This window comes from Cajanus cajan, chromosome 6 (assembly GCF_000230855.2).
Source record: "Cajanus cajan strain Asha chromosome 6, NIPB_CcT2T_4, whole genome shotgun sequence".
Classification (NCBI taxonomy): Eukaryota; Viridiplantae; Streptophyta; class Magnoliopsida; order Fabales; family Fabaceae; genus Cajanus; species Cajanus cajan.
The window spans coordinates 310,775-446,777 of record NC_138522.1 but is presented as its reverse complement, the minus strand read 5'-3'; the positions used below and the strand labels follow the sequence as shown (position 1 = coordinate 446,777).

Genomic DNA, 136,003 nt, shown 5'->3' with positions numbered 1-136,003 from the left:
CATTGTTCAACTCTTTGACAACATGAAAAAACCAAAAACTCTGCCCCTCCTCTCTATCTATCCAAGGGATGGAAGGGCAGAGGCCTTTGGTGTCCCCTCCAGTCGAGAATTAGGACTCACAATACAATGAATAACCAATATGCTTGCTTTTATCTCATGCCTTTCTTCGTTCATGGTTCGATATTCTGGTGTCCTTATAATCAAGGTTTGTTTGGTAAACAATTTTTGAGTGCATGCCAAATGAAATTTTTAACTTTAGGTGAGATATTGAGTTTTGAGATAGTGCTCTAGAAGGGTTAGGCTCATGAAGCTCATCATTCTTAGTCATGTGTTTAGTGATGTGGAAGTAAATAGATTTCGTGAGTATATCTCATCCTTACTTAGATTCCATATACATACATCCTCAAAAATTGTATTTATGATTTGAATGTTTTGGATGATTTTTGTATCTCAATTGTCGAAGAAACTTAATATTAACTCCCTATTCAAGCTTGATTGGTTATGATCCATTAGTTGGATGATTTTCTTGTTGTGATAGTTTTGATTAAGGTTGGTTTGTATATGAAGGTTGCCTTCTTCACAAAGCTTGGGTCCTTCCAAACAATAATGTTTTCACCATTTCCAACATACCATGTATAACCATCTTGAATAAGAGCTTGGGTTGACCAAATGCTATGCCAAGTATAGCATAGATTGTTGTCAATCCTAGCTTCAAAAAAGTCCCCTCTAGGATAATATCTAGTTGTCAAGATTTTGGAGATGGTAGTATCGAGGTCGGAAATGAGCCCCCAAGCTTGTTTACCAAGCATAACGAGATTGAAGTCAAAGATGTATTGAAAGTCTATTCCTCCATGATCTTTTCTTTTTTGACAGAGAGCTTTTCCCATCACATTCACTTAATACCTTTTCTAAAGTCTTGATGTGATCCCCACCAGAAGGAATTCATCATCTTTTCATGTTCATTGACAATAAAGCTGGGGATAAGAAAGACATGCATGTAATAAATGGGGATGACTTAGACCATTGTTTTGATTAAGACTTCTCTTCTTGTGATGGAGAGGTCCTTCCCTTTCGAGGAGTTAATTTTCTTCTAGAGCTTGTCTTTAAGGTGGTTTTATAAAACCCTTTTGTTTCTTCCAATGAGTGATAGGATGTCAAAATATTTGCAAGTGCCCATGCTTTCGATGACACCCATAATAGAGGTGATATGGCGTGGAGACAATGGCTAACATTTCTTTAGAATTATACTTTTGATTGGGTGAGATGGATATATTGATTTGATGTTGTTTCATAAATTTTTAGTATGCCTTTAATGGCACTGCATTCTTGGTTAGTTGCTTTGAAGAAAAGAAAAATATCATCTGCGAATAAAAAATGTGGCTAATGGATAAAGTACTTTTACAGATCTTTGCTCCGTGCAAACTCCTTTATCTTTGACATTTTTTAAGGGATGTTAATCCCTCAACATTAATAATAAAAAGATACCAAGAAAAAAAGTCGCCTTATCTAAGGCCCCTTTTAAGCATGGTCGGTCTAATAGTATCATCATTAAATAGAATGTTGCATTCCATTTATTCAAGGCACATTGATATCTAAGCAATTTGTTTAGTAAAGAAGCCCAATTTGGCAAGAATGGCTTGAATGTAACCCTAATCCATGCGATCAAAAGCTTAACTACTATCCAGTTTAAGCGCAGATTTACCTTTGTTACCTTCCATTTTACACTTCATATAATGTATGACTTTGTTGGCCACTAAAATGTTATCAAGTATGGACCTATTTTTGGTGAAGGTTGATCGTTCTTCTGAGATGCACTTAGGTAGAATGGGTTTAAGCTTGTTGGAGATAACCTTTGATAGTTTTTTGTATGAGTATATTGTAGATAAAGATGGGTCTAAGGTCTTTCATAGTGTTTGGCTTGTCACATTTTGGGATGAGTACAATGTTTGTTTCATTGAGAGCTTTTGGAATAACACCATTTTTAAGCCACGAGGTGCAGGCCTTGACTACATAGTTGTTGCAAATGTCCTAAAAAAATTTGTATAGAAAGTGGGGTTGAATCCATATGGTCCTAGGGATTTTTCATTGTGCATGTTGTGGAGGGCATTAGTGCACTTGTCTATTTTGAATGATGTAGTGAATTGAGCGTTATTGAAATAAAATAACAAGATTGGTGATAGGGGAGTAGTCATTGTTGGTGTTGATGGTAAAAAGGTTGTTAAAGTAATATTTATTGTGTTTTTCTTTCCTTTGGGGTCATCAATAGCCTTATCATCCATGTCCAAGAGTTTCCTTATGTGGTTCATGTGTTTTCTTACCAAGGTTGTTGCATGAAAAAATTTAGTGTTGAGGTTTTTATCTCAAAGCCAATATAACTTTGCTCGTTGTTGCCAAAAGTTATTTTCCTACACAAGATTACACATGAGGATTTTAATTTCATTAAATTTGGCGATGGAGGTGTTGTCTTGGAGTGGTTGATATATTTCCAATTGCCTCCTAGAATTTTTGATATGGTCTTTATATATTAATCTGATATGAATGTCACACTATTTGAGTTTATTTAAGCATTTGGTTATTTTGGTGAGAAGTTTGAAACTTTGATATGCCTTCCAATTGTTGATGACAATATTAGGAAGATCAAACTCGAAGAGCCATGCATTTCCAAAGCAAAAAGTTCTACGAAATGACCTATCAAATTAACCAGTTAGTTTGAGATGGATAGGTGAATGATTAGATATAGTAGCAATAAGGTTTAGAAGAAAGTAATTAGATACAGATTAAGCCAAGACTAGGTTGCCATGGCTTTATCTAGTTTTTCTTCAACTACATGATCATTTCCTCTAGATTTGGCCCTCATAAAGGGGTAGTCATTGAGTATTATGTCTATTAGAATGTAGTTAGTGATAGCTTCTTTAGACATGTTAATTAGTCAGGGGTGTTCCACTCAGTCGCATTTATCATCAATGGATAAGATATCATTAAAGTCATTGATGATGCACCATGTTTTAAAAGTGGCACTCGTGACATCTTTTAAAATCGGTTAAAAGTTAAATAATTTTGAAAGTAGTTTTAAAATCAGTTAGATTTTAATCGATTTTAAAAATAGTAATATTATTTACAAGAATGTCACTATGTTATTTTTAAAATTGATTCTCTTTTAACCAATTTTAAAAGTATTTTTTTACACTAATGTTTTAGTTGCAAAACTCAATTGACATCACATTAATTTTTTTTCCTTTGAAATGTTGTTGAATTGTTTTTTATTTTTTATTTCATAAAAGTATATAATTATAGTAATTAAGTGATTGCGACTAGAATATATAATTGTAGAAATTAGGCGATTATGACAAAAATATATTTTGATATGAAATAATTAAGGTAATTATCATCGACTATTATGATCATAATATATAATTTAATAATTTAATTAAGGTAATTAAAAAAAGGATTAAATTACTTTAAGAGTAACTTTTGATAAAATTATTATACTCAATAATTTATTATGTATGTTAAATTTCAATGATACAATCATTAAATTAAAAAAAATTAAAGCAGATATCAAGTCTACAATTTTTTTTAAAATTTAAAAACTATAATACTTTGTTATATAGATTAAAATCAATATATAAAATATTTTTATGATTATATATCGATTTGAATTAGTAAAATGAAGTATCAATAATTTTTAAGTTTTTTTATAAATTTTTTTAAAATTTATATATGTAATATATGCTTTAAGAATTTTTAATATAACAACCGAATCATTAGAAATCAACATATATTATAATTATTGAATAAAATAATTTTATCAAGAGTTATTCTTAGAGTAATTTGATTATTCCTTAGGTAGTTAATATTAATATTATGTTAAATTAATTTGAATAGTTTTTTTTAGGACAAATTAATTAGATTAGTTACGACAAGTATATATATATATATATATATATATATATATATATATATATATATATATATATATATATATATATATATTTATTTATCTTTCGTTTCTTTTTCCTTTAGACCGTAACTCTTGCACACGTTACATTATGCATCTTTGTTATCTTCGTAACCACTCTTCTACAAAAGGTTTCCTTTCAATGATGAATATTCGTGAGATGTATCAAATAAATGCATAAAATAGTCTTTTATATATGTTTTGTTCTTTTCCCTTCGATCATAATCCTTCCATGTTTCATTGTGCATTTTTTTTTATTCTTCATTTTTCTTCAAAAATTTCACCTCCAATGCTGATTAATGAAGAAAACGACCTACCTTTAATTAAATTTGTCTTTATACGATGTTTTAGTTTATGTTTTTTTGTCATTTTTTTTATATAAATAATTTATTGACATCAATTTCTTATATTATTATTTAAATTTTAATCAGTATAAATTAACTCCAATCAACAACGATTAATTTTAATATAACCATGCCAAAAAAAATTAAATTAAAATTAAAATATTTAAATTATAATTAATTTAATCATGATTAATTGAATTTATAAAGTTAATATATATATAAAGTTAACATATAATTTAATCTCTAGTTTCAATGTCACACTATTTAGTTGTGTGTAAGTGAGTTATGTTAGGTTGGATTTGGTTTGAATGAATTCGTTATCTAATCCAATCAAAATTCAACCGGTTATGTTTGATTGAGTTTATGTATGTGTCTATCTTGGCCAAGCCGACTCACTCGCCCTAGCTTGCTCACATTATCTCGAACAAGTCAAGTTGGCCTCTTCCAACTCACTCACATCGGGCCCTTCGACCATCATAATGCAATAAAGCCTTAAACGATTAAATCCTTAACGACTAATAATATGAATATCTTTCATAAATGTCATATTTAGCACATTATGATCACCTAATAGAATATCTTTACTTATACGGAACAATATCTCCGCTAATCAATAACATTCCTATGTAATCACAAAGAAATATCTTTGAGTATCATACAACAATATCTTTAATCCTAGAGACAACATCAAACATATATATGGGACATCAGGTATCATTTTACCCTAATCTAATTTTTTTACCAAAACTCTCCTCTAACTTGATTATCAGATTGTCTTTACAGATGTCCCATTTTACTTCAAACCTTGGAGTAACGAGGATGTCATAGCACCTTGGGAGTAATTGTAAGATTCTAATAAAAATTGTGTATTTTCTTTTAAAATCCAACCTAATTTAACTCAATCATGAACAAGTTAGATTGAGTTGGATCAATTGGGTCGACTGATTTTTTTTATATTCTTATTCTTAAAATAAATATCGAACAAATACATAAGTGTTAAATAAAAATACATAAGTGGTAAATAAAAATAAGGGTGTTACTCCTTTTCTAAAATTCAAATCAAACAAAAATTGTTTTTAAAAATTTCTCTCTCTTCTCCCCTGACCAAACAAAAAGAAACATTTGACGAGAAAGGAAAAAAGACAAACCCGAAATGGATCCTTAAAACTAGTACTGTCGATTGTATAACTGCCGTAAAACTTCAAACTCTCAAGTGATTTACAAAATTGATGGAAGTGTCATAAATTAGGGGCAACTAAATGAGGAAAGTTAGGGCAATATCGTAATTAAAAATGAGAAATATATGTCTCAAGAAAGTGTTACTATAATTTGTCTTGATTTTTATCGATTAAAGTTGTTTACTCGATAGAAGATAAAAGTAATTTCTATTTAAAGAAAAGAAATACTAATGACACACTACAATAGCTGAAGATTGTTCCTTAATTAGGTAATCGTTATTCAGGCAAAGGCTTTTTCTTGCTCTGGTAGCAAATTCATGGATCTTTTGTGGACAAGGCTGGGCAAGAACTCCGTTAATTTAGTTATCCAAATAACAAGAGGCTATTAAAGCTATAAGCTATTTTTGACGTGCTGAATGCATGCATGCATGAAACCTAACATAGAAAAGAAAATCATTATTTAAACGGAAGCATGCACCTCCGAAAAGCAAATAAAAGTGTTTGGTTGATTAATAATAAGCTTCCCAAAAATCTTTTTCACATAAGAATGGCAATCTCAAAGAGATCAGTGTTGGCTGTGTTGGTTATTGCTCTTGTGGTGTGCTCAGCTTTCCCTGAACAAGCAGAAGGTGGGGGCAAACGCGGCTTTAATAAAGCAGGAGCAAGCAGAGGCAGCACCATCACTCCATGCAAGAAAAAGCCTGCATTGTGCAAAGTTCCATTGGGCAAAAAATTGTTAAGAGGTTGCGAAGGCCCAAATGTATGTCCCTGATTCGCATCAACTCGATCGATGCTAGCTGCATAAGCACCTCCTAATACTTATGCATAATGAATAAATAACTCATTTACCTCTATTACAATAAATATATGTAATACGGGGTTTGTTTTTCTTTTTCTATGTTTTAAATGGAGATTCCATAGTTATGGTCCCAATGTAATGTTGAATAATTATCTCTCTATATATGTATTAATTAGTTAATGTAACGAAATTTGAATATATTTCTTCCTTTCATTTTATTTAAAGTTTTGATAATTTTAGTTTTTTTAATTCTATTTCATTAAAAAAAATATTTACACATGTATTTAAATAAAAAATAATTCATATTATCACTAAAAAAATGCAATGAAAAATGAATGGTAAATTTAATAAAAATTAAATCAAAAGTAATGAATTAATGATAAATTTTTTTACATGTCTAGCATTTAAATTAACATGGCAAAGTTAAGAAATAATTATTTTGTAAACTTATACTCTCATTTTTCTAATCTTTAAAATTTTTCAAACAAACTTTCACAAGATTGACTAATTATAGGTTAAATTAGTATTTTTTTATACCTTTTATTTATTTAATTTAATTTAGTTTCTCAACTTTCAAAACTAATGCAATATTATCCTTTTCTTCCAATTAAATTAACACGGGTTAACTTTGTGGTTTTTAACTATTATTACTTATACATATTGGCGACTTATAATTGCCACAAATATTTTTATTATGATTTAAATATATTTTTAATTCATCAAATTTTAAATTAGTTTTTTTTAATCTCTATAATTTCAAAAAATAAATTATTTTAGTTTTTATATTTAAATTTTGTTAGAAAATATGTTAAATATTATCACATAAAACCTATTTACTACTATTCTGTTAGTAAAAACATCACATTAAACTCAATTGATATTATATATAACTATCTCAATTTGTTATTTTTCAGACATGTTATTAGTGACATGAAAGGATTAAAATAAGTTTTATAAAAATTATAAAAATTAAAAATAACAATTTTAAATTTGAAGGAGAAGGAGAAGGAGAAGGAGAAGAAGAAGGAGAAGGAGAAGGAGAAGAAGGAGGAGAAGAAGGGGGAGGAGAAGGAGGAGGAGGAGGAGGAGGAGCAGTAGCAGGAGGAAGAGGAGGAGGAGAAGAAGAAATATCACATTAAACCCAATTGATACTAATTATCTCAATTTGTTATTTTCGGATACGTTAGTAATGACCTGAATAATTAAAATAATATTTTTAAAAATTACATGATTAAAAATAACAATTTTTTGTTATTTTCGGATACGTTATTAGTGACTTGAATAATTAAAATAATATTTTTAAAAATTACATGATTAAAAATAACAATTTTAAGTTTCAAGGACAAAAATAAATTTATTTTAAATTTGAGGAACTAAAAATAAATTTAAGATAAATTTTATTTACAAAAACATAATAAAAAAACATACTTTAACAAAATGAAATATATTATATTAACATCATGGACCTTTAAAATCATTATTATAATAATTTAATTTAATTTTATTAATAAAGTAAAATTAAAATTTTTAACTAATCACGAAACTTTTTAAACTAACTGAAACTCAAAAATTGGAAGAGAAACATCTTGAAATGTATTCATTCCTTCGGGAACACAGACTCAACATTGATCCAATTTGCAAGTTATATTTCCATTTCTATTGTTTTTTATATTATAAAATTATTTTTCATTTGTATTATTTCTTTATATTATAAAATCATTTCCTTTGTTAGGAGAATCATTCTTGGCTTATCTTCTCTTGACGTGGCACTACCATTTCCCATTTCTTCTATATTTTTGAAGTTTCTTAAAAAATCTCATAGATGAAAGATCAAACGAAGTTTGGAGGGGAAATTATTCCTCCTTGAAACTATTCCATCATAGTTTTACAAAGGTATGCACATATAATTATATAAAATTATTTTATAAATTAATTTCCTCTTAATTTTTCTTAGTTAATATAGTTTTATATTTTACTAGTAATATATGTATGTATTTATAAGGAAAAATCTACTAATTTTATGAGTAAATCTTAATACTTACTCCACTCAATAATTTATGTTGCATATCAAATTTTAATTATTCAATCATTAAATTAAAAGTTAATAATGTATAAATCAAGTTTACAATTTTAAAAAAATTTGAAAATCATTTATATAAATTTTGATATTGAAATAAAAAGACTAATCCAAAATGATTTTTGTTTCGTATGTAATCTATCCAAAAATGACTTGGTTAGCTTGGTTCGGAATCAGATTGACCTGAAAAAAATAAAATAAAACTAGCCTAACCCGATATTATAATTGATTCGGACCTAATTTTTTTCATAAATCCCCTAAAATGGCTTTTTTTTTTTTTTTTTATACATAAAATGCCTTTATGATGAAAACAAAAATATAACAGTACACATGGTAGTAAATAACTGTACAATTATAAATTCAGAGTTTAGATATGTAATTTGTACAAGTATGGTAATTGTAAATATTATACATAAACTATGGTTTGCCCCTAAAGGAAGGGGACAAATGACTGAGTTACAAAGTATAAAACGACAATAAGTTAAAAAAAAAAAAATGTCCACTATCAGTCAGTTGTTCTCATGATTCCATAATCTGCCATCAGTCTAGAAGAGCCAATACTTTTTTCTGGGCACTTTAGAAGGAACATCTGTAAATTCATTGAACAAATAAAATATGAGCATATTGTTTGATAGCACTTATGAAGCTATAAAGAGAAGACAGGGATAGAAAGAAGAAAAATTAATCAGTACATCACCTCCGCTAGTGTACAAAGAGTTATAGTGCACTTCACTCCAAAAGCTTAGCCATAGCTCTACAAATCAAAGAAGAAATAAATCACATAACAACTCAAAGAAATATAAAGCCTGGAGTTACCAGTTAGAAGTAAAAACTATGGATGAAAATAATTTCTTGTGCTAACTTGTCATCTTATAATCATTAAAATACAAATTCATCCAATAGCTAAGCTATTTGAAAGATCAAGAAATGAATTTAATTTAAAGGGAACATATTGTCACTCCTACTTGAATTTTTTTAATATTTAAAATACATTTTTTTTAATTTTAAATAAACTCTTTTTTTTTTAATAATCAAACTAATAATTTAGAAAATTTTACTCAAATAGGAATGACGAATGAGAATAAATATATTTGAGTGACAGTAGGCATTCCCTAATATAAGATCTCTAAAAGCCGTTTGAGATAAACAACGCTACTAAGTAATTAGATTCTATGATATTAATTCTAACTTCTAAGTCATGACACCATTATGAAGGGCACCCCTCACATTAATTTCTTCTGGGTTAAATAACTTTTTGGTCCAGTATCATCATTTGAATTTTGGTTCCTATAACAACCATAAGACTTAAGGGGCACTGGTCTGCACTATTATTACGGTAATCAAAGAGACTCTCGGTATTCATTGGTCACTGAGATTAAATTACACTTTTAGACAACAGAAGAGTAAATGAAAATTTCAAATAAGGGCAAACGAGACAAAATGTTAGACAAAGTAACATTAACAATACTTACCTCTTGTAGGGCTTTTGTCAGTTGGAAGGATCTCAACATAGCAAGTGTCTCTGAAAGAGGTGACTAAACAAACTTTGGCATCAAACTGAAGAAAAAACCATGAGTAATCAGAAATCAATTTTTAACAAAAATAGCAAACAAATCTAAGTATCGAAATGATAAATAAATAAATGCAGAAATAAAAAATAATAATAATAATAATAAAAGTCGTAATGAGCACCCTAAAATCGGGAAATTACAAGAAGCGAAGAAAATAACATATTGTTACAGCACTAGTCCTTGGGAAGAGGCCAACCCCAAAACAAGCCTTGTTGGGTGGGAGAGCCTCATGTCTTAGATACAACATTGAGCTGATTGAAACTGGATCAGAAACTAGAATGAAATGAGATTTTATTGATCAAACCATATCCCTAATTCCCAATCCTGTATCACTGTGATACTAGAATTGGCAAAGGAAAAATCAATAAGAATAATGAAACGAACTCCTAGGAATTCAAGAGTCTGGTCCCTACCACCCAAAACTAATTCTCACCTTCTAATTATCTTCCTCGATCATCTTCTGCCTCAATTTATAACAGTATAACTAACAATTTTAACAGGTTATTACGCCTACTCTAAACTGACAAGGCGTAATTAACATGGCCAATCGAAACATAAGCTTCCACATTTACTCGGTGTTTCACAGTCCATCCCGAACAAAAAATTATAAGAAAACAGAGAGTCTAATAGGCTAAAAATTACAACCAAGCTATTAAAATCTCTTGGTACTAAAAACTACCGAGTGATACTCACTAAAGTCAATCATATACAGAACAAAAATGAGCCCCTTTTTGTTTGCCAATTGATGTTACTATATAATTTTGTGGGATTGATGTATCGAAAAAAGAATTAAAAGGGGTTATACGTTTAGAAGCAAGCACATCCCAAAAGTACTATTTAGATTCAAGAATTTAGCCCACACAATACCTGAAGTTTTTTTTTTCTTTTTCTTTTAAACTGAATAGACTAGTTAAAGCAGAAATGGGCCTACATTCCTTCTCGGCAATAAGTGCACCCTAAAATTACTCAGATTCACATGGAAACTTGACAAGGCATGTATCAGCTCATGGATAGGAAACTCTTTCTACCCACTATTATCTATCTATGAGGAAGGAAGGTGGCACTTTAAATCCCTACTTGTGAAGAAGAATTATGAGCAATGATAGGGTTGTCATTATGAGTATGGGCCAGGAGAAGTGGAGCAGCCAAAGAACAAGTGCGACACCTATTTTAAAGGATTACAGAATTATTCAGGAATTCAGTTTTATAACATTTTCTTAAGTTTTTCTACTTAAGTTACCTCCTCATTGAGCTACAAAACTCACTCCTTAGTTGTCATTCATATTTCAAGTAATGACTAGGCTATTCCTTAAGGACCTACTTGCTGTGGGAAGACCATCTAAAGCTGCTGTTGTGAATTTTCAAAGTTTTCTTTGTAAATCTTATGTTCAATAATCTATAAGAGTTTGTAAAGTTTTAGACTGTTGGAAATGATTTGTAGAGTGAAACCAGATTTGTTTTGGCGTACTTTGTATTTTGATAAACAAAACTCATTTTTTAGAATTGAACTTGGTTGAAAGGGAATATTTTAGGCTTCAGAGCTAGGGAGACATTTCTAATTCTAGCCATTCATGAGCCTTAAGTTTGGGTTTTGATAGGTGAGAAAAACATCGTTTGGTGATAATTGGTATGGAAGATCAAAAGGGATATGATTTCAATAGCCTGTTTGGTAATTGTAGTACATTATAAAACTCAATACTAGTGTGGCTCTTTTCCAAGTGAGATCCAAAAACCAATTCAAACCAATAATAATAAAAAATAGTTTTTCAATTTTGAGTCCTCGATTAGATTTTGATAATTCTTTTTTTGGACCAATTTAGCAGTTTGTAATTGGATTTAACACCCCTACTTAGAAGCCTAAAGGAAAAGAGAAACTATTTGAAATAAGATGAAACTCACTCAATTAATTGACGGGAAACTCTTACAAAGGGTTAGCATTTATGAATTTGGCGAGTGTAATAATCACAATTAATTAAAAAAATTAATAGTTGATATTATAATTAATTTTAAATTTTATTATATATGTATTTAATTTTATCATAATTCTCAATCGTTGATTTTATAATCATTGATTATGAGTGCACTCTAATCCACCAGAAAATGGTAGCCCTAATGTGCAATAGATAAAATTAATCTCCAATAAATATATTATTTGTGTAGCAAGCTTAGTGTGTGGGTATGATTTATATGCTCTAACTTAAGGTGGGGCATGTTAAATATATATTGGCATGAACCAACTATCTCAAAAGATTAAGCTGTAAGGTGGAGACACAAATGGTTTTATATTATATATCTAGCAATAGTAATATAGCTTAATATAGTTCATAGGTTCACTATGCATATGATTTTAGGTCCAGATCTTCGTATATATTTCAATTAAGGAAACTAGGACATGCATATTCATTATTAGACCAATATACAATTTAGCTGTCTGTATGTCCGCAGTGTGCATTTTACACATTTTCAGCATATGCTTCTCTTTTCTATCTCTTTATTAACAACAGTGAGCCCAAGGACCATAGTTTTGTTATAAGCATCAATCAAGAACATACAACCATTTATATTAGATGACATTCAACACGTGGTCAATTCTAATTGATGCAGTACGTTATTTTATTTCTTCCAATTAATTGGATATACAGAAAATTGAAAGATAAAAAGAAGTGCACAGTCCTTACTTCTTTCAAATTTATCTGTTAATACAAAGAATTTTACATTTGGAGTATTTTTATTTTTATAATAAGAAAATAGGGAAAATCCTTTTACAACAAATGTCCTAATTTTTTCTATTGAAAACAATGCAAAGTAGGTTGATGGCATAAAAGTAGTACAAGACACAAGCTATTGAAGAAATGTTTTCTCACAGAGACCAACTTTTTGATTAAGTATCACATAATGATGCTTTATATTTTTCTAGGTATATCACTGTCTTCTTGATTGTACAACATAGTCCTTAGAATGAAAGATTGTCAACAAACATGTAGTTCAGAGGAAAAAAATAAGAAACTTTTAATGCTCAAGTATAGATCTATAGAATTTAGATAACTTACACGGTCTGCAGCCGCTTGTAGAGTAACATGATCTCCCCACTCCCCTGATCTATTGACAGACAACATACAAATATTAAATTAGTGTTTACCATCAATATTACATGCTCTCCAAAATCAAAGCAAAAATGACACCAACTGTTATCTGACTTTTTCATCTTCTTCAAGTAGCTTTTGTACTCCATTGGTACATAACCTTCATACAATTTTTTGTGATGCTTTAGCTGGGGAAAATAAGAGAAGCCAAACAAGAAAATATAAATGAGAATGTGAAATTAGTAGAGAAACAGACTTGAATGTCTCCCACTCAGAAAACAGAATACTACAGTATTAAACATCGCCCAACTGTCTATAGACAATTACGCATAAATAGCATGAGGGGTAAAAAAGGGTGAAGAGTGAAAACGATGCAGAGTGTCATTGAAAATTTTCAAAATAGCCAAAGAAATTAGTGTAACCTGCTTTATAACCTGCCTCCTTACATACTTGTGGTGCTCAGGATTCCGGAACAACTGATCTGCTAAAGCTCGAAACTGTCCAGCAAGACTTCATAGATATTACACAAAATATATCGAAGGGAAAGGAACATAAAACAAAAGTACCAATTGACGAGAAAACTGTAAGCTGGCATAAAAAACAAATTCCAACGAAGTAGAAAAACCTGGCAATTCCCGTCACCCTCCATCTGTAGTTCTGCCAAACCATATGTAACTAACCTGTAGACAATGATGCAGCATAATTATTAGGTAAAACAAAATACCTTACGCTTAAAAACATAATTTTGGTTCACACAAACTGCTCTGGCCCATGCTTCTAAACCATTATCATTGACTTAGGTACAACTCACTATAGCACGAACTTTCCAATCAAGTTACAACTTGAGAATTCAACTTAGGCTTCCTTTTCAAAAATAGTGAAAAGAAATTCAAAACCCCATGGAAATTGAAAATTAGAAGTATGATAGACTTCTCAAATAGCATGTTATCTATCCTCCTCATCATTATGACAATAATAAGGTTGAGGAGATTGAACACGTTTGCTTCTTATTAATTTCAATTAGCAAAGGCTGCATGGAAGGCGATATTGAAATTCATTCCGAAGGGAAAAGGCAAATATGTAAAAACTAAAAGTAATAACTGTACATTAAGCTAGTCTATACCTTTCAGACAGCCTCACGTGGTCTACTGTTGCGTCGTTTACATCAGGAATTTCTCCATTAACACGGGGAGTGTGCTGCCAAGTGCCAACATACTGAATTAGTATTCTCATCCAAAAACAGATAACAGTATACAAATAGGAGAAAAGGCATAAATAATGCAGGTGACAATTGATATATAAAGCTTTGACAATTTCGGAAGTTATGTTTCATCACGTTAATTGTTAACACAAGTTCCACTCTATTAGAGATCTCACATTAACTAGTAACCTTACTTATATTATAAGCTTTATTTTTAGTCGATGTGGAATCTCCAATACACTCAACTCCTAAATTGGTGCCACAAACTACATTTTGTACAGTATTCCTTCTGTTCAGTTTGCATTGTCAAAGCATCCATCATCTCCTATATTTGACAAGACTTTATTTATTAGCTTTCTAATGATTAACGGAGCGAGTTGGTTCGGATGGAAAGGAATATGGTCCCTTAAGCGTGTGGTTGGCCCCAGGTACAATCTTTCTTTTTTTTGGTACCAACCCCACGTTCAATCTAAATTCGCTTAAGCATACTTTAGCAAATTAAAAAAATACAAAACATAAATTGGGAGTGATTATAATTTTATAAATAATAGGTTTAAAAATGTATTTTTTTTATTTTAGGCTCTTAAAAAAATTTATTTACTTTTTCCTCCTATATTTAATAAAGTAATATGATTTTAATCTTTCATTATCCATTGTTTATTCCTGGATTTTAGCTGCCGATTACAAAGAAAAAATACGTTATTTTATTGTAGATAAATAAAAATTTATAAGATCTAAAAAGAAATAAAAAAGGTGAATCCATTGTAATAAAGCATGATTCTCCTATCTTACCGGTATAGAATCTAAATGTGAAAGTCTCTTTCCAAGCTTGTTCTCTGCCTTGAGATTTTCTTCCTCAGCTAATATGGTTGCAATAGTTTGGTCATCCTCTGTATCCAGAAATATGCTATTCAAACTTGAGCTCGAGCTCCCACTCCCATTCCTCATCTTCTCGCTCATCATATTTTCCTCAACAATAACCTTCAAACCAACTACATATCCAAAAATAAATAAATAAATAAGCAATAAATCAATCGCCTATTTATAACATCACATGTAGAACAATCCAGCAAAAAAATAATATGAATAAAGAAAATCTAGAAAACAAAAGGAGATCTTCAATGTAATTTTTTATGCAACAATTTTAAGGGGGAAAGGACCTAAAACATTGATTATTTAAAATAAGAGGAAAATGGAAGCTAACAGAAAAGAAATTATATCCGAACCAAATCCTTCCTTGAGTTCCTTTGGATGGGGTAGAGAGAAACGACAGAAAGACGAAACGAAACGGGGAAGAGTGATTAATGAGAGATGAATAGAAGTTGAATGAGAAGTGAAGAAAAGTAGGTGTAGTGTTGGAGGAAACAGTTGGTTTTCGTTTTGGGGGAAAGAAAGAAAAGGCCTACACGGTAGCTTTGCGTCGGCGTGAGCCGTCTATTTTTTATTTTTTCAAAATCTTCTAATTTGACCACTCTTATTTACTTCTTATTTAGTCAAATGTAAATTAATAAAAGTAATGACTAATTAATTTTTATTTAATCATAGATTATACTATATATATGAAACAAACATGAACTAATTAATGGAATACAAACCCCAAGCGTGTGGTTCAGCGGTAGGGGTTGATCCACGCTTAAGCAAGGTCAAGAGTTCGAATCCTACCTTGTGTATGCAGCAGCGTTAAATCTTGGGGCCAGCTATCCCATTCCCACCCTTTGAGGTGCCTCCAACTCCGGAACGAACCTAATTAATGGAGTACCAAACTTTTGTCCGTACAATACAACAAATTATACAAGAACCGACTAATTCGTCAGAACAGTGTTATTGGATTTGGATGCACTAAATACGTAATTAGAGTTTCAAATATTAATTGGTACTACTATATGTATGAAAATAACACATAGGAGTGTCAGCTGATATCCTACCAGAGAAGTTTATTTTAAGTTATCTTTATTTATTCTTGATAATATACAGAATGAGAAAAATTATTATTTTCATGTTTGTTAAAAAAATTATGTAATAATATTTTTTAATATTTTTTTATTTTCGAAAAAGTGATATTCTTATGAATAGGAGAGTTTTACTTTCATGATAGAAGAGTGAGTAAACGATACTTACATAAGAATATTAGAGGTTACTTTTTATAACTCTTATAACTTTTATTTTTATTTAAATTATTTTAAATTATAAAAAATATTCCAAAGGAACTATACATCTTTTTTTTTTATATTCCTTAGAATAACATTACATATGATATTATTCATAAGAATATGATTCTTAAGAATATAATATTGTTGTTTGAAAAACATTTATCAAGATATTATAAATACCAAGAAATTAACTAAAATATTGTTTGCAATTAGTGATTGATGATTTTTTTAAAAAAATTAACTTAAATATGATTTTTATATGTAATTAACATATTTTTCTATGATTTTTTTAAATTATCTATATAAAATTCAAAAAATTATTTTTCTTTTTCTATTAGTCCAACATTATTACAAAAATGTTAATTTTTCATTATATATTATGTTTAAAAAAATAATACAATGATGTCATTATATATTACATAAACAAAATGTTATACCATTTATATCATATTGATATATTATCATATTATCGTATATCACATGTTAGTATAACGTGTCACATCTAAAATAGTATCATGTCAACATTATAATAGAATAAAAAAAATGAAATATATATATATATATATATATGAAAAAATAAAATTACATGAACTTAAAAAGAGAAAAAGAGAGTGATACATATTTGTAGACACAAATAAATATCTAAGCCTCCAATATACTAAACAAGATATGTTTAAAATTAATACAATTTAATATTTAATAACAAATTTTTTAATAATTATTTTTTTACTCACTTTTCTTTGATTTTTCCTTGTTCAACGATGACTTACACATGACATAAATACATCAAAATTTTCACTGACACATCATTTCTCTCCTTTTTCACATGCACATGGCTTACAAGAAGAAAAAAGAATTACACACCTTCACCCTTAATTATAGTCATCACTTTTGTCTAAGTTACAATCTCGTTGGACAAGGTGACTCACACATTGTATGAACAATTTAAATTTTTTCACTTGCCACGCTTCTTTTTTTTTTTTTTTTTTTCACATACACATACCTCACAATGAAAATAATATACACACCCCAAGCCTTAATTATAATAACTATTAGTTCATCTTCGGTGTAGTCACTTTAAGACTACCTTAACCATAATTTCAATGGTGATGGTTTACTCTTATATTATAAAGAGATAGTATGGATTTACTCTTATATTAACAAACCACCCACTTATTTTTAAATATTATGATTTGTAAATAGATTGGTTCTCGTTGGCTTGTAATGATCATGAGTAAATTATATTCATTTTTTTATCTATAAATCACTAAGTTAGTCATAATTGATTTTAAAATCCACAAATTCTAAAAAAAGTCTTTAGAAGGTATATTATATTAGGATTTCAATAAATTTGAAAAGACTTCTTTTATTATAAAAAAAATCTTGTAGTATTCAATCAAAATTATTTTTAATATAAAAAAGTCATGTGTTATTCAATCAAGATAATCAATATTTTTTTAAAGTTTGTCAAAATTTAGTGGTATTCAATTAAAATAATCAAAATCTTTTTAAAATTTTATTAAAATATGATGGTATTTAATTAATGTTTAATTTAACTTAAAAAAAGTTTATTGGTATTTAAAAATATAAATATTTTAATGAATTATTTTGAATAATCGATTTTGTGAAACTTTTTAAGTATAATTTACATGTAATTAATTCATAAAACAATTTCATAAAAACTTTGAAAATTTTGCATGATTTTTTTCCTTTTTATTTCTTTTTTCACTATTTTAATTTTTTTCTCTCATCTTTCTTGCTTCTCTCATTTATATTATTTTCTCTCTCACCATTATTGTTTCTCTCTCTCTCTCTCTCTTTTCTACCTTATTATTTCCCTTTCTTTTTATCCATCCTCTTATTTATCATTTTTTCTTTTTTGTTTCATATTTTTTATATCTGTCTCACCTTTTTTGCCTTTTTTGCCTTTTTTGCCTTTCATTCTATCTCTTTCTTCTCTACTCTTTTATCTTTTTATTCAACTCTCTCATTTATCTCTTATTTTTCTTCTCCTATTTTTTTTATCTAGCAATTGATATATAATTTATCAGTATTTATTTATTTTAATCATTAAATATTTAAAATTATTTTTGTATTATTAAATATTATTTATTGTTAAAATTTTCAAATTATTAAAATTTAACTATTCATTTTTAATAAATTTAATATTGAAATATAAAAATTTGAAAACATATATTAGAAAGACTTTGTAAGTCATGGTAATAACCCTCAAAATGAAAATGAAGTTTTCAATTTATGTCATGCATTCTTAAAAAATGTGACTGAAAGGAATCTAGTATTTTCTAAATCACGTTTCACAATTTTTAAATCAGAGCCTCTATTTTTATTTAAGATACAAGCTAAACTCTTATTAACATGTAACACTACATAATTTTTTTTACAAAAAAAATATAATTCCAATAAATTTTCAATTAAATTAGTGGATAAATTTTCATATTTAATATTAGTAGTTAATGAAGACTATAATTTTGAATGCATTATTCAAACTTAAGTGCATGAAAGAAATTATATTAATACATGAATGACTAATATAACTTTAAATATGTAAAGAAATATTAGTTAGAAAAATTATTTGTTAAAAGATTGAAAATTTGTGTTGATTTTTTTTCTCTTTATTATCTATGTTATATATTTTTTTATTAAAATTTATAGTATTACAAATCTATGTTTTCATATGAAATGTATAAACTCTTTTAAAATTTCATAATATAAATTCATTAAATATAAATTACAAAGTCTTAACTAAAATCAAAATTTAATTTAATTTTTTTTTTAAGTCATGACATTCTTACAAAATCATTTAAAATCTATGATTTTTTCATATTAAAATTATTTTTAAAAATTTCAATCCAATACACACCCTCAAAGTTTAGGTTAGTATATAAGTTGTGTTTGTGATAACAAAATCTAAAATTAAGTAATAATATTTTTAATGAGAGAATACATTATTATTTTTTATTTATGTTTATTAATACATATTAATTTTATTAAATTTATATATTATATTTAAGACCAATATATTTGTTCTTGCCTACAAATGTGTTGCATATCTTTTCTTTTATTTAATATAACTTTTTCCTATTTTTTTCTTACTTAAATTCAATTTATTTTCTTTTTTAAGTCTCTCTACTATACTTATTTTTAGGAATAAAGATATATATATATTTTTTACTTTTTTAAGAAACCACCCTATTTGTTTCGATTCACAAAAATGAAACTTTTATCTGATTCTAAAATTTTTAAAAATTACCTTTTTAGTATCTTTTTGTTTATTTAAAAAAAAAAAAAAAACTAGACAACATCAATTTTAAAACACAAGACTTGAATGGATATTAGTAAATCATTCAACAAGCTGATGAAGCCATTTAATACAAATTATAAATATGAAATTATTGGTAGTTGTAAAGGTCTCCAAATATTGTGCATTTACAAATTGTAAATAATAAAAAAGGAAATCCACAATTATTAAAATAAAAAAAAATATTTTTAAGATCTACTTAGCATAAGAAAATCATTTTTTTTATTTTTTAAATAATCAAAAAATTAGCTTATTTATTTAACTTTTTAAACTGTATTGTAAATATTTATAAAATTTGCAAGCTTCTGTATTTCAAAAAAATTCAATCAAACTCATTGAGAATCCAGCTTATATCCAGCTTATGCGCGTTGAACATGTTGAACATGTGATAAGTTAGAGTGACTCGCACATTACCATTTAAACCTATTAATTTATATGATCATGATATATACACCTTCTTTTTTTAATTATTATTATTTATTTATAAGTACACCCTCTTTATATAAAAAATAATTTAAATTTTAAAATTATTCTTAATTTTTATTATTTTTAATTTTTTAATTTTATACTCTTAGCATTTAATTTAATATATTTTTTACATACTTCATTCTCTTATTTTCATATGCACCCCCTTAATTTTTTTTCATCTCCACTTATTTTGGTAGGTAATTTTAATTATTTTATTTTTATATTATTCTTTTTTACTTTCCCTTTCAATTTTCTCTTTTGATTTCACTATCCACGTACTATAGAATAATGAAAATGTCTTTTTTCATAATATTAAACTTAATTTTAAAGTTTTTGGAGGGGTGAAAGGAAATGAAGTGTTAGAAGAAAAAATGTGTGTCTAGTTTGATAGAAACTGTCGAGGAAGCTACACATATCTATAATGTTATTGCCTACCATTTCTATGATTTGGGTGCATGTGAAAAAGTGAAAGATGTGAGCAAATAAGAGAGTAATATACGAATAGAGAGACCTAAAATTATCTACTTAAATAAGTGAAAAATTAGAGAAATATAAGATAGTGCATGTGAAAATTGAAAAATAGAAGGAAAGAAGTGTGTAAAAATAAAAAATAATAAATTATAGATTAGAGATGTAAAATTAAAAATTTAAAGAATAAAAAAATTATAAATATTTTAAGATTTTTTTAAAAAAATTTTAGGAGATGTACTTATAAAAAAAAAAGGAAGTGTATATATCATTAGCCTAATTTATAAACCCACCCAACACCACTAGAAACAACCCACTAAAAAAAAATCAGTGGCCCAATTATTGGGTCCAATAGTCCATCACATTGGGGGTTAGGGGATGACTCGTGGGAGAAAAGAAAATTGAACGAGTGTTAGGGCTTGCTGGCTTTCGATTTCGTCTGTGTCTCCGCCCTCGGCGCTCTTCTATTCGTGACTCACCATTCCGGCACCGCCACCGTGCTCCGTCGTGCCACGCCACGCTTACCGCCACCGCGCATTGCCACGGTACGGCTGGTTTTGCATTTGGATACTGATTTTGCACTGCCACTCCCAGTGGCTTGGCTTGCTCATCTCTGATTATTTACTGATTTTGCATTTGGATACACGCACCTATAGTTCTGATTCTGTATAGCTGTTTCATATTTCAATTCTGATTGTGTGTATTGTGTATACTGTATAGTTCTGATTTCAAGCGCACATACTGATTGTGTATATTTAATTTTAGTATTTTACTGATTGTGTATTGATATTTACTGATTATAAATAGCTATTTAATATTTACTGATTGTGTATTGATTTTAATTTTAACACCCATACAAAAACAAATTAGTAGAAGAATTATTTTTAAACAGATTATGGCTGGACATTAGAATTTTTATTTATTTTTTAGTTTTTAGAATTAAGTGAGACCCACCAACCCATGGTGGATCAGGTCGGGCTTGACTATTTTTTATAAGCTCAGTAGAAGGTTAGCCGGTTGGGTTGACCCACCTATTAGCCAACCCGTGGTGGGCTGGATAGGGCGACTTGTTTTGACAGCTCTAGATTTCAGTGACCCAATTGGCGAATTCTTAAGGCCAAAAGAATGGGGAATAAAAAAAATCCCAAGGCTCTGCAGTTTCCTTTATTTCTCTTTCTCCCCAACCTTGTGTTCACGTCTGTGATGTAATGTTATACTTTAAAGGCAGGGAAGGAAACGTGAATGTTTCAAATAAGACTATATTTCAAGGAAATTATAACATTTCAGAAACTTTAGGGATCTACAAATTTTCTTTACTTTATCCTAACTATTTAATCCTAGATTCACACTGGTGCTTTGTGGAATTTGTGTCATGTGTGCATTATTTGTTTTGTAATTGTACCTGAAACAAGAAAAAGTGTGTCACCATTATTGTTATATATATGATGGAAGAATATTAATAATTTCCTAGTTTACCATGTGATCTCTGAGATTTGGTTGGAAGCTTCTGGAATTCCTAATGGAAGATACTGCATAGGGGGTGTTATGGGGATTTATAGGCTAGCAACAAAAAAGTTTAAATAAAAAATAAGTATTAAGCTTAAAATAAAAATAAACAGCTATATTTTGTAGCCACTAAAGCATTCTATACACCCTCCAATTCTGTAATACCTAATGATAACATAATTTTGTGTGTAACAGTATGAGGAAAAGCTTTTCAGTCTTGAGGTTTTTTTTCTGCTAATTGTATCTCACAAGATTACTGCAACTATACCATTTCCAATTCCATCTAATTGAGAAGAACATACATTTCCAATTTCTGTTATATGAGTGATGAGTTATATTTGTTATATAGTAGCGGCCATTGTCTTTTTGGCCTTGTCGCTGTAGTGATTTTATGTCTTTGTTTGTTTTATATGTTATGTTTTATTATTCATCATGAATCTTATGATTCATGATATGATTCAATTCTCGGTGTGAAAAATATATCTTATTCACAATTTGAATCCCAATTCGATTACCATGGTTTATCTGTTTTAGGAATTTTCAAGTTATGGTATTTTAGTATTTAACATGCTTGTTGTGGCATTCATGAATTCTACACATTCCTTCATGATTATTTTGTAAACATGTGTTTAGTAGTTGAATCAGGATTCAAATCGTGAATTGGAAGACTCATTTTTTGAATGGCGAATTGAGTCATATCGTGAATCATAAGATTCATAATCGATAATAAAATAAGCATATATACAATTAATAAAAACATATTAAAACACATTCATAATCAATAACTAAAAAAACATAACTATAGTAATATAAGATACACAAGTTCTATTAAAAATTGTCATGATAGAATTATATTAAAATTTATAATTAATATTCTGTCATTATAATTATTATATATTAAAATTTATAATAAATATTCTTCTATTATATTTATTATATATTAATATTAATAAAAAATATGCATTTAAAAAACTATAATAGATTTTATTTATTATGTTATATAATATATTTTATGATAAAGATATTAAAATAAATAATTATCACTTCGATCAAATATTTATATTTTTAATTTGATAATATAATAAAATTAAAATTACAATAATTATTCTGTCGTTTAAAATTATTATAAATACAAATTTATAATAAAAATACGAATATTATAATTATTATATATTTGTATTTAAAAAATGAAAACAAATTTGATTTATTATATGTTATAATATATTTTATGATAAAGATATTAAAATAAACAAATGGTTCTTAAAAGTTAAAAAAAAGGAGAAAACCCAATACGGTGTTGCTGGGATTAGGGTTGTGCTAACCCGCAACTTGCCTCCTCCGACAGTCACTTTTCTGTGAGAAGTGTTGCTCGGTTGCAACAGCCAAGCTCAACGGCCCTTGGAGCCAATAGGTCTCGCATAAGCTATATTTTTCGTACCACATTCGTGCAATTCAAGAACAAAAATGATACAGAGCACTATTTGCATTGTTTTCCATCTGTATGGTATCGAATTGCATGAATCACTCCAAACATTTAATTGTTTTCCATTTCTTTATTTTTTGCATATTAATTAAATAAATAAAACAATGTATAGCTTCAATTCATGACTAGATTGAACAAAAGCTCCTTTTTTTTTATTGGTACATTGAAGTGCTAGAACTTGATATGGGGAGAGGGATAGGTTGCTTAGTGGAGGATGAATGATGTTTAGAAGGATTTAGTTTACATATATAGAGTTGTGCGTAAGTTTTCATGACGTGCCTCGTTAAAACTTAAAAATCATTTGTAATTTATTTGACCAGTGATGGGCATATATCATGTTTTCTTAAATTTGTTGTATGGGCATGTTAACTTGCCTTAGGTTTTGCTGTGAACTGGAGTTTTATCTATCTAGAGGGAGAAAGGATGTACCTTGTGAGCGATCTGTTTTTATGTAAGAGTTAGAGGTCCAATATTGACCATATAACTAATTAACCATATATGGAGATTGAAGGGTGAAGATTGAAGTGACTTAAAGTTCATATGACCACTTCAAAATATCACATGATTTTTATTTAATTTTGACTATATATGTATGATTTGATTGTCAATATGTGTTCCTTTTCATTTATAAATAAAATTAGTCTTCTCATTTGACATGTCCCTTCTCTGTCTTTTTCTCTGTCTCTGTGTATAGTGTTCAACTGGAGACTCATTGGTAGTCTGGTAGAACCAGTGTTAGTACCTTGACTAAGTCAATGATTGAATTGAATTACATTGGTGTATTCCTGAATTATACTTGTATTGGTTCCTGAGTTCTCACACTAAAACTATAACTTCTCTTTTTATTCAACCCTTATTCTCTATCTCCCTCTGTCTTGCTACTTTCTATCCATTTTCAATCTCATTATTTACTGTTGGTGAATCCAGAGGTGAAATCTTTGTTTTCTGAGTTGAGGAAGATCAACCAAAGAAACAGAAGCAAAAATGAAGATGGTGACTGCTTTCAACGGCAACATGAAGGTGATTAAATTTTTGAGAGACTGTGTAGTTAGGTACTTAAGTTATACAAATATGCAGTGTTTGCGAAAAGGGAACCCTCTCCCCCAATGGTTAGATAAGTCAGTGTAATATAGGCTTTAGGCTAAAACTGCATCATTTTTGTGAATTCAATTTTCATACTTAGTTCACTATCTTATCAGAAAGCTGCTGCTGGACTTAGACGCATTAATCTTGAAGGCCTCCGATGGAGGGTTTTTGATGCAAAGAGCCAGGTGAGTCTGCAGTTTTTTTTCCTGTTCCTTACCTTGAAAGCTAACAAAGTGACTACATGTGACATGATGTTTTTGATGTCAAGTTAAAGCAATTTTCCTAGTGTCTATGATTAAAAAGTAAGCTCCTGTTAAACTCAAAACACATGTCATGGTTTCATTTTGGGTATGTTTGGACTGATGGATTTGAAATGGATGGAATGGAATAGAATCACATCAATTGCCATTATTTGGAATTTGGATTGTTTAAAATAGGAGATGCTTCTATTTTGTACTCCCTGGTGTGGGACAGAATTGGCTGGAACTAATTTATTATCCTTTCTCCTTATCATTCTGTTCACTTCTCTAACAATGGGTGAACTTTTTTTTGTTTTCCTATTTCATCATAAGTTATTCAATTGTAAGGTAATTTTATTGTTTCTGTTAGTCAAATAGCCTCGTATAACTTAAGAGGGGGGTGAATTAAGTTTTTCAAATTTTCCTTTTATAAAACTTTTCTGAATTATTTTCTTACAAATTCAATTCCTTAGATAAATTTATATATAAAGAATGAATGATGATGCAAACTACTCAATCACAATTAATAACAAGTAATTAAAAGTGTAGGGAAAGAAGAATTACAAACTCAATTTTATACTGGTTCGGCCAATCCTGCCTACGTCCAGTCCTCAAGTCTCCCACTTGAGATTTCCACTATTCTTGTAAACCTTACAAGACTTCAATCCTTCAACACCGGAACTTCCTTTCCTTGTATTGAGATTCAAAACCAACAAGGAGAAAAACCCTTTCTCCTTCACAGATCCAATGATCAATTTGGAATTACAGAATAACTCTCTTTTAAGAGTAAATATACACTTTTATGATCTTAATGAACTCTTTTAGAATAATACAAATGAATTTGGCCAAGATGTTTTTGTATGACTTTTTCATAATAGAGTTCGTAACCTTTCTCTGAAAAATTATAGGTATTTATAGACAATTGTTTCTTAGGCTATGTCTTTTCATGAAGAGTTGTAACTCTATAATTTTTCAGAAAAGAAGCTCTGGTAATCGATTACAATACAAGACTTGGTAATCAATTACAAGACTTGGTAATGGATTACAACGGTTTAAGTTCAAAATGTTTGAAACGTTGTATCATTTAAATTCAAATTTTGAAGTTTCATCTTCTGGTAATCGATTACAAGGTCTGATAATCGATTACCAGAACACATTTTGTATTCAGAATTTAAACTTTGAAGTTTCCTGTTCTGGTAATGGATTACAAGGTCTGGTAATGGATTACTAGAACATATTTTTGCATTGTTTCAAAAAATTTTATGTAGAAAACTTCATATCAATAATTTCTTTCACAAATCTCTTTTAAGAAATGATTTGAACTATTCTTTAAAGCTTTTGTTAAGTCTTTTGAAAACATTTTTACTTACTTTCAAAAGATTTAAAACTTGCTTAAATTTAAAGAGATTAATTTGAGATTTTTGAAAACTTATTCTCAAGGCCAAGCATACTTGCAATTCTAAAAGATTTTTTTACATTCTTAGCTAAGTTGACAAGACTTATCTATGTAACACTTGAGATCTTGTTCTTGCATCAACTTGCTTTAGCTCAACCTTGATTCTTCTTCAATGCTTTATAATCACTTTGGCATCATCAAAACTTTGTGCATATTTTCTTCCACAGTTTCATTCCATTCCACTCTATCCCATTCTACCTATCATTATTCATTAGAATATTAGACATCAAACATAGCCTTTGTGATTTGTTATGCATATTTTTTAGCATCTATTTCAGAAAAGAATGAAATGTGCGAGTAGATTAATGAAATGCTTTGCAAACATTCAGCTTATTGGCTTGCGTATCATGTATGACTAGGATTGAAAGTCAAATTCTGTGAGAAGTTATTGACGGAGTAAGACAAGTCATTTTCATGGAGGTTTCATTTGATAATTACCCAGAATGAATATATATCTTTTGCAATATCTAGTTCATAGTAGTCAATAGCGGTTGTCGCGGCCGCAATCGCGGCGCGTCGGAGCGGAGCGGCTCCGTGCCGCTTCAAAAAGTTTGTTGCGGAGCGTTTTGAAGGAGCGGTCGGAGCGGCCGCGAAAGCGGCGGAGTGTGGCGGCGTGATCGCGGGTGGGCGACGGAACTTCTCTTCTTTTTCCGGCGGATCTTCGTCGATCTGTCTTCTCCGACAGCGGCGCTGTCTTCTCCGATGGTGGCTCTGTCTTCTCCAGCATCTACAGTCTTGTCTTCTTCTAAGAGGAGTGGTGACTGGTGACGGCTGCTTGAGTCTCACAATTAGAAGGAAGGTGGAAAAATAATTAGGGTTAGGCCAAATGGGCCAAATGGGCCAAGTTTTATTTTATCTTTTGATTTGATTAAGGGCCTTTTACTTCACTATTTTTTTTTAGAAAGTAACTTCTCTTTATTATTAATTCAGATAATATTTTAAGTAATAAAAAATTTAATATAAGACTCTAAATATTTTGTTTTCTTAATTTTTTTTATTTTGTTTACTTCACTATGAACTTTTAATTATTAAAAATGTTTAATGCATGAATTTAAAATTATTTTTTGTTTTTTTAGCTTTTATATATATATATTATTAATGGGAAATGCTAATGTACTCCCACCTATTTTTTAGTGGGAGTATGTTAGCAACCTACACCAATTTTTTAGGACAAAAAAACCATTCATTTATTTTGATTTGGTTAATTCGTACAAAGGATATTATAGTAATTTAATTTAATTTTAAGAGGAGGGAGACATCATGAGAGATGAAAGAGAAATGAGTTAAAGAAAGAATTTAATAGGAGAGAGATAAATAAGTTAGAGATAAATAAGTTAGAGAAAGAATTTAATAAGAAAGAGAAATGAGTTGGAGAAGAAATTTAATAAGAGAGAGAAATGATTTAGAGAATGAAATTAATAAGAGAGAGAATATATTTTTATTTTCATTTAAAATTAAATTAAATTACTATAATATCCTTTGTACGAATTAACCAAATCAAAATTAATGAGTGGTTTTTTTGTCCTAAAAAATTGGTGTAGGTTGCTAACATACTCCCACTAAAAAATAGGTGGGAGTACATTAGCATTTCCCATTATTAATTATTTAATATATAAATTAATATTAAAATAGCGGTTATCCCGCTCCGCGTCATCCCGCTATTCCAGTTTTAGGGTCGACCGCTCCGCTCCGCTATCCGGGATTGACTACTATGATCTAGTTATAAAGCCAGCTCAGAAGGGGTTATATTTTGTCTAAATTATCATGAGTAGTTACTGCTCTCAGAAGATATAGCCATGACGTGGAATTAATGAAGTCTTTTGAAACAAATTATTTAGTGAATTAGTTACAAGTTACAACTTATAAGCAAATGTTAATTGAGATATACTGAAGGTTAGCTAAGCTTCTAACATCTTATGCACTTTTGATTGGCATTTGGGGTATTGAGCAATTTGCTTATTTGAAATCTTGGGACCATGTTGCTGATACAAATGTCTCTTTTATATAGGTCCTTGGGAGGTTAGCGTCTCAAATATCTACTGTGATTCAAGGAAAGGATAAGCCAACTTACGCACCTAATCGTGATGATGGAGATATGTGCATTGTTCTTAATGCAAAGGATATTTGTGTGACTGGGAGAAAACTTACAGACAAGGTTTACTACTGGCATACAGGGCAAGTGCTTTCCATTTGTACTATTAGTTAGAAGTGATAATATATTATTTGATAATTTTGGGTGTCTTGTAAATCAAATATATATATATATATATATATATATATATTTTTTTTTTTTTTTTTTCTGGTTCAAATGCCTATCCTATATGAAATTCTTTCAGCAGTATAGGCGTTGTTGTTTGTTTATTTGGTTTCTATGCCTTTAATCTTCAGTATTATCTAGTCTATTTTGACATAAAGTCATGGTATGTAGGTATATTGGCCACCTCAAGGAAAGGACTCTAAAGGATCAAATGGTCAAAGACCCTACTGAAGTCATTCGCAAAGCTGTTCTGCGTATGCTGCCTAGAAACAAATTACGTGATGTAAGTGCTACCTAAACCTATGTTTTTGGGAATTTTGAGAGATGGAGTTTCATTACTACTGTGCACTTGTCCAGAATGAAAGAGGCCTATTCGTGTTTGGTTTGGATATTGCAAGGGTAAATCCAATTTGAGACAAAAAGGAAAGACCCTTGAACAATATATAATTACATTTTAAGGATGGTAAGTTATATTCCAGAATTGATTCCTGCTGTGGGAATCAAATCACACGGAAGTGACTAATGGATAGCTGTTGTGGCGCACAAACTTTTGAGGTTCAACTCCAACCGTTTTCCAAAAGATCCCTACACAACATTATAAATTTATTTTACAAAGGGGGCATTCCATGATTTAAAAAACTTCTCTCTACAATTATACTTCCAGAATAATTGTTATTATAAAAACCCAAACAAATTCAAAACTTAAAAAATATATTCTTTCAGCACCAGTTTTTTCAATCTTAATTTTTACCCAAATAGTCTCGTTATCATTTGAAGCTGAAGTGCAATTCAAAAGATTGGAAAAAAATGACAATTGAATATTATGGCATTGTATCATTATAAAATCACAATCATGTTTAGCATTGAACCTTATCTACTGAAAGAATCACTATGTTTCACAACTGTAGACAGCAATCCAGATTTTGGAGTACGAGATAAGAACTATTCATCGTATGTTACTGAAATGAGTGATCTTATCATCTTGGAAAATGTTTCCAAAACCTTAAAAGAAGTGTGATGAAAAAGAGCATATCAATGTTGTAATTAAAATTCCTTTTGATTTTGAATGAACTTAATTTTTTGTATGGGGGATAATAGAAAGGTTAGTAAATACAGGATGGAGGCATTTCAAGGTTAGGGCATGTCACAAACCTTAATAATGGCTTACAATGGTATGTACACATGACCTACCAATGAAAGTGCATCAGAAGGAATTGAACCCATGACCTTTCCTGCTGTCTTTGATGATGTTTTATCTGCTACTAGTAGGGCCAGGTGCCAACCCCTGTTGACTTGATGAACTGTTCCTTCTATTAATTTATCACTTAATCCATCAGTATTTCCTTAGTAATTAGAACTTTACTAGCACTTGGATTCTGAAAGAGAGGAGAAGATTGGGGAACGGTGTTGTTAGTGTATATAAAAATGTACTAGGTCATTGTCATAAATGTCCAGATATGAAGTATGAACGACTTTTTGCTAAAGGACTAATGGCTTGTGGTTTTCAATTATTTTTATTTTCATTTTGTTAGAGCTTGATTTTTATATTTTGTTCCTAATAGTATTAAACTGATCTTCTAAATTGCATTTTCTTGCATTATTGCTAATGGATATAGGACAGAGATCGAAAATTAAGGATCTTTCCTGGCAGTGAGCACCCTTTTGGTGATCGGCCACTTGAACCTTATGTGATGCCTCCTAGAAGTGTCCGGGAAATGAGGCCACGAGCTAGGCGCGCCATGATTCGAGCACAGAAGAAGGCTGAGCAGCAACAACAGAAGGCTGACATGAAGAACGGCAAAAATGGAAAGGTACAGGAAGAAAGTGCATGAAGACATAATTTTGTTCAGAGAAGATGGCACTGACCATTGGTTATCATTGAAATGGAAAGCCATCTGTGTTTTTGTTAGCAAATCCTGCAATGCCATATTGAGCTGTGTTTGAAAGTTCTTTATTTTACAAGTCTTTCAGTAAGAGCATAGCTCAAGAGCATGACTTATTCAGATTATAGCCATTTCTTGCATCCTTTTCAGTGAGAGTTCTTTTAAGTTCAATTTCAGAAGTTTAGACTAACTGACAGACTACCATTTTGGTAATTTATTTCAATAAGTTCTCCAAGATAGTTTACGAAAACAACTTATAGTTTATATATATAAAAAATACAGATTAATACCATTTTCCTATTGATTATAAAAAGAGTTAATTATCCACACATTGTCAGTGTAAAGTTTTTTATATTGACAACTAAGCATATCTTTAAAATTATTTTATTTTATTTTTATTTAATTAAATAAGTAAATGACATGACATAATTAAAAGATATGATTGATTGTCAATGTAAATAAATGTAAATAAATTTTATATTGATAGTATACGAGTGATTAACTCTTATAAAAAAAATAACTTATACTTGAACATTTTTATAATAAGTACTTAAGATGGTTGTCAATAAGATATTAAGATGGTTATCAATAAGATATTAATTAATATGTATATTTAAATGAGTCTTTATATTATTTACTTGGCTTTTATCACTTAGAAACTTAGAGAGATTTCAACAAAAACTTAATATTTTCTGCCGCATTAATTCAGCTATCTTAACATGCTTAATGATCTTTGTAGCGGAACTTCTCGATTAGATTATGCTGAAATTACTTTAACACGTGCAGTTTATGAATAAAAGTATTATGGATAGGACATTTTCATGCTTACCTTAACAGATTCAAGTTTGTGGATGGAATTGAAATTGAGGTCCGGCTGTCTGTCACAACCAAGCTAATTATTTTACCAATACAGTTGCATCTTTTAGAATTATATAATTGATGAATGGTTGATATCGATGGCAGAGATTGAGTTGTTACTTATTATATCATAGATGGATTACCAACAAGATTAAACTCGTTCACCATTTCAACTCTTAGGATGTAGCTAAATTGAAATACAAATATGAATAATGGCTGGAGGAAGTCGCATAGTAACATGAAACTATATCATGTGATAAGAAAAAAAAAGTATAGTTTGACAGAAATAGATTGAGTTGTGATATTGAAAAATTAATGTTAAAAGTATCTTTGTAATTGATTTTAATCTATTTTGTAATATTGAATTTTGATTTATTGTTTTTATAACATTATAAGCATGAATATTTAATGTAATATACTTTTTATATATAAAAGAGACATACTTTAAGTTTTACCCATCGTTAGGAGTTTAAATATGAAGTCAGAGATAAATTTGGGGAGCGAATAATTTTCTCTTGACTTTTTGAAAAAAATATACTATTATAAAATAATTTATCATAATAAATATGAAAAAATGTTTTTCACTCACCTTTTCTTCAATTTTTCCTTGTTCAACAATACAAAGTGACTTATACATTGCATAAATACATCAAGTTTTTCACTGACGTCATTCCTTTCCCTTTTCACATGCACATAGTTCACAAGAAAAAAAAAATTACACACCTTCACCCTTAATTATAGTCATGAGTAGCCCGTCTAAGTTACAATCCCCTTGGACAAGGTGACTTATAAACACTTCAATTTTTTTCACTCACTACACATCATTCATTTCCTTTTTCAAACTAAAAAAAAAAACTAGTGGCCCAATTATCGGGTCCAATAGTCCATCACATTGGGGGGTAGGGGCTCTTCACTCGTGACTCGTGAGAGAAAAGAAAATTGAACAAGTGTTAGGGCTTGCCGGCTTTCGATTTCTTCTGTCTCCGTCCTCCGCGCTCTTTTATTCGTTACCCACCATTCCAGATTAATAAAAAGGCAATATTTTTAAGTTGCTCGTCTGATTTAACATTTTGTTAAATATGCATTCTTTCTGATTTTGTTGCAGCCTTTTGTAATTTGGTTTAATATTATTATATATACTGCCAAAAGTTATTTCATGCCCTGTTCTTATTTTTCTCTAAACTGTTGCCACATTCAATTTGGTGATTTAACGTCATTTGTTTTTTTTGGTTGCTTCTGAGATCTTAATGGGAGGATTTTTGGAAGCTTTGAGCATTTATTTAGACATTAAATCTTTCAGGTTTTGAAGGGCTAGTTCTGCTGCTGTATTCGTCAACAGCTGGGTGCAATTCTCATCCAGCTTTAGTGCTGAAAGAGGTATGCTCTTCCTTTTGTTTTCTTCTCACAAGGACTTCGCCTCTGTTTCTGGCCACATGATTTGCCTTTTTTTCTTTCGGAATGCTGAAAGCTTGCTTGCTGTTCTAATATCTGTTTTAGAGTTTTCTAGTTCTTGTGCTTCTCATGCTTGTTGTGGTATTCATTAATTATACAGATTGCTTTTGCAGATTCATTCATGATTATTTTATAAACATGTGTTTAGAACATGTTGTGTATTGTGTTATGGTAATTAATGTCTACCGATATTTGATTCTATTATTATGGTAAATTCGTAATTACTATGGCCTTCCAACTGTGCTTGGTAGAATTTTAGTTTAGTTTGCAAGGTAATCTATACTTGATTTCAAATGTCTATATTGTGTTGTATGCTGTCTTGAAGATTGAAATCTTCAAATATAAAATATCTTTTGTTTTGACAAAGGTGGCAAGATAAAGGTGATTTTTTTCTTCTTCTTCAAATTTAGTGGACTGGTCCTAATAACCCACACGGTATATTTGGGCGTTTATCTTTATGGGAATATATGTAATTATTCACTAATAAATGTTTTTACTTTGAACTGCGTTAATATGATTGCAGTGCTTGGTCTCTACAAGTAAGAAGCATGCCTCATAGAACCCGACCCATGACAGCATTCTTGCTGTTCACTTCGGTAAATGCAGTTTTATGTGCAACCATTACTCCAGTCTATGATTTTGTTTGCTTTCTTCCGTATTGGGAAAGAAGGGTGAGATATTTGCTCATTTATTTTTCTCTTTAATTATTTGGTGTTTTCTTCCTTCGATTCCCATCATGTGGTTCCTTATGTCCATGAAAATCATGAGATTTCCCTTGTTCAGCTGGAATACTGTTGTTATTTCCCTAATCTTCCATAGAGCATATCTCAATTTCATAAATTCTTGAACTTGGTTATTGAATATGACGACTTCTTTTATTTATTTTTTTTAATGTTAAACTTTCAACAAAAGAAAACACAAACACCAATAATCACCTAAAATCCTCTTATGGTGCACGTGAACTATGAGGAAATTATCAGTTGTGGACTTTCAAATTGTCTGTCTTTGGTAATCATATAGTAAAATTCCTTGTTAATGTCTTTTGATCTTGAAGGCAAGCCTTAATGCAAACTCTAAGGTTGTTGCCTTGTAACCTGAACATCACAGGTTCAAATACCACCCCAGGTCCCATTAGGTGGGAGAGTTTCCTGTGTTGCCCCCTTTTTAATGGCTTTTGACCCTGAATTGACCTTAATTATATATTGGATGTTTGTTTGTGATCTGTTTAACTAGTAGCTGAACAGAAGTAGATCACTCAGATTTCTCCTTTTAATTGCCTGCTGTTTTGAAAATATGCATTAGGATCAACAAATGTTTCTTTTTTGGAATCATATCATGGTTCAAACGAAGTGTGAACAAATGCCATCTAATCGTATGTAGTGAATAGTGATAGGTATGGGCCTAGTACATGCAGAAGTCAATGTGATTAAACTGGCAGAGAAGAATATAACTGTCACCATAACGACTTACGAGTATAGTGGTATTGTTTTGGTTAACCTACCTGCCGTTGGCTCTTTTCTAGAAAAAAGTTCTCTTTCTTGAAAATCTTGCTCATAATTTGAAAGTATATTAAATTTATAGTTGTAATGTCCTTATTCCATGTAGCCTATGGCCTATGTATGATAAGCATTCAAGTATTGGCCTTTTGGAAATGGGAAAATTCCTAAGTAATATAGTGTGTGGAATTTTATATAGATTTGCTTGGTGTTGACTAGTTTTGCAATTTTATTTGTTAATTTAGGCTATTTGGCTAATTCTTCATCCAATCTAATGTTACAGAGGGAAAGGCGTCGCCAGCAACGTGAAGGTACTACAGCTAACAGTTCCGCATAGCCATTGCAAGATCTACATGGAAAACCTTTTTGTGCTAGGATTTTTATTGCCCCTTTTTTCCCACATGATGTAAAATAATCATAGAATATTTTGGGATGAAAATATGAAAACTTGAACCTGCATGGCCTCTTTCGCTAGACATTGTTATGGGTAACCAAATATTCAATCATGTCAAATTTAGGTAGATTTCTTTTTTATTTATTTACTTGTTTGGCAATTGATTTGCATGAGTTAGTGTTGTCAGTTGATTTAAAATTCCAAGTTGGTAAACTTGAGTTATCACCTATAAGTGTTTTTTCTTGCAAGTTTTATGTATATAAGTGCAATTGCTACATGGTGGGCAAGGAATCCACACGAAATTATGATAACTTAAATTCACTTGCATGCCTTCTTTCTGTTTATCAGACAGTTTGTCACGATTTTTAAACGCAACATACCAAAAAAAGAGTTAAAATGTTTTTCTTAGGAATGGAGTTTCTTAATTGCTTTTCAAAAAAGGTTGATTCTCAGCCATTTATGTGTTTTAGTGCCACATGCCCAATAAAAATGCAAAGAAATAGAGATGTTCATTTCTATGTGAAATGGAGAGGATCTGGGCCTTTCTACATGTAAATGGTTAATATATCTTACTCTCTAAAATCCTAAATTATCCACTACTAAGTATACATTTTACGGTTAGTGTAATGAATGACATGACATATATAGTACCTGATTGCACGTAACGTTATATATAAAAAATAATATTATATATAGAGAGAGAAGAGAGGAATTTACTTAATAAGTTTTGAAACACTTATTTTATTTAATAATTAATTTCAAGCGTGTAGCAGTAGGGGTTAATTCACGCTTAAGTAAGGTCAGGGGTTTGAATCCTGCCTTGTGTATGCAGCCGTGTTAAATCTTGGGATCAGCTATCCCATCTTTTGAGGTGCCTCCAACGTAGCGAGGAGATTAGTCACTGCTGTCGGCGGTGGATACTCCAGGAACGAACAAATTTTTTTATTTATTTAATAATTATATTTTACATCAATTTTTCATGATTTAAAGTTCTTAATCAAATTTTTTAAAGAATTAAAAACTATTCATGATCCCTACCTAATAACGGGCATTTGAGGATTTGAGCTTAAACAAAATGATTCTTTCCATAACGTAGTCGAGAGGAGGATGTAAGAGTGGATCATAAAGGGAAAGCTTTAAGAGGGAGGGGGGCTTCATACTCTCAACCAAAAGGTAAATATTAGAAATCAAGTTAAAAGTGTTTGATAAATTTTAATGAATATAAGATTTGAGATTAGAATTTGAAGAGGTAAAGTTTTGAGAAATTTTTTTGAACGAAATTTGATGTTTTAATTGGTGAATTGAGTAGAAAAAGTTTGAAATAATTTAATCAATTAACTTTATAAAAATTGAGTAAATAAAATTATTAATTCGAGGAAATTAATTTTAAAAAAAGTTTGCTTAATTTTAAAAATAAAAGAAATTAATTGGTGACTACATATCCTCTAAAGTAAAATGGTAAAGTAACAACATAATCAATTCATATAATAGTTATACTATAGAACTTACCACACATAATCTTTTCTTTATATAAATTTATATTCTTTCTATTTTATTTAGGTAAAACATAACTCTAATTAATATTTTACTTTAAAAAATCAACATTCATTGTTTGAAATTTTAAATTTCAGTATTTTTTTAATCAAAACATAAAAAAATATTTGTGATACAAAATTGTCTTTATTATAAATGTAAATATTCTCTTTTTATTTTTTAAAATTTGTTATATATATATATAGAGAGACGCATCATATTCAGATTTTTTTTTGGTACAGGATCATATTCAGATTTTAAATTCAAATATTTTTTTTTCTTATTTTTTTAATTGAGTGTTAATACCTAAATATATTTACTTTACAATGACTTTAATATTTTTTTTTGTTTTAATTAAAAAACAGAATATTAAAATTTATAATTTTAAATAAAGAGTGTTAATCTTCTGAAATAAAATATTACAAAGTTCCTTAATCAAAGATTGAAATACATTTCTCACCTTAAGCATGGAGTCGCAAAAATAAAGTATACTTTAATTTTACAGACATGAAGAAAATAATTATATCTCCTTATAAAAAATATTATAAAGATATATTTTATACAAATAAATGAAAATAATATAAATTTATATAAACGAGGATTAGGTGTGATAAGTTTTATAGTGTAGCTATGATATGGACCAATTATGTTGTTATTTTACCATTTTATTTTAAAGGATATCACTCTTAATTGGTTAGAAACAAATTTTGGTATTATTTTAACACTAAGAAAATAAGGCTCTAAAACATAAACTAAATAGGCCTATACTCTAGGCCTGCTTTCAAGACATGGGGGCTAAGGGCCTTCGCTTTACGTGGTATCGAAATCAACGAGAGGTTATGCTGGCAAAACAGTTAGACCGTGCGGTGTGTAATGTCGAGTGGCAAGCAATGTTTCCGGAAGCATATGTTGAGAATCTGTGCCGGGTCTATTCTGATCATTGTCCACTTCTACTACGACGGGACGGCTCAAGAGATAAGTCTCCAGATCGACCCTTTCGGTTCCAAGCTGCATGGGCCACCCACAAAGATTTTGAGCGAGTTGTTAGGGAGGCGTGGTGTCGTAGCACACCGACCCTTGCTAATGGGCTACACGCTGTTCGAGTAGATGCCATCAAGTTTAACAAAGAGGTGTTTGGGAATATCCTTACGAGGAAGAAGGCTCTCCAACGTCATCTTAAAGGGGTACAACTACAACTAGAGAGAGGGGATTCAGAGAGCCTGTCGCGCTTGGAGAAGGCTATACAAATAGAGTTGGATGAAACTTGTCTTCAAGAGGAATATCTATGGCTTCAGAAATCTAGAGAGAAGTGGGTGAAGTTTGGGGACCGTAACACGTCATTCTTCCATGCCCAAACACTCGCGAGAAGACGAAGGAACAAAATACAGGGGTTGTTTTTACCAGATGGAACATGGCATACAGACCCTGTGGTCATGAAAACTGAGGCAGTCAGGTTCTACAAGGAGCTTTTCTCGGCGGATGAAGATCAAGGGCCGCTAGACATGCATGCTGGGATTTCACCTGCCTTGGGAGTTGAGGCCCGATCTGCTTTAACTGCACCAGTCACGAAGGAGGAAGTTCGTCGGGCGGTGATGAGCATGAAATCTTTCAAGGCACCAGGGCCGGATGGGTTTCAACCGTTCTTTTTTAAGCAGTACTGGCCAATTGTGGGTGATGAATTATGGCGGACAGTGAGGGATGCCTTTCGGTTGGGGTACTCAGATTTATCACTCTTGGAGACACAAGTAGTGTTGATTCTGAAGGTGAACCACCCGGTTAGCCTTAAAGATTTTCGTCCTATTAGCTTATGCAACGTCGCCTGGAAAGTGATTTCTAAAGTGCTTGTAGCTCGTCTGCGACCGTTCTTGCAGGGCGTCATTGGTCCTTTCCAGGGTAGCTTTATCCCTGGGAGGGGAACTCGTGACCACAGTATTATTGCTCAGGAAGCCTTTCACTTCGTTCGGAAAGAAGGCTCAGGGGTGGGTTCCTTGGCCTTAAAAATCGACCTTGAAAAGGCATACGACAGGGTCAGGTGGGAGTTCTTGGAGTCTACGCTGGTGCAGTTTGGGTTTCCTACAATCATAATTCAACTTATCATGTGGGGGTTGAAGAATTCGTCAATCTCACTCCTTTGGAATGGAAGCACACTACCGTCCTTTGTCCCGTCTCGAGGACTTCGGCAGGGAGACCCACTATCTCCGTATTTGTTCATGTTTTGCATGGAGCACCTAGCCCTTAGGATATCTGAGTTGCTCCATGAGGGTCTTTGGAAACCGATTCAACTATCTCCTAGGGGGTTACCACTTTCACACCTCTTCTTTGCTGATGATATCTTACTGTTTTATCAAGCTTCAGAAGACCAAGCTCGTTTGGTGGCATCAATCTTGGAGGAGTTTTCGCATTTATCAGGCTTAAGAGTCAACTTGACTAAGTCCAAGTTTATGAGCTATAGGAAAGTTTCACAGAGGAGGATTGATACGTTGGAAGAACTGCTAGGGATTGGCTACACAGCTCAGATCGGGAAGTATTTGGGTGTTCCCATGACTCATGGTCAGCCGAGGTGTGCAGATTTCTATGATGTGATGGATAAGATTCAGAGTAGACTTGCGGCTTGGAAGGCCAAGCTTCTCAATAAGGCAGGTAAGCTGTGTCTGGTAAAGTCCACCATCTCCTCTATTCCTGTATATAGCATGCAATCATTGTGGCTTCCCCAAGCAGTGTATAATAGAATTGATCAGGCTTGCCGTCGTATGCTCTGGGCTAAGTCTGACAATACTCGGTTTTGGTCTCCAGTGAGTTGGGATGTTGTTACTCAACCTAAAGAGTTAGGTGGCCTTGGGGTTAGGGAGGCGCGCAGGGTGAATGTATCATTCCTTGGAAAGATAATTTGGGATCTGCTTTCGGCTCCACAGAAGCCTTGGGTTCAACTCCTCAGCAACCTCTACCTACATGGAGACTCTATCCTGTGTGCTCATAACAAGCGAGGTGTTTCTTCAATCTGGTCGAGTATTATTAAGGCCCTTCCCTCACTCCGTGAGGGATTCAAGCCTCATCTAGGATCGGGCGCCTCATCACTTTGGTACAAGGACTGGTCAAGTAATGGGCTTTGGTGCGGGAAAGTCCCTTTTGTTCATATTGCGGACACCAATAAAAAGGTTGCCGACTGCTGGGTTAGTGGAGAATGGAGCTTCAATGCCTTGTATACGGTTCTTCCGACCGAACTAATAAACTCGGTCCAACAGCTGAGTGTTGGCAATTCCCCTTTGGGGTTGGACCACTTTGCTTGGAGGGGTGATATCTCGGGTTGCTACACAGCGGCATCTGGGTATCGTTTTCTAACTCCGGGGTTGGCAGCAGAGGGGGATGCAATTTGGAAGAAGCTTTGGAGGATCATGATTCCTGAGAAGGTTAAGTTCTTTCTATGGCAATGCCTTCATTCAGCCCTCCCAACTAATCAGGTTCGGGCTGATAGGAGGTTGGCAGAGTCAGGTGCATGCTCGCGATGCTCTTGCCCTCATGAGACTATTTTACATGCTCTTCGGGATTGCCCATATTCGCAAGAGGTGCTGATGTCTAGCGGGTGCAGTGTGAGGTGGTCCTTTTCTGTAATGGATTGTTTTCAGTGGCTGAAGGGGATTATCTTGCACAAGGATGCTATTACGCTATCCATCACCTTGTGGTGGGTCTGGCGTCTTAGGAATAACATGGTTTTTAACAACGAACTCTGGCAAATCTCGGTGGTCCGTCGGAAGATGATACTATCGACGGTGGAGAATAATGTGTATAACGCTAAGAGGCGCTTATGGGAGGAGCAAGCCCTTTGGAGGCCTCCGGAGCACCCGTGGATCAAGCTAAACACGGACGGAAGTTGGTTGAGGGAGACTTCGGCTATGGGGATGGGTGGAGTAATTCGTGATTGGGCAGGTATGTGGCGGGGTGGCTTTTCGCGTGGAGCCTTACATGGTGATGCGTTACGTGCTGAGTTGTTGGCCTTGGAGGAGGGTCTATTGTTTTGTTGGGAGGGTGGGTTTAGGAAGGTGACTTGTGAATGTGATTGCCTGGGAGCTGTTACGGTGTTTCACGATCGGCCAACGGACAGAGATTACCTGCACAAGCACTATGATGTTATTCATCGTGTTCAACAAATGCTTGCTCGGGATTGGATAGTTTACGTAAGTCATATTCCTCGGGATATAAATTCAGTAGCTCATACGCTTGCTAATTGGGGTGTAAGGAACCTAGGTTACAATGTATTTTGGAGGAGTCCTCCAGATTTTATTTTGCTTCAGTTAGGGAAAGACTCTATGTCTTAGTTTGTCTACTTTGTTTTAGCTTTCATATTTTACCAAAAAAAAAAAATAAAGAGAGAGAGACGCATCATATTCAGATTTTTTTTTGGTACAGGATCATATTCAGATTTTAAATTCAAATAGTTTTTTTTTCTTATTTTTTTAATTGAGTGTTAATACCTAAATATATTTACTTTACAATGACTTTAATATTTTTTTTTGTTTTAATTAAAAAACAGAATACTAAAATTTATAATTTTAAATAAAGAGTGTTAATCTTCTGAAATAAAATATTATAAAGTTCCTTAATCAAAGATTGAAATACATTTCTCACCTTAAGCTTGGAGTCGCAAAAATAAAGTATACTTTAATTTTACAGACATGAAGAAAATAATTATATCTCCTTATAAAAAAATATTATAAAGATATATTTTATACAAATAAATGAAAATAATATAAATTTATATAAACGAGGATTAGGTGTGATAAGTTTTATAGTGTAGCTATGATATGGACCAATTATGTTGTTATTTTACCATTTTATTTTAAAGGATATCACTCTTAATTGGTTAGAAACAAATTTTGGTATTATTTTAACACTAAGAAAATAAGGCTCTAAAACATAAACTAAATAGGCCTATACTCTAGGCCTGCTTTCAAGACTTGTTTGTTTCCATGTAACACAAATACCCTTTTTTATATAGTAAGAGGCACAACGGCTTGTCCCTTTGGTCTAAACTTTGGTAGAATTAGTTTTAAATTATTAAATGCGATTATAATGTTTGTCTAAATTGTTTTGAGCCACATACTTGAATGTGTATATTCTATGAAATTTGTGAGAATTGATACAAGGGCGAAATAACTTATGCTACTAAATGTCAGTTATTACATGGACCTCCTTGATACTAGCGGTAGTTACACCTAAACTCTTTAAAAATCACAAATACCTTTTTATATATAATTTTTTATTTTAATTTGTATGTATAAAAATAAGGAAATTATAAGTTCTTTTTAAAAAAAAAAAAAATAGAGTATTAATAAAAAAATAAAAAATAAGTATATATATATATATTTAAATGAAATAACATGTAAAATATTTTTTATTCACCAGAATAACAATAACAACATTAAAATTTATATGTAAAGATTATGTAGATTTTATCCCAAGTCTCTATCATAGCGAGCTTAATAAGGTGTGGATATAGTAATAGATAGATACCATTAATTTCCCAAATATAAAGTGAAGCAAAGAGTAAGAGAGGAAGACAAATGTGAAAAGGATTTTCTTACAGAAAAAGGGGCTGCCCGCCTCGTAAAGGACACGCGTAAGGCGTTCAAAGTTCAAACACATTTTGATTTTGTCATTATCACTTTCTTCTTTCAAACCTAAAAAACTTCTTCATAATCACTTTTAAAACAACAAAATGGAAAGTATAAATTGATTTTTTTCTTTCTTTCAATAAGTTAATAATTATTAACCAACGTGTTAGACATTTGTACTCTTAAGAAAAATTAAAGTCAATATAAAATTGTGATAAAAAATATTACTTTATTCTACAAGAAATGAAACGACTCATATGTATGTATAAATTAAATTTTTTTTTTATAAAATGAAAATATGAAGGTTTTACAAATTTAATTATATTAAATATTAATTTTAATTTATATATATGTATTTCTTATTTATCATCTAATTTGAAAAGTTTATCTGAATAAGTTCATAAAAAGGAGGAAAGAAATATAAAAAATTGTTTGTAATTATGTGATGGAGGTTTGTGTAGGTTTGCTTGCCGACCTAGTGAAGTTTGATGATTCATTTATATTACGCGTTGTGCCGTCCCTTGTTATTTTCGTTGCCTTCCAAGTTCTCTTAATTCTTAAACCTTGATATCTTCGCTTCACATGTTACATATATTTATGTAAAGTAAACTATAATCTTCATCGTCCTACTTATTTGGCTTAAGAATTATTTCTTTCACTTGAAGATGAGCTCCGCTCAGCCTGCAGGTAACGTCCCTGCATGCTGCATGTGTCCATGCTTTATACTCTAACTCATGTCATCTTTTATAACACCTACCTCTTCTCACCTTATTCGTAATTTCCTCCATGCTTTTAAACTCTAATCGAAATTCCACGATTGTGATTTTTGAAATTTACCATGTACAAATTTCAAAAATCATACTACTACAACAGTTATGTATATGGTTGTGATTGATCTGGTAATTAATTTGTGCAAAGTTGATCTGGGTCTTTAGTTAGCAAAGCCAAATGGTTATTTTGCTAGCGATCGATTTGAGTTTCTTAAAAAGTAAGCAACCTCATGGCTTGGAGATATTTTTCTTATTGTTTCCTTCATGTGCTTATATTGCATGAGGCTTTGATTCCTTTATGAATTTGAAATATTTTATTTCTATTTATATGTTGTACAAATAGGATGCTTCAATTTTATTTTTGTTTCAATATGTAGTGTATCCTCCACCTTCTTCTGCACCTTCTCCCCCACCTATTGGTTATCCCACCAAAGAGACTCCACAATACCCTCAAAATCCAGTGATGGAAACCAAATCCAAGGGTGATGGCTTCTGGAAAGGATGGTAATTATTCACTCCTCTTTCTCTATCACATGCAATATACTTACTACCTTCATTTTTATGTATAATTAATATTTAAATATTTAATTTATCAAGATTAAAAAATAATTAATCTAATTGATAATATATATATATATATATATATATATATATTAAAATAACTCTTATATTATTTTTCTCTCTTAATTAATAATCACTTCTTTAAACAAATTAAAGTGTATGTTATATAATACTTATATGTTATAATTAATATCGTTTAATCTCTTAATCAATTAGAAGACATACTTTTTAAAAATTTAATAATTTATGTATTTCTTTAAATTAAGAAACGTATTTTAATTAAGAGTAATTTAATTTAAAAATAATTAATATGTCATACACTATTCAATCTTATATAAAAGAACAAATAATTGTTCTAAGTTAATTGAGTCTTATAATTAAGAATAAAGACAGAATTAAAAATTATTCATATATATATATATATATATATATATACTATTATTATTTTTTATATATTAAATTAACCAATTCAAAATTCTCATACTAAGTTAGTTAATCGACTTAAATTAACTATCTGAAAAGTCATACTTAACATTTGAAGGTATAAAGTTTTTTAAACACCAATTAAACTCATATTAATCTGTCTCTAACTACAATATAATAATTTATGATCTGCCATTCTTTTGATGCAGTTGTGCTGCATTGTGTTGCTGTTGTGTCTTGGATGCATGTTTCTAGAGGCTCAGAGACTTGAGTATACAGACTGTTTTCCACTCCATTTTGTTTTATTGTTTTAACCTTGAATAAATTATGGATCCTTTGAATGTAATACTTTATTATTACGAATTTTTCAGTTGGGACATTTCCAAATGTTTTCACTCTTATACATTGTATTTATTTAGGTGAATGTAATTATATTTCTTCCGTGTACTATGGTATAAGTTTTTACATTATTGTTTTTGCAGAAGAATATTGTCTGGACAAAATTGATTATTGTGCTGTGAATTATATGTAGGAATGAAGATTAGTACTTAATCCTCCATAATAAAAAAAAGTAATAATAACAAAATAAATTTCGAGGTAGCACGATATATGACCTTTGGAGCTTTGATTAAGTGGCATGAAACTGTGAAAGTCATCATTCATGGGATAGGTAAGACGTGCATAGAAAATGGATGAAAACAGAGTCGTGATTGTGAATTTGGGATAAAATTTAGATACAATTATTTAAATATGATTAATACTCTTTTTCAATCGATCAGAATTGAAGTTTTATTTTAATAATATATATAAATATATATTTATAAGATATACATTAAATATAAATACATAATATCGAGATAAAACTCTAAATTTAATTAAAATAGTACTAATTATATTTAAAGAATTGTGACTAAATTTTCTCCTTTATACTAAACTTTTTGTACCAAATAGCTTTACTCTAACTAATTTCCTCAATCTATGATTGTTAACTTGATGACAATAAAAATATTATTAGCTACAAATTTGGTAAATTAGGTATTTTTCAGAATACAAAATTTTTAACTTCTCTTGTAAAAAAATTTATTTTTTCAAACTGGAAAAATAAAAGAAATTATTCAAAAGATAAAGAGATAACATGTGTTGAATTTGATGAAAGAAAAGATGACAAAGAAGTCGAAAGAATGATATAAATATAGCATAATTAAAAATAAGACTTTTTCAAGAGGCCATTCAACTAATAATTGTGTACGTATAAAGAATTTGATTCAAGAGGCCATTGAAGAAGGATGTTTAATGTTTGATGATAAGACCGAGATTTCGATGAAGTTTGATTCGAACCGAATGAGATAATGTTGTGTCCTAGTGTTGCTTTGATAAATTATTTGTGAAAACAATTTGAAAAGACATCCATGAAAATGCCTTATGTTATGTTACGAACCTAATACGCTCACTAAATAATTGATGGCAATATGAGGCCCAATATAAACAACTTATAATTATAAAAGATAAAAAATGAAAAGAAATATAAATGAAAAGAAATGAAACGAAAAACAAAATAATTGGCATAGCCACCTCCTCCATTGCAAAGAGGGAAAGGAATAACATTTAATCTAACCAAACAACAATTGCATCGTTCGTTGAATTGAAAAAGTCAGCACCGTGTTTTCTAATCCCACGTGAAAATTTTCAAATATATCGCTCCACAACTTATTTTCTATCTATAGTCAAAGACACACACAACTATACTATTTTGGTTTTCCTACATCTCACATGCCACTAATATTTTTTTTCCGACAATTTTATTTAACTTGGATAAATTATTACTGGTAATATTTATGAATTTATACATAAAGTTTCAACTCAAGACTACAGTTTAAACTGAAATAATTTATCCAAATTGATTCACACGTTTAATGATAAATCTGATAGATAATACAATCTCACGAAAATCAAAGGTTAGAAAAAATGATAAATGTTAATAAGGTCTTTAGAGAGAGAAGTATGCGTCAATCCTTACTCGAAATTATGTTTTTTTTTTTTTTCAACTTTCTTCGTTTAGGATCAGCATAAAATAAATATTTATTTTTTATAATTAAATTTGTAATAAATAAATATTTTATTATATAAATTATACAGTAATTGAAATTCATAATAAGTAAGATCTTTAAACATATAAATTATATTTTAAATTTACAATAATAATTTAAATTTTAATATAATGTTATTTTCAACTATTGAAATTCAATTTAAAGATAAAACTAAAAGGAGATATATCGAAATGAATTAAAAAATAAAATCAAAATACTGAAAAAGATGGAAAAAAATAGTTTGTGACAACTGGGAAATAATATCTTTGACCAGGGTGTGTGACTAGTGTGATATGAGCAGTTAAAAGAGAGAGAAAAAAGAGAATATTTGAAATAAGTATTTTAGCTTTTAAAAAATATATATTATTAAAACTAATATTTTAGTGTGTTCAATGCACAGATAAAATATTTATTATACATAATTAAAATTTATAATAAATTATATATAAATAAATATTTATTTTAATATATAAATTATATGTAAATTGAAATAAATAAATATTTTTAAAAATATAAATTATATTTTAGATTATGATAAATAATTTATATTTTAGTATAATATTATTTTTACTTATCAATAATTTATTCTAAAATATTAAAAATTAATTTATAAATATTTATGATAAATAAAAATTAAATTAGATAAGAAGTTAAAAAAAAAATCTGAATCTCCTCGTTGAAAAGATCTCATAAAAATTCATGTTTAATATATAGAGGTTAATAATTTATTTATATTTTAGTATAATTTTTATTTTTATTCATTAATAATTTGTTTTAAATATTAAATTTTAATTTATAAATAATTATGATAAATAAAAATTAAATTAGATAAGAAATTAAAAAAATTTCTGAAAATCTTTTTAATGAAGAAAAATTCCTAAAAATATTAAAATAATTGAAAAGTTATTGATATAATGAAAGCAAATTTATTTCAAATTTTTTTGATCATTGCAAATATGTTTCGTAGGACCTAGATAAAATTTAATAATGGTTTCATATTTTTAATGTCATAGTGTTATGTACTTTATATTTTAATTTTTAAATTATAAATATTTTATTTTAATTTCTATACAAGTATACATATTATTTTTTACTTATTTTTAGTTCTTATAACAATAGATAAGAGTCGAAATAAAATCACAACATTTTAATCTAAATTTGACAACTTGACATTTGTTTATTAATTTAATTATAATTTGAATTTTAAATCTCTTTTTTTGAATAATTATATATATAAAAAACAAATAATCTAATATCAAAAATTTCATAATATAATAATAAAACTCTTTTTGTTAACACTTTATATAAGGGTTCATATATAATACTTTTTCTATAATTTTATTAAATGAAGGGAAGCATAAAAAATAATGTTTGAACCAAAGCAAGACACAACCACCTAATTTAATAAAATCTTGACAAGAAAATATAATGAAATAGAATTTTAACAAATGCAAATAATTACTAATACTAAAACTCTACTTTAATATGACATTATTAGAGCAAAACCCCTCTTTAGACTTCTTCTTCATCAAACACATCCTCTTGTACCTGTTTTGATCCTAAAAATGGCGTCCAATCCAAACATAAACACACAAGCATAGGGAGCGAGTGAGAATACATCTTATCTCATTCATAATCATCAAGTGACATAGTATAAGTCAATCACAATTTAAGACTCGTATAATGCATGCTCCCAACTCTATATGCATGTGGTATCAATCTTTTTATCATCATTGAGAATACAAAATAGTTTAGGATTCATGGAATATGATCGCCTTGTAAGGATCCCATCAATAGTGATTCTTCTAAACACCTCAATTGGGGGATGTTTATTAGCGTCTTGTCACATATAAAGCATATAATAGAGACATGATTGGGTCAATCCCACTAACCAACATACAACTTATGTCCAGAGCGAGATTATTCACTCTCCTTGACCTTTATGAACACTAGAAGGCAGACATGGATTTCCAAGATGATTTCCCTTGACTCTGATTCTTCCAAGTCTAAAGTGTGCAAGCATAGAAGAGAATTAAGCAAGAACTAATCTAAAAACCTTCTTTTAAAAATAAAAAAAAAAACTCCTCTTTAACCTATCAGTTAAAATAATTAACTACAATTACCAAAAACCTTTCCCTCAATTAATAAAAATAATAATAACATAAACATTTAATTATAAATCTTATTATATATATATACATATTTATATAAAATAATTACAATATTGTCATTAAAACCAACTCATTTAATTATAACAAAAATACAATAATTAATAATTATGTAAATATTTGTAATAAGAAAAATAGGGTGTTACATGTTTGAGTTGGCATGAATGATGTTGTGTGTTGTGCTTAAATATTATACATATGTCTCACTCCTCTTGTATTTTTATTGTTATTTTTTTTGTTTGGGCTAAACATCATATATAAGCTGATTAAGCAAATGAGGTTGAACTTAAGGAAGACAAAACTTGAGGTTTTGACTTTACTTTTATGGCTCTCGCTTTGATATTGTGACAAGTCTAGAGAATAATTATTACTTTATTTATGTTTTTATGTCTCGTTTTCTATGAGAATTTGTAAAGGCTTACTTTGTGTCTCTAATTGCAAATTTATTTTTATTTTATTCTTTCATTAATAATTAAAAGAATTCTTATGAAGTTGATTAGATATGTAAACCCTTTTATCGTGAGACTAAAGAAATTAATTCTATTTTAATGTTTTTTAATGAGACTTATTTTTATAATAAATTCATAATAAACATTTTGGAGTAGAAGAGTGTCACAGTAAATATATAATATAAATTTGTTTATGCTACTTGGAGTAATATATAAGCTTATAATTTATAATTTTATAATTTTTATTTTCATCCTATTCATTTTAATAAAATTTATTGTTTTATCCTTAATATTATACCATTAAAAATATTTTTTATATAAAACATTTAATCTTAAATGTAAGAATTTCAAATTGACTCAAAAACTAAAACTATAATCACATAAAAAATTGATTTGTCCAAAAATAAATTTTAGGTAAAAAAATTTATAAAATTTCCTTTTATATCATTTATATCAATCATTTACTAAAATGTTTTTTTTTATCATTGTAGAATTGAATTTATTAAATATATAATTTAACACAGTAGCTTAAAAATTTTAATTTATCAACAACTTTAGCTCCCTTATGAACTATTTTTCCAAATTTAATCAATAACCAATTACATACACAGATTAAATATGATTTTAGTCTTAAAAATTTTGTCAATTTTTATTTAAGTCTATGAACCTTACTAATTTTAATTTTTGAACTTTTGTTGATTTCCACAACTTTTTTTGTCAGTTAATATTTTGGTCCTCGACCTCAAATATTTTTGTTCATAAAAGAAACTTTCAAAGGTCTAAACCAAATAAAATTTATTTAAAAACTGAAACCAAAACCGACAAAAGTTCATGAAATAATTAAGAATGTATTTAATTCGATACCGGTGCTACAGTCATTGACATTTATACCATGCACCAACATTTCTAACTGTTGGATTTAAATTAGTCCTATGATAAGATGATACGTGAATCGACTTGGTACCACTCGATCTAAAGCTGTTTCGTTTTTCAACTTCTTCCTCGGTTCCATCTTAATCCAAATACCATTACGAGTCTTATGACAATGTTTTATTATCTATTTGGCTAATATGGCACACTAAGTTAGAAGAATTAAATAGTACGTAGGTGCACACATCTTTGCTTAGATTTATTTTTTATGCTAAAAGTTTCATATATTAGTCGATGGAGAGATTGTGGTCCAACTCTTTGGTCAATTTAGTGCTAGACGCTTCCCTTTTAGTTTATGCAATTCTTAGTTTTAAGGCAACGCCAGCGCATCAAATTGCAGTGCCTGATGTAGCACTTTAGCCTAACTCATTTTCTCACCTTTATAATATTTATTACATATTCTGCTTGCTCCCCTCTGCCTAATCTACGAAAATACACATCACTACTTACCAACCCTATGATTTGAGTTCAGATAGATCTCCAAGAAGTTGAAAGCACATCAAAATGTATGCTTATAAAAAAATAAATAAATCAAAATATACTACTCATAAAATGAACCGTAAAATCAAATGTCCCTTTCATTTGGTTGAGATCTTCAAGATGATTAAATACTTTTTATTTTTTTTTTAATTTTGTCCATTTTAATTTTCTCTCTTATAAAAAATAATACAATTAAGAAATAACATTAACTTCTCGTATACTTAACTGTACCGCCGTGGTAGGTTGGTAAAATGCCAATCCAACATGCTCTTCGTACCTTAGTGCTCGAGCATGGAGGGTTATGTACCGTGGTGGTCTCCCATGAACCGACCTAAAACATGTCGACTAAATGTCAATTCGATATACTTGTTCAAGTGTTCAAGTCCAAAGGGTTTGGTACCAAGGTAGTCTCCCGTTAACCGACCCAAGGCTCATCGACAAAATGTCGAGCCCACCGGCAAGATATCTCTTGGGTAAGATACAAGTGTTGTATATCGAAAAGACTTGAATTATACGTATGGGAACTCAAATATGGGAGGATTCACTCGCTCGCTCAGACAATCAATAACATCCTGCGATCTGCGGGATGAACAATATAATAGTCATAAACACCGAGATTTACGAGACTATAATGAGACGTGATTTAGGAGACCACAGAGAGGAGCGTGAGATTGGAGTCTAGGGCGTCACGCCACTATAGATAGGGCGATTAGGTCCAGGAAGAGGCGGTTATTCTCGTTGAATGTTAGGTCAGGGCTCCTGCTAGGTTCTTTTAGCACTATATCATTAAGGATTATTTGACGGCAGTCTCCATTATTGAAACCAGTGTTTTAAAACCTGGACCGACCCGGCCGGTCGGACCGGTTGAACCGGGAACCGGTGGTCCAGCCGGTTCGAATCTGAAGTTGGATCGGTTATGCAGTCGACCCGTTTCAAACCGGATTGAACCGGTCAATTTTCCGGTTCAACCGGTGAACCGGTGGGTCAAACCGGTTCAACCACTTTTTTTTCTTATTTTTTTTTAAATTTTTTTAAGGGACCATAAATCACAAAAATAATAATGAAAATTGAAACTCTTAATGAAAAAGCAAGGAGTCTTATTAAATATAACAATGACTACTTATTCTAATATATTTGTTTGCAATATATACAACTTAAATAACTTTTATAGTATATTATTAATTTTAAATTATATATTTAATAATGTAATATCTATATAAATATTACATATATTATTTTGTGATATTAATTGCAAGCATATTATATATGTACATATTATTTATATTTTTAATTTGTATTAATATACCGTTTAATATGTAATTTTTTTATGTATTTTTTTACAAAATAAAAATAAAAATAATTTTAAATAAGATAGAAAAATTGAAATTTAAAATAAGATATGAATTTATTAAAATTTATAAGTATAAAATATATTTAATATAAATATTTTTTAATAAAAATCAAGTCATGCGGTTCAACTAGTGACCCACCGGTTCAACTTTTGACCCACTGACCCAGTACCTTAACCGGTTCGATGACCGGTCCGGTTTTTAAAACTATGATTGAAACATTAACAAATATGTGTAATTTTTATTTATTGATTGTGTCACATGTGTAAGGAGTTAAAACTATTTTTTTCAATTGAATAAAAAGACCACATTACATTATTTTTTAAAATTAAAAGACTTGACTAAACTTTTTAATAATAAACAAATCAAATAAAAAAAGTGAAAAATAATTTATTCATTTTTCTTATTTACATTTAAAAAAAAAATCATATTTGAGATATTAACACATTAAATCCGGACATCTTAAGAATTTGAATTTCTTTATCATATTAAATTATCTAAGATTAAATCAGAGATGTTTAAACTCCAACCATAAACAATTCTTTTGTCCATAATTTACCGTGTTTTAAGAACTGATCTAATCTCCTATGCCATACACGGGCACTATTTCACTAGTGTTTGTTCCCATCAATAACTACATAAAGCTACAACATGCAGGATTGCAGGCCCGTTGAATTTGTAATTTTGCACAGAAAACCATGAGCAAAGTTAGTTCAATCTTACTGTATTTTTTTTTTGTGTGATGTTCATATACAACCGTACCAAGAAAAAAAAAAGGCAATCAGGCATAGCAGCCTCTATACAAATAACATAAATAAATATATAACGGCTGAATATTCAATCGTTCCCCACTACATTCATTGTCTCAATTATCTTCAGATACTCTATATCACAAGTCCCAATTATTCATTATCTATTCCTTTTCCTTGTAACTTCTCTTCTTGTATTCTCAGTAATTTCTATCCTTTCATGCAGGTATGGCTTTGAAAATATCATCGAAACTGTTCTGGTTTGCAAAAATATCCAGGAGAGACAGTGCCTGAAATTAAAAAAAAAAAAACAGGAAAAAATTTAGTTGACCACATCTACAATTAAACAAAGATGAGTAATATATTAATTCCACAACTTGATGCTTACCTCAGACACACTCAACTCAAGACGGAACTTAGGACCATCGTAGTGGTGAAGAATTGGTCTGAAGGAATCCTCCTCCAGTGGTTCACAAACTTTCCTAGTAATAACTTGAACCTGTAAACATCATGTATGCAAAATTCTTCAGTTTTACCAAAACCAAGTAATTTAATTCGAGTTTAATTGTTATTTACGGTCAATACCAGTGATCCATCAGAAATATTTCTTAAAAAAACCATTTTAAGATAATTATTTTAAAAATTATCAAACATACGTACCAATAATATGTGATAAATTGAATGATAACATAAAACTTCTTATAGTATCAGTTTATTTTAATTAAATTTATATAATTAATATTACCATAAGTTGTGTATAGAAATAATACAATTAGTTAGATTGGAAATGGGATGATACATACCTGAGCAGGGAAACGAGATTCACCAGGGCACTTCTTGTCCTCCCAAGCCGTTGGATCAATATTGGATCCTCCAAAACTTGCAGCCTGAACAAACCCCACCAAACATTATTATTAGTACTCTTAATTTCAACATAGCTGCTACTAGTAAAAGTGATGGCCTAATCCATACTTGATTCCTAAAGAAGCGTTTTCATCAAATTAAAGTAAACTAAAATAACAAAATAAAAATACACATGACATACCTCAAAGATACCATGGAGTTGGTGAGTGGAGTAGTTGTACAGAAAAAGGGGCAACCCTGGAGTTATCGTTCTAACTGAATCTCGGTATCGCGGAGGCAGACCTACAAACCACAATAAATATTGACCAATTTAGAATTAGAAAGGAAGTTACAAAGCCAATTTGACAACACAATTCCTCAAAACAATCAATTTATTGTTATTGAAAAGTATAGAGAATCAAGATTAGATTTTAGTAATAACTAATCATAAATATGATCGTTCTGATTTTACATGAGATGCTCTGATCTTATATGAGATTGTGTCTTGTTTTGATATAAATTTTTATATTAAAAAAACTAATGATAAAATTTGATAGAGAAAAAAAGAAGAGAGAGATGTGGTACTTACCAAAGAGCTGTCTTTTGAGATTCTCTGCCATGGTATCATTGTTGCAAACAAAGATGTAGCCTCCAATGGTTTCATTCTTAGGTAGAGATTCAGCTGGTGGGAGTGTTTTAAATTTCTTGTCAGTCTTGGTTACATCATTATTTGTGTTATTGTCTCCATGCTTCTTGTTATTGTTGGTGTTGTTCTTCTTGGCAGTTTTGGGTGTCTGAAAGAGATCTTCACCCTTGAAAAAAGTCTTGTAGCCCTTGAGGTTGGTGTTGAGGTTGTTGTTGAGGTGGTGGTTGTTGTTGTTAAGGTTAAGATAGGGGGAGTGTGTGGTGTTGGAATAGATTCCCTTGTTGAAGCCTCCAAGAGTGTTGTTGTTAAGGTTAGGATGATAGGAGGAGGTGTTGGAATAGATTCCCTTGTTGAAGCCTCCAACTCCAAGAGTGGTGTTGGTGTTGGTGTTGGTGTTGATGTTGTGAGGCATAGAGAAAAGGGGTGCATTGGAATTGGTCATCTTCCAAGCATCATTGAAAAAATCATCACAAGGCTTTGATGAGTTGAAATCATGATGATTCACATCAAAGTTCCTCCTCTGATCAGGCCTCTTGGAGCTGTAGCTGTTGTTCCAAATGGAATAATCATCATTCAGAGACAGATTCGCCAAACCAGATTCAACCCTCAGTTGGTCACTGAATTTCCAAAAGTCGTTGTTATTGTTGTCCATGGCACCCCACAAAACAGATTCTCTCCACAAAACAATTATGTGCACCTAGCTAAGCTACCTCTAATTGAATAAGAAGAAGAAGAATAAAGCAACAAGTGAGAGTGGATCTGATGGTTGGCAAGGAGAGAAGACAAGTGTTAAATAAAGATTGATGAGGGGTGTGCAATTTCGTGGAAACTTAATCAAAGGCGCTGGGCCATTATTTCTTGCGCGTGTATTTGTCAAAGGGTGAAATGGAATTCCTCTTCCCCGTAACATCATGATTTTGATATCAGGAAAGTGGGTGGAAGCAAATTATTTTTAATTCTTAGAATAATTTTTTAAGTTCTTCAATAAGTAATTTTATTTTTTTAATAAAAATATTAACTATTTATTAGAGCAAAATATTAAACGTGTTTTTTTTAATCTTAAATTTATTTTGCTAGAATTATTCTAAATTAGATATTTTGACACTTTATGTTTCTTATATACTTTCACATGTGACACCCATTATTAAAACATCATTTTTACTCACAAAATTAAAAACTTCTACAATATTTATTCAAAACAGATCATATTAAACAAATAACAATATGGATTAGAAGGTTATAAAATTGCAAGTATAATAACTAAAAAATTTATCTCAAATAATAAAGACTGAAAAAAATTAAAAGAGATAAATATAAAAACTAAAAATATCTATTTTAAATTATATGGACTAAAAAATAAAGTAAATAAAATGATAAAATTTTTTAAAAAAATTAACTTATATATATTTTATAAATTAAAGAAATTATAGTATAGATCTAACTAATCTCTTGAGTTACTCATATTCAGCTTTAGAGGTAGGTTGACTTAATATAAATGTTTTTCAAATAATAAATATGAAGTATGAAAATCGTGATTTTTTTTAATTTTTTAAATGCTAAATTAAAAGGTTATTTACTTTTTATGTAATTTTCTTAATAATAGCATACAATGTTAATATTCAAAGATAATGTCTTTAGTTTATTTTCATCCCTCTTTTTTGTTTCCTTAGGTGGAGTAGTAGTTGGTGTGTATATATAAAATAAAAGTAGGGCTTGACGTGGCAAACCGCGTTTACAAAAGAAGATAAAGAGAGGCCGAAAGTGGACCTAGTAGCGGGGACACAGGTGTAATTTCCGCTGTTTGATTCTGTACCCTTTTCTAGAAGCTGCAGTTTGAGTTTCGACTTTCGAGCTGAGATGAGGTCCCATTTACTTTACCAGTTAGATTAGAACTTCTACGCATCCCAAAAAAATATAACAATTATATTATTTAATAAAATATTTAAAAATTATTATTGTTTATCAGATTAATTGTTTAATTTTTAAATATTAAGATTTTATAAAATTAATTAAATTTTAATATTATTTTTATTATTTAAAAATTTAAAAATAAAAAATTATTTAAAAAATATATACATCAAATCAAGTTATTATAAATATGAAAAATACGTTAAATTTATTGAATAATGATTTCAATAATTATTTTTATTTAATTTAAATTTAAATTTTATTCTATAATGGCAATATTTTTATCATTAAAATAATAATATAAAATAAAAAATGATAATTGTAATACAAATTGTTGTATAATTTGTATAATATTATATTTTTTCATATCAATTTTTCTTTATCTCGTTATTTATTATAAGTATTTTATTTTACGTATTTCACATATTAAATATTTATTATATATAACTAAATTTTATAATAATTATATATTTAAAATATAAATTATATTTAAAATATCTATTAATATTTTTTTAATATATAAATTATATTTTAAATTTACAATAAATTATATATATTGTGATACAAAATTATCTTTATTTCTTGATAATTTATTTAAATATTAAAACTTGATTCATGATATATATAAGTTAAATTAGATAAATAATTAAAATAATATTTTAAAATACTCTAGTCGAATAGAAATCCTTGTAGATGTGAATATTTATTAATAATATTGGGATAGACAAAAATAATTATATCATGTAAATTTTATAGTATTATTTTATTGTAGATCTATTGTTATCTTGTAAAATATTTTATCATGTAAAATTTTGAAAAATAAGTGATTACAAAATTGTGAATTGTAAATTTACAATGTCAAAATGTTATTAGAGATCATGTAATCACATGTTATAGAAATGATCTATTAAGCATAAAATCTCTTATTTGATTTCTATTATATGCAAATGTTTTTGGATAATTTAGGGATGTTAAAAAAATTTGTACTCACGAATATTTGTGAATAAAATTCACTATTAGTAATAAATGGATATTGTAAATGGTATCCACAGGTAATGGGTATGGATATTTTCTATACGTGTATATTAACAAAGCAGGTTCAGGTATCATAGTATCTATACTTGTAAGTATCTACTAATATTCAGTTATATAATTACATATTAAAATTTTAAAAATGTATAGGAATAAAGTATTTTAACAATTAAATTTAATTTTTAAATTGAAGAATATTGATTAATAAAATTATGTAAAATATTTGAATAATTTAAGTTTTGATTTTAAATTATTATTTTAAAAAATTATTACAATAAATATAAGTTATTATTAAAAAAAATTTAAAAATTATTTATTTTTTAAAATTAATATTCATGAATATCTATGAGTATTCACAAATATTAAAAAATATACAGGTACATCCACGATATAAAGACGGATAAAGAGAAGGATATTTATTCAATGGGACAGATAACAGAAGGCTACTACTTGTACTCGTCCCATCCCATTAACATCCATAGTCCAACAATAGTCACAATTATAACACCTTAATTTTCTTATTTAAAATATTTGTTTTATTATTAGTTATTATATATTGTTAAAATTAATTATGTTAGTATTAATAGTTATTTTATATGAATATATTTATATATTATAAGGTTTATGATTCGAATGTTTTTGTTATTATTATTATTATTATTTAATTAAGTGAAAATAAATTTGTAACTGTGTAAGGTGCTTTAACTAAAGAATTAAAGAGAGTTTAAGTTTCAAAAGAGTAGTTTTCTCTTAATCAGTTTTAAGCTTCTTTCATTTCATGTACGCGCATTCCTTTTTGTTTTAGAGCTCGGAGAACCAGAAGGAGAAGGAACTGCCCTAGAGTCACCGGTCCATCGTTTAATGCTTATCAAGGTAAGGGGGAGTGAGAAATCACACTCTGGGTGCGAAAATGTATGTTGGGTAGAAATATTGGCTCCCAATCTCATCTTTGTTGTATGTTTATGTATGAGGAATTTTCTCCAAATGCGTCTTTATCTTTGTTTCTCCTTGTATGTTCTGATTGATGTAATTAATAAATATGTGTTGGTAATTTTTGCGTTGGCTTGTAATTGTATATTTTGGTGTTCTTAAGAGTTCTTGTGGAAACCATAAGAGAATGCATTAGTGGTCATATGAGGAGAAGACTCGAGTATGTAATTATACATAAATTGTACTATTTAGAATGTTTATTACATGATTTGAAACACTTGTGCTTATCAAGGTATAACTGTCTTAATCTGTCACTTTCACATATGTTATTGTTGGCCCGAAAGACTAAAATAAGATTTTTTAAAATTGTAGGAACTAAAGAAAACAATTTTAAATTTGAGGGACTAAAAATAAATGGCTTAAATATTTTTTTAGTTCCTATAAAATTAGCAAGTTTTGATTTTAGTCCCTGTAAAATTTTCCTTTTATTTTTCATCCTTATAAAATTAAAACTATTATTTTTAGTCCCTATTTTTATGTGATCATTTTTTAACTACTTTCTATTTATTAAAAAATTAAGTAATTATCTTAAATGTTACTTACTACTATACTGGTATTATATCGATATTTAACACTTCTAAAAAAATTTATAGGTTTTTAAAATAAATATTATTTATCCACCTGAAAATGATCATTAGGGACTAAAAATAGTTAGTTTAAATTTTAGAAGGATGAATACCAAAGAAAAATATTTTACAGGGATCAAAATTAAAATTTACTCATTTTTTAAGAACCAAAAACAATGTTTATAAATTTTAGAAGGATGAAAAATAAATATTTTTTTAGAGGAAATAAAATCAAAATCATCAGCTTTATAGGGATTAAAAATATATTTAAACTAAAATAAATTTACTATAAATTTAAGGAATTAAAAATATATTTAACCCCATAAATTATATGAATTTTCATGTATATTAACTTTTTTTTTTTTACAATTTTTATTCCTTAAAAATATTGTTCCTAAATTTAAAATATATTTTTGTTATTTATTTTTAATTTCTAATTCTCACATTAACTCGATAATTATGGGTGTAAATATTATTTAATGAAACATATACTTGCAATTATCTCCAAGGATATTCTTGACCGACGAAATCAAGTAATACACCTCAACGTCAATTTACGTACTTTATTTGTCATATTAGTATTGATTCCTTGAGTATTAGTTAATTTTTTTTCAATTTGAATTTGTAGATATTCGACAATCTCAGTCCTTTCAATAATGAAGACTTCGATGACACATGCACACAATGTGAATCATATTTTTTAAGTTGTTGTGATAATTAATGATTTTTTTGTGGTTTGTTTTAGCTTTGTATGAAAATTCTTTTTTTAGTTATGTATAAACTTGCTTAGTTTAATTTTTATCCCTAATTAATTTATCTTGTATTTATTTAGCTTAAAAGGGTTATGACATTGATTCTACTTTATATAATGTGTAGTTTATCTCAATGTTTATATAATATTTAGTTAGTTCATCATATAATTTAGATTATTCAAGATTTTGGTCATAAATTTGTTGATGATATATTATACAAGATTGGTATTAGTCAATCCTATAATATATTAAAATGCTTGATATTTGTTTTCTATTTACATGGAAGAAAAAATAGAAAAAATGAATAGAATATAAAAAAAGACTTACTTTCTAGGTCAGGTATAACTAGCCTAGAAAGTGATATATTCTCTATCAGTTGATTGTTGTCACACTCTATATAGAATGTGCCTTATAAATATTGGTTATTGTCACATTTGACATAGAAAGTGATTGCTAGAGATGTAAAAATATTACATTTAGCACCCATATTATGACAAGTATTAAGTCTTGACACTTGATTTAAAAAGTTACTTTCTATGTGAAGTATTTGACCTATGTTGCCTAGATCTATGTTGTTTTAATTGACATAAAAAGTTGCATCCATAATAGTGATATTATATTTATAATAAAAATTATAAAAAATAATTTTATAAAAAAATACAAGATAAAGATAAATAACACTCAAATATCATTACATCTTCAACCAATATAAAAATCATTATCTATATATGTTATAAATTTTAAAATTAAAAATAATTGGTTGTGAGGCCCCTCCAATTGCCATTCTACATTTGTCATGTGATGCATTTTGATATGTCTTAATTATAAGAAAATATACACATTTGTACATGTGTTAAGTGCTAACTTTTTAATTTTTTTTATTTATACTTTTAGTCTATTATAAAATCTATCAATAAAACATTCACTCATTAGAATTTAGATCCTTTCCTGCCACTAATCCATGTAGCTCTCTCTACTCCCTTATTTTTGACCTTGGATCTATTTGAGGACTAAGATTAAAATTAGAAAAATCAAACCCTAAAAATATTTATTTATTCAAAAAATTAATTTTGGTAAGCATAGCACTTGTAATATCCCATCTTTTTTTAATAAATAAATAAATAGAAATAAATAAATTTTAGATGAATTAAGTTGTAATATAAAGAAATGTTTAAATAAAATAAGAGGGACTGTAAATAGAGAGTATTATGTTGGATTGTTAGCCCAAGCTGAAAGCATATTAAAAATAAAAATAAAGGGATTAAGTTTTCTTACGCATCTTTTGAAACCCTAAGAGCACATGTAGAAGAAAATCTGGAAGACACCACTAGAGAAAGTGTGAAATAGCAGTCAGAGCTACAAGGTGTGTGTAGAATTGTGAGATCATCACTCCAGGTATTGGGGGAGTGAGATGGTCACATTGTAACACCCCATTTTTTACAAATTATATGAAGGCCCAAATCCCAATAAGGGTGATTTAGTAGTCCAGAACGGGCCGTTCCAAACTACTAAAAAGGCCTATAAACCCTAGTTAGGAATGGACCGTTTCCAACTAGAACGGGACGTTCCAAATCACCAAAAAGACTTGTAACCCTAGTTGGGAACAGACCATTCTGGTTTAAGAACGGGCCGTTCCAAACATGGCCGTTATGGGTTAAAATACAACCCCAAAACGAACCATTTTGGTTCAAGAACGAACCGTCTTGGAAGTGAATTTTATACATGACGAATAAGTCCAGAATGGGCCATTCTAGATTCGAAATGGGTCATTTCGACCACTCCTGATGTCTACAAATAGCACACTCTGGTACTCCTAACAGGACATTTTTTCACTTTCGACTTCTTTTTCTTCTACACTCTTTGAAGACCAAGGGGAACCTAGAAGAGGAGACCAACCAGATCCTGCTTTAGTTTCAGCTACTACTTATCGAGGTACGGGGGAAAAAGGATTATTTGTATGCAAAGTTACATGAGAGAATTGGCTAGAGGAGGAACCCCATAGGATTATGGGTAATTTTATAATTATTTCTATTTGAGAAATTGATGATCCTATTAAATTTTATATACATTAAGGATTAGGAATATGCAAACAATTTGTAAAAATGATGATCTGGGAGAGAGAACGAAATTGTAGAAAAGTGTGTGAGTTAGGTTTTGGAAAAATTGGGAGTTTTACTATTTGAGTTAAGATTCTATTAAATTGGTGATTCAATCGAGTTTTATATTAATTTATAAATGTTATTGTTATATTATTTAGTAAAAATTGATGATCGAGATGTGAATTCATGGTGAATTGCTTGAGGGGTATGTGAACCACTATTTTGTGTGGACTTATCTATTTTATGTATGTGATGTGGAATTGAGTTATGGAATGTGGTGTGATGTCTTGGCATAAATGTATACATTATATCTACCGTTTTAGTATGGAATTGATAACATGATGTGGCGAATGGTATGTTATGACTTAATTGTTCAATTAATTATGATGTGAGTATGTTGACATAAAATGAGATGTTGTGTGGAATGTGAATGTGATATGATTGTGGTCCCTCACACTTATGTCAGGGGTGGCACGACCTTGGGCAAGAGATGCTATAGGGGTGGTGTGACCTTGACATAGTGTGGGATGTGTGAGGCAATTCACACTTATATCAAGGGTGGCACGACCTTAGGCAAAAGATGCTACAAGGGTGGCGTGACCTTGACATAGTGTTAATTGCAAGATTTGTGATGATTATGAATGAAATGTGATTGTGGTTCCTCACACTTATGTCAGGAGTGGCACGACCTTGGGCAAGAGATTCTACAAGGGTGGCGTGACCTTAGCATAGTGTGGGATGTGTGAGGCAATTCACACTTATGTCAAGGGTGGTACGACCTTGGGAAAGAGATGCTACAGGGGTGACGTGACCTTGACATAGTGTGGGATGTGTGAGGCAATTCACACTTACGTCAGGGGTGGCACGACCTTGGGCAAAAGATGCTTCAGGGGTGGTGTGACCTTGGCATAGTGTTAATTGCAAGATTTGTGATGATTATGAATGAAATGTGATTGTGGTTCCTCACACTTATGTCAGGGGTGGCACGACCTTGGGCAAGAGATGCTACAGGGGTGGCGTGACCTTGACATAGTATTAATTGCAAGATTTGTGATGGATTGGTGTGATTGTGAATTGTGATGTGAAAATGATGAATGATTGATAGAATTAGGATATATATAAATGCTTGTAAATATTTCATTAAGTAATGAGTTATGATGAGATTATGTTGTGACTTTTCCTTGTGTGCTTTACATATAGATGTTTTCTTTTCTCACCATACAATTTGTGGATGTTTTAGGTGAGGAAGATCTGACTATCAGTGGCATCCAGAATGCTAACAGTTGAGTTGTGTGTGTGCTCTGATATTGTGAAATTAGGGTAGAGTATTTCTAGGACACAGATTTTTATATGTATTTGGAGTTGTACTTATTATTTTGAAAATAATTTGTAAACTTTTAGGTTTTATTTTCAATTATTTTGGATATTGAACAAAAAAATATGAAGATTTTATTTGAACCCTTTTTACCAACGTTGAAAAATTTATTCGTTAGTTTTATTTACATTATTACAATATATGTGTTGGAGGTAGTAAGGGTGTCACACACACTCATGGGTATATATGAGGGACAAGGGTAGATAGACAATCCACAAGTCTCTTGGGTTATTGTGTTAAATTTTGTAAATGCATCTAAGGACAATTGTGTTTTCAATTCAAGTTAACATGATATAGTAATGGATTGATGTATTTTATGGGATGGGGTAACCATATGTAGGCATTTGGGGTTTTTGATTTGGTGAGGAAAACATAGACTGCACAAATTTTGATTTTGTGAAGTGTAGAACATGAGATAGCACCAGACATTGCTTTTTAACGAATGGCGCAATGAACCCAAATTCCTACACTAGACATGGAGGGAGCCATGTTGGGCACATGGATGTTGGAAAGACCTTTGACCTCTTAGTGTTGTGTGAAAGGTGTCTTGCCCAATAGTGTTTGACGTTAATTTTTGGAGATAGTGGACTTTGGGCATGGCCCTAATCACTTTGGGAGAGTTGGTTCTAGATGGGTCCTTGACTCCTCAACACTGAGTAAGAGAGTATCCATGCCCAATGCAAATTAGGTATAGAAGTCAAAAACCTTTTCACACTGGGCGTGGGTGATACCACTTTGGATGTGAATCTAGTAAAGAGATCCTTGATCTTTCTACATCAAACACGAGTTTGACCTTGTCAGGCGCCATGCCTATTTCTTAATTTATTGGGTTACATAATTAATTAATAAACAAAGGAGTCGTAAGGGGTATAAGGACTAGAATTAAGAGAATAAAGGTAACAAGTTAGTAATGTGTAAGAGGTTAAGTAAATAATATGTGATGATGTGGTGTGGTTGGTAGAGTCCATGCATACATGTTTTGTTGTTAGGATAGTGTGAGTATATGTAAGTAGGTCTTGAAGGTCATTTACTAAGGCCTTGGGGGATTTTACGATGGGGAAACTCTTGTAGGTAGGAAAAGGTAGTCATGATCAACTGTAACATTTTGACAACATCCTGATAGACGTCCCCTGGTTGAGAGTGGTTCGGGGGGATCATCAGAGGGAGTTGGTCACATTCCATGGCTCATAGGCTATTATGAGTTGAGAATAACAAGGAGATTTGATAACACATGCATGTAGAATCATGCATTTGTACTAGTCCATGTATTTTAAACTATAATTGTTTAGGTTGTTTGAATGATGTTCCAAGTGATTTGATATAATTGATGTATGATGATGGATAATTGTGAATACTTGTGTGTAGTCTAAATATGATGTATGTATGTTGGTGATGCTTAGAATTTATATATATTGTACATAGATGAAACGTAAACTCACTCCCTGTGTTTTATTGTATTTGTAGGAATAAATCAGCTATAAGAAAATGAGTTAGATGGAGGCAAAGCTTGGAGCATCATTAGTATTGGGATTTTCTTTGACTAGTGTGACATCAAGGCTAAATGTTTGTCTTTATTTTAGTATGGTTAAAGTTATTTAGATATGATGCTTTATGTGTTTTGTTGAAAGTTTGTGTAAATAGGCAATTTGTGCCTTGTTTTGACTTAAAACAATGTTTGGTTATGTTTCTTTGTTTTATTTAAAGAGTTTTATTTAAAGGATTATATACCTTTTCTACTATAAAGTGATGTTTAAACATATTATACACACACACACACAAACATATACCATTTAATTTTAATTGCATTTTATTTAAAATTTGTATTTATTGTATTTGAGGTAGAAAGATGTCACATTTAGTGGTATTAGAGTAGGTCAATTCATTCAACTAGTGTGTTGTACTTGTTATATTTGTTGTGTACTCTAAATTATTTGATGTTGATTAATTGAATTGTATACCTTTTTGTGGATCAGAAACATTATGGTCAGGGGAATGATTGCACTAATTAGGACTAATTGACTATCTAGATTCCAACATAATGATCAACCTACCTTTAGGGGTGGATATGATCTAGATGGAGCCATCGAGTGGCTATTTTAGGTAGGGAAGATATTCTAGGTAATGGAGTGTCCTACACATGTACTCATTCTTTACCTTTGTAACTACAACGTCAACTCTTGTGATGATCTTCCAAAGATGATATTGGTTGGACTTGATGAATATCTCAATCCTGTCCTTTCAATATAGGTAGTCTTCTCCATTAAAGATTGTGACCTTATAAAAAAAACTCTTTCAGGCATATACTGACCTTCATTGCTTCCATCTTAACATGATTAGTTGCTCAACCAACCAAAGACTAAGCTTTGATATCAAATTCTAGTGTAAAGAAAGACACTAGATGGGGGGTTGAATAATGTCAATAAAAAACTCAACACTTTTTGAAACAACGAAGTAGCATCAAAACCTTACAAGAGTAGATGAGGAGTTAAGAAAGAAGATCACATAGTGTTTTTATACTGGTTCATATTAACTACGTAGACAACGCCTAGTTCTTAATCAATCTGATCAAGTTCAACTATCTTTTGCAAATATACAAGTATTATTTCACAAGTCACTTTTGGCTCAACCTAAGTGTTCTTTTGACTTGCTTTAATCAACTACCTAAGTATTATTTGAAAACAAAGCCTTTCTAGACTTCAACAACCAAGTATTCTCTTACAGTCAAACCTCTTTAGGCTAAAAGAAATAACACAAAGTTAAAGTTGGAAAATTATTATGTTGTTTCATCTTACTATCAAAACAAGATACAATCAGTTAATTACAAAACCTTTTACAAAATGAATGAATATATTTTTACAATGATTATCCTCTCTTTGTGAGTATCTCTGTTCTTTTTAAGTCTTTAAACTTCTTTATATAGGTGTTTCATGAAGATGATTGTTGTAAATCCTTAAGTGTCTCTCACAAGCTTACTTTGTCTATCTTCATCTTCATTCCCTATGGAAAGAAGTGTTTGTTGGTGTGTTAAATGTGTTTCACCAAATTGTCACTTCTTATATGATTAAAAAAGTTATTTATCACATTTTAGGTACCGAAAAAGAGGAACTATGCAAGTGTTAGTAAAAAAAAAACTCTATGAGATTTCATGTGCTTCGAGGGATATGCTACTCCTTTTTCTGATGCAAAACATATTTATGTTCCTTTGTGAAGTATGAGTATAGAAGAAACTTTTTATTTCTTTCGATCTGTTAAGGAATAACGTAAACAAAGATTATTTAGCTATTAGACTTTGTAAATAATATAAATGAAAGTCTTTTGTCTTACAAATGAAGTAATCCATTTGAGAGACATAAAGTCATAATAACTAATCTTCTTATCCCTATTCATCTTATAGTATGATCTAAAAAAATTTCTCTCAAAATATTACAGTTTGTTATCATTAAAATTTATAGCCTGAAGGATCTAACATTGTCTTTTGACCTAACAGGTTGCATATTAGATTTGATGCTTGTTGCTATGTTATGAGTATCCTGACTAGTGTGTTTGTGTATTTTCTCAATTTGATTTAAAAATGGAGTGATGTGATTGATTTTTTTGTGTGTATCCTTGTTTTACCATTTTTATAAATATATTTAGAGAGTTAACCACACAAATTTCTTCATTGCATTGCATATTTAGAGAGGTGGGTTTAGGGTGGGGAGAAATGGTTGCTGTGGAGAATAGATAGATACTAGAAGAGGGATTGAATAATGTGTATAAAAAACTCACATTTTTTCATAGTGAAGTAGTAACACTAGTTAGATGGAGTGCGAAGAGATGTCATACGAAATACTAGATATTTTTATTCTAGTTCATCTCAATCATCGAGACTACGTCCAATTCTTAATCTATCCGGATTGAGTTATCTCAATCTTTAAACAAAGATACAATATTCTTTCAACAAGTCACTTTTGGCTTAACCCTACAATAATGGTTATAAAGGTTACAACGATATTGCTTCATTTCACTAAGACATTATACAACCAATATAGTGCAATAAACTTTGTACAAGAAAAAATGAAGTTTATACACACGTATATTATATAAAATGTGTCTCTTATTCTTTTTGAACTTCAAATTTTCTTATATAGTAGCTTTGGATAAGATGATTGTTGCAACAGTTTCAGTCCAACTCATAAGTTTGTTTCGTCTATCTTTAACGTCTTTCCTTGTAATTAGAGGTAATCGTTGACTTATTTAATGCAAACATCAAATGCATTTCACCAAATGGTACCTTTTATCTAATCAAGGAGTCTACTTATCATCTTTCTATACCAAACGCAGCTTGCAAAAGCAATTTCTATGCAAAGCATAAAAAACAACGTTTTCATATATTTTTCCTCGTTATTTAAGGGATCTTCGTCCTTGGTTTTAACAAAAAACATGACTTTGTTCTCTTTAATATATTTGTGATTTCTAAGATAACTTTTTTATTCGTTCTGTTAAGGAATAAAACATTCAAATGAAATTTGTCATTAGTATTAATAAATCATGAACATTTAATGTATAAGATAAACTATATGTTTCGTCACATCGTCTTACAGATTATCTGCGTCTTATACTTCATCTGATAATTATTTTCAAAGATATTTTCTTTTGTAAAAACATTTTATTTTTTAATATTAAAATTTCAAATCTTGAGAGATTTAAGATCGTCTTTTGATTTAACAATCTTCTTTGTTTTATAATTTGTCAATGGTGAGGAACCTCCATCTCCCCACCTCTAGCACATCTTCGAGACAACTTTAGGAAGGTAGAAGAAGATAAATAATTATATTAGATTATATGAATTAATTTTAGAAAAATGGATAAATGTATTGGTTAATATTATTTTGTTAGAATCTGTTGGAATTTGAATGTTAGAATCAAAATTTGTTAGAATCAGAATCAAATTTTTGTGGGTTATTTCTAATCAAATAGAATGTGTAACACTTTCTACATCATCTTCATCTACATTGATTTCAAAATTGATGTAAATCGTCAAAATTAACTAATGTAAAATGTGTCTCATGTAGTAATGAAATGTCGTAGAATAAGGATCAAATGGAGTATATAGTACATATAAAAGAGACATATTTGTGTATTTTTTTTTTGTCACTTTTTTTAAACCATTGTATCATTATAACTACCCTAAATTACTCAATTTCCAAATATATGAATGTTTACTCTAACTTCTTAAACTCTCCAATTGTCATTTATCAATGTTATTGTATAGGTGCATAAACTTTTATATGAAGTAATATTTTCATTTCTCTCGTTACAATTTAATGATAAGTAAAAAGGGTAAAAATGGTACATCATTATTTTGTTTAATATAACCGTTAAAATCAACTAATATAACTACATATGTTGGTCTGTGTGATTCAGTTATAAGTGTCGTATAATAAGGATTAAAGGGATATTAATCATCTATACTTAGATATAAAAGAAATACAAATTTTTGTAACTTCATTTTTGTCGTCAATTTTTTTTAATCTTATTGTATCACTATAATTACTCTAAATTACTCAATTTCAATTTCCATATATAAAGAACCCATTATCATCTCATTTATATTCTTTTTTTGAAATATTTATTTATTTTATTTCTAAACCTAAACCCTAAACCTAGGACCTTATATGTTGAACCAAGGACTTCTATGAATGTCTAGTATCTTGGTTATGATGATAACAAAGTAATAAACTTGAGTGACTAACAATTGGCTAAGTCATTTAAGGAAACATGCATCCAAGATATAAAAGAAATGAAAACATAAAAATATTTTATTTAATAACATCTTCTATAAGTACATAAAAATGAGACAAGCATAACTCCTATTAATTAAGATGGTTAGCATCTGCATTCAATGTCCAACTTGTTGTGACAAGCGTCCTCTAGGTGTTCACAAGTCCAAAGATTGTTCGAACATTTTGCACCTTTAATAGTCATATTCAAATGTTCAAAAAGTTTAACTTATAAGCGTTCTAATAATATATGGATGTTATAAATGCTATTATGCATTATTTTTTCCTCTTTTGTGATAGTGCACATAATGCTACAGTGGAGTTGAACCAAATGTTGCATCCATAAAAAGAAAGTCAGTCACAAAGAGGATTATCACATATACAGTAGTGTGTTAAGACATTCTTGCTTTCTGGTTCATTCCCTTATCAGGAAAAAGCATTTATGAAGTCCTAAAGCATTGGAACACAAGAATAGAATGACCCTATTGTGAAGATCGAAGATCATCTTTTGCAACAGTAAAAAAACAAAGGCTCTCACCAATATATACTTTTTTGAAGCCTATAAATACAAGAAGACTTTAAAAGAAGATGTAGTCATGTGAATATTGTAAAACACTTTTAAGTTGTGCCAAAACTCTATTGAAATCTCTTAATGTTTATAACTCTTGCATTTCATTGTCCAATGGACGATCAGAGAATAGTTTAGTTTTGGGTGTACCCAAACTTAGATATCTTCTCCATAAGAGTTTATCATAAACACTCTATACCTTTGTTGTTATAAACCTAAAGAGGCTAGCTAAAGAATATTGTAACGTCATGCTATGAGAAGGCTAGTCGTGGCATAAAGAATACTAGTAGTTGTGGCTAGAAGTGTCAGTAAAGAATACTTGTGCATAAAAGTTTCTAAGTTAGTGGAACCCTTCATGTTCGTAGATAACTGGACGTAATTCAAGTTAAGTGAATCAATATAAAAATATCTTGTATTTTGTCATATCGATCTTCTCTCACATTCTTTGGAAGAACTACTTTTATAAACTTATATAAGTTCATTTGCAAAAGGTTCCAAAATTACACTCACATACACATTCAACCCCTCCTTTCTTTAATGTGTTTCTTTTAACCTTCACTATACATACTATCTCAACTTAGACCAACCTAGTGATTCAAAATATTTTATGAATAACATTAAACTAGTATTTTAGCATGTAGATGTTTTATAATAAATTATATATACAATTAAATTCTATATGTTTAAATATATAAATTATATTTAAATTTATATAAATAAATATTTTTAAATATACAATTTGTATTTTAAATTTATGGTAAGTAATTTATATTACAACACAAGATTATTTTTATGTATTGATATTTATCTTAAAAATATTAAAATTATAAATAATTATGATAAATAACAATTGATTTAAAAAAGAAGTTAAAAAAAATTCCTAAAAACTCTTTCGTTGAAGAAAAGTTAATAAAAACGTTCTTGTACAAGATACTCGTTTGTGTTTTCTATGTAAGGGTTGATATTATATTATTTTTTTTCCTTTATATATTTGAATTTAATATTATATTTTGAATGTATACATGATGATAATTTAATATTATATTTTGAATGTATTGATATTTATCTTAAAAATATTAAAATTATAAATAATTATGATAAATAAAAATTGATTTAAAATTTTTTAAAAAAAATTCCTAAAAACTCTTTCATTGAAGAAAAGCCAATAAAAACGTTCTCATAGAAGATACTCGTTTGTGTTTTCTATATAAGGGTTGATATTATATTATTTTTTTCCTTTATATATTTGAATTTAATATTATATTTTGAATGTATTGATATTTATCTTAAAAATATTAAAATTATAAATAATCATGATAAATAAAAATTAATTTAAAAAAGAAGTTAAAAAAATTCCTAAAAATTCTTTTGTTGAAGAAAAGTCAATAAAAACGTTCTCGTATAAGATACTCGTCTGTGTTTTCTATATAAGGATTGATATTATATTATTTTTTTCCTTTATAGATTTAAATTTAATATTATATTTTGAATGTATACATGATGATAATTTAATATTATATTTTGAATGTATTGATATTTATCTTTAAAATATTAAAATTATAAATAATTATGATAAATAAAAATTGATTTAAAAAAGAAGGTAAAAAAATTCCTAAAAACTCTTTTGTTGAAGAAAAGTCAATAAAAACATTTTCGTACAAGATACTTGTTTGTTTTTTCTATATAAGAGTTGATATATATTATTTTTTTCCTTTATATATATTTGAATTTAATATTATATTTTGAATGTATACATGATGATATGCAAAGTAATATTTTAACAAAATGTTATATTTAATAAATACAAGATTTTATAGAATCTCCAAAAATATGATATGATATATAAAAAAAAAATTAGAACACCCTTGTAAAAAAAAAATGTTATGCTCTTGCTAGGATCCTCATCTTTGTCACAAAATGCTATAAAAAGGTCATTTGTTCATGCAATTATTTGCAAGCAAAGTAAACACCTTGCCAATGGCCAACACTGAAGTTAAGCTTTTTTCAATAGTCCTGCTTTGTATAACAGTAGTTCGAGGGAGCAAAACATTTCACCAAAACAATGAGTGGCCAACATTGGATGCAGTTATTAATGATGTTGGTGGTATCTGCAAAACAACGGTAGAGACACAAGGTTACACATGTGAAGAACACAAGGTGCATATATTACTATATCTTGTAGCATACCCTACCATTGATTATGAAGGCATTTTAGGGATTTGTTGTTTTGCTGGAGCCAGGTTACAACAAACGATGGCTACATCTTAAGCATGCAGAGGATCCCAGTAGGGCGATCTGGTAAAAAGGTTGACAAGCCACCGGTGCTATTACAACATGGTATCTTTAGTGTAAGTTATGTTAATGCATATATAAGAGAAAAACATGTTTTTTGTCTACTAAATTTTTGAAAATGTAGAGGCAACAATGTGAGTTTTTAACCAAGATAATTAATTCCTACCTAGCTTGAAATAATTGACTTCAATGGAGGATACTTGTGATCTGGACCAAAAAAATCTAAGATAATTAACTTTTGTCTGTGTCGCTTTAGGATGCTAAAACATGGCTGGGTAATTCTCCTGATGAATCATTAGGATTTATCTTAGCAGATAACGGGTATGATGTGTGGCTTGCCAATGCTCGTGGGACACAATACAGCAATGGGCACAAGACACTTAATCCAAATGACAAGGTTATTTTACTTATGAGTTTTTAGACTTTGAGTAAACTAGTTGATGGTTGCTCTAGTGGATAATTGTTTTATTCATTATGTATAGGCTTATTGGGATTGGTCATGGGATGAATTAGCTAGTTATGATCTTCCTGCTTTTGTCCAATATGTGTACAACTATACTGGTCAGCAGAGAATGCACTATGCAGGTCATTCCTTGGTGAGTTCTTTATTTCATTATGTTCGTCATTTTAGACTTTCTTATGTCATATTAAAAATATTTTTAGTTCCTATACATTATTTTCAAGTTTTTAGTTCTAGTCCTTACTCTTTAAAACTTTTCTTTGGATCGTTTATAGTTTCAAAATCACTCGGAAATGGTTCTTGGTATAGGAACCAAAACTAGAATGTGCACAAGATGACGAAGCCAAAATCCTAATGATTTTGAAAATATAGGACTTAATTAAACTTTTAAAGTATGAGGATTAAAATCAAGACTGCAAAAAACTGTAGAAACTATATTTATTGTATGTATATTTAACAATTACTTTATGTTTCAGGGAACTTTAATGGCTTTAGCTGCTTTGTCTCAAGGGCAAGTGCTGAACATGTTGAGATCATCTGCATTACTTTGCCCAATTGCTTACATGAATCAGATTACATCATTGCCAGTAAAACTTGCTGCTGACACATTTATAGCTAATGTGAGAGATAGAATCATTTAGCTTAGCACTGGTATAAGAATATATATTGAATACAATTTTCCTTTTCTTGATATAACAGGACTTGTATTGGTTAGGAATCAGTGAATTCAATCAAAACGGGTAACAAGAAAATCTTAACCTTGAATATATATATATATATTGTAACTTTCTGCAATGTATTTGAGTAGCAATGTTTCCTAATGAGCAGGGGTGCTGGATCAAATTTTGTAGAAGACATCTGCAATAAACTAAACTTGAACTACTCAAACCTAATGTCACTTGTCACAGGTGTTATAAATGTTACTAAAGTATATATTATATTGATTCCTACTTCTACGGATATTGACATTATTTTGGTATTGTTTACCTGAAACTTTAGGTCCAAATTGTTGCTTAAGTTCGTCCAAAACAGATCGCTCTTCTGAGCCAACAGCAACTAAGAATTTGATCCATTTATCTCAAAGTAAGTCTACTAGTAAGAAGCAATTTTTCAGTGTGAACTAGTGTGATTTGATTTTAAAGCATTTCTAATTTCTTGTTGATATTTCTTTCTATGGATTTGTAGTGATCAGAACAGGAAAAATAGCAAAGTATGATTATGGTGATCTAGTACAAAATACGATGCACTATGGGCAAATATTTCCTCCTCTTTATGACATGACGACAATTCCAAAAGAGTTCCCTCTTTTTGTAAGTTATGGAGGCCAAGATATGCTAGCTGATGTAAACGATGTGCAACTTTTGCTTAATGACCTCAAGGATCATGATAAGAACAAGCTCGTAGTTTTGTTGAAGGAAAATTATGCTCACATTGATTTTGTTAGGGCTTTCAATGCTAAACAAATGGTTTATGATCCTATGATGGCTTTCTTCCAGATTAATTAATTTTACAACTATTATTAATCCTACTTCAAATATTGAATATGTTATGTTGTTCAAGACACTAATACATTACTCTCGATGAAGTGAAACAATCATGAATTTTCTAATGCATGGACAATATTTTATCTTATGGTAGTATTGGAATTTTTTTTATCCAAATATTACAAAACAAATAATAATTTTACCAAAACTCCATATCTTTAAACATATTTACCGCAATACTTTATACATTGGAACAATTTTTTCATCTAAAAAAAGTCAATCTAAATTGGGAAACAATTCGGTCAACTATGTTTTACTTATAAAAACATTATAAATATATTAATAATAAAATTTTACTTATAAATTAAATACAATTAATTATAGAATGAAATTGAAGTTAAGCTTTACATAATATTAAATTTTTTATCAAAATAGTAAATCTCATGTTATTATATAAAGTTGTTAATGTTGGAGCAACTTTTCTCAAAAAAAAAAAAAAGGTCTAAATTAGGAGACAATCCAGTTAACTATTTTTTTTACTCTATAAAAGGATTATAAACACATTAATAATATTTTATTTATAAATTAATTACAATTAGTTATTAAATAAAATAATAGGCAAGAATAATTGTATATTTTAAAAATTCCAACACATTAGAATAAGAGAAATTTAAAGATTTTAAAAGTCTATCTATACCTATTATATTAAAAATTAACTAAACCTAAGACTCAAATATAATAAAAATAATATTAATGGATTCAACAAATATTAATAATTCATAAATACTTTTAAATAAATATAAATACATGAAATATTAATAATAATTATTATATTATATTTTATTATGATATATCATGGGCAATAAAACAATTGGTAAGATGTTCCAAGACCCGCGACGGTATTTAACTGAATTATATTGTGGTAATTCATCTATTTGTCATAATATGCACTATATTTGTGGGGTTTTACTATTAACCTCCACAATAAATCGCCAGAAAAATCTGATTTTTTTTAGTGAACTTAATCTACTTATGTTTTCAAATTAATCTACATAATAAATTAGTTGCTTAAAATTATTTTTGCATAGTTTTTTTGGTTTTAAAAAACTTTTTTAAAACTTTATTCTAAAGAAGTAAATTGATCTATAGTTGTATATAGGATATCAAGTTGAGATTCCTTGCAAATTCAAATTTATTAAATTTTATATGCAAAGTTTATGCTTCATACCACACAACATTCAAACATAAAATCATAATTACAAGAATGTAAAGTCAAGTGTAAGGATCGAGAAAAATACACAACAATTTTATATTGGTTCAGGTACATCCACGTGTGACCTACATTCAATTCCCAATCAATTATTCGATTGAGATTTTTCACTTATATTTAATATTAGAAGTTTTACAATCACAATTTTACATGCAATACAGTTATACACTATTAAAGAAATCACTTCTTGCACCCTAAGATGCATTTACTTGTAGCATCCCATTACAATAGATTATCCTTTTTGAAGAACCCTATTTAAGAAAAACAAAACACAAAAGTTAAGGAACGGATTCACTTGATGTACATAACAGATTAGAATAGTTGAATCAACTAAAGTAGTTTATCTTATCACTCCATGAAGATGATGATCAATTCAATTATTGAAATCTTTCTTGAGGTTACCACAAAAGTTACTTAACCTCTTCTTGCAAAGAAAAACATTTTTTTAGAGAGTATTTTTGAAAAAGATATCACAAAGATTCAAGTCTTTCTGTTTTAGGTGTGAAAAATGATATATATATATATATATATATATATATATATATATATATAGTTAATCACCTATACATTAATGTAAAAAAATTTTACACTAGCAACCAATTATATCTTTTAATTGTGTCATGTCATAAAGTAGATTGATTTAATTTTTATTTTCAAAATGAATTAAGTTTTAAAATCTGGTTGGATTTGGAATTTTTACATACCCTTATTTTATATACATTTTTTAAAGGCTGAAATTTGAGGAATTTAGAACTTTAGATACATCAATTTTAAAACTTATAGACAACTACCAATTAAACACCAACGTTCACTAATTATTCTCAAAATGCGTTTGGCATTAAAATTTACTAAGTGTTTTACTATTATTTTTTTAATTGACACAAAAACAAAACCAGATACATAATAAAAATCTGTTTTACATTGTGTATCTAAGTATCTCAATCACATGTGCAACAAAAAAACTTAACATGGAAACAAATTTTTGTTGCATATTAAAACCCAAATGTACAATAAAATATGTTTTTGTTGTGTATATGAAAATTGTTTTCATTATATTGTAGGAGGTGTCATATTTTTGTTAAAAAACAAATTTTTTAAAAGTGAAGAATTTAAATAGTAATTTGGAATCTCAAGTTATTATTTCATATATCATCATATATATCTAGCATATTTTAATCTATTTATAAAATTTTTCATAATTTTTTTAATCATAACTATTCTAAATAATAAGAAATTTTAGCCACTGAAATTTAATACACATAAATGATGACATTGAGTAATAATCTAATATGGTTGTCTGAATACAAAGAAATAAAAATATTAGGTAAAATTAAATACCATGGATTATAAATTAAATTATAAAAAGATATAAGACCAAAATATAATTTTATTTTAGTTTAAGACCTAATTAAAAATTCTCAAAATAAATTCATAAACCAATATAATTTTTTATATATTGTAAATATTTACATTTCAAATTGTTTATATATAAATATTTGTACTTATTAATTTGTTCAAGGTTCATAAAATTTCATAACCGGTAATATATATCTATAATTATTATAAAGGGGATATATTTTGATAATCACCCCTTTGGTCTCTATTTTTTAGTGGACTATTATACTTTTTAAAATGTTAAAAAAATTATATTTTTTTTAAATAATTATCTACAACTTTTAATGTTTATAAATGTATAATTGCACGAAGTGCTTCGACCCTTCTAGTATATATAAAAGTTATGCAAACGGGGGAATAATCATGTGTTTTTAATGAACCCTGAGCAAAGTATTTTGACAAGAAACACAAAATTTTGCTATCCAACGATTAATATTGAAATAATATATTCAGTCATTGATACGACGAAATATGAATCCACGATCACAAAATATTGCAAGTCCCACGCTCATCTCATCGTAAGAGACCTTCTGGTTGGATCACAATTACGTTAGCCAAAAAAGTTAGTTCAATCCGCTGATGCCTGGTATTTTGACCCGTCTCAAGAAAGACATTTTAATTGTTTGATATTTCTATGATTCTTCAATTGTCCTAAATCCTAATACAGTTAACGTTAATCAAAGGTCAAAACTCAAAATATATCGACACATTAATGAGAGAGACACACTCTCCAACAAGTATGAGAATATGGGAACCTGGCGTTTACGTCATGCCATACAAAACATGTTAAGTTATAGGAATAATGTAATAATCAACCCATATCCGTACCAATGACTTGGTTTGAACGCTGAGTTAACAATTATATATGATTGAAGGTATGTTGCGAGACGACCGTAAAAAAAAATCGTTATGCACTAAGCTCTTCATCTTTCTCTATGCACTACAAAATGCTATAAAAGTGTCATGTGTTCATGCAACTATGCAAGGAAAGTAATGACATTGCTAATGGCCAGTACTGTAGTTAGCCTTTTTTCAATAGTCCTGCTTTGCATAACAGCAGCTCAAGGGAGGAAAACATTTCACCTAAATAATGAGTGGCCAACATCCTATGCACTTATTAATGATGTTGATGGTATATGCAAAACAATGGTAGAGACACAAGGTTACACATGTGAAGAACACAAGGTACATATATTACTATATCCTATTGCATCCCTATGCCATTGATCATGAAGGCATTTTAGGCAATATTTTGAGGTTTAAATATAACTACCCATTTAATCCTTGTAGTTGTACAAAGTTTACGTACCCTTAAAGATCATCTTTTGTAGTTTCGACAGTAAGCAACTTTCAACTTAATCAACTTAAGGTTATAAATAACTTTTAATTTTAACAACTTAAAAGATCATCATATATAACATCATAGATCAATACATAATGAACTAGGTTATATCATCATCGTGCATCATATACTCAATCAACTCATCAAGATAAGTTAAGAAAATTAAAGGATTTAATTGAAACTAGTACTTAAGAGATTGAAATTAGCTCCGAGCGAGTCAAGTCAAAGACTCTCCTAAAATGGTCCACTTGCTTGCTTAAGAGACCTTATGAGTGCTCTAAGTGAGCAAGCCCAAAAAATTGGCATGAATTCAAGAATGAACCTAACAATCTCAAGAACAACATCCAACTCCAAAACTCTTACGTCCAAAATAGCAATTCATGCATGCACTTAGAATCTATTATATATCAACAACATATGACTAAAAATTCAAAAAAAAAAAAAAAAAAAGACAACATGAAATAACAAATGCATCATAAATCATCAATTTCTCTCTCTTCACCGAGAAACCTCAAGAACAAAGAACTCAAGGTTCTACCTTTTGATTTTCAACACAAATGTTTATCACATGACTCAATAGAAGATAATCAACATATAGAATTGAAAAAATCAATCTACAAGTTTCGCTTACCTCAAATTGCTCAAAAAATAAGAAAGAAAAGAGAAAACGATGAAGAACGGAGGCTTTCCTCACTTGCATGAATTCACCAATCTACCTTTGATACTCAGTTAAGGGAAGAATCTATAAAGTTTCTACGAAATTAGAAGAAGAAAATTATCTCTCTATGCTTCTAAAGCTTGTCTCTCTAGCTTTTCTCTAACTTTCCTTAAGACATGAAATTATAAAGTTCATATCTTAAAAAAACCTTAAATACTCTTTCTCAAACTTGGTCAACTAGACCCTAACTAAACACAACCTTAGAATGACTTAACCCTCATGAATTCTTTGACTCTTTAATTTCTAAAACAACTACTAACTCAACATTTCCACATTTAAACAACACATATTATAAAATAATTAATCAAAATATCTAAAATATATAGTGTTACAAGCACAACTTTTACATTTTAGTCATTACACTAAGAAACTACTCAATTTAGTTCCTATGCATACATACGTACATATATATATATATATATATATATATATATATATATATATATATATATATATATATATATATATATATATATATATCGTTTTAGAGTCTGATCAACATTTTTTCCTTTTTTGTCTTCCTTTTCCTTCTTCTTCTCTTCTCTTCGTGTTCCATTCTTTTCTTGTTTCCTTATCAATAATACATGTCAAAATGTGTCGCATCATTATTAGAGGTGATTTTTGGTAGCCATAATTATTATGATTAAGAAAATTAATTAAATGGAAACTTCTATGTTTTCAAGCATTTTATGCTACTAAATTAAAATGGAGTGAATCCTCGCCACTGTTCAAAGTGTCAACACAAATCACTACCGACAAGTTACCTAAACTTGTTTGAGAATCCCATCTAATCTTACAACTTTAAAACTCTCCAATTTAAAATCAATATAAATTAGCCAAAGTAAGAGAACTTAAAAGAAATAAAACTCAAAAAATTAAAGAAAGGAGAAGCTGTTAACAAAGAAAAAATATAAGAAGGATACAAAAGGAAGAGGAAACGAATTAAGTAGAGGAAGAAGAAAGAGAAAAGAAGTCAATAGATATTAAAACATAAAATAAATTTTTATATAGGAACTAAAACCAACAATGTGTAGGTATAGGAACTAAAATGTAAAGGTTGTATAAGTGTAAAGACTAAAATGTAACAATTGTACAAATATAGGAATCAAAATATAACAATACAGGTACAAAGACTAAAACGTAAGTTGCAATCTACATTATTAGTGCCACACCAATGAGACATCAGCTCAACTTCATCCACTATTAAAGTTCTTAACTTTTTATAACAGCAAACACTACAATGGAAACTGAAAATGCTTGAATAAGGACTAAATTGGATGGCTTTTAAATGTAGGGACAAAAAAAGGTAAAATTTATGTAATTATAAGCATCAAAAAGTTAAATAAACTCTTTTTGTTGAAACCAGGTCACAACAGAGGATGGCTACATCCTGAGTTTGCAGAGAATGCCAATGGGGCGGTCAGGTGAGAAGGCCGACAAGCCGCCGGTGCTATTACAACATGGTATCTTTAGTGTAAGTTGTTTTAATGCATATAAAGAAAAAGAAAACATGTTTTTACCTGCTAAGGTTTTAAAAATGTAGAGGCAACAGTTGAGTTTTGAACTAAGATAATAAATTAACTTGTGTTGTGTGGTTTCAGGATGCTACAACATGGCTGATCAATTCTCCTGATGAATCTTTGGGATTTATCTTAGCAGATAATGGGTACGATGTGTGGCTTGCCAATGTTCGTGGCACACAATACAGCAATGGCCACACGTCACTTAATCCTAATGACAAGGTTCTTCTACTCATGAGTTATGAGATACATGCAATTCATTTTTCATGCTTTGAGTAAACTAGTTGATAGTTACATTGCTCCAGCGGATAATTGTTTTTTCATTATGTTTAGGCTTATTGGGATTGGTCGTGGGATGAATTGGCTGGTTATGATCTTCCAGCTTTTGTGCAATATGTGTACAACTATACTGGTCAGAGAATGCACTATGCAGGTCATTCCTTGGTGAGTTTTTTTATTTCATTTTGTTTGTCATTGTACACTTTCTTATGTCATATTAAAAACACTTTTAGTTCCTATATGTATTTTGTAATTTTAGTTCTAGTTCTTACTCTATAAAACTTTTCTTTTGAGTGCCTATAGTTTCAAAACCACTAGAAAATGGTTCTTGGTATAGGGACCAAGACTAAAATGTACAAAGGATGGCTGGGTCAAAATCCGAATGATTTTAAAATTATAGGGACTCAAAATTAAACTTTAAAGTATGAGGATTAAAACCAAAATTGAGAAAAACTATAAAGACTAAAAATTTGCATTGTTCGGCCATTTACATCTGTAGTGTGTGTATATTTAACAATTACATGACATTTCAGGGAACTTTAATGGCTTTAGCTGCTTTGTCTCGAGGGCAAGAGCTCAACATGTTGAGATCAGCTGCATTACTTTGCCCAATTGCTCACATGAATCAGATTACATCATTACCAACAAAACTTGCTGCTGACATATTTATAGCTAATGTGAGAGAGATATAGAAGATCATTTACATCATCATTAGAATATCTATTGAATATAATTTAGCTTGATGAAAATATTTTCCTTTTCTTGATATAACAGGACATATATTGGTTAGGAATCAGTGAATTCAATCCAAACGGGTAACAGAAAATCCTTAACCTTGAAAATATATATATTGTCACTTTTTGCTATGTGTTTGAGTAGCAATGTTTCCTAATGAGCAGGGGTGCTGGATCAAATTTTGTGGAAGAAATCTGCAATAAACTAAACTTGAATTGCGCAAATCTAATGTCACTTGTCACAGGTGTTATAAACGTTTCTAGAGCATATATTATACTAGTTCCTACTTCTGCAGATATTGACATTATTTTGCTGTTGGTTACATGAAACTTTAGGTCCAAACTGCTGCTTAAATTCATCCAAAACAGTTATCTCTTCTGAGCCAACAGCAACTAAGAATTTGATCCATCTATCTCAAAGTAAGTTTACTAGTAAGAAACAATTTTTCTATATGATCAAGTGTGATATAATTTTAAAGCATTTCTAATTTCTTGTTGATATTTCTCTCTATGGATTTGTAGTGATCAGAACTGGAAAAATAGCTAAGTATGATTATGGTGATCAAGGAGAAAATATGAAGCATTATGGGCAACCAATTCCTCCTCCTTATGTAATGACAAAAATTTCAAATGACTTCCCTCTTTTTCTCAGCTATGGAGGCCAAGATATGCTATCTGATTTAAACGATGTGCAGGTTTTGCTCAATGACCTCAAAGATCATGATAAGAACAAACTCGTGGTGTTGTTCAAGAAAAACTATGCTCACCTTGATTTTGTTAGGGCTGTCAATGCTAATCAAATGGTCTATGATCCTATGATGGCTTTTTTCAAGATTAATTGAGTTTACAACTATTATTAATCCTACTTCAAATAGTGAATATGTTACATTGTTCAAGACACTAATTCATACCTCCCGGTTAATTGAAAAAATCACGAATTTTCTCATGCGTGGACAATGTGGTGGTACTGGTATACATGAAGACTTTTATTTTTGGTGAATAACCTTTGAATGGTATCATGAAGAGTAGAGAAAGTAAATAATTGACTTAAGGGAGTTTGATTCATTACGCCATTAAGGATAATCAATATTTGAGCGTTTCGCATCCCAATTCAAGAAAATGGATAGTACCCTGACTTGCGGAAAAAGAAAAATTCTACTGAACTCCTATAAATTTGGGGTTTTTGATTAGCTAATTTTTAGACTAGTGGTGTTTTTGTCTTTATTTTATATGCGAAGAAGATTTCATAACTAGAAAAAATGAACATTAGCATAAGAGATGCCAAGTCCGGGAAGAAAGATCAAATACATTATGTTCACCAAGGAAAAACCTATAGAGTGAAAAACAAATGTTTCTAAACAAGAAAATTGTGTGATACAAAAGGGATGTTGTCTAGTTAAACATGTGTCATATCTTAGTACAATTCATTCACCTACATAAACTCCTTCACATTAAGTCCAACATTCGAGCCACATTTTAGCTTTGACCATAGTGTTAATAGTGTGCTATGAGACACTCTTCTAGTAAAAGGGATCATACTACTTTAAATAAAATTAAAAAAAAACTCTTAAATTCAAAAATAATCAAATAGCAATATAATTTCAAAATAAGGCACAAATTGCTTTTACACAAGTTTCAACATAAAACATAAAAACATCATAAGATGAAATAAATTTTATTTATAACTGAGAAATGCATAAGTTTCTCTACCCCCTATGTCACACTATCATAACAAAATCTCAAAATAACCAACAAAGCACTAAGCTTCCTTTCCATCAAACTCATCCTCATACACCAGTTCTACTCTTGGAATGGCTATTAGCCCAAACAAAACAACAACACAGAAGTAAAGAGTGAGAATATATCTCATCTATGTAAAGCACATATAAGGCATAAGGATAACACTAACACATGTACATCCATAATCATTATCAATATAAGACTTCAGTTATTCCAAGTACATCCATCATCAATAGCATCCATATTGTTAATCCCATAAATCTCAATTACATTTTAAAACCTCATGCAATATATGCTCTTAACTCTACATACATGTGGTATCAATCCTATCATCACCAACACAAGGCAGCCTAGGGGCCATGATCTGAATCACCACAAACTAGTTGACCTTTTAATCCATTCTCAACTAGGGGATATTTACCAAGATCTAGTCGAAGCATTGGAAAAAAATCCAAGTTCCACATTAACAAGAGATATGACAAATAAAGAGTACGTAAGTGAGAGGCAACTCTCACCTTACAAGTTGATTTTGTAAGATTGAGTTAGGCTCAAACCCACATTCTAACATGGTCTCAAAGTAATCCTAAATCTTTTCTAAAAATAGTCACCTGTGATTGATCTACATACAAGTTAGTTTTGTAGGGTTGAGTTAGACTCAAACTCACTTTCTAGCATGGTATAAAAGCAATCCTAGATCCTTTCTAAAAATGGCCACCCGCCATTGATCCGCATACTAAGTACAATAGTGTTGGATGTGAGGAGTGTATTAGAAAAAAATTCAAGTCTCACGTTAACTAGAAATTAGACAATTAAATATTATATAAGTGGGGGAGAGACAACTCTCACATTACAAGTCAATTTTATAGGGTTGAGTTAGGCTTCCATCAATTTTCTTAAGATGGTATCAAAGCCTATATCGTAGCAATTACTAATTATTGTTTGGGTCTAACATACCACTTACTATCAGACTACCCATAAATGTCCAGTCTTGCAAACTTCATACTCAACATGTTCAGTCCTCAACGTGAGAGAAGTGTGTTGGAAATCTCACATTGATTAGGAATAAAGCCAAAATTCAGGATATATGTGGGGATTAATTATTACCATACAAATCAGTTTTGTAGGATTGAGTCAAACTCATAACCCACTTTCTAAGATGATATTAGAGCAACCAAGATCCACTCTTAAAGGGTCACCCATCATTGATACACACACTAAACCTAATAGTACTAGGTGTGAGAAGTCTATTCGAAAAAACCCAAGTCATCTTTATCCTAAATCATTAAAATGAGTATTCACATATCAAGCTCAATAATATTGGACATGGATATATTGGAAAAAATCTAAGTTCCGCACCGACTAGAGATAAAACGATTAAAGAGTATATGAGTGAATGATAACCTTCACCTTACAAACTAATTTTATGGAATTGAGTTAGACTCAAACTCACTTTTTTAAGATTTCTCAACTTTGAAAGTCCTATTAATCTATTAAATAATTGTAAAAACATTGTTGTCCTTGTATACCTTTTATTATTATTATTATGTAATTTAATATATTAATATGATGTTCATATACTTAGCTTCCCCGAATGTGTACTACTAGTCTACTATTATCGATCACGGCAAACCAATGCCAATGTACAACATATTTAATTTGTAATACAACAAATTACCTATTATTCACATAATAAATTTGATGTGACTTATTAAAATTTAACATTAAAATAAATAAATAAATAAAAGGGTGGGTCAACAGGTCAATTTATTCTAGTCTGTCGTCATTTGGCCAAACGAACTAGCAAGATAAGCAGGACAAGTCAGGCTAACAAGAATTCCTAATCTAACTCACCAATATTTGGCAAGTGAACCCACGAGTTGGGACAGTTTGCCATCCCTAAATAAAAGTAACATTTTTAACTTTTATGTATTTATAATTAATGAATTTTGAGTGTACTATAGTAAAAATTAAAAGCTATTTTAAATTTGTTGGTGTATTTTTATTTTATTAAATAAATATTGTCTTAATTATTTTTAAATTTTATTTTTAATTATTTTAGATATATTAACTTTAATTAAGTGATATTGTTGAAGCTTTGAGTCGTTAACCTTGTCGTGACATAAATTAAACGCTAACTATTATTATTATTATTATTATTATTATTATTATTATTATTATTATTATTATTATTATTATTATTATTATTATTATTATTATTATTATTGTTGTTGTTGTTGTTTCTTTTAATTTCATTATTTGTAATTTTTTAAATTATTTATCTTAAAAGAATTTTTTTTACTTTATATATGATAATATAATTATTATAAGAATTATTAATCTATAAGAATTATTATTTATGTGTTACGTTATTTTTTTAATATTGTTGCGTGTTATTTTTCATATGTTATTTTTTTTTCAACCTTATTTAACTCATTCCTATTGCTTTTCTTTATATTTCACTTATCATTCAAAAAAATCATAAGTAAATTTAGACCGACAACATTATTAAAAACAATGCAAGGAAGATACTTTCTAACACATAATTTTTTTTTTTTTGAACAGCTAAGAAAAATTTCATTGAAAAGGTACCAGTGGTACCAAAAAGATAAACAGAAAAGTGTACATATAGAACCAAACATCAGTTCCGTGAATAGAAAAAAATAGAAAAGAAGTAACCCCTTCACAACCCTTTACTACTGCTCTATTATAAACCCCACTCCCATCGTAGCTGTCTTCCACCTACACTAACACATCAAGCCCCTAATCTACATAAGCATAGACCAGGATTGCTGCACCATTGTGAAAAAGTATACCGGAAAGTCTTTGTGAAGGATGACAACCACCTCCAACTGTGAACCAGAATCTCTTTCACCAGACTATCAAAACAGAAGCTGTTATCATTGAACCTGCATAGGTTCCTTGTCCTCCACACTGTCCAAGTAGTGACCAGCCACACGGTACGCCAATATTCAACTTGTACATTTTGGTAAATCGGTCCAGGAATGAAGTTGAAATGCTCCAAAATGCACCTAGGGAGTGGAGTAGGACAATTAATCCAAGACAGACATACCTTCCATACTTTGTCAACCACCGAGCAGGTGCAGAACAAATGATAATCAGTTTCAATATCTTGCTTACAAAATACACATAGTGCATCATTATCTGATATGGTAATACTCCTGCTAGCCAGATTATCCACCGTCGGGAGGCCCCTACTCATCATTCTCCAAGCAAAAATTTTAACTTTTGGTGGTGCCGGGATGGACCAAATAATGTTAGGTGCACCATTATTGGATCCTACCACAACTTCAGAGGTGATGGCACTATATGCAGACCTGACTGTATAAGTTCCAGACGGTTCACCCAACCACCACCATGAGTCAACCTGCTCCGCCCTAGGACTACACTCCAGAAGTTGTTGCATTAATTGCTGCTCCAACTGTATCTCCCATTCGAACCTTTCCCTTCTCCATTGCAGCTGCCATACCCAACTACTGTCTGTCCAAGAGCCCATATCCTGAATAAAATGATCTTGTTGTTCAGAAATAGTGAATAGCCTCGGAAAAACACTTGCTAGACAGATTGGGCCTGTCCAATTATCTAGCCAAAATCTAGCTCTTGCTCCTGATCCAATTCTCCACTTAATCTTCCTTTCAAACCAATTGTCTTGTTCTAGTCCACCACATACCATAAGTAGATCCCTCCACCATATGGAATCTCTTCGGGAACTACTTTGAGCACAAAGATTTGTCCCACCACCATATCTCGAATATAATACTCTGGCCCATAGAGAATCGTTTTGGTGAAAAAGAGACCACCTCCACTTGGCTAACAAAGCCATATTAAACCTGGTAATATTTTTGACTCCTAATCCCCCCATCTTCTTTGGCAAAGTCACCCTATCCCAGCTTATCCAGCAAATTTTACGTTGATCTTCCTTACAACCCCATAAAAAGTTTCTTTGTAGACTAACGATTTCTTTGCTGACACTAACACATAATAGTGTGTATTTTTTTTTTAAGATATGGTCACAATAGTAATAGGGTATATTATAACATAATAGACTGTGTTTAATTTGAGAAGTGTATTAAAATATACTATTTCATCATTATTATTATTATTATTATTATTATTATTATTATTATTATAACTTCATTATTATTACATTCACTACAACTATTTTATTTTTATGATACATAACGGATGTTTATTTTTCTTTAAGATCTAAATTTATGAGAATTGAAAAACTCATAATGTTTTATAATTGAATTATAATTAATACTAATTTAATTATTATTGTCTTATTTGTATACGTTTTTTAGATTAAATTTAAACAGTGTTGCAAATTATGTACTATTTAACTAATTAATTTAACGTACTATTTCTATTATTATTATTATTGACATATGATTTATAAGAATAAAAAAAATTATTGACTCTTATAAATTTGATAGAAGTCTATTTTTGTTTGTTGTTATTACATTATTATTCACTTATAATTATGAAAATTTTGTGTTAAATTATCAATTATGTAATTATTTTAAATATTTATTTAAAATAAATACAAAAAATATGTAAATTGAGTGTTATAATTGCTATTACGAATAATTCTAAATTGAGTATTATTATATATATTAAATCAGGATCCACGTTATTCCTTGGGGCCTCCACTTCGTCTTGTGTGTTGCGAACGATTCAAAAGTGATTGAATGATGAATAGAAAACCGTGTTTCCTTCTTGCATATATAGAACCATGTAGTACTTTCTCATGTGCTGAGGGTATCCCCACAACATTAGGTGATTGCAGAGACTGCATATCTGACCATGATATTTTTTGAATAATTAATTATATATATACACCCATTTTGGGGGGTGAGTGGTAGAGGAAAGAGAAAAAGAAATAAAGAGAGAAAATTATATTAGTTTAATGGTGTTATACCAATCATAATTTAGTTAACTTTTACAATAATCAACTTATAAATTATATTGATTTAATGGTGTTATACCAATCACAATTAACTTTTACAATAATCACACAAATCGTGATTTTAATTGGTTAGTAAAACTTTTCACATTAATGGTATTAAACTCAAATTATATATGTGATATGAGAGAGAGGGAGAGAGGGAGATGGAGAGAGGGAGAGATAGAGAGAGAGAGAGAAAGGTAGAAATGAGATGCAAGAAAAAATAAGTTGACGAGTATATTTTTTGATAATTTGACATTTGATACTTTTAGCTGGAAAAAGATAGCTCTAAATTTTAACCACTTAAAGTATTTCATATAATTAAATAATTTAATAAAAAAATTCCTTCGTGTTTCTTAATTCCATGATATTCTTGTAACCAATAAAAAGATCTCATGCTATTCTTAGTACCCTCCTCTTTCATAATAAAAAAAAATATTTAGAAAATTTTAAATAGTTAAGTTTTTATTTTTGTCATAAAAGGAGAGATGTCGGGATAGTATATAAAAAGTGAGAGTTAAAATATAAGCTCCGAAATCTTAATCATATAAGTGTTATCTAATGGATTACATAAGAAGTTTGTGTTTGCTTGGTATTACTCTATTGGGATCCCTTTCACCTTTTCTTTATTTCGTCCAAGACCAAAAGTTAAAGCGTTTCACCTTCGCGGATCCTATTTTGGACGGACTTGATAATTTGTCAAATTTTGTAAATGATTTTGCCATGTCTTTGACTGTGTCAGGCCTTTCCAAGACTTGCACATGATTTTCATGTGTACTCTAAGTAAGTAGTACACCAAAGTTCTTGCTCATGAAATTTGGAAAAATAAATATACACTAATTTATATTATCATCTAATCACAAATCACTATATATAATAAACTTGTTAAACTTTTATCAACAATAATTTTTTATGTGCCAAACTACTTTACACCAGTGCATAACTATGAAATACATGATCTTTTTCCCTTCTAGTAACTCAAGGTTTAGAACCGAAGAACTTTAGGGGGAAAATCTTATTTATATTCATTATGGAAACCTAGGATTCAGTAGTAAAGTGATCATATAAATATCTGCTATCTTTTGTAAGCAATCATTTTTTTGGCACATGAACGAAGTACGGCCTAGCAAAAGGCAAATTCATAGCATATGTTTAGAAGACACTTGATGCATTTTTATTGCTACGTACTCTCATCAATTAGTTACACTTGGAAAAGAAAAATCGCAACTCGCAAGTACAGTTGGCGTGTTCAATATGCAATTCAGAAAGGTCATGACAGGAGAAGCATGCACAAACTCAGTGAATATTCCTATGTAGAAAACTTTATATCATAAAATGTTGGTTTAATTAATATATTCTCAGATGTAGACAACTACATTTTCTTCATGTGTAGCTGAATACCCCTCTTGATTACTATTAATTAATGTATGATTCATTCCCTTGGCAAATTAGCAGCATTTGAGGAATCACCAAGTTCATGATCTTGTGGGTGAGGTGGCAGTGATAGGATTTGTAATGGAGAGTCCAAAATGATAGCACCATGTTGCTGGGGTGGGTCTGATATAATATTAATAGGAGGTGCTGGGTTGAGAAACTTGGTAGTGGGAATGATGGAACATCTACAAAGTGGACAAGTGGAATTTGATTGAAGCCAGTGATGTATGCAATCCAAGTGGAACACGTGCTTGCAATAAGGAATCTCAACAACCTCTTCTTTCACCTCAAATTCCCCCAGACACACACAACATCTGTTTCAAAATTACAAGCTGTCAGTTTTATTTATATTAATTACCCTAATCAACATTTTTTTTATCAAATGTTGATGGCATGGACATTACTCTATCATAATAAATCAAATCAATACATGGTACTCATAGATTGAATGAATGAATGAATTAATACTGGAGGGGACCAGCACATGGAATCCAAGACACAGCTTCCAGCACTTTCTCTACGGAAAATTCCCTCACAAAACAATATAACCAGTACCTATCGTTGAGATTTTGGTTCTTATTATCTACTTGGGGTGACACATGCAGAAATTGTTTTAAATTTTTTTATGGCTATTAATTCTAGCTAGGTATGAAGACACACCTTCATATATGCCAGAAGAAAAGGAAAAAAGAAAAACCGTTTTTCAAATATTCTACTTATCTATCTCTTTTACTTTGATTCTTTCCATGTACCACTTTTCATGAAAGTAGTGGCTGCCATTAAATATTCTAAACAATGTTGTGAATTGAACATTCTGACCATTTTTTCAGCTTTCCGAACCACATTCGTTGAGAATAATGTTAACCATAGAAGTGAAATTACAATATGAAACAACATATATCCAAATTCCATACTGTAGAACACCTAGCATAATGGATAAAGATCAAAGCATATTAAGCTCGTGACCAAGAGAGAGAGAGAGAGGATAAAAACAGAATTGAAAAAGACACTAATAGCGACAACAGTACAAGTACAGGTGAAAGTAATATATATATATATAAATATATATATATATATATATATGTATATATATATATATATATGTGTGTAAAATAAATTGACTTACATTGAATCCCTCGCTAGCAAATCCTCATCAAACAAAATTCTTGGAAGTTTATCCAGGAATTGGAGGGTGAGATCCAAACGACAAGGCTGTGGAATTGGCAATATTAGATTATTTGATTGATCATATATTCATATATAATAATCTAAATATTTAATTTGCCTATATATGTTTGGTAATAGAGATTGGATTTACTTACTGAGGAATGATATCTAGGTGGATTGGCAATGGTCCGTGGAAGCAATTGTGGAGAAGAGGAAGAGAGAGAGGAAGCCCTCCTCTTGAGGTAGAACAAGTAGAACAAGAGAAAGAGAATGATGGAAAAGAGTATTGGAATTGAGAATATGAAGGCTTGGTAAAGCTTAAGCTGAAGTTCCTGTGGATACAGATGTGGAGGAGGGCTAGTTGCAGCTTCTGGAACACTCATGACATTCATAAACCTCTTGCAACTGCAATATGCATGTTACAAGTATGTACTACAAATTAATGTGCATAATGAAAACTTTTAGACTTGTTATAGACTTATAGTTGATCCAACATATACTACACTTACCAAGATATATATTTGGTGTGATAATTTGCTATTCCGAGAGAATTGGATTTCCTTGGTTTGTTTCTTTATTTGACTAGAAAACGTTGTGGTTGGAACTGGCGAAAAGTGGAAGAAAGATATGTAATATATATGTTGAAATGTTTAACTTGGTTGTTTTTAATTGGTGGTAAATTAGAAGGGGCATAGCATAGAATCAATTAGCACTGTTACGTATATATGATTATAATGATACTGATAGTGGCAGTGGTACATATTCTATCTTTTTTTCCAAATGATGGGACAAGGCCATGACCCTCCACTAAGGTATAGCCTCACGCCAACGATCTTAAGCCCAGTTGTCTTCAATGTATTCGCATGGATCCAAACATCTCATCGCATTCTTAATTTGTGTTATTACTAGTGCTAACTTTTCAGGAAAACCAAAAAAAAAAAAGTGTTTTTGCTAAGATATAATAGTACTACTTCATGTTAGGATATAAGTATGATATTGAGTTTTTAATTCTACTTAATTTGAGACTGTTAATATTGTCATTTTCTTTTAGAGTTGATGTCATTAATCTTTCAATGAAAGCATCAATATTTAGGATTTAAACCCATGAAAAAAAAAATTCAAACAAAAATGTGAGATTCTTAACACTTCATTAAAAGTATCAATTCAAGAATTAGAAAATTTTGTTAAACTTGATCATGCTAGTATAGGCACTAGGAAGTTGGAGAGTGAATCATTTGCCATGTTTTGCACTTGTCTACTTGGAGAACAAATCCAACATGAAGATTACTGTTTCAGTAGCGTTAACGTTTGGAGGCATTTTTTTAAAAATATTTTTTTTGTTGTATATTCATCACCAACAATATGTTTTAATGCTTTTTTTTATTCTACCATGCATGGCTCTTATTTCATTAGATTTGAGAATAATTTCACTTACTCATAATATTATGATTGTCATTAATCTAACGAGTTTTTATATATGATGAAGATCAAAGATGAATTTTTCACTTCGTAGATCATCTCCACAACATGTGATTGAAGGGTGTATGCTTGAATGTTTTATTTTGATCAATAAGTTATGTAAGAATAAAAAATTCAAATTTTTTTTATTAAAAATAAAAGCATGTTATGTAAAAAAAAATCATTCATTTTTCTCAATGATTAAATGCTTTTATTATGATGAATTTAATGTTAGTTACCTATTCATTCATGTATATTTACATTCAAGAATTTATAATCAACTTTTTATATATTAAATATGAAATATTATCTAATAAAAAAAACGTTTTTAAGGACTGTTTTTTTTCAATGATAGGACTTTGAGAAATTTTTTTAACTTTTTTTCTAATTTAGTTTTTACTTATTATAATTATTTATAAATTATATTTTAAAATAAATTATTAATAAATAAAAATAATTTATTATATAATATAAATAATTTATTATAAATATCAAATATAATTTATATATTTAAAAATATCTATTTATATAAATTTTAAATATAATTTATATATTTAATCATAATACAATATTTATTTGTATATATAATTTATTATAAATTTTAATCGTATATAATAAATATTTTATATACGCATTTCACCTTCTAAAATTATAATTTACATAGAAGTTATAATCTCAATCTATGTCATAAGATGCTTATTACATTTATCCGAATGAATCCTCTCATTAAATTTTAACATAACAAGATCATGTGAAAGTTTTTACTTATCTGCCTCTCTATATGAAAGCTGGACATAATATTTTATTAAGGAATGACCATCAAATGATCAAAGGATCATTTTGGTGTATTTATAGACATGCATGTACCAGTACATTTTACAAAGAAGTTAAGAAATCAAATCAAGTCAAAGTTTGTGAGTGTGAGCATTCTGCCTGTTATCCAGTTCACTTACAATGAGACATAATTTGGAGGGTGGATCACCATCAACTAATCATTGACTTTACTGTCGGATTAGCTTTCCTTTAGGGTAGGCATGGTATAGCCCTACGCGAACTTGCTGTTTCATTCAGGTTCCCCTTTCCTTTACTTTCTTCTTCTTTTGTTTTTTTCTTTTATAATTAAGATTAAAATCCTACTGTCACTTACTTTATTTTTTATTTTTTATAATTTAAATATACACTTTTAATATCTATATTTATCTTTTTTAATTACTTTTTAAGTTTTTATAATTTAATATTGATATTTTTAATTTCTATACTTATAACTTTTTTTTTTATCTTTTTAGTTCTTATCATTAATTTTTTTGTAATGTTGTATTTTTGTGTTGAAATAATAAATGTATTAATTTAACTTTATGTATTTAATTTTATATTTTTTTTATTTAAATGATTTTAAATTAGATCTCTCGACACTTTGTATATTTTTATACAGTCATTACATTAAAAAAAATTGACAGTATTTGAAAAATATTATCTAATTATATAAGTATAAATATTATTAATTTACTTTTACAAAATATTGTAAATACTAGAGAAATTTAGGGGGTGTATTGGATTAGGATTTTAAAGGACTTTTTTAGTTAAAAAAAATCCTGCGGATTTTAAAAGACTTTGCAGGATTTTCATGACTTTTAAGATTTTGCAAGATTCTACAAGACTTAAAATCAGGATTTTAATTGATTCTGCAAGACTTTTAAATTATGATTTTAATGGATTCTGTGGGATTTTGTGGAGTTTTGACATTTGATAAGATTTAAAAAAAATTATACATTCAAATTTAAAAAGAGTCAAAGATAAAAATAATAAATAAAAAAAATAATGTCTAGATAAATAATAATAATAATTCTCTATAATATTCTATCCTCTTTTTATAACATCCACTATCAATTGTAACAATTCATCGGAATCATCCTTAATCCAAGCTTCATAGTTTTCTTTCTCTTTTCATTTTTCTTTATTATTTCCTTGTGAATCTCCCATTTGAATTACTAAAACAATATATGTTAAAAAATAGTTATATAAATAATTACGGATAATAGACAAAATCAATAAAATTATATTATTATTTTTAGAAGCACACCAACATACAAGATCGAATATATTTTTGCTATCCAAATGGATCAAATACCTCAGTTATTATAAAAAAAAATGTAAAAACGAAAATATAGAAACATAAGATAATTTTTTATATAAAAAAATTAGTATATTCGATACTAAAAAAATATTTAGATATATAATTTTTTTTATATAAACAGAAGTATTTAGATATAGATAATATATATATATATATGATAATTTTTAACGATATTTATAAATATAAATTATTCTAACAAATATTTTAACAATATTTTCTTTTTTAAAAAATAAGTTAATGAAGGCATAAATCCTAAACCCTAAAAAATTAGATATTGCAATGTCTTATGTTAATTTTCTTTTTTTAAAATATAAAAAATCTTAATTTCATAATATAAAAATAAAAAAGAAAAATTCATAGTAAAAAAAATAAAATAATTGTTGAGTCATAAAAGGAGGAGGGATAAGAGTAACAAATTCAAGGGAAAGAGAGAATTCGCAATTTTTATGCTAAGAGGGTTCTTCCCCCTACTAAGATCCATTTTTATCTCATTCTACTCACAAAAACCCTAACAAATTCATCTTTTATATATATATATATATACATATATATATATTGTTGAGATTATGATATCAATTTCATCTTTCACCTTTTTCTTTTCTTAACGTGTGTCATAAAAAAAATTACCACTTAAAAGTTAAAATTTCAAGTATTTTTTTGTGTTATATAAAGGAACAAATTCAACTATATAGAATAAAATAAAGTAAGTCAATTAAAGAGAACGAACAGAAAAATAAAACAAGTCAATGACACTATCATTTACATATTAGAGTTTCACAAAATAGGAGAATGGTATGAGAATAGTATTATATATGAGCAATGAACAATAGTGTAGTATTATTAGTAGAGAAAAAATGGAGAAGACAGGAGCATAGAAAAAAAAGATGAAAAACTCACTTGAAAATTCTTAAAACACTTGAAAAATCATTTCAAACAATCCTTCAAAATCCGATGGGTTTGGATGGGATTGTTTTATGAATCTGGTATTTATAGATAACACTAGAAAGTCTTTCAAAATCCCTCTCACACAACAATCCTTTAAAATCCTTAAATTTTTGAATACCAATGGATTATTTTTAAGTTGTAAAAAATCTCAAATGAATACCAGTGGATTTTAATGGACTCTTTAAAAAATCCTAAAAATCTAGATTGAATACCACTGGATTGTTTTTAAGTGACATAAAATCCTGATTGAATACCAATGAACTTTTTTACTCAAAAAAAGTCTTTTAAAATCCTACGAAATCCTAAACCAATACACCCCCCTTAGTCAAATATATCCTTAAACCGAAAATGAAGCTTGGAGTCACTCTACCGCACAATATTGGGTAGGAATGATGAGGAAACAATTTTACTGATATTTAACAATATGTGACCCAATATCAAGGTTGCTTTTGCCATCTTTCCTATGTACCTACCTAGCTAGTAGCTACCTTTGAGTAACTTTAGTTTCATTAGTGTGATGAAATAAAATGCATTTTGAAACGAGGGAACAGGTGGAAATATTTATCTTACTGTTGTTGGTTGAACGTGAAGTGGATTAATTAAGCTCTTTCTCTCGAAGTGGGTTTGGGATTCGATCTCTAACTGCACTTTCTAGTCAGAATCTGTGTCTCTGTTACAGTGATTAACGCTTCTCCTATCTGTCCTGATCATGATTTACTTATATAAGCTTTAAATATTCCATTGAAAGTGTACAAGTAATTTTAAGTTTTTACTGAAACTAAAAAATATTTTCAATAAATAAGTTCTGAGAAGCACATCTAATTTGTGTATAAAGAAACTCTATATCAAACGTTGATGACAAAGCAGAAATGATCCAAATTACGTTAAACAAGTGTGTATTTGGTACATTATGATTTAGCACTTCGCAGTGCTCTGCGGTGGAGGATCACTTCGTAAATATACGAAATACGGCTACAACAGGATTTGATCTTAAAATCTTATACAAATTCCTCACTCTCAACCTTAATGGATTAAATGTATGAAAGATGTTTGTTCCGGCCAAGGGATGGACTAGGGTTTCTGCCTAGGTCTAGCCTCAAAGCCAGAGCATTCAAAAGTGTAATCTCCTTTCTCAACTCTAGGGTTTTGGGTTTTTATGGTACGTCGTTCATGGGCCTCTTGGGCCCCGAGAATAAAGGGATTTCCCTAACCGTTCTTATCTTGATGGCGCGAGGTTAAAGGGGATAAGTCTAGTCGGGTTCTTACCGACTGGGTCCGCGCAGGGGACCCAGTCGGGTTAATGCCGAGTAGTCTCCTTAGTCCTTTTAGGCGAGAGGAATCGAGTCCCCCAGGTCGAGTCGAGTCATGACCGACTAGGTCTATGCTGAGCCCTCGGTCGGGTTGGTGCCGAGTAGGCATGGTCGCCCCACTGCCGAATAGAGGTGCAGGTCGGATTTCGACCTGGACGGCACACTTGCTTTCCAGCCCTGAGCCGAGAAGGCGAAAGGGCTTGTGGCCTGATACGATAGTCGGGAAATACCCGAGAAGAAAACCTAATCGGATTTTAACCTGGACAGTACCCTTGCCTTCTAGCCTTGAGCCTCTAAGGCGAGAAGGCTTGTAACCGGGCGGCCTGGTCGGGTATTGTCCGAGTAGAAGGTCAAGTCGGATTTCGGCCTGGACGGTACACTTGCCTTCCAGCCTTGAGCCTGTAAGGCGAGAAGGCTTGTAGCCGGGTAACCTGGTCGGGTATTGTCCGAGCAGAAGATCAAGTCGGATTTTGATCTAGACGGTGCAGCCTCCACGGCCATGGGCCAGGAATAGGTGTCGGGAGAACGCCGAGAATCAAGTCGTCACGTGGGACCGTGGTTTTCCGGAGCCCTAAAAGAGGTATCTTTTTCTTTCACATAACTTCATGGTTGGCTGTTCTTATATACTCGTTCTTACAAGTTATATATATAAATTGTAGTGTTGCAAAACGTGTCGTCCTAATTCCGACCCTAACGAACGGGGAATTTTTTATTTGTCTAAAAACTGAATCTCAATGTCACTAGTCGGCCGAATACCGACCAGAAATGCCACAATTTTTTCTAAGTTAAGAATTGAATTTCAAAGCATCTAGTCGCCCAAATACCGACTAGGAAAATGCCACAAATTTTCTAAGTTAAAAATTGAATCTCAATGTCACTAGTTGGCCAAAATTTTTCTAAGTTAACCTGAATATCAAATCATCTAGTCGTCCAAATACCGACTAGGAAAACGCCAAACTTTTTTTAAAGTTAATATGAATATCAAATCATCTAGTCGTCCAAATACTGACTAGGAAAATACCAAAAATTTATCTAAGTTAAAAATGAAAATCGAATCATCTAGTCGTCCAAATACCGACTAGGAAAACGCCAAACTTTTTCAAAGTTAAAATGAACATCAACTTATCTAGTCGTCCAAATACCGACTAGGAAAATAATTAATTTTTTCTAAGTAAAAAGTTGAACGTGATAATAGTCGTCTAAATACCGACTAGGAAAATAATAAATACATGAAAATGATTGCTTCAAAGTTTCAAGCTTCAAAATCAACGGATCAATCGGCCAAATACCGACTGCAAAAGTGATAAATAAATGAGATTTTTTCTAACTTCTAACTTCAAAATCAATGGATCAGTCGGCCAAATTCCGACTGCAAAGATGATAAATGAATGAAATTCTTTCTAAGTTTTCAAACTTCAAAACCAGCGGATCAATCGGCCAAATACCGACTGCAAAAGTGATAAATAAATGAGATTTTTTCTAACTTCTAACTTCAAAATCAATGGATCAGTCGGCCAAATTCCGACTGCAAAGATGATAAATGAATGAAATTCTTTCTAAGTTTTCAAACTTCAAAACCAGCGGATCAATCGGCCAAATACCGACTGCAAAAGTGATAGATGTAATGAAATTTTTTCTAAGTTCAAGCGCCATTTGACCATGCAATCGGCCAAACGCCGACTCAAAATAGTGAATGAAAATTTTTCCAAGTTCAAGCGAAATTTAACCATACAATCAGCCCAACGCCGACTCAAAAACAATAAGTGAACCTTTCTTTAGATTTAAAATGAACTAGCAGAATTCAAATAATGGAATAGAACTGTCAGATCAACATTGAGCTGCAATTATATGCACGGGTCGTCCAAGCTCCTACTTGTGTGTCTGGAATCGTCAAAATTCTGATTAACACGGGTGAATAAAATGTGCTAAGTTAAAGAATTGCTTGTATCGTAATCTATGTCTTCGAGTTATTTATACTCGCCCATCCGGACTATTGCCGACAATCACGAGTTTTATCAATCGAGTTATTTATACTCGCCCAGCCGGACTATTGCCGACAATCACGAGTTTTATCAATCGAGTTATTTATACTCGCCCAGCCGGACTATTGCCGACAATCACGAGTTCTTCGAGTTATTTATACTCGCCTAGCCGGACTTTTGCCGACAATCACGAGTTTTATCAATCGAGTTATTTATACTCGCCCAGTCGGACTATTGCCGACAATCACGAGTTCTTCGAGTTATTTATACTCGCCCAGCCGGACTTTTGCCGACAATCACGAGTTTTATCAATCGAGTTATTTATACTCGCCCAGCCGGACTATTGCCGACAATCACGAGTTTTATCAATCGAGTTATTTATACTCGCCCAGCCGGACTATTGCCGACAATCACGAGTTCTTCGAGTTATTTATACTCGCCCAGCCGGACTTTTGCCGACAATCACGAGTTTTATCAATCGAGTTATTTATACTCGCCCAGCCGAACTATTGCCGACAATCACGAGTTCTTCGAGTTATTTATACTCGCCCAGCCGGACTTTTGCCGACAATCATGAGTTTTATCAATTGAGTTATTTATACTCGCCTAGCCGGACTATTGTCGGCAATCACGAGTTTTATCAATCGAGTTATTTATACTCGCCCAGCCGGACTATTGCCGACAATCACGAGTTTTATCAATCGAGTTATTTATACTCGCCCAGCCGGACTATTGCCGACAATCACGAGTTCTTCGAGTTATTTATACTCGCCCAGCCGGACTTTTGCCGACAATCACGAGTTTTATCAATCGAGTTATTTATACTCGCCCAGCCGGACTATTGCCGACAATCACGAGTTTGCCTACAAGTCAGAATCAATTTGAAAATAATGATTTTATTATTTGATGGTACCTCATTAAAAACCTTTTTAGCATAACACCCTCGCAGCAGACTCCCATGCTTCCTCCACGAATTGACATCTGAGCACGAAAGTCCATTAGATGTTGACTAGGATCCTGTTTCGCGTCAAACGGTTCCACCTGCTGATACGAAGATGTTCTTTGACAAACCAGTCCTCAGATTGACAATCCGAACGGTCAGAATGAAGAACCTCACTTCCTGAACCTATAGTCCAAAAATCAGGCCGATCCAACGGTGAACGACTTCACACCGATTAAAACACAGTACCAGCTCTGTTTTGTGCTGGAACACTTTCACCTACTGATATGAAGCTGGTTTCTCCCAAACCAGGCCTCCGGTTAATAATCCGAACGGTCAGAATGAAGAACCTCACTTCCTGAACCTATAGTCCAAAAATCAGCCCGATCCAACGGTGAACGACTTGACACCGATTAAAACACAGTACCAGCTCTGTTTTGTGCTGGAACACTTTCACCTACTGATATGAAGCTGTTTTCTCCCAAACCAGGCCTCCGGTTAATAATCCGAACGGTCAGAATGAAGAACCACATTTCTGGAACCTACAGTCCAAAAATCAGCTCGATCCAACGGTGCAAGACCTTACACCGACGAAAACACAGAGCCCACTCTGTTTTTGTGCGGGAAACTTCCTCTCCTTCTCTCTCTCTGGGTCGCGCTCCTCTTTCAAGCCATTGATCAACGTCATCATATCCTCCATGGTAGGGTGTTGTTGTCGTGGTTGGATGTGCCGCCTCTCGCCATAGTAGAGTGTAGGTTTTTTGTATTTCTTGGGGCGTAGGAAAAGTTTTACCGTAGCCCCACGGTGGGCGCCAAAATGTTCCGGCCAAGGGATGGACTAGTGTTTCTGCCTAGGTCTAGCCTCAAAGCCAGAGCATTCAAAAGTGTAATCTCCTTTCTCAACTCTAGGGTTTTGGGTTTTATGGTACGTCGTTCATGGGCCTCTTGGGCCCCGAGAATAAAGGAATTTCCCTAACCGTTCTTATCTTGATGGCGCGAGGTTAAAGGGGATAAGTCTAGTCGGGTTCTTACCGACTGGGTCCGCGCAGGGGACCCAGTCGGGTTAATGCCGAGTAGTCTCCTTAGTCCTTTTAGGCGAGAGGAATCGAGTTCCCCAGGTCGAGTCGAGTCATGATCGACTAGGTCTATGCTGAGCCCTCGGTCGGGTTGGTGCCGAGTAGGCATGGTCGCCCCACTGCCGAATAGAGGTGCAGGTCGGATTTCGACCTGGACGGCACAATGTTATTCCGGAATTTGCCAATCAATATATGGAATATTAGAACAATTTCCTCCCGAAACGACCCGCAAAAAATTGAAATCGAGATGTGAATTAATATGACCTTTAGACCCAGTTTTGTTATAAAAAAAAATAGTACACATATTACGTTGTCTAAGGCTATGTCTAAAAATAATATTTCAATATTTCCCAACTTCTTAATATTATCAATAAAAATTGCATGCTTATGATAAATTCGACAAGATTGATTTATAAAAACAAATATATATGTTGAGTTAAAACAACAAGCCATTGATAAAATAAGAATGTATGTCGAAAAACGTATAATAAGAATTGTAATAAACTTTTGAATTAGTAATTAATATATATATATATATATGAAGAGGGATTTATTTACAAGTCTACTTAAATTTACTTTACTTAATAATTTATTTTCTACGTCAAATTTCAACGATTAAACTATAAATTTAAAATTTTTAATGCATTAATCAAGTTTGTAAATTTGTAAAAACATTTAAAATTACTTAATATTTCATTTCATTAATCAATTTAACGTATAAAATATTTTAATGATTATTCGTAAATTTAAATTAATAAAATAAAATATTATATATATATATATATATATAATTATTAAATGATATGGGTCTCATACTCGATCACTAACAAATCACCTTCACAGTTTAATAGTTGTTACCTGACCAAATAAGAATGTGTGTTGAAAAAAAAAAAAAAAAAAAAAGGAAAGAAACATTTTAGTTCTTGACTGCTAGCATTCCTAGTTTAAAAACTGTAGTAACAACAATTAGAAGGGAACAAAAAAAAAGCATTTGCCCAATAGTAAAGTTCATTCGTAACTTCAATACCTTCCGAGTTCCAATCCTTCTTATTCTTTTTATTTTATTCATCAAGTATCCTTTCACTTAGGAAATGAGAAATTAATCTCGTGAAATCATATACAATAATTTCCACGTGACCACATTGAACCAGAACCACACGCTTAAAGAAGTCAAGTCCGATTTATTTTAAGGTTAGGACTTAGGATATAGGTTTCGTTTGGATAAAGTCATCTATAAATATTTTTAGAAGAAAAGAAAATAAATAAATAAAACAAAATAAACTTATTTATAAGTTAAAATTAACTTATATATTAGTTAAAACTAAGATTTTGAAGAAACTAATAAAAAAAACTTCTACAAAATAACTTATTCATAAATTAATTTTAACTTCTGAAAAAATTTATTTCATTTGTTTTTTTCTATCTTGTTCTCCTATAAGTGCTTCTAAAAAAGCTAAAAAGACCCTTATGGTGTGTTTGGATGAGAAATTTATATAGGGTAATTCATTTATTTGAAGAATTTTAAATTTCTTGAGGTTAAATGTTTTGTTTGGATGAGGAATTTACAAAGAATTTGAAATCTAAGCATTTGTAAATTTTCTTAAAATAGTAGAATTTCAAATTCTCTAAAAAATGGGAGAATTTGAAATTCCTCATATTTATTTTTCTTATTTCACCTATATATTTTATCTTATCTCTTCATTCTTTTAATTATTGGATATTTAAAAATATTTTTAAAATTATTAAATATTATCTTATATTAATTTTTAAAATTATTAAATATTATCTAATATTAATTTTTAAAATTATTAAATATTTAAAAATGGATTAATATTTATTTTTATAAAATTTAATTTAAAAATCTCAACATATAAATATATTTTTAAAATCAATTTTACTATGATGGAATCAAATTATCATATTCAACCTAACAATTTAAAATTTAAGAAATTTGAATTGACTCATCCAAACAAAATATTTTAAGAATGATAGAAATTGAAATCAAAGTAATTCAAATACCAAGAATTTAAAATTTCTTGAATTTGTAAAATTCCTCATCCAAACACACTCTTAGCCTACTTCAGATCCCCTAGCCACGTGAATCGACAACAAATTGGCAAAGCCCCTTGCAAAGTGCATGTTCTAATGACTTGGGCCGTGGCCTTTATATTCATAACACACCTAGTAAAGTGCATGCTTGCCATTAATTCAATCTAACAAAGTGTTTTGGAAGCCAAAATGGCCATATAATAATAAGTTAAAATATTATCAGATTTACAGGCCTATAGGTAACTCTGCTTGCTGTAAATGGAATTACCTCTCTTGTAATTATCCACTGCTACAAAAACACCTAAATTCAAACAAAAAGGGAACAATAACTGATAAAAAAAATATAAAAAAAAGGACACCACATAGTAAATACAGTTTTTTTTTTTTTTTTCTGCAACCATCATTTACTCAAAACTAGTAAAGAGCTGAAAACAACTAATATTTTCTTTTCCTAATTTTGGAAGTCATTGTGCGAATAATATTATCATCAGCTTTGAGTGTCTCCTCAAGAATGTTTATGGACTCAGGCTTGGTGCAGTACGTGAAGAGGAGGTAGATACCATCAACGTAAGTGTTGGTCTCTCCTGCCTTGTTTTTCCTCCTGATGCTATATGCTAGTGGAATAACTCCTCTGTTAAAAACATCTATATACATGCCGCCTCCTGCAACAAGTAGCTACAAGAAGGAAAATCGTATCATATTTGTAAAGAACATCTCTAACAGAACATTGCAAAAAAAATATAAAAATAATAATAATAATAAATAAAGAATAAAAAATCATTTCACATAATTCATCATCTTTATCAAAAAGAAACAAGAAAAATATCATTGCAGCAGTTGGGTTTATATGATTAAACTGTCACTTTTCATCATACATGAATATAACCTACTTACAAATCAGGCTTCGACTTGGAGAATGAGAAGTTTACTTTTTAAATTAAACCCCACTGCCCTTATCCTCATAAATATAAAACATAAAAATAAAATAAAAAAAGAATGGCAGCTGATTGTTCACATCTAAACTAGGAGTTTGGTCCTCATTCATATTAGAGTGGGGGCTTAATATGATTCTAGCCGTATGAAATAGGGGTATAGAATCATGGTTTATTAAGGAATTGAGTAGCTACCCCGGACCAGAGGAGGAGGGCTGCTCCTCATTCTGCTTCACCACCCTTACCCTGTTATTGAATTAACAATTCTCAAGACTGTGTTTGGTAAAGGAAAAAGAAATAGAAAGAATAAAAGAAAAGAGAAGAGAAAAAAAAATAGATAAAATAAAAAATGAGTGTATGGTACGAGAAAAGTAGGAGCGAAGTGAATAGAAATAATTTTTTTTAATTGGCTTATATTAGATAATATAAAATAAAAACAAAATTGATGTTCATTGTTTACCATCTTTTTATATTAACTATTCCATACAATCTATTATGTATCAAACATAATCAATCATATGGAGAATGGAGCTATTTTAACACCACGACCAAGGAGGCACAAGCCAAAATTCAAGAGCAAGGAGGCAGCTCTAATTGATTATGCTCACACACTACGCACAACTGTACAAGGAGACAGCGAGGATAAAAAACACCAGTGGCCTCATGCGAATAGGAGGGAAAAAGGTAAAAGAACCAACTTCCCCTCTAATCCTCTCAAGAGAAGATAAAAAAACAAATGGGTCCCACCACATATTCTCTTCACTTCCATTCAAATCCACTACACCAAACACACTACAAAAATCAACTTCCACCCTCTTTCCTCCCCTCCTTCCAACTTCTACCCAACCAAACACAGGGTAAGTGTTCTACCTTTCCCAAAATGCCAAATATTTTGTTTGTACTTGCAACCACACCCATTTCTAGTATTCGCAGAACATTTAAACATAGATGAATGAACTAACCCTCAAGGATTCACGGTGGCACAATAAGTCGAAAGATATAACCAGAGCCATAGGGACACATCTGACGGATCAAGTACCTTGGTTTGTGTTCTACTAGGTCTTTACTTCATATTATTTAGCATACTGATTAACTGAAAAATAATAAGCAATAAAAGAATCGGCAGTCTACAGAGATTTGCTGATTTTCTTCCCCAGGAAAGATAAACATTCAGTACATTCATATTTAGTAAAGGCTCCACTTCTATAATATGAGGACGGGGTTCAACTATGTGAGTTGAGTTTCAAAAACTTGTCCAAATGCAAAAAAAGGTTGTTGCATGGGAATCAAAATAAATTTTACACTTCGAGAAAGCATGCATCCAGTTTTCGTTTTGGACAAAACTTAGTTACTATACTTTAGGTACTTGTAGTGTTGTTCTCCAGTAAAATTTGGAGTTCCACCTCAGCTAAGTAACTCACATCACCCTTTAATGTCCACCTTTAGTATGTGGGTTACCGAGATAAACTCTAACTTTGATGGGAAAACAACATCACAAGCAAAATAAGGTACCAAAACTATGTCTTGTCTTTTAATTTCCTTTGTTAGACAAATATCATCCACAATGTTTGATGAATTCATCATTATCTGCAATTACCCCACATAGTTAGGATCTGAGACCAGGTAAAACTAGAAAATCTAAATACCATAAATACAAACAAGTGTATTGTGTCCTGGACTGTAAAAGATATTTTAATTTTATTTTAGATGTCAGTAAAATTCATATTTTTCAAAGTATACATTTCAATTAGCAATTATTTCAGCATTTTTATTTCATTTGCAGCTTCAGTTCACAATGTACTCAAATTCTTCTCATTTACCACAATAAAATGAGAGAACAAAAACCATGATATCTATCTAGCCGACTAGCCCCAATGACAGTCATGAATGTCGGAAAGATAAAGTCGCTAAGAAAGAATAAATTTCAAAATGTAGACATGTCTTCACCATTTGATGAGCTTGTTCTCTATGAAGTTATTCAACCAGAAGAAGGTGCTCTGTTTGATGAAAAATATTAAAATGAAGAGAAAATATAATATGTTTGACTCATTAGCTTCAGGAACATTGAATATTGGAGTACATTAATGAGCTATTTGAATAAACTTCTCCAAAAGCACTTATAACTTAAAAGAGAAGAAAATTTGAAGAGAAAAATAAAATTATTTTATGCATAAATTAATTTATAGAAACTCTCATAGTTGCTTCTCTAAAAACTTCATTTTTAAAATTTGTGTATATGCTAACTTTAGCTTATTAAGAAGTTAATATTTTTTCCCTTATTTCTTTTACTTTCTAAGTCCTTAAACAGACTCTGATGTCAATGGAATTACACTGTCGTAGTGTGACCAAATTACAAATTGGCATGTAGCATAAGTTGCTTGAGTTTTAAAATAACCACCTCATAAGCCACATACCTAGCATAGCATGATTCCTGATTTCTAATTGGGTGTGAAAATGTTTTTATATAGAAATTAAATTCAAGTTTTGTTAGGTATCCCTTTTAATGATATTATGTTCCATTGGATCCAATTTTCTAAGTGAAAGTGAAACCAGTATCATGCTTCATTGAATTTGATCCCGATCCGATAGGAAAGATTAAAAAGAAGAGAAGGAAAGAAATAGCGAAATACCTCCTCGTACTTGTGAGTGAGTACAAGTCGCTCGTCCTCGGTCATGTCGGGTCTCAAAACGGCCATCGTTTCGTACTGTCGGAGACCGGGCGGGCACGGAGGGTCATCGGGGGGCGGATTCGGGTCGGAGTCTGGCCCGAATCCGGCGGGTTCGAAGGAGTCGGAGAAATTGAGGGTTTCGGCGTTGATGGAAGCGCTTATTCTTCTGCTGATGATGTTTGGGAAGGTAAGGATTGGGCTGGGAATGTTGACGTTCGTGTTAGGGCGAGAACAATAAGAGAGAGGAATCCATGTGTGTGAAGAGGATGATGCCATTGCAGCAACAGATTCTGTTATTCATAAACGATCATCGCTGTTCGACAGACACAACACAGTTGGTACTTGGTGGGAAGTGGGAACTACGCAGCCCACACTACATCAGCGGAAAATTATCATTTTCATTCTTTAATTTGAAATTCTCATATTAATTTTATGAAAATCAAAATCAATAATTAAATTAGATTCAATTTTTTTAAATAAAAAATGTGTGATTAAAATAATAATTTTGATATTTTTTTCATATTTTTAAAATTTATTTTAACTTTTTTAAATGTTTATTTTATTTTTTTATTTTTTAAATTTGGATTGATTTGATTCTTTTTAATTAGTGATTTTTTTCGATTTTATAACTTGATTTTGAATTATTTTTTTTATTAACTTAAAATGTGAAATTTATCACATTAGATTAATTTACATGAAAATTATGTAATTCAATTAATGTTTTAACACAAAAGATTATAAATATAGTGAAAATTGTTTAAAAATATATCTCATGGGATTTTTTGTTTACCACTTTTTTTGGTTTAAACATCAATTCCTATTAATAATTTTCATGTAAATGAATCTAATGAAACAAATTTCAAGTTTTGAATAAATAAAAAATGATTAAATTTGTTGTTTCAAACCCTTAAAACCTTCCTTCAACTTATCCTATGTCTTTTTTGTAGTCTCGTGAATTAGGATCTTGATAAATACATCATGTAGTCTTTTGTCTTTCATTGTCATTTCGTCATTGTAACTTTTTATTTGAGTTATTGATAATGGAGGTAAATTGCTTCTATTTGTTATTATATCTCCCAAACTTTAAGCTTTTAAATAAGTCTTCATTTTTGTAGCTTACAAATAATAGATTTTGCTTACAATTATAGGAGGTGGAGACAAAACACTCTTGTTAAAGACCATTTTTTGTTTATTTTTGAGTTTTTTTAAATGATTTTCTCTCCCTCAAAAACTCTAATTTTTTTCCCTTTCACATGCCCTTAGAGATCAATTAAGCTTTTGATATCATGTTAGACCAAAAAACATACAAATAGTGGACTCTTGACAGGGGACAATCTTGCACTTAACGATCTTTGGTGGACTATTTAAAATAGCTATCAAGTACTAGTATTAGATGTTTGTATATTAGACCTTAGTATCAAACGCTCTAAAAAAAGCTTTTGAAAGAAACCAACGTAAAAGTATATAAAGATGAGAAAAATTTGATTTCATACATTCAGTTTATACTCTCAATTTTGCGCACGTTGAAAGAGTTGCAAGTTGTAAGGCCCACTAACAACTTTGGAAAAAAATATAAATAAATAAAAAAGGATTACATGGGCTTTAATAACCCTTTTAAAAAAAATAAATAAAAAATGAGGTTAATATAGCTCATAGCGACCCTTTTAAAAAAATAATAAAAATTGGGTTATCATAGATTGTAGGGACAAAAAAAAAATCAATCACCCTTAATTTTTTAATGGAACACTTGTTATGAGACAATGGGAATAAAGTATTATTTAGAAACTAGAAAATTGTAAAATAATAATGAAGTTAACCAACCTATAATACCAAGGAAGCATTTATAAATTTGATCTATTAAGGGATTGTTCATATGTAGTCAATTTTTTAATTAGAGATCATAAATAATAAAAATTTAATGCATATCTTCTTTTATGATTAATGATTCATCTTATCCACTTACATGATCAACTTAGTGAGATCATCATCTTATACAAAATTCATCGCACTATATGATTTTTGTCTTAGATAAAGATCCATCTTAGTCATTTCAAAAACTTTATACTATTAATCAAATATTTTTATGTTTCTTAATAGCAAAACTTAAGACCAAGGTAATCTATATTTTTTTTTGACATAACAATGGCATATTTTGTTGGATACACCTTGACAAGTTGAAAGAAATGTAAAACACAATGAAAAAGATAGTAAGATTTTTTTTGTATATGAAAGTTATAAGATAAACTTGTTCTACTTTCACCGAAGGAAAGAATCAAATTAAGCTAAGAATGAAAATAGAAAGAAAAAAATGAGATAAAAAAGATGAAAGATAAAGAGGAAAAACAAAGAAATGAGAGAAAAATAAATAAATTACATAAAAAAAAAAAAGATTTGAGAGAAAATAAATTAATTGAAAAATAGAAAGCAAAAGATAAAGAGGAGAATGAGTTTTCTTGTGATTATTCTAAGCCTTTACTTTATTATATATGTTGATTCTCTTGTGAAGAAAATTGAAGAAGAGTTTCCTAAGGAGGAATGTCAAGCTTCACATTCTAATTCTTTGATTAAATGTGAAAATGGAGAAAGAGAAACACACAACTCTAATTCCTTCTTCGAATTTGAATAATGAATTCATTTTTTCTTTTGAATTTGATTGTGCATCTAACTATGAAACTTCATTTGTTTTGATGCCTAAGATACAATTGTATATCAAGGATCAATGGACAAGACAATTTGGAGAAAAAATGGAGGCAAGGAGGACCAATGCAACAAAAAAGAGAATAAAATATTGGATTACACCATCTTTAAACCTTGTGATTTAATTGATGTGTATCATGTGTTAATCCAAAAGGGTTTTTATTTGCATGTTGCTTTTTGTTTGAATATGTTGTTTTAGGTGATGGCACAAAGTCCTTGAGATTTAAGAATAATGAACAACATTTAAGCATGTACGATCATCATGGGACTTTTTCCATGTGTTTTGTTGTATGTCAAGAAAGTGATCATGATGAATTCTTTAATCAAGAGAAATTGTGTCAAAATATGTCATTTTGTGTGCCTAAATTTGGATGGCATGATCAATTAATTAGAGGAATTCATGGAGAAAGTTTAATGAGACATGAGCATTTAAGTGAGAATCACATAAGACATAATGTGTTTAAGTTTAGTGAAAGATGGAATGTGCATCAAAAGGATGAATTAAATTTTTTGGTTAAATACCTGTTTTGGTCCCTTATAATATTTTTTTGTTTCAATTTAGTTCCACTTTAATTTTAGGTCTTAATTTGGTCCCCAATAATTTAAATCATTGCAATTTGGGACTTCCGTCTAAATGATTTAAACGAGGTTAACTCTTGTTGACGTGGATGCCAGGTGGATGCCACGCAGATGCATAGGTGGATGTCAAATGTCATGAATACACGGGAACCAGAACGGACCGTTCTGCATGCACATGCTATGTGTTAATTTTTCAATTGGAACGGGCCGTTCCAAATGTAAATTTAACACAACATGAGTGCATCAGAACGGGTCGTTCTGATGTTAGAACAGGCCGTTCTGAATTCAGAGGGGCCCATTCCAGAACGCAAACTTCATACTTTTTTATTGTATTTTTTTTATTATATCTATATTAATAAAAATATAATAAATAAAAAATACAATAAATTAATATTCATTTATAAATAAAACTAAAAAAAAATCAAATAAGATAAGACCTTCCAAAATCCTTCTTTAATTTGAACTTATCTAGTTTAAAATCTTGACTAAAATGCCGCAATGTGATAAAAAAAATTTGAAAATAAAAATTTATAATATATCATAAATTCAAAGACAGAAACATGGTTCAGAAACTGAAAACAAAAATTCAGAACAAGTTGTTATTGTTGGGGTACATCGTCAATGACTTCAAGGGGAAACATCGTTTCGTTTCATCCTTGACTGTATAGTGTCAATTTGGTAGTAAGTGGTTCACTCCAGTTTGACTAACAATGAAATAAAACTTGTTACCATTGTCCTTAGTGATACAGTGCATCGTCCTTAATGATACATTGTATAGCCCAAATGTTTAGCAATTGAAATTATCAATCCCCATTAACAATATTACTAAATCTAGTGTTCAAAATGCCTTCACGAAATTCTGGAACCAGAACGGCCCGTTCTGATTACACTGTTGGTGTGCTAATTTTGCATCTGGAACAGCCCGTTCCGGGTACAAAATTTACACACCAATAGTGTAACCAGAACGGGCCGTTATGGTTTCAGAACGGGTCGTTCTGGTTCCAGGTGTATTCAAGTGTTTTGGGATCCATCCTACGTGACATCCACGTGGCATCCACCTGACATTCACGTGGCCACCAGTTAACTCCGTTTAAATCATTTAGATGGAAGTCCCAAATTACAATTATTTAAATTATTGGGGACCAAATTGAGACCTAAAATTAAAGTGGGACTAAATTGAAACAAAAAATATTATCAGGGACCAAAAGAGGTATTTAACCAAAAAAATTTGTTCATGATTTTAGATTTTCTTTACTTGATTTTAATTCTCATTGGATTGATTTTAATCACGATTATAAAAGTCTCCAAAAGTATGTATGTAGGTGATTTATGAAAAAAAAAAGTTATACAAGTCATCTTATAAAAAATGTTTAGTTGTTATTGTTTTTATGCAAGGTTGTTTACATTAGCCATTACATAATATTCACGATGAGATCTTAAAGTTATATTAGCCTTGATTTGACAAGAAGCATGCAAAGAGTGATATTTTTGTTGTTGACATCAATTGGTCAACATATCAGTTTATCATCTCTTCTTATTAAGGCACCTTAATCTCCTTAATTTAAAGGCAATGATACCTTAACAATATTAATTAATTTTTTAATGATCAAGATGTAACTAATATCATCATGTCTGTTATAACTTTTTGACAATGTTGCACTGTTGTTAGAAACCAAATTGGAAGACTTTTAGAGTCAATGGGCAAACTTATTTTTAAAAAAATGTAGAAAAAAATCATAATTTTTCATGTAATAGTTAAACATTTTTAACTTATATGTGTTTTTTTAATTTTTGATAGTTAAACATTTTTCATGTTTTAATTATTAGTTGACTTTATTGATTTGAATGTATAAAAATATGAATGTGTATATTTATTTGTCTATGAATTATGTGTATTCAATAATGGTTGAAATAGAAAGAAACAAAATATGGATGTGTTGATCAATCTTCATAGAAATTATATGTGTTTATTGCAAGTTAAAACATAAGGAATCTAAAAAAACAAAATCTTTCAAAATGAAAAGACACATATACATCATTTCAACTACGACCAAATGTAGATGAAGACATAATTTTACATCAATTTTGTTAGAAAATTGATGTAGATTTATATATAAATTTACATCAGAAAAAATTGGTATAAATGTATATATTCTCTATTGGTTTAAAAATTGATGTAAAAGTCTATACATTTTTTAAATTGCTCTATTCTTCATTAGTTTCAAAATTGATGTATATGACTTAATAGAACCCATGTAGATAATGGGTCCTATAACAATGTTTCAAGGGTTTTTTTTTTTTTTTTTTTTTTTTTTTTCCATAGAAATGTGAATTTTAGAGGGAAGAGATAGAAACAATTTAGAGAAAAAGAAAAAATAATAAAAAGAAACAAACAATTTTAGCAAGAGAAACAAAAATTTCTAGAGGGGATAATGAAGAAACATATAAAATTTTCTGTACAAAAAAAAAAATATTTATGTTGATAACAAGATTTAAACATGAATATTCTCTAATAATTTTTTACACAAGTTAAGTAATAAGTTATATCGAACAATTTATTAAAATGAGTTTAAAACATCTTATAAATAATTTTATAAGTTTTTCAAACATTCTCATAAACATTTAAATAATAAAATAAATATAAATAAATTATTGATAAAATATTTAATGAGATAACCCCTTCCAATAAACCTATCACAAAATTCATAATTAGAAGGAACCATGAAGATTAAGCCAAGAATGAGGTTGGTGAGTAAAGCTCATCTTGAACTATATATTACTTGATGTATAACTCATATTCTTATAAAAATTTCCTTAGGTTAACCTTGTATATTTTTTAATACAAACTTCTTTTAATATATTTTTTATTAGTCAAAATTTATTAAAAATTATAAAATAAAAAAATAATTAATAAAATATAAGACACTAATTTTTATATTTTGTAATAAATTACGTGTAAAAGAGAAAAGAGAGTTTCATCTTTAACATATTTTTTTTAAAAAAATATTATCAAGGTGATTGTAAAAAGATTAAAAGATATTAGTATAAGGTAGTTGAACAGTGAATACCAATTCTGACAACAAAATACCAACACGGGCAAAATACAACTTGCCAAAGTATGAGGTGAGGGTAATTATTTCAAAACCTTGGTTTGATCCCTAAACTAAATAAGGAAAAGCGGCTGCACCGCGCAGAGCAGAACCCAAGTGGTGAAAGAGTGGTGGCGGAAGATGACGGAGGTGGCCAGATCAGTGGTGCACGACGTTTTGGGGCAAAGAGTCGACGACGTAGACCAGCCAATCGTCGATTACATCGTCAACGTCCTCGCCGACGATGACTTCGACTTCGGCCTCCACGGCCAAGGCGCCTTCGAAGCCCTCGGCGAGCTCCTAGTCGCCGCCGGCTGCGTCGACGATTTCTCTGAGTGCCGCTCCGTCAGTCCCAATCCCAACCCCTGTCTCATTCGCTCGCTCTTCTGCATCTCATAACCTAACATTCTCTTCTTTCTCCAAATTCAATTCCAGGTGTGCAGCACGCTCTGCGACAAGTTCGGCAAGCACGGTTTGGTGAAGGAGAAGCCGGCGGTGCGAAGCCTGGCGGCGCCGTTTCGGATGAACGAAGGAATGGACGACGGAGAAGCTCCGAAGAAGAAGCCGGAGCCCGTGGACGGCCCTCTGCTATCGGAACGCGACCGTTTGAAGCTGGAGCGGCGGAAGCGCAAGGAGGAGCGTCAGCGCGAGGCGCAGTTCCAGATGCATCTCGCAGAGATGGAGGCCGCACGTGCGGGGATGCCGGTGGTGTGCGTGCGGCACGACAACAGCGGAGGACCCAACGTGAAGGACATTCACATGGAGGGCTTCAACATCTCCGTTGGTGGGCGCGATCTCATTGTGGACGGCGCCGTCACGCTTTCTTTCGGGAGGCATTACGGTTTGGTGGGAAGGAATGGAACGGGGAAAACCACTTTCCTTAGGCACATGGCTATGCATGCCATTGATGGCGTTCCCAGGAATTGTCAGATACTTCACGTCGAGCAGGAGGTCACGGGTGATGATATCACCGCCTTGCAGTGTGTCCTCAACTCCGACATTGAGAGGACTCAGCTTCTCACCGAAGAAGCCCAGTTACTCGCCAAACAGGTTCGAATCGATGTCTCTTGTTTTGATTTTGCAATTTCTATAGCTGTGTTTGGAAATCAGTTTGAATGGAATTGAAGGGATGTTTTACACTTTCCAATGCATAAATGGAAAAGCTATGTGAGTGATGGATTGAGTTGAGCGGGGATTTAGTTGAATTGAACTGTAATCCAAATATACACTAAGGGCCTGTTTGGATATTAGTTTATAAGAGCTTCTTTACTGAAAAAAAGAGCTATTTCCAGTAAAGAAGCTCTTCTAAACTTGTATCAAAACAAACTTTATGTCTTCCCAAGACTTGGATAACTGAGGACGTTGTTGTGGTTGTTTGACAGAGGGAATTGGAGGACAAAGTTGAAAAGGGTGATTCGAATGGAGTGGCTGATAGGGATGGCATTTCAGCAAGGCTTCAGGAAATATACAAGAGGCTTGAACTCATTGATGCTGATTCTGCAGAGGCAAGAGCGGCATCGATACTAGCGGTGAGTTCATTATTGGTTTCAATATCGATACTAGCGGTGAGTTCATTATTGGTTTCAATCATAATTTGTTCGAGTTGCTTGTTGGAAAGGTCTTATTCTCTTGTTAAACACTTGGATCTCGCCATGCTAATGTGTCTTTCACTTGGCCTTGTTTATTGGGTAATCGGTTTTTCAAAAGGAATACACATAATAATGGTATGAATACTAAATCAGTACTCTTAACATGTTTTTAGATGAGGGTCTCAAACATACTAGCTAGTAGATGAATTTCTGTCTCTCTCTTACTTTATTATCAAGCACTCCCCTGTGATTGGTTTTCTTTTACGTTTGTTAAAATTTGTAGTAAATATTTTCTTACGAAACGGCAACTCTCTTTCCGAAGGCATTATCTTACTGATGATCAAGGGCATTTTCAGGGTTTGAGTTTCTCTCCCGAGATGCAGAAGAAGCCAACAAAAACATTTTCTGGAGGATGGCGGATGCGAATAGCTCTTGCTCGTGCACTGTTTATAGAGCCTGATATATTGCTTCTTGATGAGCCTACGGTGACATATCATTCTAAGTTTCTTTAGTAGTTCATGGATGCCTTGGTTTATGAGATTTATGAATTTTGTTTTATTGCAGAATCATCTTGATCTTCATGCTGTCTTATGGCTTGAATCATACTTGGTTAAATGGCCAAAAACATTTATTGTCGTTTCTCATGCTAGAGAATTTTTAAACACGGTAACATATCAGCTTATCTTTATTTGGTCAGGTGTTTTGTTGGTTAAGTGCTTTCTCTAAATGTGTTCCCAGCATATTTTTTAACTTGTTAATTGCTTTCCCAGGTTGTTACTGATATAATTCACTTACAAAACCAAAAGCTGACTACTTATAAAGGGGATTATGATACTTTTGAGAAGACTCGACAAGAACAAGTTAAAAATCAGCAAAAAGCATTAGAGGCAAATGAGCGTGCAAGATCTCATATGCAGGTATTATTTTCAACTGTTAAAGTTATTCCTTTTTGTGTAGATAATTTATTTTGTTTCTTCCTACTTACTACTTAATCTTTTTGCATTATACTGTATTGCTAAGACAGTAGTCTCTTACATGGTGATTGGAGTGTACACTCTTGCTTTTAAGTTTTATCATAAACAATGTGTTTAGCACTTTGTATGTTACTTTGACTTTCTTTTAAGTGAATTGTGATGCAAGGAGCCCAGGAGCTGCTGCTCAGTTATACTAATTTACTGGGTTGTTAAATTGAATTCTTAATTTGTGAATCTATACAACAAGAACTACACCTTATGTCACTAAGTGGAGTAAACTTCTCAATCTATATTCCATTATATTTATTAGTCAGGAAAATTCATGTTAGAAGTTAGATCTTGCTGGTAAAATAATAAGAGAGACTATATAGATTACTACATTTATGGCATGATGTGTGGACATTGTTTGTTTTCTCAATGTGCTCTCTAATATTAGTTTGGTGGCTCATGCACATATATAGTATTTGTATCTGATACTGATACACTCTCATACTAATATAACATTGTGCGATCACAGAGGTGGTAAAATAATAAGAGAGACTATAATAGATCTTGGTGGGGTAATATAATAAGAGAGCCTATATAGATTACTACATTGATGGCATGATGTGTGGACATTGTTTGTTTTCTCAATGTGCTTTCTAATATTAGTTTGGTGGCTCATGCACATATATAGTATTTGTATCTGATACTGATACACTCTCATACTAATATAAAATAGTTATTGATAGTGTGCGATCACAGAGGTGGTGTGTGTGTTGTTGGGGGGTGGCCTTCGTCAGTCACAGATCTTGAACATGAAGTTTTTTGATATTGTGGCCAACATGGCTGTCAAACTTTCAAGTTAACTCGTTGTCAACTCTTTTCTTGGTAAACTTGCATAAACTCCCAAGTCAAGAAGTGAGTTAGTGATTTTGAAATCAAATGTAATTTTTGTCCTCCATTGACCTTACAATGGTGATGTTTAAAGAACCAAATAAATTGAAGAAATTAACTCGTTTTTGAATGTTTTCAGTCTAGTAACATATGTTTCTGATGAGTTTATCATTTATGTAGTTTTATCTTATGCAGTAGTAATGTATTATCACACTTTAATACTGTGGTTTTCTATTTTTTCTTTTATATGAAGTTAAAATGTTGAATTATTGTTGTTATATCCTGTTAAGTGTGTATATCATTAATAGGTTTAGTATTTTTTTTATATTACATAAATGGAAGCTTCACGAGTTTACATAGACACTTAAGTTTGACAACCTTGGTGGCCAGGTTTGTGGTCCTAAACACTGTCTTGCGAGGCACAATGGTGTCTCTACAGAGAAATGGGTGGATTTCCCTTTTTTGCCTCCAAAACTGCATGTTTTTGAGGGTTTTCTAAAATGGACTTCCCTCTTATTAGACTGCTTAAAAAAAAAAAAACCCACACCTCTTTTCCCCCACTTTTACTTCTCCCCTCCCCTGTTTGTCAACAACAACCCCCCCTTCTCTAGTCTCTGTTATATGACTCATCTCCAGCAGAGCCACCCATCTCTGTAATACATGTTTAGGGATTATATATCTATATAATTTTTAAAAAAATATAGTAGTCTTCCTGCTGTAGCATATTTTGGGGTTGGCTGCTATGTGCTGCTATCTAAGACTGATAACTGTGTATATATATAATAACTCATAGTTTTGTGATATCCTTAATTTTTTGATATCCACTACCCTTGTAAGTACTTTCCAACCTAAAGATTATTATGTGAGAACTTGGGAAATAGAACACAATGATAATTGGGATGGGATAATCGCATAATAGAAAATTTTAATTTTATTTATTTCATATATAAATATACATATTTTATTTATTGCTAGTAAAAAAAACTGACTCAATCGAAACTAATAAAATAAATAAATCCATTTGCTGAGAAAAAGGCCAGCAAGGGATTTGAGCCCTTGATGGTTATTTGTTTTGAACTATTCCAGTTTTCAAGACCAGGGCTAACAACCACTCAGCCATCTCTCCAAAGCTAATTTGTATTTATATTTAATCCATCGAATAGAACATGATATGTTTATTGTGCTCCTTTTTTGTAAAAGAACTATTGTTTGTATGTATACATTCTATTGTATACTATACTTGTATGTGTATTTCCCATGCAGCATAGGAAGAACAAGACTTTGATTTGAGACTTGAGAATACCAAAACAATATGATTAAGGCTGAATTTTGTGTTTAGAGAATCTAGACAGTCCGGTTGTTGTATATATTAGTGTTGGTATTAATTATAACGATTCAATCCCACTTATATAGATATATACAATTCTAATTGTTCGTAATTGGTTTAATCATTTATATGCAATGTTACCAGAATATTTGTAGATATTCTAACACTACCTCTAGCTGGTTGGTTATTGTATATCATACTCCCTCTGTTCTCATTTATAAGAATAAAAAAACTGATTTCACACATTAAGAATTTAGTTAATTGCTTTAAATTTTAGTAATCCCGTAATATTCTTCCTAAATTGCTCTTGTTACAAAATGCCCAAAAATGGGGCAACGAAATGGTCATGCATCAAAGGAAATATATTTTAGGAAGAATATTATTAAATGAAGTAAAAGTAGTTGGAATTTGCTTATATTTGAGAACAAAAGAAATGTGTTTTTTTTGCTTATAGAAGAGAACAGCAGGAGTATGTGCCAAGTCTGTCACATGTATAGTTTACCTCTGACTCTGAGGGCCTTAGAAAATTGAGCTAGTTGGCCACTAGAGTTCATAACTTCTGTTGTGGTCTCTCTACACTGAATTCTCCTTCTAAATTCCAATCAACGTGGCAACAAACTTCAATATACTTAGTTCTTTTATGAAAAACAAAATTTGAAGATATATGTAGTGCAGCTTTATTGTCACACTAGTTTCATCAGCCATGATTCACAAGTGTTCAATTCTTTGAGCAACTACTTTAATTTGATGAATTCAAAGGTTGTAGCTCCCATCGCTCAATATTCAACTTCCACCTTCTTGCTTTTCCATGATATGGAAGTCATCCTAAAAGGAACACTCAGCCTTTGAAGTAAAGCATCTATCCAAAGGAGAGCTTGCCCTATTAGCTTATCTATAACCCACATATCTCTACATGTCCTTATCTTCATGTAGCAAGCCTCTTACTGGTGCTCCATTAATTTGCCAAAGATTTTGGAACAATTTCATCCCATTGAAAATCACAGAGGTTAAGGAATGGGGTTCTGATACCTGGGGTTTCAAAATCAGATATAAAGTTGATGTCACCAGATTCCAAAAGGTTGTTTGAAGGAAGAAACTTGTCCCAAATAGTCACAACAGGAATCCTCAGTTTCACTGTTATTGAATTTGATGTGCAGTGAGGAATTGCTGCTGAGCACTGGTTTTGTTGGGAGAGATAGGTTAAAACTGGGCTTAGGTATCAACATATAAATACTAAAAAAAATCTGGTTTGGGATGAATTTTGTGTGGGTTTAGACATTCCACACACATGCTTGCTTTCCATATTAATGTTACTAGATGTGTTAGTATTAATTAGGCGAAATTATACTTTTGGTCCTTTATCTTATTTTTTTAGATTCATTTTGGTCCTTTATCTTTTAAGATGCTCATTTTGGGCCTTTATCTCTTAAATTTAGCTGAATTTAGTCATTTTGAATCCTTTTTTGATTGATTCAAGACTTGAAACTTGTTTCATAAGATTCACTTATATGAAAATTATTACATGCAATTGAAGTTCAAACCAAATGTGTTATAAACATGATGAAAATCGAAAATTCCAAAAATAAAAATCTAATTTCATTTTATTTTCTAATTGTTCATAAGATATATTTTTCATATAATTTTCATTACGTTTATAGTCTTTTTTAAATTCAAAACGTATAGTGCAACAAGTTTCCTGTTTTGACTTTTGAGTAAATAAAAAATTGATTTAAAATTATGTCGCAAAATTGATTGTTTTAAAAGGATCAAATTAGATAAAAGATCAAAATGAACATTTTAATTGATAAAAGACCAAAATGAATTTAAAAAATAAGATAAAGGACCAAAAATATAATTTAGCCTAATAATTACATTGATTGAATCCTAATTATACAGATATATGCCTAAGTTAGTTCTTAAGATTGCTCATATTTGATTCTGGGTGTGCTTGGATAAACTTTGAAAAACTCTGATTATATTGTTTCTTTAGAGATTTTTTCATATGATACTCTTTCTAGCTTCTATGGAAAGTGGCATTTTTTGGTTTGTTTCTTTTTATCAAAAAAACTTGTTCAATTATCACAATTTTTTAGACATTTTTTAATTAAAAGATTAAAAAAAGGCCCATTATCATATATACATAGTCACCTAACATGGTTTATTCCATTTATGATTTTATCAAGAGATTGCTGTTAGCAATTTGCAGAACATGTGCCTGTGTTGCATTTTACTTAAAAGATTCTATTTGACATCTGACATGTGAATTTTGCTTTTCTACCAGACCTTCATTGACAAGTTCCGTTATAATGCGAAGAGGGCATCACTTGTTCAATCCAGAATCAAGGTACTTGTTATTGTCAGATTACCTTCCTATAAATTGAATGCCCAAAAAGTTGTATGCATGTGCGTACATCATGTACTATTATTTAGTTTTTTCCTGGGTTTGGTTGTTTTTCTGTTTGTTTAAATCATTAGATCTGATATTTCTGTACCTGAAACCTTTTTTCCCTGAAAAAAATATTTCAGGCTTTGGAGCGAATGGGCCATGTAGATGAAATTGTTAATGATCCTGAGTATGAACTGCTATTCTTTTATTGTTCATCATTCCAAAACGTATTTGTATGTGTAGCTTTGTTTAAGTTTTTAACTATATACTTTCTTTGGTTGGATATAGCTACAAATTTGAGTTCCCCACTCCAGATGATAGACCTGGTGCACCAATTATAAGTTTCAGGTAGAACATAAGTCCCTTCTTTTACTCGCTCTGTGGACAATATTGATTTATGCGGACCAATGAAAACAAAAGTATAAAGTTTTTCACATACAGTAGGCCTTAAATGTGACATAAATTGAAAATTTTCAATCATGTGTGCAGTGATGCATCATTTGGTTATCCTGGAGGGCCCACTCTGTTTAGGAATTTGAACTTTGGGATTGATCTTGACAGCCGAATTGCAAGTAAGAATGCTTATCCTGGTCCCAAAATGATTTTTCTGTCATACCTTTTGAATCCTTGTGTTGTTGATGTTTTCATTCATATTATATTAGCATCATATCATATCCAACATGATTGCCTTGTATGTAAGCCATGGTTTTATGTTATGGACATGACATTCCTGGGTTGCATCTTTTGGTAAATTAATCTATCTGTGGGAGAATGTTGTTAAAATAATGGCTTGACTCTGCCATATTGTTTATGTGTTGAAGATTATATCCTCAATGTTTGCAGTGGTTGGACCAAATGGCATTGGCAAATCAACTATACTTAAGTTAATTGCTGGGGACCTACAGCCCAGTTCTGGAACTGTCTTCCGTTCTGCTAAGGTAACTATATTACATTGTAAAATTGTCCTACAGCTTCATTAATAAAAGTTACCACCTCTGGTCCTAAAATATAAGCAACTAATTAGATTTTTTGTTGGTCCTAATTATTATTATAATCTACAATCATTAGTTTTTTAAAGTTACTCCAAGATAAATTTCTTTTATACCCCATAATTTATTATTAACTCTATTTCTTATATATATATATATATATATTTACTTATAACTAACATTAAATATAACAATCATGTAAAGCAAAGGGTATCTTTGCCTTTGGAATAAAATTTGAACTTGTGATAGAATTAATTAAAAACAACTAGCTCAACTACTTTTCTTAGTCTCGATGATTTGTTCTGTTACTTATAGTTAGGACCAGAGGTAGTACTTCTGTCTGCCTCACCTTCATGACATGCTTTAAATGTTTTTTACTTTATTTTCTGCATTTTACATACTAGGCATTCGTTGTTTTACATGTATTGGATATATTTTTCTTGATCCTTGACAGTGTCAACTTTTGAATTACCAATATTTTCTGGTTTTAGCCAGTCAGATGTAAATTTTAAAACCAGTTTATGTATGATTTGTAAAAGGTAATGTATTTTACTTGTTACTAAATGACACTCTGGGAACTAGAAATGATCAGAGTGGCAGCACATCTGTCCTTAATAATGTATTTTCATACTTTAATATTATTTTGGATCATTGATTACACATCTTTACCGTCTACAGGTTCGTATAGCAGTGTTCAGTCAGCACCATGTTGATGGACTGGACTTATCGTCAAATCCTCTTCTGTATATGATGCGCTGCTATCCTGTGAGTTCCTTGTATTTAGTGATTGTTAATTGTTTTCTGAGTGTTTTATAGGAGTTAAAATTAAATGCTTGACGATCGGAGTTCCCAACCTTCTAATTACTGACTTCTTTTACTAGAAGAATCAAGGATTTAAATTCTGGTTATGGTTTTCATTGTGGGTCAATGTGGTCTGCAATTGTGTTGGCTACCTCAAGTCCTCAACCAATATGTTTTGCATGTTGTGATGCAGAATGAGATTTGAAACATTGGGAAGAATTCAAGGATGAACAGTGTAGATGAGATTCAATTCAGTTGTGTTACTTGTGTATATATGTGAAAACTGATAATTCTAAATCTCCCCTCTATCTGTGAATAAATGCACGAGTATTGTTTTGAATGCTGAAGACAATTTATGTTTGTCTTGTGAAAATGTTTTTTTTATATTTTTTTAATTGGGTTGGGGGGGCGGGGTGTTGTTGGATCAGGTCTATATTGGATGCTAGGCTGCAATGTGGTGTTTCTGTCAAACTTGCTTAGTACCTGTGTACTTTATATTATTAAATATTCTTATTTGAATTATTTTGCAGGGAGTTCCAGAACAGAAGCTTCGAGCTCACTTAGGTTCTTTTGGTGTAACCGGAAATCTCGCACTGCAGCCAATGTATACTTTGTCAGGTATTGTTTGCATAATTCATGTAGTTATCATAAATAATTTTTAATGATCTTTTAGAACTTCAATAATATATGTTGACACTCTCAGTGGGTGTGTTGCAATGGATATATTATACAGATGTACGTTTCTGTTATGAATTATATTTTTTGACTTCTATAAATGCTTTACTAGGTGGTCAGAAAAGCAGGGTTGCCTTTGCAAAGATAACATTTAAGAAGCCACACATAATATTGCTTGATGAGCCATCCAATCATCTGGTACGTTGCTGTGTCTCTCCATCATTATTTGTTGCTTCTGGGTGGGCTACTGGACCAATAGCAACTAGTTTAGAGTCTTGTTTGTTGCAGGGAATGTACGATGTGTCTATTGAGTCTTGTATTTGTTTTTTGTCATGGTTGTGCTCATTTTCTCTTTTGAAATGGTATACGAACAGCTTGTGAGGAGAAAATAGATGAAGGTCCTACTCGGGGTTTTGGATAAATTCAATTAAGCTTGTAACCTGACCTTGTCATTTTAAGGAGATAGACTCGTTGTCCTGTCCAAAGCAAATTACATATCCTGCACTGAATCTCAAAGCTATAGTACTAATAAGATTGAAATCCCTTGACAGGAATATTCCTGGGCATTTTTATTTGTTAGTGTCCTTTCTGCCCATTAAACTATTGATGACACTATTTGTCTCAACGAGACATTTGCAAAACAAATTGAATGTAGATAGGCAATTTCAGTTTTCAGGAGGATTTCTTGGAATATAGCACTAGGGTTGTAATTGCGAGGCACACTGCTCTATGCGGTGATCTAATTGAGATTAGGCCAATGGACTCGGAAGAAAAACCTGTAATATCTTTTTATTTTTTTTTGTTACCAAGTGCAATACTTGACTATCATGAATTCATCTCCTGCTATAACAAATTGATCCTCGCCAAGAAGTTACAGTGCAGCTTGTACCGTATATTGTTACTTAAGGTTAAGTGACAATAGAACATAAATCCAATATTGACCGAGAACGTAATATGTTGTAGGATTTGGATGCTGTTGAGGCTCTTATTCAAGGTCTTGTGTTGTTCCAAGGAGGCATTCTCATGGTACGTTAAGCTCTCCCTCTTACAGCATATTCTTCTAACATTATCTGATTAGATTGCAATCTTATATCTAAATTGATGTCTGTGTTTTGGCAGGTGAGTCACGATGAGCACCTTATCTCTGGAAGTGTGGAGGAACTATGGGTTGTATCCCAAGGAAGAGTGACACCATTCCATGGCACATTCCAAGATTATAAGAAGATACTCCAATCATCCTAGGAAAGCAAGTTACTATTAAAACATTATATTTTTGTGGATAGAGACTACTCTTTGGTAACTGGAAGACACCTGGATGGCGTTTTTTTTGCTGACCGTGTAAGCCTTCATACATCGGAAAATCTGTACAATTTTGCAATTTATCAAAAACTATGTATAAATAACCCGATTTGAATGCATTTTTATTATTTAATGAGCACCAGTGGTGATGGTAATCGGGGAAGAACTGAGAAGAAACAGAATAGTGAATAACACTACTAGAGTTAGTTTGGTGGTTGGGAGAAAAGGGTTGAGGGAGATAGAAACAAAGAGAATAGGGAATAGAGATACAAAAGAGTATGAGCTAACGAATTTCGTGCAATTACTCACTCTAAGCAATAATATACAGAATGTATCCCAACTATCTCAACGGGGTTCCAACAGACTTTAACTATTAGGAATTGCACCTTTTATTCCTATTTACGTAATTATGTGTATCAATAACCTTCCCTCGACACCACCCTTATCCTCAAAGGGTGAGCTAGCCGAGCAAAATTATGGAACTTTTGCAGTTGGTACCAAGTCTCCCATTTAGCTATAAAATGATTAGTGGTATTATGCCACCATTCAGCTAACAGTAGCCCTCGTGGACTATATATTAATGAGAAACAGTCTATATTTTACAAATGATTTTCTATGGTTGAATTTTATAATTCATTTTCTTAATATAACATCAGAGCACCCAATATTTGCAACGCTCAATCTTGCAAGCTATTCTCAAAGTATTATAACGTGCACATAAAATTTCTTTTGAAAGACTAATAAGAAAGTTCAGATTATTAAACAAATATATCTAGTTAAAGGCAAATGCATAACGTGAACATAATTGGCAAATGAAAAAGACAAGCAGGACTTTTTCTTGATGCCATTGACTTGCCTCTCAAATGATGAAGCGTGGGAACAAAACTATAGGCCTTTGCTTGCACTCGCTTACAAAAAAGAAAAGCTTTCATCAAGTTAGGACTTGGGAACAATCAATATTTAATATTTAATTATTTACAAAGGTAAAACAAAACTTTCTGACTTGCTTGTGGCTCTTCTGTGACACGTACCCCCCAAGAAGAGAAGTTAAAATGGAATTGTTGATTAAGCATAGGAGATGAAAAAGTTAATTCGCACATTTTCAATCAGTGCTAGCGACAGAACTGAAGCAATATGAATGTTCAAAAATGACACTTTTGGATCAATACCCCAATGATGCTCGACAAATATCTCGGATTTGTGTATGTCGGTATTTTTTCAACGACCACATAATTCTCCTCATATCATTTAACTTTTTCATAATAAAATGTTAAAAATTAAATGATATATATATATATATATTAAAAATATTTGTTTTAGGAGAAATACAAAACTCATTTAATAACGTTAATATCTTTCTTTAACGTATAACAGATAACACAATTTTTTGTATACAAATTTTTGAATTATTTTATGTTTATAGCTTCCTTTAAACCACTCTCCCCCATTATCTTCTTTTCATTTAATTTCTGTTTTCTTTTTTCTACTCTTAAATTTCTAACTAATCACTCATTTAATTATTTTTTAATTTTAAATAATAGAGTCAGATAGCACCTCTCTCTTTCTGGTTGTTTTAAAATATTTAATATATATAATACGTACGTATTAATATTTTACATCTCATGCCTATATATGTCATAAAAAAATCCTATTATATATTATACTTGCAGAATAAGGAAGTAGATGGTCCTGTAATGTGGTGTAAGTTGAGATGGACCCAAACAAAGCTTCTTTTTAGCTTATTGGTGGCGATGATAGTATTTTCAGAGAAGAGTGAGATGTTTTCATGCATAATTCCTTTGTTTTGTGGTACCATATTTTGGAAGTAGAAGAGTGAGGAAGTAAAAGGGATAGGTGCTAGCAAGAGTCAAGATTCTCATCCAGAAAGAAAATATTTCGATGTAGGGGACCCCATGCACATTACTTATACTCACGCAAAAAGTCCTAGCCACCGCACCAAAAGCAATGCCTATGCTTCTGTTATGATGAACAATGAATTGGCTTCTCACAAATTTTAATTTTCGCCTTGGATACCCTCATATGAGCAATTCAATTATCTATTATCTATATAGAAGATATGAGTTGATACTTGCATTAATATGATACTAACGTTTTTTCAGAGTTTAAACTTAATTTAATCATACAAAATTGATTTATAAAGTAAAAATTACTCTCATTCATCTCATCGAAAATATAAACATTTCAAATATGAAATTTATAAAACTAATATTTATGGATGGTCTAATAATATCCCAATAATAAATAGTTCAACAGACTCAACAATAATTTTTATAATAAACTTTAATATCATCATAGAAATGTAGATTTTTAGACATTTCGCGCATTAGAATTTATATTAAAATAGAATTTTCATTTATTTATTTTATTTTGGTCATATAATTATTTGATATGAAATCTCTTATAATTATAGAAAATATTATTCTAAGTCAATGTACATCGAAGTTAGTAACTATATAATACTAGGATGGAAGTATATATAGATTATCTTATCCTTTATGATCAATATGAAGTGACATAACATTTGTGCTATTGTCATTAAGAGAGAACTATGAATGATAAGAATGATGCTATATTTTTATAATATTTTCTTTTCATACATGTATTGTCTAAGTCAATAATGCTGAGCTGAGCTTGTGTTGAGTAAGTCAAGTTGATCATCAACTTGTTTGTGTAGGATCCTAAGGGATAATTCCCTAGGTAGTTTTACCCTTAACGATCAAGGAATAATTGTCGGACTATATTTCCTATAATCTCATGATCCCTCAAAAATCAAGTTATCAAGAATAATATCTTGACATAACTACCACAAAATATCTTTGAAGATCATGCACCAAATAATCCCTAAGCATGGAGATAAGATCCTAAGCATATATATTTGGCACTAAGTATCATTTTTACCTTAATTCAATTCTTAATCTAAACTCCTTTCTAACTTGAGCGTTAGAGTGCTTCTGCAAGTGTCCCTCCTTGCTGTCAACAATTGGAGTTCAAAGAATGTGATCTCCCCTGTCAGAGCACTTGTAGAATTTGATAAAAGCATTTTGCACCCATCATGGGCCAAAGTAAAACAATTATTTAACCACACATGGTTTACACTCAGAACCAGACAATGAGTAATAATGCAATGGCAACCTATGTGACAAATGACCACCTTAGACTAGCCTTAGTGTAATAGCCCTCGGGAATCATTGCCACCACCATGACACCGCCTGTGGTGATCGTGGAACCATCTACCACCACTACGATGCCACCCATTGCATCATCCATCGTTGAATTGTTGTAGTGCATGGAAGCCATGCAAAAACGCATAATGAAGAGGCCCTAGTGGTCCTTTGTCAGTAATACAGGGCCGATTGTGCCCATTATGAGTAGGAACAATGAGCCTTGTGATAAGAGAACAATGATATTCGCTTCAGGATGAGTGTTTCAACAACAAATGAGTACGCGATCTCCAAGCCCACTAGAGACACACACCGCGCAAGGCTCCTTGCTTGGCCAAAACGGTCAAGCTCAACCTCGGACCACGCTTGTGCAATATGTAAGAGAATGTCATGGTTATCCCTTCACTGAGGACATGTGTGACACCCTTCTACCCTGAATTAAATCAAATAAAGATTTGTAATAAAATGCATCAAAATTAAAAAAAATATATTATAAATTGCTCAATTATCTTATTATAGTAAAAAGGTTCACAATTTTTAAATAAATTTTTAAAATAAAAGTATAACTAAATAATTGCATAAATTCGACGTGAGTCACAAATCACTTGTGTACACAATTTCCAACATAAAAAAAAAATTATCACACATAAATTAACTCCAAATATGACTAAGAAAAGTAGTAAACTCTTCGCTCCAATATCACATCATCAGAGAAAATCCCAATATAAGAGAAGCATTAAGCTTTGCTTCCATTAAACTCCTTCTCTAGTACTTGATCTAATCCTACAAATGGCGATCAACTCAAACACAAACACACCAATACACAAGGAGTGACGATACATTTCATCCATGTACAATATATATAAAGTCTAAGGGTAGTACCAACATACATACATCATATTTAGGCTACACACAAGTATTCACAATTATCCATCATCATACACCTCAATTATATCAATTAACTTTGAACCTCATTCAAACAACCCAAACATTTACAATTAAAATACATGGACTCATGCAAATGCATGCATGTAATTTTTCATGTATGTGGTATCAAATCTTCTCGTCATCCTCAACTTAGAATAACCCAGGAGTCATAGAAAGGGACCACCTCCCTGCAAGCCATGTGATCTATGATCTCCTCAAACCCATCTATGCACATCCACATATTATTTTACTCAATTTATTTGATAGATTAACATTATACAACACACAAAATAGCCATTACACATCAATACACTTTGATTCATTCATCCAAGTAAAAAATCCCCAATATCATAACCCTAGCCCTCAAGTGTTGTAATTAATCATCATATCAATCCAATTAGAGTTCATGGACAAATTATTAATGCAATACAACACTTCATTAACATATTTCATGCATATCCATAAAAATTAAATTAGAAACCTAAGAGGATTAGGGATTGTCTCTCTACCCTTATCCCTCACATATATTCATAGATGCGATAATCTCACTCCTCCTTACCTTGAGTGATGATTTCGTAGTACTATGTGCTTCCTGGAGCTTTGGCATTACTCTGCACTCTTTTTGGTGGCCTTCTTTAGGTTTTCTTTTGCAATGCTCTTAGGATTTTAGAAGACTTGTAATAAAATCTGACCCCTTGATTTTATTTTTAATAAGCATTCTAGTTGGGCTTATAACCCAACCCAAAACTCTCCACTTACAAAACTCTTCTTATTTTATTTAGATTAAATAAAATATTTCTTTATATTATAACTTAATTAATCTTAAATTATTATTTATTTATTTATTTATTTTAGAAAGAGGGATGCTACAACATGATTGATGTACCACTTCCTTGGTTATGGAAAAGGGCAAAGATATAAATTACATGAAACAAAAGGCACGATGATAGATGAAATTTAAGTGAGCTCCAAACCACCAAACTACCCATGATAATAGAAAGTAAGATATATTGTAAGAAAAAAGTAGGAAAATGATAGATAAAGTAATTGTGTGTAATGAACATTTATAGGTGTGAGTAGGAAGTAAAGAAGAGAGTGAAAGAATGTGTTCTCCTTGAAAGATTGCTAGTCATGCAACCCTTGTCTTGAAATGGAGCCCAAAGAAAATGAAGTGACATTTCTAATTGTGAAAATCCAACGACTACAAATGGTTCAATTTTTCTTTTTTGAAATAAGAGTCATAATTATGAATACACCATTTTCTTTGCCTCATTAATATTAATACACCTTTGTGATTATTATTATTGTTAAATACTCGCACAAGTGTAAAACTTGTTGACACATCATAAAAGACATGGATGTGCAGGGAGACGTCTCTTTTCCTTTCGTAATCATAAGCCCTCTGTTTATATAAAAACTCAAGACTCGAGGGGCTCATGTACTCACCATGTAGGAAGCTTGACCAACTTAACCTCATAATCTGATCTTATAAGCTTAACATGGCCCAAAATTACTATAAATACACATATATACATATCTTTGGGCATACCATCGTGTGCAAAATAGTAAATATCATAATACAAAAAAAAAAGTAACTCTCGAGACATCTCCCTACACATCCATGTCTTTTATGATGTCTCCCAAGAAGCGATTACCCAAAGAGAAGGAGAGATTGGACGATTACTAAGAAATAAGGTATGTGTGTGTCTATATATATATATATATATATATATATATATATATATATATATTAGTAAATTAAGGCAAATGAGGAGATTATGCTAACTTGATTGTCGAAGTCCCCTTTTGTAGGAACTCCTTCTCGCCACCTAACAAGTATTGAGAGATGGAGATAGAGAAAAAGATTGGATGTGAAGGCAAATCTTCTGCTCGAATAGGTCAAGGAGTTTTATCCCAACTTATTGCATTCTATTAAAGAACATTTTGGCACCCATCATGGGGATGAATTAAATTTTCCTTTAGTCATCTATGGTTTGAACTCAAAGTCAAGTACGTGGAATTTCTAAACAAGGAGAACTTGGAGCATCGACCATGGAAGACAACATAGCCCAATGCAGACTAGTAGATCAAATAAAGATGATGAGATAACGAAATCAAGAGGCTCTCGAAGCTATGTGTCAACAACATGAGGTCGACCTTCAAGTCTTATGCACATAATGTTATAATATATGAGTACAACTTCAATAACCCTGCAATGAATCCAGTCATGTCATAACTCATGAAGAAGAGGAACATAATATTGCTTCACCCACCAATACACATCAATTTGAATGTGTTAGTACTCAAGGAAACTTCTATCATTCTCAACACTTTAGTTACAACCATAACTATCATCTTGATGGTCAAGCTACTGTTAGAAGACACCCATTTGTAGATGCCATTATGGAGATTCCTCTTCCCATAGGTTGGAAACTCTTAAGTTTGGAACGATATGATGGAACTACATAAACCATTTGTATAAGGCCGAATAGTATGCATATGATCTTAAATCCAAACTTTATTGTTGACAATATAATTCCTATGAATAAAAAATAAAATTTATTTTTCTCAAATTTAATAAAAGATTTTGCAAGGGAGTTGTGAGAGAACTTTTCTACATTTATAAGGAAATATATCTCCCACAAAATTAGAATTTAACTCTATAACTCTTGTGAATATTTTGCTAGGGAATAATTCCCTCATTACATATAAATATCTCTCACTGATTAATGAGAGATTTGTTACGAACACACACAAATTAAAATTGAAAATATGTTGAAAATTATAAAAGAAACATGTAAAAGTAATTCAATATGTAACACACATAATTGTAATTGATATATATATATATGAAGTACTTATTAATTACACATTAAATAAAATCTCAATCCTCAAACCCTCCCCCCCAAAGGGTTCTTAAGGTTAACAAAGAAAGAAAAAGCGTATATCAATGATCCAACCGTTCAATTTAAAGTTCTTAATGTATAAATCAAATATGCAAATTTTTAGAAAATTTGAAAATGATTTGATACTTCGTTTCATTAATTCGAATCAATGTATAAAATAATTTTATGATTATCTGTCAATTTAAATTAATGAAATGAAGTATCAAATGATTTTCAAATTTTCTAAAAATTTTCAGATTTGATCTATGCATTAAGAACTTTAAATTGAATGGTTGGATCGTTGAAATTTGATGTAAAACATGAGTTATTGAACGGAGTAAGTCTAAGTAGACTTACTCTTGGAATAAAAGGATCCCTCCTCATATATATATATATATATATATATATATATATATATATATATATATATATTCGAACCTCCACCATTAAATTAATATTATAGTGATTCAAGCATGTGTGATCTAGTTTTAATTAATGCTTTGAACAAAACTTCTTTTATTTTAAAATAAAACTGGACAAATATTTTTTTTAAAAAATCTTTTGACAAGTTCAATACTTTTTACTTATCTCTCACTTAAGAGTGACATACCAATCTCACTTTGCTACATCATTTACAATCTTAAAGATGTGCTTGATATCTTGCTTAAAAAAGTTACTTATCATAAACCAACTCATACTCATTGGTTTAGGGATACCCAACATATTCATTGACTAACTCAAATAGCCATATGATAAGTGCTAGAATTTAATGAATATTAACCTTAATAAACATTCTTTATGAAGCCTTGAGCCATCGTCGCAGTTGTGAATTTATGAAACTTCATCAGATTCTTGGTGCCATGACCCCAAACTAGCATTGCATCGGTGAAGCAATAGAGGTGCCATAGATTCTTGGCACCATGGCGCCTAGCCAACGCTCGAGATGTGGAAGTCTGGAGTTGATTTGAAACATGGCATTCCATCATCGCAGCAGTGAATCATTGTTCAAGTTGTGGAGATTACTTCAAGTTGAAACACTTTCCAATACTGCAACTATGAGCCATCGCTATAGCGGTGGGAGAAAAAAGTTCAGATTTTTCCTCTGTTTTGAAGAACAAGATTGCTTGGGAACAAAAATCATCAATTCTTCTTCTCTTCTTCTAATTTATGAGTTTTATATCTACATTCTCTTTGACTATGCATAGCTAAACACTCCCAGTTGGGATTGAGTTCATTTGTCAATCTTGATGTAAACTCGTTTAGGTTTATATATGTGAAGTTCAGTTATTCATGGTGGTGCTTGATTCTATGCTTAATGCTTCTTTTGTTTGAATTTAATTTTAAGTATAGTTGAAAAACATATTTGTAATCTGAACTGGATCTAAGAACTTGATGATTATTTGATGTCTAGAAATAGCTTCAAATTCATCTATTAACAAACCCATGAACTTAATGCAAGAACATTAAATTTATACATTAAGGAATCAATGTTGATTTAAGGTTCTTAGAGTTTCAAGTTTAAGGAATCAATTTGAATGAATATATGTGATTGAAACCATGAGTGAATGAATAAGTTCTAATAAGAAAGAGTAACTTCAAACTTTATAGAATGAATATCAAACCAAAAATCTTTGAAATCTAAATTTATTTTCAATCCTATTGTTTATGCTAATTGTAACTCTTTTTTAAGTTTAAAGATTCATGTTTCTTAATCTCAATATCAAGTTTTTATTTATTACAAGTTGATGATAGCATATTCACCTTCTAATTGTCTACAAATTAATATTTGAAGACGATATTTGATCTATACTACTTTTGACTCAATACACTTGCTGAATCAGAGAGTTGACAAGTTTTTGTCGCTGTTGTCTCAAATAGCCACTGTGTAAGGTAATAGGGTTAGGACAAACCAAGTGCACAACATGCTCTGGTTGAGTTATATTATAGCCAACTATAATATATTTTATCAACCTTTATTACATGTATAAATATAGGTCCTCATTTTTCAATGTCACTAACATCTTTTATCATACTTTTTTAAGACATGTGCAAATTCAATATTATTCTTCATATCTGGAAATTTCTTAATTTTTAATTTATTTTTAAATTCTTGTTTAATGTTGAGATTTCTTTCCACTACAAAAAATGTTGTATATAATAACATGTAAAAATATCACTATATAGATATAATATATGTAAGTATAAATAACTACATACAATTTTAGTGTTGATTTTGAATGAAATTTAATAATATATATTGTGTGAATGATTTTTGTCCAAAGATTGAAGGGTGTTGAATATTAGAAACTTAGTTGTGGACTATTATATTTGGGTTTCATCATGCTTGATCGTTGAAATTCAAGAAGGTGGTTGTGGAAACAGATTCCATGGTAGTTGCATCGACTTTCAATTCTGGCCTTATGGTAGATCACCCCTCCTATAATACACTTCGTATTGGTCTTATGCTTATCAATCGTGTGTGGCTGGTTAAAATCAAACCAGTCATGCGGGAGGCTAACACAGTTACAGATTGCTTGGCTAGGCATTCTTATAATTATTTTCCTATTATTTATGTTTCTTTTTTCCGGTCCCCTGATTTTTGTCAACAACCTCTTTGCTTTGATAATATAACTTGTTTCTAATTCGCTTTCTTCCTCCACCTTTGGCAGTCTTTCTCAACGGAAAAAACAAGTTTAATTCCTTTTTAAATTTTCCTATTTTATTAGTCAAGATTAAAATTCACATAATTAACAATCATGTGATTTTTAGAAAACTCACATTACTTGTATTTTAATAATAATAATAATAATAATAATAATAATAATAATAATAATAATAATGATGATGATGATGTATAGAATACTTAATAAATAAAATCTCAATACTCAATCACCCGAAAAAAAGGGTTTCTTAAGGTTAAGGAAAAAAAAAACGTATATCAGCATTCCAGCTTAGAATGTGCAGTGCAATTTTAAAATATGTGATTTTTTTTTTTCATACGTAGAAAAGATATTAGATGATTGAGAATATAAGTTTTTATATATCTATTCGAACTTCCACTATTATGGTGACAGTAGTGATTAACGTATGTGTAATATAGTTTTAATTGTTTTTTGAACGAAATTTTTTAAAATAAAACTAAACGAATATTTAAAATTTTCTTCTTGGGTTCCTACTTAAAATCTTTAAAATAAAAAAAACTGTTAAAATAGTTGGAATATATGATGAATTTGAAATTAAAAAAAAAGAACTTTAAAATTTTGTTATAACTTTAGTAAAATTTAATGTTCCTATATATATTTTTTTGACAAGGGTGTTTCTATATTTTATTACAGCCATGCTTTCTTATACAAAATAATGCTGATTATAATACAATCTCGAGAATAAACGTGAGATAATCTTTTCATCGAAACTTTCAATGCTTCACATCTAAATGCATATTGCTTGAGCCTTGATGAAAACAAAATGATGACCATGACCCCGAATTTTCCCACCAATCATCTACTTAATTTTGGGCTATATCTCCATGATTCTCAAATTATTTATATATATTTGTCATTTAATATTTTGAATTTATTGACCTTAACCCATTTATGTTGGTTTGAAGAAAAAATCTTCCTTTTTATCATTCTAAATGAATGCGAATATTTGATATCGGGAACAAGAAAAAACAAGGCGAGAATGCCGTACTTCTCAAAAGACAAATAAATATATGAACAACTGAATGAAGTGAAAAGTGAAAAGAAGCCAAAGCCAACATCACTTGATTAGTGTTTTCCTTGCTTTCTTTCTTTTCATTTCCTTAGCAACTGTTCTTGTGTCGTGCTTCACTTGAAAGCTTGTTATGTTAGTATTTGCCTAATGACTTCAATTCACAAGTTTATGATCGTTGATTCAAGCATATATTATTGGTTAGTTTAGTGGCAAATAAAATGGCAATGGCTGAGCCTCTTAGTATTATAACTCTAAGGAATAAGCTGAAGACACTTTGTGCTGTGGATGGTTGGTCTTACGTCATTTTCTGGCACATTCATCCACAAAATTCCTTGTAACCCTTTTTTCCTTTCTGCTTTATTAATTATATAAATTAACAAATGTCTTTTTTCTTTTGTATATTATTTTTAATATGAGAATGGTCACTTACTTGCAGATTGTTGACCGTGGAAGATGTACATTATGAAGATCAACTAGGAGAGGAGATTGTCAACACTGTTCCACAGGTTTATTCAATGGCCGAAGGGTACACTCTATTGTTATACTATAGTAATTGTTTTTCTGTTTTTGCACTAAGATAAGGATAAAAATTCTACACATTTAGATAAAGGGCAAATTTTGAATTATCATACAGAGATTCATTTTATGTAAAACTTAAATGCATATAAAATATAGCAATGAAAGACAAATGGATGATTTTGTTGTTATGTCATATGTAGAATTGTTGGTCAAGTTGCTTTGACTGGCAAGCACAAATGGGTGGATTCAGATGGTCAAATGTGCGAGGTATTGTTTTTTACTGTTAATTGGTGCCATTTCAACTTCTCTCTCCCTTTTTTTGTCCACTAGAAAACTTGCTTTCTTTCTGCAGGATGATTATGGTTTGCATCAACAGTTCTCATCTGGGATAAAGGTACCATCAAAAACCAAGAGTTATATATTTTTTTGAGAATTGAACCTCCTTGTCTCAGACGTTTTCATGTACTCTTCCCATAATTTATTTTGTTCAAGTAACCATGGTGACATGTCATATGTGATTCTCAAATAATAGCACATATGTAATATACTCAATTGTCTTTCCTTTTTTTCAAAGTCCTGAACATTGTACACTGGACAACTATTCTGATTTGCAGACAGTTGTGGTGATATCTTTTAAACCATGGGGAGTGATACAATTTGGATCCAAAAACAAGGTTAGTATCACAAAAGTTCCTGAAATATATGTCATCATACATAAATGAATTCATATGGACATGTTTTATCATGTGTATGAGAATGCCACTTTGGTTTGTGCATAAATTATGAATTAATGGATAAGGAAGTACTATAAAGAGGTTTATATCTGACATTTAATGAAGGAAGCATGCTCTTTGGTAAGGATTAATTACAATATCTGCCAATTAATACGGGGGAATTGAATACCCTGGATGATTTAATAAGGAAAATGATTAGTTATTAAAACAGAATTTAAAGAAACTTAAAGTCTGCTCTTGTGTGTACTCTAATTTGCTTATTCATATGGCTTTGTTCTGTCAAGTTGCATTATAAATTTGAAGCCGTCATGCTTGAAAAAGTAGATTGATCCCGATGAACTTCAATATCTGAATTCTCATAAATTTTGTATCTTTGCATTGGAACTAAAGTAATCTCTAAATGTTTAAAATTATAGGGTAAGTTAATTAACTTTTTTCCTTCTAAATCCTCTCAAGGTGGTGTTAACTTTTTAAACCTTGTTAGTCTTCCAACACTTCATCTCAAGCACAGGAACCTTCAAGAATCTAACACAATACGGTAAATAAGAAAACATAAATAACAACACTAGCATGGTGATATTGTTTCCTATCTTCTTTATTCATTTCCTCGTGTTTTTATCAGCTGTTAGTACTATGCTATATTTTCATTCATTTCATTCTATGTATTCTGTTTTGGTTTCAAGAAATATTCTTCTGTAACAACATTTCCACAGACCATATAAGTGCCTCCACTTGGAGGTACTACATGAGTTACATGATCCAAAGTTAGAATTCTAGTTGGCACACACTTCATTTTAGCTATTTCATTATTTAATTTATATAATAATGTTCCTTCTAAATTACCAGTGACTGCTAATGGATTATGATATTTTCATTGTTGCAGATTTTGGAGAGAGTGAAATTTGTGGAACAAACAGAAACATTGCTAAGGGGGATACAATATGAGGATATTCTTGATGAATTAAATACTACAGTTCTATCTGTGGATTGTGAAAATTATGATTTAAATGGACTGTTAGCTTCCATTTCTTCCGAAAATTTGTATGATTGGAATTTCAAATCTGTTAATGTTGACAACTTTGAAATGCTATTGGAAAATCCTTGTTCCTTTGCAAATCTTAATGATTCCTTCCCTTCCATGGGTACGATTCTTGAAGAAGGGACAACACCAATGCTTGGATTTTCCTCTCATCATTGCGACCAATTGACACCTTCCATAGAAGCTCAAGCACTATTTTCAGATAGGGATAGTATTGAATACTCTTTAAACAACTTATTTGCTAGAAAACCCAGTTTTGGCACATGGAGTGGCGAAATTTCATCATTGGATTCACAGGGGCAACAACCGGTATCTGAAAGAAGGATTCAAGTTGTTGCGGATGTGCACTGTAAAGAGGCAAATGCATTGTGTAGTAACAAAGTTGCAACTCAGAATTCAAAATTGACCTCTTTATACAGTGTGAATAGACTGTTAGACCCAATAGGCCAATTTCAAGACCACATGGGAAATTCACTAGATATCCAACATTCTGCTGAATCTAGTATTGTAAGAAAAGTTAATTATCCTGATAGTTTCAGTATGATGCATGAACTCTCCAAGGACTTAGAACAAGTCGATGCCTTAGAAGAATTTTCAAATTTCTTTTGCATGGATGATTTTTGCCACTTGTTAGCTCCTTCTCCAGACCCCAGCATTTATGGAACAATGACTTCATTGGACGAGTCACTAGAATTTAATCCCACTTCTTTTGGTCTGGTTGATAATAGTGCCACTGATTTTGTTTCAGTTACATGTCAAGCTGTTCAAAATAATAGTTGCATCATAGCTTCAACCAACTTGGATGGTCAAGAAACATCTACAGTCATGCATAGTTCTGAAAACAGTCTCTTAGATATCATGGGACATGATTTAAGCTTTGACCAAGCTAAGGATTGGTGGGGTAGTATGGCTATGCTTCCGCCGGTGGTGAGTGTTGCTACTACTGTTACTACTACTGACACTGCTTTCTCTGATTGTGCTCCAGAGTTGAATGTTGGTACAGTAGGTGAATCTAGGAAGAGATTATTCTCAGAGTTGGGAATTGAAGAGT

General features: G+C 30.6%; 10 protein-coding genes and 1 non-coding gene across 13 annotated transcripts in view; 7 read left to right on the top strand and 4 right to left on the bottom strand.

Moving 5' to 3' along the window:
* Positions 1 to 8,687: 8,687 nt before the first annotated feature.
* On the bottom strand, positions 8,688 to 15,640 carry LOC109797291 (Cysteine proteinases superfamily protein). 2 transcript variants are annotated; one of them, XM_020357278.3, is made up of 10 exons: positions 15,416 to 15,640; positions 15,004 to 15,203; positions 14,134 to 14,207; positions 13,636 to 13,690; positions 13,433 to 13,507; positions 13,125 to 13,198; positions 12,978 to 13,026; positions 9,829 to 9,913; positions 9,054 to 9,110; positions 8,688 to 8,945 (listed from the first exon to the last, which is right to left on the bottom strand). In XM_020357278.3, exons 2-10 carry the CDS (start codon positions 15,172 to 15,174, stop codon positions 8,902 to 8,904), a joined length of 684 nt encoding a protein of 227 aa, XP_020212867.1. In that variant the 5' UTR covers positions 15,175 to 15,203; positions 15,416 to 15,640; the 3' UTR covers positions 8,688 to 8,901. The 2 variants fall into 2 exon arrangements, with proteins under 2 accessions (XP_020212867.1, XP_020212866.1); XM_020357277.3 differs by having other exon boundaries at positions 15,438 to 15,638.
* A 5,310-nt stretch (positions 15,641 to 20,950) lies between these two features.
* LOC109795808 (Ribosomal protein L13 family protein) lies at positions 20,951 to 30,716 on the top strand. The gene is made up of 6 exons (XM_020355353.3): positions 20,951 to 21,161; positions 24,533 to 24,625; positions 24,805 to 24,876; positions 28,395 to 28,561; positions 28,815 to 28,926; positions 30,260 to 30,716. The coding sequence occupies exons 2-6, from the start codon at positions 24,590 to 24,592 to the stop codon at positions 30,473 to 30,475; spliced, it is 603 nt and encodes a 200-aa protein (XP_020210942.1). The 5' UTR covers positions 20,951 to 21,161; positions 24,533 to 24,589; the 3' UTR covers positions 30,476 to 30,716.
* Positions 30,717 to 33,372: 2,656 nt separating this feature from the next.
* LOC109797131 (uncharacterized) lies at positions 33,373 to 34,870 on the top strand. The gene is made up of 2 exons (XM_020357054.3): positions 33,373 to 33,507; positions 34,616 to 34,870. The coding sequence occupies exons 1-2, from the start codon at positions 33,385 to 33,387 to the stop codon at positions 34,667 to 34,669; spliced, it is 177 nt and encodes a 58-aa protein (XP_020212643.1). The 5' UTR covers positions 33,373 to 33,384; the 3' UTR covers positions 34,670 to 34,870.
* Positions 34,871 to 37,047: 2,177 nt separating this feature from the next.
* On the top strand, positions 37,048 to 40,572 carry LOC145959040 (uncharacterized). The gene has a single exon (XM_083076970.1). It carries the CDS (start codon positions 37,048 to 37,050, stop codon positions 40,570 to 40,572), a length of 3,525 nt encoding a protein of 1,174 aa, XP_082933096.1.
* Positions 40,573 to 51,784: 11,212 nt separating this feature from the next.
* On the bottom strand, positions 51,785 to 54,117 carry LOC109797329 (DCD domain-containing protein NRP-A). The gene is made up of 5 exons (XM_020357338.3): positions 53,267 to 54,117; positions 52,880 to 52,980; positions 52,638 to 52,721; positions 52,223 to 52,333; positions 51,785 to 52,124 (listed from the first exon to the last, which is right to left on the bottom strand). Exons 1-5 carry the CDS (start codon positions 53,973 to 53,975, stop codon positions 52,053 to 52,055), a joined length of 1,077 nt encoding a protein of 358 aa, XP_020212927.1. The 5' UTR covers positions 53,976 to 54,117; the 3' UTR covers positions 51,785 to 52,052.
* Positions 54,118 to 69,972: 15,855 nt separating this feature from the next.
* LOC109795951 (triacylglycerol lipase 2) lies at positions 69,973 to 72,758 on the top strand. Its single transcript, XM_083076368.1, has 8 exons — positions 69,973 to 70,723; positions 70,924 to 71,064; positions 71,150 to 71,263; positions 71,604 to 71,747; positions 71,827 to 71,867; positions 71,956 to 72,035; positions 72,127 to 72,210; positions 72,313 to 72,758. Exons 1-8 carry the CDS (start codon positions 70,646 to 70,648, stop codon positions 72,630 to 72,632), a joined length of 1,002 nt encoding a protein of 333 aa, XP_082932494.1. The 5' UTR covers positions 69,973 to 70,645; the 3' UTR covers positions 72,633 to 72,758.
* A 2,558-nt stretch (positions 72,759 to 75,316) lies between these two features.
* On the top strand, positions 75,317 to 80,854 carry LOC109795943 (triacylglycerol lipase 2). Its single transcript, XM_020355509.3, has 9 exons — positions 75,317 to 76,461; positions 78,703 to 78,810; positions 78,938 to 79,078; positions 79,190 to 79,300; positions 79,669 to 79,812; positions 79,910 to 79,950; positions 80,035 to 80,114; positions 80,206 to 80,289; positions 80,392 to 80,854. Exons 1-9 carry the CDS (start codon positions 76,240 to 76,242, stop codon positions 80,709 to 80,711), a joined length of 1,251 nt encoding a protein of 416 aa, XP_020211098.2. The 5' UTR covers positions 75,317 to 76,239; the 3' UTR covers positions 80,712 to 80,854.
* Positions 80,855 to 87,875: 7,021 nt separating this feature from the next.
* Positions 87,876 to 89,568, bottom strand: LOC109798057 (putative E3 ubiquitin-protein ligase RHA4A). Its single transcript, XM_020358261.3, has 3 exons — positions 89,332 to 89,568; positions 89,136 to 89,221; positions 87,876 to 88,323 (listed from the first exon to the last, which is right to left on the bottom strand). Exons 1-3 carry the CDS (start codon positions 89,566 to 89,568, stop codon positions 88,008 to 88,010), a joined length of 639 nt encoding a protein of 212 aa, XP_020213850.1. The 3' UTR covers positions 87,876 to 88,007.
* An 11,956-nt stretch (positions 89,569 to 101,524) lies between these two features.
* On the bottom strand, positions 101,525 to 104,774 carry LOC109796063 (uncharacterized). The gene is made up of 2 exons (XR_014434435.1): positions 104,633 to 104,774; positions 101,525 to 101,732 (listed from the first exon to the last, which is right to left on the bottom strand). It is a non-coding gene; the product is annotated as an uncharacterized LOC109796063 (transcript).
* Positions 104,775 to 111,046: 6,272 nt separating this feature from the next.
* Positions 111,047 to 122,091, top strand: ABCF3 (general control non-repressible 3). Of its 2 annotated transcripts, none has more exons than XM_020355686.3 (16): positions 111,047 to 111,381; positions 111,472 to 112,086; positions 112,419 to 112,601; positions 112,982 to 113,110; positions 113,190 to 113,291; positions 113,396 to 113,542; positions 118,084 to 118,146; positions 118,329 to 118,375; positions 118,477 to 118,536; positions 118,678 to 118,760; positions 119,032 to 119,126; positions 119,856 to 119,942; positions 120,509 to 120,596; positions 120,766 to 120,851; positions 121,617 to 121,679; positions 121,773 to 122,091. In XM_020355686.3, the coding sequence occupies exons 1-16, from the start codon at positions 111,178 to 111,180 to the stop codon at positions 121,893 to 121,895; spliced, it is 2,175 nt and encodes a 724-aa protein (XP_020211275.1). In that variant the 5' UTR covers positions 111,047 to 111,177; the 3' UTR covers positions 121,896 to 122,091. The 2 variants fall into 2 exon arrangements, with proteins under 2 accessions (XP_020211275.1, XP_020211276.1); XM_020355687.3 differs by having other exon boundaries at positions 111,049 to 111,381; positions 112,419 to 112,565.
* Positions 122,092 to 132,577: 10,486 nt separating this feature from the next.
* LOC109795946 (transcription factor bHLH157) overlaps positions 132,578 to 136,003 on the top strand; it is a 5,021-nt gene continuing 1,595 nt past the window's right edge. The window contains exons 1-6 of the mRNA XM_020355513.3: positions 132,578 to 132,994; positions 133,097 to 133,186; positions 133,380 to 133,446; positions 133,532 to 133,573; positions 133,794 to 133,853; positions 134,797 to 136,003. The exon at positions 134,797 to 136,003 is cut by the window's right edge and continues 308 nt beyond it. Coding sequence (XP_020211102.1) covers positions 132,879 to 132,994; positions 133,097 to 133,186; positions 133,380 to 133,446; positions 133,532 to 133,573; positions 133,794 to 133,853; positions 134,797 to 136,003 — 1,582 coding nt within the window. The 5' untranslated portion in view covers positions 132,578 to 132,878. The remainder of the gene's footprint in view (positions 132,995 to 133,096; positions 133,187 to 133,379; positions 133,447 to 133,531; positions 133,574 to 133,793; positions 133,854 to 134,796) is intronic.

What these genes read in the sequence shown, in the direction of transcription:
- LOC109795808 (XM_020355353.3), top strand. Translation starts at nt 24,590, where the DNA reads ATGAAGATGGTGACTGCTTTCAACGGCAACATGAAG. An exon ending in TTTTTGATGCAAAGAGCCAG is followed by an intron (nt 24,877 to 28,394) that starts GTGAGTCTGCAG and finishes TCTTTTATATAG; the next exon opens with GTCCTTGGGAGGTTAGCGTC. An exon ending in CTAGAAACAAATTACGTGAT is followed by an intron (nt 28,927 to 30,259) that starts GTAAGTGCTACC and finishes TAATGGATATAG; the next exon opens with GACAGAGATCGAAAATTAAG.
- LOC145959040 (XM_083076970.1), top strand. Translation starts at nt 37,048, where the DNA reads ATGGGGGCTAAGGGCCTTCGCTTTACGTGGTATCGAAATCAACGAGAG.
- LOC109795943 (XM_020355509.3), top strand. Translation starts at nt 76,240, where the DNA reads ATGTGTTCATGCAACTATGCAAGGAAAGTAATGACATTGCTAATGGCC. An exon ending in TACAACATGGTATCTTTAGT is followed by an intron (nt 78,811 to 78,937) that starts GTAAGTTGTTTT and finishes GTGTGGTTTCAG; the next exon opens with GATGCTACAACATGGCTGAT. An exon ending in CACTTAATCCTAATGACAAG is followed by an intron (nt 79,079 to 79,189) that starts GTTCTTCTACTC and finishes CATTATGTTTAG; the next exon opens with GCTTATTGGGATTGGTCGTG.
- LOC109798057 (XM_020358261.3), bottom strand. Translation starts at nt 89,568, where the DNA reads ATGAATGTCATGAGTGTTCCAGAAGCTGCAACTAGCCCTCCTCCACAT. An exon ending in CACCTAGATATCATTCCTCA is followed by an intron (nt 89,222 to 89,331) that starts GTAAGTAAATCC and finishes CCAATTCCACAG; the next exon opens with CCTTGTCGTTTGGATCTCAC. An exon ending in TTGCTAGCGAGGGATTCAAT is followed by an intron (nt 88,324 to 89,135) that starts GTAAGTCAATTT and finishes ATTTTGAAACAG; the next exon opens with ATGTTGTGTGTGTCTGGGGG.
- ABCF3 (XM_020355686.3), top strand. Translation starts at nt 111,178, where the DNA reads ATGACGGAGGTGGCCAGATCAGTGGTGCACGACGTTTTGGGGCAAAGA. An exon ending in CCCAGTTACTCGCCAAACAG is followed by an intron (nt 112,087 to 112,418) that starts GTTCGAATCGAT and finishes GTTGTTTGACAG; the next exon opens with AGGGAATTGGAGGACAAAGT. An exon ending in ATGAGCCATCCAATCATCTG is followed by an intron (nt 120,852 to 121,616) that starts GTACGTTGCTGT and finishes AATATGTTGTAG; the next exon opens with GATTTGGATGCTGTTGAGGC.
- LOC109797131 (XM_020357054.3), top strand. Translation starts at nt 33,385, where the DNA reads ATGCCTCATAGAACCCGACCCATGACAGCATTCTTGCTGTTCACTTCG. An exon ending in TTCCGTATTGGGAAAGAAGG is followed by an intron (nt 33,508 to 34,615) that starts GTGAGATATTTG and finishes CTAATGTTACAG; the next exon opens with AGGGAAAGGCGTCGCCAGCA.
- LOC109797329 (XM_020357338.3), bottom strand. Translation starts at nt 53,975, where the DNA reads ATGGACAACAATAACAACGACTTTTGGAAATTCAGTGACCAACTGAGG. An exon ending in TCTCAAAAGACAGCTCTTTG is followed by an intron (nt 52,981 to 53,266) that starts GTAAGTACCACA and finishes TGTGGTTTGTAG; the next exon opens with GTCTGCCTCCGCGATACCGA. An exon ending in AACTCCATGGTATCTTTGAG is followed by an intron (nt 52,722 to 52,879) that starts GTATGTCATGTG and finishes GGGTTTGTTCAG; the next exon opens with GCTGCAAGTTTTGGAGGATC.
- LOC109797291 (XM_020357278.3), bottom strand. Translation starts at nt 15,174, where the DNA reads ATGATGAGCGAGAAGATGAGGAATGGGAGTGGGAGCTCGAGCTCAAGT. An exon ending in CACGTGAGGCTGTCTGAAAG is followed by an intron (nt 13,691 to 14,133) that starts GTATAGACTAGC and finishes CATTGTCTACAG; the next exon opens with GTTAGTTACATATGGTTTGG. An exon ending in TACAAGCGGCTGCAGACCGT is followed by an intron (nt 9,914 to 12,977) that starts GTAAGTTATCTA and finishes TTTTTTCTTCAG; the next exon opens with TTTGATGCCAAAGTTTGTTT.
- LOC109795951 (XM_083076368.1), top strand. Translation starts at nt 70,646, where the DNA reads ATGCAGAGGATCCCAGTAGGGCGATCTGGTAAAAAGGTTGACAAGCCA. An exon ending in CTGACACATTTATAGCTAAT is followed by an intron (nt 71,748 to 71,826) that starts GTGAGAGATAGA and finishes TTGATATAACAG; the next exon opens with GACTTGTATTGGTTAGGAAT. An exon ending in TTTGATCCATTTATCTCAAA is followed by an intron (nt 72,211 to 72,312) that starts GTAAGTCTACTA and finishes ATGGATTTGTAG; the next exon opens with TGATCAGAACAGGAAAAATA.